This window comes from Fistularia commersonii, chromosome 21, assembly GCF_037954325.1.
Source record: "Fistularia commersonii isolate RoL2024-O1a breed Wild chromosome 21, RoL_Fcom_v1.0, whole genome shotgun sequence".
Classification (NCBI taxonomy): Eukaryota; Metazoa; Chordata; class Actinopteri; order Syngnathiformes; family Fistulariidae; genus Fistularia; species Fistularia commersonii.
In genome coordinates, this window is record NC_141304.1 from 5,731,854 (window position 1) to 5,843,888 (window position 112,035).

Sequence of the window (112,035 nt, forward strand, 5' to 3'; positions counted from 1 at the left end):
GTCCTGCTCAAAAGACATTTAATTTTGAGAAACAAAAAACCTTGTTTAGGAGAGAATAATGATGCTGGCTAAAAAGGCACAAACTGAAGCTACAATGGCTTTTTTTTTTGTTTCTGTAGCACAACTTGTGATCACCTCATATTATTCTAATTTACGAATATATATATATTGATATATATGAATTTTGCCAGACTACAACGGATAGATTCAAACGATATCCACAAAGATGTGATAATCTGTTGTATTTTAACCTCAAATTAAGATCAAGCAGTGTTGACCCAACCAAACAAGATGAACTAACTGAAAATGATAATACGGGTCAACAACATGGATCCTCTTTATGTCAACAAACAAAAGAGATGCAGAGAAGTTAATTTTAAATTACAAAATCAAGATTCTGACAATAAAGACTAAGAAAGTGGCCCTTTATGGAAAAAAAGTTTTTTAGTATATTTTGCAGCTTTTTAGGCCATTGAACAAGATGAACAGTCATCACCAGATAACCTAAAAGGAAAACACAATAAACCAACACGATACTAAACGTGTTAACCTAACATGTTTACTATTGTAGCCAGTCACGCATGTTTGGGTTTATGCTGACGCTTGTTTTCTGTGTGATTTTGGGGCTGCTTGGAATGATGTGGCTGTGGTTTGGGGTGCATTGAATTCAGGTTTGTTTGCTTTTTTTTTACCTGGAATTGAGCAGGAACAGTGGCGACAACAGCTATTATTCATTAAACAAACATTTTATCGTCACCCGGGTGTTTCCCTGACTAAAACGCTACACTATTAATACTCACAGCAATTGCTCACCACCAGAAAGATCTACAATACGCATTACATGTTTTTGTGCTGTTCAACACACTTCAAATCAGAAATGTATCCTGTGAACATTCCTCATGCATTGTCTTCTTTTTCCCTTTATCTGCACTGTATGGATATGTTCATTTCAATACCGTATTTGACTGTTAACCGTAGCCATGGAGTTTGGTGCCGTCTGAGTCATCACTTTGCTCTGTTATATGTAAACAACACAAATAAAGTTTCTTTGAATAAAGATTCAGCCTCATCCAGTCTAACCACTGCAGGGGCTTCCTAGTGGTGAAGGGGTTTCACTGCACTTGTATGGCCTGCTAATAGGAAGAGATGAATGAAGGAATATATTTTGAAGGAATATATAATTTGTTTGTTGGAATATATAATTTCTTCAACACCAACAGAGTATCAATTTCAACTGCTGTCAACATCTCTGAAGAGTTTCATTTTCAAAGCAAAGACATTCTTTTTTTTGGAGAAAAAAAATAGATATGACATGCAGATCACAATACCATTGAGCCGGGGCAGGTTCATTAAATCTTTGATGCAAGATGAAAACCGCTCCAGATATTTGATCTTATGTGTTTTTAAACTTTCCATCTTTAAAACTGTCTTCAATCTTATGTCTGTACATTAAAAATGGATAGATGGATGGATGGATAGATAGATAAAAGAAAAATTAGGGGAACAACTGCATCAAATATTTCTTATTTTATCTTTTCACCTTTTCTTGACAAACCATCTCTGCTCCAGCAGCGTTGGAACAAGGGGGAGGAGATAAGGTTCCTCTATATTTTTCTTTCTTCAATAACACTCCCCCCACATTGTTGATAAGATATATGGGAACATTCAAGGGGGGGTGAGGGGGAAGTGTCTAAGAGTGTTCTGTAAACTGTCTTAAAATATAATCTCATAAAACATACATTGTCTAATTATGAGATGATATGAGAATAGACGATTTCAATTGAACCTTCGGCGTCATTACTTACATGATCAACATATAGTTTCAACAACATAAACCTTAAATAAACAGTTTTAAATTCTCTGGTTAGTAGTAAAACAAAGCCTCTAGTTGCATCTGTGCAAATAAATGCCAATAAATGACCCAATCAAAACTAAGTTGGGGAATCTACTTGTCTTTGGAGCCTTATTAAACTGGTGGCTGTACCCTGTAATTGTGGAGTAATGGGCCTGTAATAACCAACCATCTGTTTTTTACTGGAGACAGAATGTGTTGAGGATGGTGATGTGACACACACATCTGTATTAATCATCTAACATTCCATGAATAGTGGGTTGGTGAAGGAAGTGTTTGCAGATGGTGATCAATATCTTTTATTCCACCACTGTTTGCAAGTGATGGTATAACAGACTTATACATTTAGCAGAGAAATCAACATGACTTTTAAAATAAGACACACACTAGTGCCCATTTTGCTCTGTTGGGTTGCTAAGGTTGTATCTGTCACATAAACAAAAACATATTTTTTGGCAAACTGTGACAGTTTCAACATGGGCATTAAATAAAGTTTGAACTTTACAGCAGGGTGTCACAAAAAGCCTCTGGGGTAAATTCAAGTTCACGTCATTTAAATCCGGGCCAATTTGAACAGCCTGTTGAATATTGAAAAAAAAACAGTGTTCTCCAGAAAAAGGAACCACCAAACTCATAAAAAAATTACCAAACATAAATATGTATCACAGAGTACTTCTGAAGTACTATCTAAATGTGATAATAGAGCTCAAATTTATAGAACACTTATATAATCACAAACGAACCGATATCTAACTTTTCTGACTTCCATTTCAGTGAAACAACTGACCTTACTTATAGTGTTCTTAAAAATGACAGGAACATTTTTTCTTGTCGATTGCATAAAATTGTAATTTTTCAGTCTTCTTTTCACATTTCTGACTCATTTTAGCTAGAAGGGAAAATGTTGAATATATTACTGGCTTTGGCCACTGTCCAGTGCATCTACGTTTACAGGCAAGGCAACTATCTCACCTGTTAAAACTTTTTACCCATTCACATTGTGTTGCTTTTATCTGACACATCGTTATAATGAATCATACCTGACAAAGGAAATAAAAAAATCATATTGTGTTTCATTTGAATACCGACAGGCTGCAGTCACTTTGAAATCCCAAGCTGGAATACAGATTTAATATTTTGCAGCTTGAAAGTTAAAGGCACTGTAAATCTAATCTGAAATGTCCTTCATCTCTTGAATCTCCATGGCGCTGAACTTCATGATTTACAGAGAAGCTCTTTGTTTTCGGTGTACATGCCATATATTGTTAGCGAGACGAACAGAAAGTCTAGACGCTTGATGTAAATAATATTACACGACTGACAGGACGAAGACAAGAAGATCCACCACTGAAACAGTAATCTAAATGTTAAATAAACTCGATTACACGCACAAAAAAAGTCACAAACACAGGCTGTTTTGCAATTTTCCAATGCTTAATCTTTAGCCATTTGGTCAGATACCTCTTTTTTGCACATTTCTTCAGGCTGTGTGACAGAAATGGATCATGCGCCAGCACCAACTAGGTGCGATGTGCGTTAGTGCTTCCTTGTGAGTGACAGAAAAGCACAGCACTCGCTGGACGACTGCTGAGGTGAGACTATGTTTTGCTGGAAAGGCAGAAGAATAAGTGACAGCATCTCCAATCTGGAACTATTTCTCCACATTAGATATTTTATAGATGTGATGCTGATTGAAACCATTTATCTATTAATGCTGGTATTCATTCAGAGAACAAATCAGCAATTCAGAGGATTAAAATATAGCCTTAACTGTCAATCACAATGTGTTTATTGTAAATAACTGCATATTTATTTTAAAAGCATTGCACTCGCTGCTTCTGCACTGCTGTCCAGATGCCTACTTCGTATGCATAATGGCTCATTTGTATTCTCACTGCTCATCTGCTCCATTGGACTATTGTCTATTTACAGTAAATGTATACCTAAGCTATAGTTGTACTTTTGTAAAGTCATCGAATCAATATTTAATTGATCTGTGTATTTATTATTCAAACAACTGGAAAACAGCATGAGAAAGTATCAAGCAAATTGAAACTGACGAATTTTGATTACTTTATGAAAACTTTGTAACAGATTAAAAATAACTGCTTTTCAGATGAAAAATAATGGCTGAAATATATATCATTCAGACAGAGTGAACATCACATGTTTCATTTGATGGATAACTTCAGATCTATTACTTTTTAAGTTTTTATATTTTATGGCTTTGTATGCTGCAATACCAGGCCACTGTCAATCCAAATTTTATTTTCATAACAAACACTAAAGTTTCTGTTGACATTTACAGTAAACACAAGTGTTTTAAGTATATTTTATAGTTCCAATGAAGCAAGGGGTCAACATCACTGTACGTATACGTAGAATGAAGCTAAATCTAATACGAAGCATTTATTCAGGATTAAGAGGATTAATTTATCTTGGCATGTTAAATCAAGTGAATATTCATAATCCCCTTTAGTTTTGATGATAAATGTTCTTCCTCGGGCACAGGAAACTAAGTTTTGGCAGGTGAGAGGTGAAGTCGGGGCAGATTATAGGTGTAAAACAAGTTGCATTACATAATAATCACACTGGTAATGGGGTGTAGCTACATTAATGGTATGTCACACCTTTGGGTCATCTCTGAGACCTGCTCTAAGCATAAATCCATGTGGCAGGTTTGAAACCACTACTTAATCCCTCATGGTCGTTGCAACTGCGAACCACACACGCTCAAGGATCGACCCAGGCTTCCATTTCTGCTTACCTATGGAACCCATCAATAACACCTAGACCTTTACACACATTTCAACAACTACCCCTGCATGAGAAATACCAGCAGCTGTTCATTAAATGTCGCCTCTAAGAAATGAGATTAATTAAGGTTTTCCTGTGGCAACAGGCGACCCGCTCCCCGACAACCACAATCAGCTCCGGCGGTGAGATCACGGCCCTCGCTTGCAACAAACTCCCTGTGCGTGCCTTGACATTTTGTTTGGAAGTGTTACATTTCTGTGCTTTACAGCCAAGTTTCCGCCAAGTAACATTTAAAGGTGTTAATCGTTCATTATGGGATCTATAAGTTACAATAACGGCTTAATGGGAAAAGCAGAGGAACCTCTGTCCACATGTGGCGCTAGTTGGCATGACGTTAAATTTAAGGAAATCGGGGTTCAGTGGAATGCCTGATTCGAATCTACCTGCACAAGAAGCCATACCATGGAGCTGAGAGCCACGGAGCTTTAAGTTGACCATGCAAAGCCCTCTGGTTCCACCTAGCGGTAAAACATTGAACAGAACCAAGGAATGTGAATGTCAGGTTTTAAATCCTTAAAAATAAAAACAAAATTTATTAGCAATCACATGGAAAGAATGCATGACACCTACTACAGGAGCATTTGTTGGAATAAAAATGCTAACTTCTTATTTACAAAGTCTGCAATTGAATGTGATTAAGTTTAGCACATGCACATACAAATTGCAAATAGGCTATATTATTACACAGGTAACAAAGCTTTCCCCGATCGCTGACACAGTCGCCCAGTTTTTACAGCCCCTCACTGCTGCTGTGGTCCCAATGATAGATACTTAAGATTACAATGATCACCGACAGACACAGAACAACATGTGAGATGACGAGAGAGTGTGTGACATGTGCGTGGACGTCAATATCATGAAGTGGAAGCCATGAAGGCCTACTTACTGAAGCAGGATGGATAAGTCACCCAGATCTGGAGACATTTAAAATAACGTCAAATAGATTAAGTTGCACTGGCCAATCATGGAGCAGATTAATAGAGATGATTGAAGCACTGGTCGGAGAAGTGAAGGTGAGGGAAACCATGAACTTGTAGCTGAAAAGAACACGTGTCCATTTGTTGTTTTCAAAGACTGCAAAGGCTTAAACACAGACAGACACCAGGATTCAGACCAGCAAAGCTGGGGCTTAATGGACTGTCTACCTCCATGAACTCAGTCATCGTGACTAAAACTGGTCAAACCTGAGCAAAATAGGGATTATGTAACATGTATTTTGGACGCGCCCTTACTACGCTGAGTTTTCCAAAAAAAAAAAAAAATCCCCATTTGTCCACATTTCAAGCCACGTGAGTTGGAGGCTTCAAGTGAAACAACATTCAACGCTATTGACTGACCATTTGTTAACGTTTCCTCACTCGTTTCCACACTCACCGTGCGTGATGATTCGTCACCTCCGTTTATCATTAGTACGCTGCTCATCTCTGACACCGTGTGTTTGTGATTACAAAACATGAAATGAGATTGTCAAGAGAAATATTTCCAGGGTGATTAAGGGATTTATGCCCTGTCTGGGGTGTTTGTAGTGGGTTAGGTGTTGCTTTTCAGATTACAACTCATTCAGCCAAAGGCACTTAAAATGTGGTTGACCTATCTTGGGATTTTGCCTTGAATTTCACAACAATCACTTACAGTCTTGCTTCTTGGTGATCACTATGTAAACTTTGATCCAAGTCACTTCATGAGAAAGATACCTCCATTTGCAGACAAATATAATGAAGACTACATTGCAAAGAGTTTCTGTTCCAGTAACTAAAGGTGCAAACTCACATCCTCATTTGGCAAATTGTTTCAAAAGCTACAATCGCATAATGTCACGTAAACACCAAATGTTGTCGGGTAAGAGAAAGGATGTTTGATCATGATACCAATCACGGAAGCATTCGATCACAACATCATAGATGCCTTTCTTAGGGGGGGGAGGAAATGAAATGTCCACAATCATGGGCAATAAGGCATGATGGGCATGAACAATCCACCTTGAGCACGGTACTTAGACAACATTTCAAGACTCCAGATAGTTGGGGTGGTAGTGCTGTACAGGGGCTACACGTCTAGGGTATTGTAGTGGTGCAGGTGGTGATGGTAGTGAGCAGACGAAGCCAGATTACGTCACAGAGGCAGTGAAAGGGATGACTGTCGAGGACCCAATGGCCATTAGGGGCTGAGGCCAGAGCTGCAACTAGGTTTTAATTTCAGCTTCTCCGTGACTTTGAATGCTGGATGAGCCACTGCAGTGTGATATCTGTGGACGGGGAATCAACAAAACATAGGCAAATATTGCGAGAGTTAGGTTGTGGATGCATACACTATCAATACTACTTCGACTACTGTCTTCCCTGCTGCGCTACAAATGGGAAAATAGTCAACTTTTAAGGAATGAAGAAAAACTTCAAAAAATGAATGTCGGAGAAGGCTTTTGTTAGACTAACTTGCTTAATATAAAAAAAAGCCCCTGCTGTCAGATGAAAACTCAAAAAACTGGTCTTTACCTATGTTGTCTTTCTCTTTGCAGGAAACGGAGTAGCAGCAGATCTCTCGGTCCTGAATGGCAGACAAGTTCCTGTTGCCGGACGATAGAAAATATGAACTTGTTCAGCAAGAAAATGGCAAGTTCATGGAGGAGCAGGGTCTCATCCAAACATAAATAATCACAATTGTCTGTTTCACTTCCAGGTTATAAGTATTCTATCACACAGCCAGTGCTTAGTGTATACAGGCAAAGGTCTAACTGAAAATCCTTTGGATGAGGGGTTTTTGAAGTCTGTAGCTCTGGGACTTCAGACCTGATGTCAGAAAAGAAGTACATAAAAACAGAAACCTGAAATGAACCCCCCTTGGTTTATGTTTTTGTTCTCGGAAGTTTTTGGAATTTGATCCCAGAGGCACTCAACAACTGAGCCATGAAAGCCAACTGTCGTTGTTTGACGATTCCATCAAATACTTGAAAAAGGTCTTTTCTTAAAGCGGTTATCACACTTTACTTTTCAGACAAAAAGAAAAGGCTTTACGCCCCCCCCATACCTGTGTCTAACCTTTGCTGTGCTTTTATCAGATCACTCGCATTAAGGCTGATCTACTGGATGTGATGTCCTTCTGATAACTAGTGTAATAACAAGAAATCAAAGCCCTGCTTTTGCCTTGTCAGCAAAAAGTGTCTGAGGTGATGAACTTTCAGAGAGTTTGAAGGAAGTGCGCTAATTTATGCTGCAGACAATTAACTATTTTGCTATGACATCTAAAGTGAATAATGAACAAAAGGTCATGTTTATTGTGAAACATTTTTCAGCGAGGGGGCAAACAGTTATAATTCAATTCAGGTTTAATGACAGTCTGCCTTCCTTTCACCCAGGGAAGGGGTATGACTCAATGTACTGGAAGTCATGTATTGACACGCCCTAAGTTACACAGGTCCCTGCTTATTAAAATGATTAATGTTTTAATTTAACAACAGTAAAATAAAAAATTAAGAACAGCACTTTTCACCCCTTCACTTTCAATTAAATTGTAACATAAACACACATAGTTCAAAATTAAAGCATCTACACATATAGATAAGAAAGGAATAAGATATCAAATATAATTTGGTTAATGAGTAATAGTGCCTTGGTATTTTGGTAAAAAGAGAAATGGGATACATCACTTTTGATAAACTTTGCATCAGATCACGTTCCACTTTGTCATAAGTGGTAATATCATAGGTTGAAAAAAATAGGTGTAACAACACCCACTATGATTTTCTCCATGTTGTTTAGTTTGTTGTGTTTTGTTTTTTAGAAGAGAATTTTATTTAAATAAAATCTTGCTTTCTAAAAATAAGGACCCAATCGATGGTAAACATTAGCTCAGAGCTAAAATGCAACGACAATAAAACGACTATATAATGGAGTCTCACATCTTTTCGATGAGCTGTTTCTCATCGAGGGCATTAGATAGGTCTCGTTTGTTGCCAAGGACTAGAACCTGAAACACAGCAAGAGAAAGGCTAAATCAATACCTCAAACGGCAGTGATTCAGCACAACAGCAGCGTACAGTGAAAGAATCAGCAAGGTCAGAATGCTTGTTGATGGCGCAAACGCACCACTTTATGCATCAGTTCACAGCATTCGGAGTCTTATTAAGTCAGTATGTCAAAACAGCACGCATCAATTTTCCGATCTAGTGGAAATGCCATCACTGATTCTTTGGTAAAATGAGTACTTAATATATTGTTATCAACTCGGGAGTCATTGCAACCCAAGCAAGTGATTGATCACAGTGTTGGACTGCAGTCATAAGATCCCAAGATCATGAACCAACAAGCTGGAATGATCTGGGGGTCCATAATTTACAATCTGCTCTCTTACTGGAATCCCTTGTAGTTGTGGTTTGTCCAGCAGGTTGTGCAGTTCATTTCTGGAGGCTTCTATCTTCTCTCGATCAGCTGCATCCACCATGTAACTGACAGAATTCCAATAGAATATTTAAGATAAGGGAAAATCAAAATCGTATTTTATAAAAGTATAACTCTCATTTGCTTCAACTTTAGCAGCCTAATGTTTAATGTTAACTAAACATTCTTTATTTCAAGATAGTAAATGTGTCAAAACGAAAACTCACACAAGACACAAAAAATAAAAAACTTGCTACTTCCTTTTTTAACACTTGTATGCTATTCAAACCGTTCATACACATGAACCATGGGGGAAAGTCAGGTTTCTCTAAAAAGCTGTGCAAACCTTCACCTTTTTAAGGACATAAGCAAGAGTCGGGCTGCTGCTTTCAATCTTGTTGCCAGTTTACATGCAGATGTTTTCTGCATGTTCTTTATATGTTGAAGGAAGCCAGAAACCCAAAAGAGATCCTGCACAGGCATTACAAGAACATGCAAAACTCCACACAGAAAGGCCCAGGTCAACTTCAAACTCTTCATGTTGTTTGTCCAGAGTGCTAACCAGTACTTAAATGTGCTAACGTCTTGTGTATTGTCATGCTAAACTAAAAAATGGAGAGAAGCCCCCTGCATTGTTACTTCACTCAAAGAGAATGGCATTTATCTTGTCTCGATTTTAGGAAAATGGCGCATACTATGAAAGTACTATGTTACTTTGACATTCTAATCTGATTTTCAGCAAAAGATTGAAAGATCCATTCTCATGCATTCTTTGCACATGCATCATTCTTTCCCACAAACCTTAAACAAACCCCTACGTTGGGAGGAACCACCAAATTTACAAACTGGGCAAAATCAAACCTTTTCAATGAAAATGATTGAAATCTAGGAAAAACAAAGTAATAGGCTCCAAATACTCCAGATCTTCATAAAGTCAGCCAGCAGACAGGATAGAAACTGGAAACATATGGTTAACAATCCAGCCGTTCAAATTTATGGCACAAACATACACAATAGCGTTGACTCCTCTACAGTAGCGCTCCCACATGCTTCTGAAGCGGGGCTGTCCACCTATGTCCCATATCTGTGACAAGAAAGCAAAAAATTTTGAATCAGCAGGTTAACATATGTCCACATTTTAGGCACTTTGTGAATAGCTCTTTGCATCGTCACTATTCTACAGTGCAGAGACACTCTTTGGCACTGGTCCAGTAGAAAAAGGTTCAATCATGCAACTTGAGGCCTACCTTTATTGTCACATTGCCTTTGGTGACCTTCCGCATGTTGAAACCAACTGTGGGAATCATGTCTTCACTGAACTGGCCAGACTGTAGGAGACAAATACACGTGTTAGGGGAAAAACATGGATTAAAAAGAGAACCAAAATGCACCTAATCAACATATCTTCTATCTCTGTAAGAAAATATCTTTACAAACTGTTGTTCAATTTTTGGAAAAACTTAAATGTACTCTGTCTTCAAGGTTTTCAGTAGGTTTTAACAATGAACTAAAGCAAATAATTCCAGTTGGTACCAAGACGCCGCATGCAGCAACCCACAACTCAGTAGTGGATCAACTATGTTTCCAGCAAATACTGAATTGTATTCAAATAATCCACATGGCAGTCAAGTGTGACAAGAAGCCACATATCATTTGCAGATACCACAGACTCTGCCACAGAAGAAGTTACAGGAACTACTTGATGAAATTCTGCATTCTCCAAAATTTTTCATACAATAAATTCCCATTTAACGTCATACATTTATTCCTACTCAGAAACATTAACTTAAACAAAATAAAATAGAATGTGTACAAACATATATATATATACACAGTTAAGTAATACATATATATGAAGCAATATATAAAAAAAGAAACTATGAAAATAAGATAATCACAGAAATTGTCATTTTGCTGCTTTGTTGGAACAGTGACATAGAATGGCCTTGGCTTTATATTCATGTACATTGATAAAATCAACATATTGATAACGGTACACACTGATCTGTTGATTAAAGGTCAAACAACTAAATTAAATATGAAAAAAATTTTGATAAAATTAAAATTATTTTGATAATCAATATCAAAATAGGGCTTCAGTACAGAAAAATATCTGCTCTGGTATGAAAATCACATGACATCTAATCCAGTTATTGCTAATCAAGATCACCCTGCATGGTGATGAGAAGTATTATTTAATCAACTGAATCTAAAAACTGTCTTGATGTTTCATGAATTTTCTTTTTTGGGGGGATATCTGAATTTTTATCTGCATTTAATCTTCAGATGGCAGTGCCATTAATCAAATCTAAATAATAAGGACATAAAATTATGAAATGGTCACAATGACAATAAAATCTGTCTACTTCTCTTGAACACATTGGACCTCCAAAAACACATAGGCACAAGTCCATCTGACTCAGAACACTTGTGAAAATCACAGCAGATGTGAAATGAGAGGGAGAAGAAAAGTCACTTTGACCTGCATGAATGCTGCAGCAAAATTCAAACACCCCCTGAATGATGTAGAGATGATACCATCTTTGCATCAGCATAAGATCTGTTCTTACAACACACACATTTCCACAAACAATTACTTCAAAACTCACACATGGGTCAGCTACTTTTTTCCCCATTTCTCTGATGCATATCTTTATTTTAAAAACCTCAGGAAACTAGACAATCTGATTAGAATTGTTAGGGAAACATGCTGCCTAACGTTATTATCTTTGTGAGCTGGACCAACGCCAACTCCCTTGAAATGTGGGTCAGGGAGGTCGATCACCTGAGAGCCAAAACAACAGGAGCCGTGCTATTATCACTATTCAGATGCAAAGACATGTGTATAAAGAAATTAATTTTAAACCACAACATAACTCAGAACCACAGCAAATACAGTGGCAAGGGGGGAAGAAAGTGGACACTGAAGAGAAATTATAACATGCTAGTTACACGTTTTGGATTTCCGAGCAAAGACTTTCATGTATGTGATCTTTTTTTAATTGCCAAACGTTTTAGCAAGCTTGTTTTCATCATAGCTTCACATCTCTTCGTTTAAAAAAACAGACGACAAAACGAGCTGGTGTGCAACCGTTGCCATCGGTGTTGACACACCGGTTCGGTTACAACATGCTGACAGTTCCGTTCACATGACCGCTCTGAGTAAAGGCACAGTCATACTTCGTCACTAGCTAGCCAAAACAACAGTCGATATGACCCTCGCCTGAATCTGAATTTCGCTCAAACACACACAAACCCTTAAGTCAGCCGCTATTTTTGAAGACTACCAAATGTTTCGTGAAGGTAAAAGCATCGTTAGTGAAAGAATTCTCCGTCTCCGACCTCTCCCGGGCAGGGGCCCGCGCTGACACTGCTTGTTTGCTAGCAACTTACTGCAATCACATTGACGAAGGTGGTTTTTCCGGAGTACTGAAGTCCCACTAATGTAAGTTCCATCTCTTCTTTCCAGAAAAGGGACCTGAACCAGTCCAAAAGCCTGTTTATGAGGGCCAGCATCTTGGATGACAACACCCGTCGCAGAGGCTGCGGCTGTCTGGGATGTCAGTTTGGCTAGCAATGCACACAGGAAGTAATGAGCGGCTTTGACGCGTCATGTGATCGGTGGGCGAGCTGCCGAGAGGCGCGTGAACGGCGCGGCCGCGCGCATTCAAAATCCAACCACATGTCCATAATATTAATCCTTCAATTTAGAAATAGTGTGTTTATGTACAAAAGTAGATTTAAAATCTTCACGACATTTCACTCGATGATATACTCTTTATTTTGTTTTGTTTAACTCGCCATGTTTCACTGATTGTATAATCAGTTAAATAAGAAAGTAAATAAATAAATTAGCAAACATTTAGCATCAGGCATATTCCCTTTCTCAAAATAAGTCGTTTTTTAAATGAAAAGTTATATTTTTTGCCTCTCAATTGCTTATTCAACATATGGCGAAAAACTATAAAAAGTGACGTGAGTGATTATTTTAAGTGTCTTACCAGCTCTCCTATCACATGACTGCTATTGTTGTTACCAAGGTTACGTCCCTTTCACCCCCCCCCATCCATAAACTGGACTTTCATTTTGTACAAGGGAGCTCCTGAAATGAATTATCATTCAAATGTCCTCCAAAAGAATGGAAACATTTGATTTCTGATTCACATTCAATGGATTTCAGCAGTGTTGAATATCCAAAACCTGAGGCAAAGGGTTTATGGCAAAATATGCACATTTAATGTACAACACAATTAGAAATATGGTGGTTTTCTTTTCTTGTCCCTTACACGATAACATGTTTCATTGATGTAGTATGTCTATTTCAAGTCGTTTTTTGTTTTCATCAGAAACGCATTTATGTAACAGCAAAATTGGGAGCAACATGGTGGAAATCATGCCTTTTCAAGTGAAGATTAAACATCAGCTATTTCAGTTCAAGATTTTGCCTTTATTTTAATAGCATGCCAAGCACATTTTTGTTAGATGACTTTATTGAACAATATGGGCCATTCAGATATATTGCATTGGTTTGCATATTGGTGAATCAGTATTGCATTTGTAAAAGTGTACCCCATTAAGTCAAGTATCTGTGGAGATTGTTGCCTGTGGACCCGTCACCTAGAACAACTTTTTCAAGAAGTTAATTCTTGGTTGAATGTCAGTTAGCAGATTTAACAGAAAAATAATGGTTTTTTGCCCAAAAGGTCAAAAAGAAAAAGATGTCTTAATGACAGTTGAATCAAAAAAAATTACACAGTTCTCAGTTCCTCAAAGTACACAAAATGTTCTACACACTTTGGTAGATTGTTCTCCTTTTGCAGATCATGCGCTACACATTTGTCACAAATTATGTATCTGTTTTTGTTAAGAATACAGTCAGCAGAATTTTATGAAACCTTTTTTAAAAGTCGCAGGAACACATTGATTTGACAAGAGAATCAATTCCGTTGCTCTTTCATTACCAGCTAAAAAGCTGTTTCATACTGCCAATCATTATTTATAATCAGCAATCAACTTGCATGAATTTCAGGCACTAAGCGACACTGCAGCAGACATCAGTTTGCCATTAGTTCAGTCCATCTCACGGCAGCCCTTGCAAGAAGAGAGAAAAACCTGTATGACTCATATTGCGGTGCAACATTAATATGCATAATATTGTTTAAAATGCAAACCACTAAGGTTAGATCTATTGTCTTACCTGAGGCCTAACAACTGTGTTATATTCCTTGGGGGTTGCTGCACTCATTGTTGTTGTGTAAATTGTGATTCTTGGAAATAACAAAGACACAAGGAAATGTCACCAGATTTAATGGACAGGAACAATAAAAAATAAAAATAAAAAAGTAGCTAGTTCAGTGCATGTAGAACTGTAAGCTACAGTGTCACTATTGATGAACCGCAGGGTACTCCCAAAGTGATAAAGCATTTTGACAGACAAAGGTCTATTGACCCGACTGCAGAGGTGGAGCAAAGGGAAGTGAAAATGGAATGCAACATCCACTGTCACGTGATTACTTTATATAGATAATATCCTGCTTACCCGTTGCACACTGGATAAAGGGACAGAACCTGAAAGAGAGGAGACTCGGTTACAGACCCCCTTTCTCAATTTCAAGGACACGGTTTGTCTCGATGCCACACACAAATACACAAATGCACAACGCATGTGTACACACACACACAAACACTTCTTCACTGGAACATCAAACAGTGTGCCCAAGTGTGCACTTACCTGGTAAAGTGTGTCAGCGTTGATGTGGTCTTGACCGGTAGCATTCAATGCCTTGTTAGCTGCCTCTCTAGGACATTAATCAGAGAAATTATATAAATATGTTGATTTATAGTATAGCATAATAATATTATATGAATATATAATACAATAATATTATATATATATATATATAATTAAAAAAATTAAATTATTTTTCTATTTATATATATATATATATATATATATATATATATATATATATATATATATATATATATATATATATATATATATATATATGTTTATTGTCGGTCTTTGTGTTCATTATGCGTTTACCTCCGATGATCCCTGGCTGGCGGGGGGAGCCAGTGGTCAAAATTGGTCTCAACTCTGAACCATCTAAGACAAAGAGGATTTAAGTCACTCCAGAAAACATAATAAACCCTCCCGCAGACGTTTTTTCCACCTACCCCCCATTTATTGTCTCCAGCGGCCAGATATCTGCAGGGCCCGTCCGGTCTCGGGTGATGACAACCCCTTCCCCAGGTCGGACCCCACCAACAATGTAATAGACACTGGTGATGATGGGGATTCTGGAGAGCCTCATTACAGCATCTTGGAAGGTCTCAGCATTTTCCAGTGTCTGAAGAATTTAAACATGAATGCGCACCTTTTTAACATTTGAAATTGGGATGAGGAAATCTGGAATCACTTTTTTAACAGCAAGACATTTTCTTGAAATCAGGTAGAAATGAACAAAAAAAGAAGACTGTTTAAAATTAATGAGAAAATAATTGACAGCAAAATAATTCCTATTGCTGGAAACAACATCGGTGTGTTCAGATGCTGCTCAGCCTCGATCAAGTTATAGTATAGAGAGCATCAGGGTATCTAAAAACACACAACAAAAGATCATACTTGACAAAGTCTCTTTCTCGCTCAACGTCTTTGACACTCACCTCCCTCACCAGCCAGCTGACTGGCGATCTCTTCATCAGCAGAGCAGACACCACATTCTTCCACCAGTTCCACCAGTGATCACTGCCTAGACATCACAAATGCAAAAACACTGAGAAAATCACACATTTGCCGCACATCCACACAGACAGAATGGCTGAGGGATGTGTGGTCTTGCCTCTCTGATCGCCGGAGACGGTGAACTTGCGCGGGCTCTGTCCAGTCCACAGGCCAACGTAACCCGCAAAAGACGTCCCCTGGTAGGCCACCTGCAGGAGGGCGTCCGACAAGCAAGGAACAAAAGTTTTCCTCGTGCACGTTCTGGTTGCATTAACGATTGTGACAACTCAAGGGGCCACAAATTATATCCTTTAAATACACTCCATACCTTTCCTTTCTTAAGGAAATTCACATTGACAGTCAGATTCCTCAGAATGGGATGTGGATAATCAAGATTCCTGCCATGGTACACTGTCCCATTTTTGTCCTGTGCTACGATGCTAGTGCAAAATCTTAAAAACATAGTTATTTTTTAAACATGAGAGCATTTTCACAACAGCACTGCATATTTGCATTTATATTGTATTGTATTGTGATATACTGCACTGTACTGAATTGCATTACATTGCATTGTACTGTATTGTATTGCATTGCATTTCATTGCACTGTATTGTATTGTGGGAGTCAGCAGTGGATGATGGATGGATATATTGAATTGTATTATGTATAAAAAACACACATACGCTGTTAGTTCATAGGCAAAGTTCAGAATGAAGACATCTGAGACGCTTCCACCAAAGTTTGAGGCCATGCCACGGATCTCCCCGGCGTATGTCTTAGGAAGATACCTCTCCAACTCAAAAATGATGGGCTTCAACGCCCAGTGCACCCATTTTGGGACTGTTGTGCTGACAGGAAAAACAAAGAACCGTCAGTATTGATGTTAAAGAGCAGAACACGACAGTAGCGCTCAATAGCAATTAGGTTACATCATGACAAGTTAGGAGCATAATAGATATCAGGTTGAGCAAGGTTAGTTAGGGGTTTTAACATTGATCAGTTTATGTATTTATGCATAAATGTATTTTTGGGTGGGAAACTAATATTGCTTTAAAGGTTTAATAGGATTCTACAGTACATCATTAAGAAACTGACAATTCTAGTTTTTTTCTTGTTCTTTCTTGAAACTGCTTTATCACGTTACGCCTGTAGTTTAAGGGGAATTCTTACTGAAATATACATGGTTGGAACTAAGCACACACATATCTACATACATACATACATACATACACTCACACAGCCAGTAACAGTACTAGTTAAAGGATTGAGACTGTGAATTTATTTTATCACATGGGGGTTAAAGTCCAGCCTACATGAGGAAATAAAACCACTTTTTTTTTTTTAGCAGATGAATCACTTAAAGTGATCCAAACAATTGTAATAACATGTTAAGTAACTCCGCCAAACTAAAACTTACTCAATGACCTCTGCAGCAGCTTTCTTCAAGTATTCTGCGTCAAATACTTTGCGGAGCGGCTGCCATCGTACCTCTGGAGCTTCGTCCAGGTTGATGTTGACGGTTGGAGGAGCAGAGATCCCCTCGCAGCATGAGATGAGCCCGGCGAGCAGCACCGCAACCCGCAGCATCGCGACGGCTCCGGTCCCGGTGGAAGGTGGGAAGGCGGACTCCGTGCGTGTGTCTGTGGGGGCTGGCTGTATGACTAGTGGAGATCAGGAAGGACCGGAAAAGTGACTTCCGCTCCAAGTTTTTCACAATAAAAGCAAATGACTAAATGGTAATTTAAAGAAGCTGATGTAATAAAATTAGTGTAATATCAAAAAAAAAACAAATTACAACGTCAACAACAACAACAACAACAACAATAATAATAACAATAATAATAATAATAATAATAATATTCATCTTTCGGCTTTTTCCTTCAGGGGTCACCACAGCAAATCAACCTTCTCCATCTAACTATAATAACAATAATAATCATAATAATAATAATAATAACAATTATTTTATTATTATTATTAGAACAGCAAAAACAATAATATTAATAATAGTAATAATAAAAATAATAATAATAATAATAATAATAATAATAATCTTCTTTCATCTTTTCCCTTTGGGGGTCACCACAGCAAATCAACTCTCTCCATCTAACAGTAGTAGTAATAATAATAATGATAATAATAATAATAATAATAATGATAATAATAATAATAATAATAATAATAATAATGATAATAATAATAATTGTTTTTTTATTATTATAACAATAATAATAACAATAACAATAATAATGATAGTAATAATAAAACATTTATCATTGTTGTTGTTCTGTTGTTATACACTGCATGCACAATTATTTGGCAAGTTGTATTTTGACGATTCATTTTGTTATTGTAAAACTACAGTGACATTAAAGTAATAAAAGGGAAGTTTTGGTTTTCTTCAGACAATATCTATATCTACACCATTATTAGGCAACTGTTAGTGTGCAGACTTATTATGCAACTACATGAAAAACAAAGATTTTCCCATCTCGGTTTCTCAGGTTATTTTAACCTGTTGAAATGAGAACTATGAACAAACTCAAAATCTACAAATAAACATTTTAAAATTTTGAAAAAACAGTCACAAATTTGCCATCCACGGGGTCAGTCAGTTTCTTGATCTGGTCAGAAATCAACTTTTTGTGCAGCCACAACCACAGCTTCCCAAGACACTGTTCAGAGACATGTACTGTTTGCTTTCAGTGTAAATTTTCTGCTTAAGAAGGGCCCAAAAGTTCTCAATACAGTTTATGTCAGTTGAGGAAGGGGGCCATGTCATTAGTTTATCATCTTTAAGGCCTTTACTGGCCAACCACGCAGTAGAGTACTTTGATGCGTGTGATGGAGCGTTGTCTTGCATTAAAATCAAAGTCTCCTTGAAAGATACATTTTTTTTCCTGAACCGCTGCTTAAAGAAAATGTCTTCTAAAAATTTGCAGTAGATCTGAGAGTTGATTTTGAGTCCATTTTCAACTCGAAAAGGTCCAACTAGCTCATCTTTAATAATACCTGCCCATACCAGTACCCCTCCTGCATCTTGCTGGAGTCGAAGAGGAGCTCTGTGTCTGTTACTGATCCAACCAGTGGTCCGTAAAGAGTCACTCTCATCTCATCAGTCCACAAAACCTTTGAAAAATCTGTCTTCAGATATTTCTTGGCCCATTCTTAACATTTCAACTTATGTGTCTTGTTCAAAGGTGGTCGGATTTTAACCTTTCTTACTTTGGCCACGTCTCTGAGAACTGAACGCATCATACTTCTTGACATTCTTGTGAAATATGGCAGCACTGGCGGAAAATGAGTTCCTGGTAGCTTCATGTTTGATTCTTCTCAAATCTTTGGCGGTTAATTTGCATCTTTTTTTCTCAACACTTTTCTTGCAACCCTGTTGACTATTTGCAACAAAATGTTTGACGGTCTGTAATCACGCCCCGATATCTTAGATATTTCAAGAGTGCTTCATCCCACTGAAGGACTTTTTACCATTTTTGATGTTTCATTGTCAGTTAAATCTTGTTTTTGGCCCATTTTTCCTGAAGAGAAGGATCTGCCTAATAATTAAGCACACCTAGATAGAGGGTGTTGATGTCCTTGAGCCACACCGTCCCTCGTTACACAAATACACATCACCGGATTAGCATTAAATCCAATAAGCATTCAAGTTTACATAGCTTGGAGTTTGAAATTATGGTTAAAGATATTATATGGTCAAAATAACCACTTGCCTAATAATTGTGCACACAGTGTATTAGTATCTGGGGAGCTTCTCAGTCCACTGGGTCTTCATTAATTCTTGTTAAAATCTTCTTGTCGCAGCCACTGGACTTGATTTTCTTTCCATGAAAGGGAAAATTGAGAAGGTTTCGACAAGGATTGTTGTTGTTGTTGTCAGTACTATTATTATTGTCATTGTTATAGTTATTATTAGTAGTATTAATTAATGGAGTTTCATGATGGTGATGTTATTAAAATATTCCAGTCACCTCATTCTTTGAAATTTCACACTATTTTTTAGAGATATTAATTCAGTTTGACCTTTGGTCAGGTCTGTGCTTTCTACGGGCTCTTCTATATTAATGGTTCACCGTTATCATTCAGTATACTATGTTTATTTGTTTAGGTTTTTTTTTTGTAGGTGAGTTACTTAGAGGTATAAATGAATAATGAATGACTGGGTCAAAGAAATGTCCAGTGTATTCTCAGTTAAGTTGGTCGAGAAATTATGAATGAATTTGTTTCGATGTGGTATAAAAAGCAGAGAATGAGAATGACATTTCGTTTCAACATTCAATATTTTTTCCTATCACTTTATTTATTTAAATTTTATGAGCTATGCTTTGGATCTAAACATTTTATGCATTGATGTATTGTAAAGAAGAGGCATTGTTGCCTGCTGGATTACAACAGCTACTAAGGTGATTTTAGTGAAGGCTCAAATTAATGTCAAATATGAGCTATTGTTTCTGTTCTTTCAGTTCAGTGTTTGTGTTTCATGTAAGCTGAGTCTGTCACTCAAGGGCTGTTTTCAAATCAAAATGTCCATAAGCATAATTTGTGACGTTAAAAATATTTTCGAAAATAGGGTTCAAGCCAAGAGAAAACTGACTGTAAGAAATGCAGTGTTTCATCGAATGCAGGGTTTAAATTTCAGGAATTTTATACGCTCAAAAAAGGAAAACCTAAACAACATGTAGAGCTGATTCTAGAAAGCACTGTTTATAGGAAAAATGTATCATGCATTTAACGGATATCATTTATTTTTGCAAATTGCCAGGTGATTCTTATAGCTATATATCATTAAATAATAAAGTTTTATCATTTAAATCTTTAATTTGGCATCAGTGCAGCAAGGTATTGTGATTACTTCTTTCTTGTTATGTTAAAATCAATTGTATATCTTTACACGTACTTCTGATCATAGCCACTAGATGGATCACGGACCCCAGTAAACCACAAGCAACTGCTTTTGTTGGACTCTGCCTTCATTCCAAACCTGACACTGGAATGAAAATGATATATTTCATGAAAGATAAAGTTCAAGAGCAGAGTGATGCTATCCTTAGTCTATTCTTAACCTTAGTCAACATGGGAAGTCACTAACTGTTTAAGTTAAATGCAAGAGAGTAAGACAGTTTCTTTCAGTAGGCAGTGTTGCTCTACAAGCATGTCCTTAAAATAAGCACGTTCCAGTAAATGACTGTATGCTTGGTCCTTTTGTTTGGGGTCACTAAGGACATAAAAATTCTCCACGCTGCCTCACAGACAGTGCAAACGCTGTTTTCAGTTTCAATCACCGTGGACACTGTGCTGGAGCACATAAGCTCCATAGTCATTGCCACTAGTTGGAAAGAGTACAATTATCAGGCCCACATCTCAACAACAAGGCCACTGGGCTCACTTGGAATTCAGTCTTTATCTCATGACAAACTTTTTCATGGCCTCTTCACAGTGAAGTCAGTGTTTCCAGCTGTAGACACTGGAGACATCACTTCAGGCAGTGAAGCTGCAGACCGGCCACATCCTGCACGTACTCACTTAGAAATTCCCTTCCGCAGAAAACACAAGAGACGTAAAATTGAGAACTGTAATGGCAGAAAGCCATCAATTTATAATATCATGGAATTTAAGCAGGATCATGGCAATGCTGTACAGCCGTGAACTGATCAGAGGGCGATAAAAATTCCAATCACACACAAAAATTTACATGATAGATTTTTTTTTTTCGTGCCAGGAAGGAAAAATAATGGCCTGTATGTTGTGAAGGACTAATGCCACAAGATGACGCTAATGATGCATTTTAACCTACAGCAGCAGATTGCAACCGTCTCACCAATAGAAACTACACTACAAACTGCTTTTATTTTCAAAAGTCCCCCTGTCTAGCCTCAACGCCAACAGTGATGTGATATCTTACAGGAAAAAGCACCCAAATAAGAAGCGTACAACTTTTATATCAACCTATAAGTGAAGGATAAACAGCTCTTCCTTCACCAACTCAAGTGAATTCTCTTTCTCAGTCCACATGGGTTTGCTTGCCAGGCTTTCCATTCTATTTATCCTGACCACACAGAGCGAAAAAAAATAAGAATAAAAATAAAAAAGATATTTTTAAACTACAAAATGAGATTTTAAAGCCAAAACTAAATCAAACTTGTAGCTTGGTTGATACAAAAAACAGAGTTCCTGTGAATTTTCCAAAGCTAGAATTTGTTCCAGGCAGATTAGTTCCATGAATATTTTGGATTTTCTTCCCTTCCACAGCTGTCCTGGATACTAAAAGGCTAAAGATCTGAACACTTAAATACAATCAAATGGATTTACCGGACGTGAATTTAGCACCACGATAACCTAGACAACTCACTTCATTGAGAATCTGAAATGTTTACAGCTGTAAACGAAGACATGCTATTGATTTACCCAGGCGCTGCTACTTTATGGGTTATGTAAGTGTTATGTAAGCATGTTGTTATGAGGAGCTGTCAGGATGGCTGGCTCCAACACGTTGAACCAACAGGAGAGGAATCGGATTCCATGGGGTTGGAAAAAAAAGCTTTATTAATACTTTAATATATATATATATATATTTATATATCAATAATATTTTACAAAATATGTACACCAAACATCCTTGTGTTACATTTGCAAAATAAAAATCCCAGTACCTCCTTCTATACAAAACTATTATTTTTACTTGAACTTCACATTCACTCTCTTTGCCATAGACACAACATTTAAAGCAAAAACGTGACCACATTCACCTCGGTTGTGTCTGCGCTAAATGAGTAAAGGCAACATGAGCTACGGTCGGGCCTTAATAGGATCTGATATTTGTGGGGTTGAAAACAATGCTATATACACTCTGGGCATACAGCAAATTTCTTCCTCGACCTTTCTCTGGTAGCAACACAAATACACTCATTGGGTCAGGTATCAAAAATAGAGATGTACGAGTAGTATAAACAAAAACAGACATTACTTCACAGGAAAGCATTCCGGATGCAGAGTCATGTATCATAAATGAAATCATAAAAGCATGTATGACCATGTCACTCAGAGATGAGTGACCCACCTTGCACAGTGACATCGCTCTGAACTCAACTTTTTGAACATTTCAGGTCAGCGAGCTCAAAGTTTCTTAAAGGGCGAGCGGAGCATTCGAGGCATCTACTGTCAATATTGACCAGACGTTTTTTTGTAACCTTCTAGGCTGCGCAAGCAACACTCACCGAAGGTAGATCCTCTGTCTGCTGATCTACAGCTTGCCCAAGTAGCATCAACAAGGGGTTTTTGTTCAATCGTTACATTCATTACAGTGTGTGTGTGTGTGTGTGTGTGTGTGTGCGCACGCATACAAAGGTCCAAAATATGTTCTGGGTGGGTGGGTAGGGGTCTTATCTGTGCATTACATTCTGGGTTTACCTTTGACATTCAACACAGAGTGCAGAGAAGACGATCCTCGCTAAAAAAAGCCCTCGTGCAATCTCTTGTGCACTTATCCTCTTTAAATTGACCGTTTCACAGTGTTTCAGAGCATTGCGACAGGTCATCTACAAACCTCTACACGGCCACCTCAGCTTGCCCCAAAGAGCCACGTTTCAGTGTGTGAGAGCTGATGAAATAAGGTAGTGACTGTTTGGGCTGTTGATTGGCCGGTTTGAAGGGACAAAAGCTAGTTTACCCTCTTTTCAGTAGGACAACATGGAGCCCCATAACACATTCAGAGGGCGAGAGTCCCACGGACACATTGGTTTAGTCTTTGGTTTCTAAGTTCAAAGGAGGGACCTGTTTTAAAGCTTTGTGGAGAAGAGAAGGGGGGTCCATGAGGTGCTGGTGGGGATTTGGGGACCCTGGTCTCGGGGACATCGACAGACCTGAGGGCGTCTCTGGAGGCAGGGTGGCTGCGGAGCCGCTCAAGCCCGGGTACATGACAGGCATCCCCCCGGTATACCAGTGTTTCTCCATCAAGGGCAGATAGGCTGCCGCTGCCGCCGCTGCAGGGGGAAGGAGGTAGAAGGGAAAGCAAAATGGGTGCTGATTAGGGGACAAACCCACATAGCTGCCAGGGCCTCCTGCTGAGTGACCAGACATCTCGTCCTCGGAGAGGTCAGACCTAGATTTCTTGGCCCGAGGCTCATCAATCTCATGCTTGATTGCACCGGCTGTTCGGTCAGATGCCAAATGCTTTGCTTCCCTATCCCTTGTGTGGCTTTCTGACCACTGGGCTTTGGGGTCGCGCTTATCATGTTCTCCACCGTAGCCACTGTCAGTGTCTGTGTCACTACCGCTCTGCTCACTCATCCCATGGGGAAAAGTCCTTTGAATGACAGGAACGCAGTTCTTTGCCTGGACCTCCGTAGCTCTTGGGGCCTGTTCAATGGGCGTCTTCCGTTTCTCTGACACTTGATGGACAAAGTCGCTGGGGTGAATGCTGCTGTGATGTTCTAATACTTCAGCGGCAACCTTGTGGATATGACTGATGACATGGGAGGGTGTCAGGTCCCTGCTGCTTTCTTGGCTGGCCAGGTAGTGGAGAACCTCTTTTGCGCACGAGTGAAACCCAGAGCGGAACATTTCCTCGTTGCTCTCTGAGCTATCACTGCCATGATCACCTGGTGGATTATAAGCACATTGTTAATTTTCTTCCTTTTTTTTTTTTTTTTTTTTTTTTTTTTAGACTAAATATTTTTCTTAAAATCACTCCAGATAAATGGTATCAAACTTACTTATTTGCAGGTGCTTCTGAAGCTCAATAATTTTCTGCTGTTGCTGCTCCAGGAGGGCATTCGTGGCCTTCACATGCTTGAGAGTGAGTTCCAGCACAACCGCTTTCTCCAAATGACCCAGCGTCTAAAAACAGGAAGACCTTCGATAAGTATGTTGATCTTTCTTATGTAACACATTCTGTAGCCGAACAGAGGACAAGGCTTGAACACCCGGGAAGTCATGCACAGAACGCAGATGTATAATTCTCAAATTCACAGCTTCTATCAAGATTGACAGAAAATATAATAGAACAATAAAGAAACATTTGTTTCTCAATTTCTTTAAACATGTTTTTAATCAGATCCAAAAGATCCAAGAGCAAATCCAAACAAAATGCGCAGAAAGACCCATGTGGTCCCCGGCCTATAGGCAGACAAGCAACAAAGTAGAAAATACTCACAGTGAGCTTAAGATGTTCTGGCAATAATTCCTTCAGCTGAGCAATGCATTCGTTGATTCTGTCACGTCTTTTCTTTTCGATCAGTCTGTGTGGCAGTTTGTACGTCTCCTAAAAAAAAAAGAAAATCAAATGAAAATGATTAGGTAAATTCAAGGTGCTTGGTCCACGTGAAAGTTGCAGTTTAACTTGAATTTACCTTGCTGTCATCACCGCGCTTCATCCCCCTTCTGGATTTATACACATACATTGGAAAATCCATCCTTGGGAGACAAAATTAAAATAAGTTTCTATTATATGGATTAAAAAGAACTCTGCTAAACCGATGCGGAAAATGAAAAATAACAAGTACTTGAAAAAAAGTATTTACCCAGGGATGTCAGTTATATCCAGCGATGGTTGTTTTGGCACACAGGGAGGTGGTTGCGCCCTCGTAATCCCTTCCATGTCGCCGAATCCTTTTTATTATTAAAGCAAACGTAAAAAGCCTTTAAAAGTTCCCGTCTCTGTTGTCGGATGAGGGAAAAAAAACAACAAATGAAAAGTAGTTGTAAAAAAATAATTTCCCGTCGGTTATCCGGTGCGCTCAAGAGCCGAAGGTGCCGTCACCCCGAGGTCCGCGGTCGTCAGGTTGTGCGGGGAGGCTGGGCGTGTGAGAGCAGGGCGGCAGTGGGACGACGTGTTAAATAAACCCTGTGACTGCGAGCACGTCTCCCGGCCAGAGACTTAGTCGACTCCCGTCACATGAGCCTCACGTGTTGGCCGGCGCTTTCGAGCCCGCACCCCACCCCATCCCCTCCCCTCCCCTCCCCGCACACACGTACACGATCACGTACCCTTGCTGTGGCTGGAGTACAACCCGTGTGTAGTAAAGCGCTCCTCCTCTGGAGACGAGTCCCGTGTGCCACCATGCTCCTGCTCCCGGGACAGAGTGTGCTAAGAAGCGTGTTTACAAAGACAGACCGAAAGTAGAACAACGGCTCTCTCGCACGTGTTCTTAAACAAAACTCAATTATACCTCCAAGAGACCACATACTTACCAAAAAAGGCGCACCTTAGCACAACAAACTGTTTGTAATCCGTTATTATTTAATATTAAGGCTAGCTCATGGGGGTTAGCTAGCTTCTGTGATGTCAGGAGAAAGTGCGTCAGTCACGAGTCTACAAGTTACGATATAAATTAACATTACGCGGAAAAATGTTAAGACTGCTTTTCTATATGATGACACGTTTCTTGGGGAATTTAAACCGATATATGATTACAGGTGGTTTATGAGTCCGTTTTGGCGGCGCGTCGGTCGTCTATTTGGGTGTGTGGGGAGCCGTTAAATCTAAAGCGCGAACATCCAGGAGGCTAATTGTTAGCTCGCCACGCACGCGCCTCGTGGCCGCGAGACACAGCCACCACAGAGCCTTGCCGGTGACGTCACGCGTATCCGCTTTCCCCTCGGTGGATTCACATTCTTGACACAATTTCCTTAATGCTTCATAACAAAACCGGGATTATGAGGTGTTACAGCGACACACCTGGACGAATCCGCGGTTGGATATCTATCGATTTAAGTTTATTTAATAGAAAAATGTAATTTAAGCACAGCGGGCGACGGAGAAGAACTACAATACCCGAGGGCCTTTAGCCATCGCCTGTCCGAATGCCTGTTGAGGACACTTGAGGGGTCACGCAGGAGCGCCAGCATTAACCCCTGCATCTCAGCAGCAAATCAAAATGACATTTACATTTTGTTTTGGTCGTGTCATAATTTTAAAGATCGTTATAAAATCTTTCTAATAAAACTATTGCATTAAAGGTAAAGTTATTTTTTGCCTCAATGATTTATTTTATGTCTACAGTCAACGAACCTAATGTATTTTTTGTTAAACCCTTCTTTAACCCTATATATTGAATAAACTTCTCCCAGCCTACGATGTATGACTTTTCGGCTGATCGTAGATTGTCTCCATAAATTCCCCATATCTATTTTCAATATTGATATGTTGGATTACATTTGTTAGTAGACAGGAAGAGCAAAAATGAATTAAATTGACAAACATGTAAGACTAACCATTACAATTCATCCATAATCTATGTTAATAGGGTCTTATGTTATTTGGACACTCTTCAAGATTCAGTAAAGAACAGAAATAAAACTTACTACGTCTTCTCTTTGAAGGAGAGGCAGTTAGTTGGAAAGTACATTTCTTTATAAATTATGAATTGTGATGAGCGCATATTTTTAGAGTTGCACATATTTAACAAATTACTCACATTTAAAAGGGTTTCAGCCATATTTTCAGTTGACACAGTTTGTTTCCCCTTACGGTTGATTCAGGACATGACCTAGTTTCATCATGTTTTATAATGTGTAACATTGTCCAGCCACTTGAAGAATCATAAAAATGTTAGATGCTTCCTGCTGTAGCTGGTGTAAATGTTTTTAAATTGCATTTGATTACATTGTCTGATATTAGAATGAGTTATATTAAATATACAAAGAGCTAAATGTCAAAATGTAAGAAAAGACTTGACAGCCAGTACGGTGTTTCATAATAACAAAAAACTGATGAACTTAAAGGAATTACACATCATAAACTTTTTTTTCCCCGAATATCAGTTGAAAAAAAGTCAAGATACTAATCAAAGATAATTACATTCATTTTAATATATAATTCTACTTAAATATACAAATTGACAGAGCTTTGATTTGTGATTATCCTAATACTCCTTGAGAATAACATTTTCTCTTTATTATACAATAGCAACAGTAGCAGCAAACTTTAAAACACTTGAAAAAAAAAACATTAGTAGCATGTAGACTTGTTAACATTTTAGAGAATAGGGACATTAAATGTGTGAATATGTACAAGCTTAGACAAGCATAAAAACAGGCACAGATTGGACAAGTTTGCTGAAATTCAAAACAAAATACATTAATGACACTCATCCTAGTAAAAGATACCAACTCCTGAGCAAGAGGGGCACTGAAGAATTTAGTGTATTTGACAGATAATTACAAAATTCTACAACAATTCCAAACTCAAATTAAGCAAGGAAAATAATGAAAACAGGATAACTGATCTTAATAGTTGGATTTACATAGGTGAAGAAATACTGTGACTCACACAATGTTCTATCTCTACTGCGAAGACATCGCAGTCAAGTGTGTAATTTTTTTAAGATATGAAAAATCATAAGAATAAGCAATCAAACAGAGAAGGGGATCTTATCAAATATTATTTCTATATATGCTTAAATAAAGACAAGAAGCACCTCCCTATTTATGTGTTACAACCAAATACAGATGAAAACATTGAACACAGGAGTTATTGAGCTTAAATCCATACACAAATGATTTTGCATATTTAAGTTTATATATTGCACAACATAAGAAACAATACATTAATTACAGTTTATTTCTTCATATATTCTACATGTATATATACACACATATATGCATATATATATGTATTGTGAATCAATTTCGATTTCTACGCACTCACACGACTACAAGTGCTCGCGCAAACACACACGCTCGCGCAAACACACACACACACACACACACACACACACACACACACACACACACACTTAAATGCAGGGGACAGAAATGACATTACCTTCTCCCATGGAGTCAGTCCTGTTGTGCTTTGTTCTAGAACACCAGTCAAGGCCATGAATTCATCAACTTATTGTAGTCTTGCAAAGAAAACATTTGGCACCAACTCTAACTGGACTGCGAAGAACAGGGTGGGCAAGTGTCTTGGGTAAGAGTAACATTTGCGCACAGGGGGGGGGTATACGACGTCTTATAACTACCTATTTTACAGTTACTGCTTACACCAACACCACCCACACCCTATAACAGGTTACAGAATGTGTGAGGTAGGTCGGCTTGTCAAGATGCATCGCTGGGTGCAGTGGACCTCAAGCTGGCTGTTGCGGGTTGACGTTCATGTGCTGAGGATGTCCCAACAGGCCGATCCGCTGCTTCTGTTTTCTCTGTTCAGTCATCTGTAGATAGGGGACATGATAGGCATTTAAAGATCCCTCTGTTTAATCTTTGCCGTAACATTCTGGCAGTCTCTCTTGTTTAATGTCTCGATGTATTCATCTCTTGAGTGAAACATACTGTTTGGAAGTATTGCCTGCCTTTTTCACTATGTTCTGGCAACAGCGACATAATGCACAGAAGAAATACTGAAACTCACTTCAAACAAATTTCAGAAATCACACAAATGCGCAGTCACAGCACATAGGATAAAACAAAGAGACTTTCTCTCCGGTTATTTTTCACTTTGTGTATAATTTTCTGGTTAAGACAGTTTTCTGTAGAGCACTTATGCTCATCAGAAAAAGAAAACTGAGGGGTAGAGTCCTTCCTGAAAGTGTGCACATTCATTATAAAAAATCATTACGTCTTTTAACATATTTAACAAAACAGGATTTATAATAAGGCTGTTTGTTACAATAATAATTAGTATGCAGCCATTAAATTAGGCCGTTAACACATGGGAAAATATGGTATCTGGTAGGGGGCTCGCTGGTGGTCATGCACGCAGATGAAGGTGTCACACACACACACTCACACGCACGCACGCACGCACGCACGCACGCACGCACGCACGGACACCTTTAAAGTTCATTATTGTCATACTAAAATTATATTTAGATATTAAAATATATATTATCATATACTTATAGTTTATAATTGTATTTATAATTGAATATATATATATATATATATATATATATATATATATATATATATATATATATATATATATATATATATATATTAGTTGGCTTTTTAAACAATCTAAGGTGAAATGTGATGCTGCTGAGCCCTTTGTCGCATTTCTACTGTCTGGGTCAAAATGTCTCCATGTTTACTTCCTCAAAGATAGTTCTCATTTCAGGAGTAAGGAGGAGACATTTTTACAATTCTGTTTACTAGAAAAACACAGAGGATTGCACCAGCAATTGTGTAATTTTGTGCATGAGACACTCTGTAGTCAATTAGCAGCTTGTGGTGTTTCACAACTTTGTAGCATGAGTCGCAGAGTTCATTTCCTGAGAAATCACCCTTTAGAACATTTCTAAATTCTACAGAATAACTGCCTCATTACCAACAGTCTGCAAATCAGCAGTTTCATGAATTTTGATATGTTTTTCCCCAAAAATAAATTCAAAAGCTTAAACAGGTAAATCGCAAAATCCAATGATGGTGAGATTCACATACTGATGTAATGATTCACTTCCTCTAACTTTTAGAGAGTTCAGTCTCTACCTATAAAAGGTTAGTTCACTGCAAATCAAAAACCTTATTTTGGGATGTATGCGTTGACCACTCATGATGAAACTACTCATTGACATACGGGTGTTTGTTGGATTTTTTTCCACAAACCTGTTCTTTGAGTTCAGTCAACTGGCAAGAAAGGTTTGACACAAGTTTCATGGTGGACTCCAGTTTTTCCTGTAGGTTTCGGATTTCATTCTGCTCCCCATCTGCATCACTGCTGACCAAAGACATGGCCCGCATCCGTGGAAACCAATCCAAATTGTGCTCCTGGAAAAACAAAGATCTAGATTTTTGACGCTATAATAACAATCACATCAATTGAGTCTATATAATGAGTTGCAATAAATAACACTCGCTTCATAATTTCAAACATTGGAAAAGGACCTACTCATTAGGGCGTAAAATTTGCACACTGAGTTTGTCAAATTGCCCAAGTTGACATGATAAATACTTGTCGTCGAGGAGATTTTTTTGTGTTTTTTTTTTACACAGTGACTTGAAGGTTGCTCTAAAAGCAGAATTAAAATCAGGAGGGACTTTCCATGCTCAAATCACATGGAATATGAGGACATTCTTCAGTCACTCACAACCGGAATTGTGTAAATGGGGGTTAAAAAATAAAGGCAGCTTATTTGAGAATTTCAGAAAATCTGAAAAACAACCTACTCTTGAATTATTTGAAAGACATCTACTGTAATAACTTGATAGATGAGTAAATTAAAAGTTTAATTTAAGTCAAAAATCTACAATCATCTGTCCTATATCTCTTTGGCAGAAATACAACAGATAATGCAGATACTGGGGAACACCAGTATCTGTATTTTTTTTTATGCCTTCAGGATACTAAAATATAGAAATTATCATGACTGAATTAAAATTTTACCATTAGACACGTTTCTGACTTCAGATACAGAGGCGCTGTGAAATGTGGCAGATGTTGTGGATTGAAATATCAATGTAAGGTAGTGTATGTGGGGCCATTCCAATAAGGACATAAATAAATAAATACATACATACATAAACGAACAAAAAGCAAAACATTTGTAGCACTTTTAAAACATGATTTCAGCTCATGTCAAAAATCTGATTTATTCAGTAGTTAATAAGACTACAAGTTTCTTACACATTTGTAATATATTGATAATTAAAACCGGGACAGATTATTTTTATTTCACAAACTGATCATGGTAAATGAATCGATTCAGTTTTGAGATAGTGAGAAAAATCAAATAATGATTATCGGTACACTACAAGACATTATCAATTACATTCGTACAAACTCGAAAAAATGCACTTGAAAAATTTGATACAATAATTACTATACATTTAAATGAAACAAAACAAGATTATATTATTTTTCCAATATAACAAAGTTAAAACAGAGACTTCAAAAAGGTTTATCTGACTGAACTGGTGACAGCACTTAATTTCAAATCAACTGCTAAAAGTCAGGGACGAACAGTATTAGACTAATTTTGAATGTGAGCTGAACTATCACAAACGTATGGGAAAGGACTGTATTTATAAATATATTAGAATTATTATAGAATTATGAAAACAAATAACTTGTAGAAGTATAGTGCCATGTTTTGTTGGTAATGTCTTCTATATGTAAATACGTCACGGTGAGATAGAGCCACCTTTAAACAGCCACCCTGGGGCTAGCTGTATTCCATCACGTGGCAGGAGTCTTTCACCCCCTTACTTCCTCAATTGTTCTATAACTACATGTCTCTATTACTATGTTCTGACTGAATCCTACTGAATGACAAAGTAATGTGAAAGCATCTGTTTAAATGATTTCAATTTTGAATACAAGTCCTCTGCACACCTGCCACTATCATGCGATCTTAATGTAATTTTTGGTGCTACCGAATAAAATTTGGTACGAGTGTATATAATAACAATTCTATCTTGATCTTAATAAGCAGAAGCTGGAAGCATGAATGAGTGGGAGGGAGTTGTGTTGCTTCTCTGGTCATGAGGTAGAAGCGCAGAATCACTGTTGAGGAACTGGGCTGGAAAAGTCCCCTGGCTGCAGTGGTTGTGCGGGCTGAGAGGTAGCCTTCCAAAACCACAAGACAGTGTCAGGTTGCAGTCAGAGGGGAATCACACAACACTAAAATAATGAGCAGCGCATACTCATTTTGAAAGTAGAGAAGTGCTGTGAGCAAGTTCCACTTCCTGAATGCAAAGACACAAAGGCTCTATTTACCTGTTTAGTCAAATCACATGCATGCACACGTGTGCACACACGCACGCACGCACGCACGCACGCACGCACGCACGCACGCACGCACGCACGCACGCACGCACCTCTTGTGTTTTTTAATTGAATAAATTAAGATGAAGTGAGAATATATAATAAATCAAAAAGTGACTAGCATCACTTAAAATCGCAAAAAAGAAAAAAATGTATGGTCCTATGATTGACTGGCAACTATTCCAGGCTGTACTGCCCTCTCACCCGATGGCAGCTGGGATAAGCTCCAGCATCCCCCACAACCTTGAGTAGGACAAGCGGTAGACAATAGATGGATGGGAGAAATTTTATGTTGAAAAAAATGACATATACCTGCATTTACTATAATGATTTTTTTCCCATTTGAATACATTTAGCTCAAGTTATGATAAATTATGAACATTGTAATTTCCTTTTATATGTCTGATAGACAAAAGCTTGTGTTTGCTTATTTGAGGAAACCCCAGCATTAGCAGGAGTCCTCTTTCCGTCCGTATTGTTTACAAATGAACACACTTCCAGTAAAGGCTTCAGACCCCATATCACGCTTCACGCTATCTAATGGAAATGACGGAAGTACATTTTTCATTATAAAAACCACAAAGGCCGTGGCAGAGAAACAGGATGCTCTGTGGTTAAAACAGCAACATAAAACGTCATAACCGACCACAGGCCACATGACGAACTGGTGGCCAAGTGAGTCCACAAATATGAAAATAATTTCCAAAACCAGCTTTTGCACAATCAAGAGGAGTATTATCTGTGTCTATCTTCAAAATTACTGCATTTGCCGCAGTAGGATGCTGTGAACAGGACAACTGAACTGTTGTGCCTCACAGAGATTGATGAAAAAAGAATAAGGGCAGCATGAGTTGTCTTTTTCACACCTGATATGTAACTCTGATACTGACGTCAATCCCAGTCATTGTCAGAGCAATATGACTTATCTAATTCTCTCTCTGTTGTCATTCTACCTTAAATATCAAGATGAAGCAAGAGGCTTCACCAAACAAAAAACTACTAATAAGGATTCTGTGGCAGATAAAATTGTGTTGCTTAAAAATACTTGTTAAAAGGTGCTATGTTGTTTTACTTTCACAAACATCGCAAAATTGGATACAAATCATTATCAAATAGATACATACATCTGTCGTGCCAAAATATGGGGAAAAAAAAAAAATCATTGTTTCGATTTCAGGAAAGTATGTCAAAGCAAGCATTGTCAGCAGATAATGTCTGTGCAGGAACAATATACTTTGCTGGAATGTAAATACTCAAAACAAATTCAAATCACTGTCACCAGACGTGATGTATATTGGTGAATAAAAGGATGCGCTTCAAATGAGAAAATTATTTACAGTTTTGGTCGGAATATATTGATGTAAGATATTTTCTAGCCTTTTTCTCTAAATTCTAGTTTAGGAAAACATAGTTGTAGTTAATATTGATGAGCTTTTATTTTAATTTTCATGCATGTATATCCTGCTGAAATACTTTCAGCTAGTTATTTAGGAGGCTTTTGCAAGTTGGTTTTTGTAACGTTGTATGACTAAAAGAAATAAAGAAAACCTCCCTGAAAAATACTATGGTGTCCTTATTTCTGTTTTCACGACAAACCAGACACACAGCAAAAGGTGTTACTCTTAGGCTTAGGTACAAATTTAATCGTGGCATTCTTGATCAATCAAACCACTCTTTTTCACTGGGTGTGTGTTTGTGTTTATTTTGTGTTTTAATTCACAAGTGTGACCAAGCTGCCATATTAACAGGGGCATAAATTGAAGTATCACAGCATGTGTCACATTTGGGTGAAATATGAGGTCCTCATAGTCAGACAATAGACCATTATATTGGAAGTAATGATAAGGATCTCTGAATATATGACTTTAAATGCATATTTAGAAAGGCTTTTGCATATGTGATTATTTTAGGGGGTCGATTAGTTTTTCATCAGTGGACACAATCCATGGATTTCATGTTGAAGTGTACTTGTTCTTTTATTTGTAGATAAAATATGAATCCTCGCATCCTTCATAAGGATCGGTCGATAATATTTACCCATTCATCAATCCCCTTTGTGTTCCACTGAAATCTTTAAAAAAAATATTTGAAAAGTTATCTGAAAGACTTGTTCAAACTTACACACAAAGAGAAGGCAGGCTTACCATTACCGTTAAAAGCATCTTCACGACAAAATCAATATAACCTCAGCTATTAGCATGCAACTGTTCATACTACTGTTTTTCAGAAGAGATCATTTGTGCCTCTCCCTCCCAACGCTGGATCTGTCCAAGGTTTCTGCCCAATAAAGTCAGGCAGTTTTGCCTCACTACTGACTGCTTGCTCAAAGGGGACTTTTGGGTTTCTGTAAATACATGTCGCCCAGACCTGCTCTACATATAAATTGGCACTAAATAAATAAAATATGACTTAATTTGACAATCCTTTACAAATTCAAACATCATTATGAAATGAAAACTTAACACAGCAGTTACAAAAGTGTTATTTAATTATATGTAATTACAATATTTACATTAAGTTGTAAAAGGTTACTGCCAGCAGGAATATGTGATGATTCATTATCTATAATGGATAAGAACCTTGAGGTCAGCTAATTGCAGCAATGTGTATGTGTAAAGTCATATTTGTAATATTTGTCTTCTATTGTTTTTTTTATAAATATAATTTTCATATTGAGCAACAATATTATTAATTTTGAAAATAATTAAACTGAAGGGGCTAATCTATCAACACAAAGTTTAATCTGCACGACAGTCTGTTGATCAATAAAGTATTTCCTCTCTTTATAATGTGGTTGTGAGACAGGGTGGATAACTTAATTGATATAACATGGTGGCCCTGCATCACTTGTATTTGAAGCTGGGAGCCCATGTTAAAGAAAGGTGGGTCAGCTGATGGGTCAGTGGGGTCTTTCATAATGCGTGCCTGTTCTGCTCTCGTCTTAACCCTGCTGATAAGACTGCATCCCTGACAAACTCATTTTGGTTCAGCTTGGTGCAAGGTTAATAGGGGAGAGGATGGGGGTTAATCCCAAATCAGGTGGTTCCTCACAAGACTGAGCAGAGTTTCCGCCTGCCCGCCTTGACCCTTGCTCCCTTGCTGTCTGCGCTTTTTTGGGGGGTGGGGGATGGGGGTGGGGGGGGGGGGTGGGGGGGGGGGGGGGGGGGCTGACCTGCCATTTTCTTCAAATTATTATTTAAAAAGATATGAGAAGATTGATTTCATTGATCCCAAATCAGGTAAATTCAAATGTCACAGGAGCAAATAGTAATAATAGACAGAATATGCACATTGAGGCTACCGATACAAATAAACTGACTATGGGCAATATATACATTAGAATACAGAAATATAAAAAGAAATGCTTTCTGCAGGGAATGGTTATGAAAATAACGGTTGTACAGTAGGAGATATGGATAGCAAAAATTAAATGAAACTAAGTAAGGAAAATCTCCATCTGAACTACCCAAACTGCAAATTGATCACCACTGAAACTTTAGGCTTTGACTTAAATGAGGTCTTTGGGTTTAAAGATGACAAGGTAATAGTGTTTAAATGAGAAATTGTGTCAGAAAGTGACAGCAGCGCAAGTACAAGTGCGTCATGGAAGCAGCCACTTCAGAGGAAGGGGCTTTCCTGTCACAGTTGTAAACTTTTTTAATTACTCACAGGGTATATATGTGTTGTAGTCAAAACAATCAAATTATTTTTTCTTCCTGTTGTTAAATTTCATTTAAATTTTCCATGGGTGTCATAACTCAGTTATGGGAAAAATGTGTAGGCTTTGTCTGCATCATGAGAGGCAAACAAATCTATTTAATTATTTAAATACTTTTGCGTCTTTTATCGACGCAACAGAGTTGAGTCGATTAAAATAAACACTTGTAAAAACACATGTTTAAATATTGTTCATAAAGGTCGTTTTCAGATTTTTTTAAAAGGGACTTAAAAACACTTATTAAAAGGGACAAGGTGTATATTTCCAATAAGGTTTAATACAGTTTGTGATTAAATTATGCAATAAAAATAACTTTCAGACACGACATGCATAGATTTGAGTTTAAGAGACTAGTTATTTGACACTTTGCATGACTTCTTTTTAAGGATGAAAAATCTTCAAAGAATTGACTGATGTGCATATAAGTGGTAACTTCACAGTTATCAAGTGAAAGACTAATACCATGATCAGGATTCTGGCATTATACTTATCTTTGTTCAATAGAAGCTTAATATGGGCTGAATGATTGGGGAAATGAAACAGCATGTCTGGCTTTGTTGGAAACGTAGCACTTGTCCTGGAAGATCAATTCCTAATATTTGCATAACAGCAAAAATGTGTATTCTCAAAATTCTCTTGATATGTATTAGAGCTTTTGATGGAAAAGTGGTAAAACAACCAAGACACAAAAAAATCATGAGGTTCCACTCTATCAGTCGGCAGTGAGCATGATGAGAACTGTGTGTGTGGTGTGCGTGTGTGTGTTTGTGTGCGTGTGTGTCTAATCATTAAAACGGGGCATGGCTGCTTCAGGGGATTAACACATTTTATGCCAATGGCAGTCTGCATGAATGTTAATTCACCATTCACAAAGCTGCCTGATGTGATAATACTTTGGAAGAATTCAAGGTCACGGAGGACAGGATTGCATAATGCATCCTTGGTGCTTTATGGCAGTCTAGGATTGGAAGAAAAAAAAAGCGGGCTAATGCTTCAGTAGACAACCAAAAGGGCTACAGTGGTTAGTGCTTTAGAACCGAAATGAATGACATCAAACAAACTTCTTTGGAAATTACAATGAACCAAACTCAAGATGACAAAACATTCAACAGGAAACAGTTGTTGTGACGCAGGTGTTTATTGCATCACATTATTTGCTACCAAAAACAATAAGAGCACTCCTGGAAACCTTGAATGGTTTGGATAAGCCAAGACAATTGGTAAATTAAAAAAAAGAAAAAACTAAAAACAAAACAAAACATAAAGAATTATATTTTGTTTTCTGCTTCTTCTCCTTTCAGCTTTTCCCTTCAGGAGTCGCCAAAGCAAATCTACCTTCTGCATCCAACCCTATTCTCTGTATCCTCCTCTCTCACACAAGCTACCTTCATATCCTCTACGTCCACAAATCTTCTCTTTGGTCTTCATCTAGACCTCCTGCCTGGCAGCTCCAACTCCAGCATCCGTCTACCAATATACTCACTCTCTCTCCTCTGTACATGACCGAACCATCTCAATCTGACTTCTCTGATTTTCTCTCCAAAACATGTAACGTGCTCTCCCTCTGATGGACTCATTCCCGAGCCTACCCATTTTTGTCACTCCCTCTCTAGATTTTCCTCAACCTGTTCTCTGCTCCCACCACAGATCACAATGTCATCTGCAAACATCATGGTCCATGGAGATTCCTGTCTAACCTCATCTGTCAGCCTGCCCATCACCACTGCAAACAAGAAGGGGTTCAGAACTGATCCATGATAGAGTCCCACCTCCACCTAGAAGTTCTCTGATACACCTCACCACTGTCTCATAGCTAGCATACATGTCCTGCACCAGTCTAACATACTTCTTAGCCACTCCAGATTTCCTCATGCATTACCAGAGTTCCTTTCTCCACACCCTGTATACTTTTTCTAGGTCTACTAAAGTGCAATGCAGATCCATTTGACCTTCTCTGTACTTCTCTATTTTTTGCATTCTCAAAGCAAATACTGCATCTGTAGTACTCTTTGTAAGTGTGAAGCTTTGTGGTCTACAATAGTCACCTCTTCTACCCTTGCCTCTCTTTCATTTTCCTCCATCAGCTATTCAAAATACTCTTTCCATCTTCCCATCACTCTTCTAGCATCTGTCAATACAGAATTTCCCTCTCTATCCTTAATCACCCAGACCTGCTGTACATCCTTTCCATCTTTATCTCTTTGTTTTGCCAACCTGCATAAATCAATCTCCCTCCTTACTGTTCAACCGAGCCTTTGCTACCTCTATCTTTACCTTACGCTATATCTCCCTGGTCTCTTCAGTCCCCTCAGTGTCCCTTTTCTTTTTTGCTAACCGCTTTCTAAGTATATACTCCTGCACCTCCTCATTCCACCACCAAGTCTCCTTATCTACTTTCCTTCCAGACAACACATCAAATACTCTCCTACCTGTCCCCCTGTAGTTGTCAAGTCATCTGGAAGCTTTCCCTGACCACCCAGAGCCTTTTTCAACTCCTTCCTGAAAACCATACAACACTCCTTCCTTTGCAGCTTCCATCACTTTGTCCTCTGGTCTGCCTTTGTCTACTTGAGCTTCCTTGACACCAGTCATCCTACAAACCATCATCCTATGCTGTCTAGCTACACTCTCAGTAGTACTTTGCAGTCACTGATCTCTTTCTAATTACCTCGTCTGTACAAGATGTAGTCTACCTGTGTGCTCCTCCCTCTGCTCTTATAAGTTACCCTATATTTTATCTTACCCTGTCTTTTCTGGAAAAAAGTATTCTCTACAGCCATTTCCATCCCTTTTGCGAAGTCTACCACCGTCTGTCCCTCTGCGGTCCTGTCCTGTATGCCAAACTTGCCCATCGCTTCTTCATCACCTATTGCCTGCGCCAAAATGTCTATTGAAGTCTGAACCAGTTACCTATTACTCTCTCATCTCTGGGGAAATTATGCATCACTTTATCTAAAATAAAGTTCTCCTTCTCCTGTAACTCATGTGTTCCAAACATATTAATATTTTAATCTAAATAAGACCATTTTCACCTCACAGTCAAGTCTTCAAGTGAGCAAATTTGCTAAGCAAAATGTATCCGCATGATGAGCAACATTCTTACCCGGATCATTTCAGCGACATAGCTTTCTGGGCCAGTGTACTCAGTGGAATCCTTGACCTTTACTAGGACGATGAAGAACAAGTAGTGCCACATGTTGTGCTCAACTTTGATGTGCTCTTCAAAGGTAACTGTCTTATTGTCAAACTTGTCTCTCTCCAAACCTAGGAAACATAAACAAACAGTAAAACACACAGACAGACCCACACAGTACATGCACTGACATAACTCTTTTGGTACTGCAATATAGCACCCCCTTTTTACAGAACTCAATAAAGAATGCTCAAAAAAAATTACGGTGAAAAGAAAATGGCGACAAAAATACAAAAATAGATGATTGCTAATATCAGAAATCAATAGGTGTCTGAAATGTAGTTTAGTAAGGTCAAGAACCACAGAAAGGAACACTCCTCCTACGCATTCATTCTGGGAAAAGGAGGCACCATGTTGTTAGTTCTACCAAGAAAAACATCCTCGATTTACTCGATTTAGCAAAGAGCCTTAATGTGATTCAGTGCCACAACACTTGTATGCTTAAACAAGAACATGCTCGGACACAACTCAACGCGATTTTACGTTTCATCCTCACAAGCAAACATCTGCAATGAGACCACTATGTTTCAAAGAAATACTGAGAAAGTACAGAAAATGGCACAAAAGGGTGGTGCCCAATCACATCAAACTATTTTGTTGCAATGACGTTCTAAGATGCCAAAATTGTATCACCAACACATGACTAAAAGAGCAATGAAACTACTTTCAAAATTAGAATACGATGCTAGCTTGAGCAACTTTAGTACTTACCACAAATAAAACATGTTGTCTTCAAGATTTCCTCTTTCTTCTGCTTCTCACTTCTCAGGTCAGCAAATGTATCAATAATGACACCAAAGATTAGGTTCAGGACGATGATGATGACCATGAAGAAAAAGAGCAGGTCATAGATAACTCTGGCTGCAAACAGGGGCTCCTGTTGACGCAACATAGGAAGAAAATTGTCAGGCACAGGCACATTATCAGGCACACGGCCCTATCTGGCTTTGAGGCTGCTCATTTCTCAGAGCAAACCAAAACTTTCATTCTCAAATATGTAGGGAACGAAACTTAACAATACCCACACATTGGCAGAGACACCACAAAAAGGGCTTCTTAAATGTGGAAGTGAACGTGAACTTGTTTTATTTTTATTTTATCAAGAGTACATCTTGATAAAATAGAAATATCAACTATAAAAAATGTCATTTTAAATATCTCATGGTAGTAATTTGATTTGATGCATTTTAACGAGAGAACAAAACTTGTCAACATTAATGCTAGAAGTTTTAGCTTTTTGTCACACTACTGCTATGGTGATATATGGAAGGAAAATCACTAAGTGGACTCCACAAAGCCAGATTCTTTATATCTATTTCAATATGAGTCATGACATGAATGAATCTACAATCTGAAATGTATTGGTAAACTCTGACATCAATGTCATGGTTGAGTTGAACTTAAATGATGCTAACGAACAGCTCGGTGTGTGGGTTTTCCAGCTTTCTTGCATCATTTTGAAAATTGAGAGGACGATTTGTGCAGAATCAAACACTGTAGCTATAAAATGCCAAGTAAAATGTCACTTGTTCATTAATTTCTTCATTTTTAAAGAATGCATCCTGTCCAGGCTGCTGAATGTAGAGGTCACTCATTATAATACACATGATTTTGGAAGTTTTATTTTTTGACAGAAACCAACAAAATGGCAACTTTATCTCAGGGTAGAAAACTGTTTTTTTCTGTTTCCCTAGCTGTTACAGTGATATCACATTAGAGTGATACTGTTTCTACATTACATTTTTTACATTACATTGCATTTGGCAGACGCTTTTATCCAAAGCGACTTACAATAGAGGTATCTATTCTGTATCCACCTTTGCATTAGTCACTGGTAGGTAAAACCAGGCCAAACTTGAGACAGTTTAGAGAAATCACATTATTATTATGCTCCAAAGGGTTTATATAATGTTGTGAACTATAGGCTGATTCTGGGGGTCCTTTTTGAACCTGTCGCTCTAACACATGGTCAAGTAATGTAGAAACTTGCCTTCTCCTCAAAAATAATTACCAATGCTTCTATTCTTTGCACTTTTGGGTGAAAATAGTCCATGTGTTTTTTTTTTTCTCCCAGAGTTTCTATTTAAGATACATAGAACTTTATGATTATCCTGAACTGTTCTCTTTAAATCACCACCCATCCATTCATTAACTACCGCTGTTCCCACACTTAGGGTTGCAGGGGAAGCTGGAGCCTATCCCAGCTGCCATCGGTCAATAGGGAGGGTAAACCCTGGTTCAGTCACCAGTCCATCCCAGGGCCACAGGTAAAGACAAACAACCATTCACACATCAGGGCAATTTTTCCTTATTTCTTCCAATTAACCTTCCGATCCAAAAAGGTGGACGACCCAGAGGAGGTCCAACACCGAAACGAGGAGAACCTGTGGTAGTCGGAGCAAAATGAGGCAGAAGTGCTAACCACTGCTCCACCGTGCCACCCATGATGAGATTTTCCAAAAGGGAAAAAAAAACAAACCTCTTTGGATGGCTTCCGAAGGACATCTCCGACACCTCCACCACTCCGCAAGCCATGGCTCAATACTGTCACAATGCACATGAGTAGGGAGTCACACGTCCGTTCCTTGTCTTCGATCACCACAGCTGACGGCTGGATGGTTATGGATGCTACAAAGAAAATTCCAGATTCATCAGAATGTCATTTTCTTGAGTTTTTTTTTTTCTACTCAGTAAACTATGTTGCAATTAAGTGCTGATTGTGCTTATGTCACTGGGGTCTATTCCTGTGAACTTCAAGCTGTTGAGCTACTGTGGATGGCTCTTCGCTACTTTTGACCTTGTCCCATTCCACAGTGTACAGAATTTTGTAATGTGTTAAGAATGTGAAGAAGAGCAGAGTATGGGCTCCTGCAGTGTAAACCAACTGTTGGAAAATCTCTGTGTTTTGGGACATTCAGATTACTTTGACTGGTTGGAACTTCATGCCATCATTTGAGTGCTAAAACCACTAGTGGTCAGTTCACCTTTAATTTGTGCTATTTCGTGAATAACATGCAGCATCAAGCATGCGTCATAAGTTTGTGGCTTGATGTCCTAAATGACCCTTTAAAGAAGCTTACTTGGAGGTTGTTGTTAAAGAGAGACAGCAAAGAGAATAAGAATAAATCCTAACTTTAGGGTAGATCTAATCAAATTTGAAAACTGAGTCTTAAATTTGATCCTGGTTGAGGTTTTCACTTTACAAATTGCTTTTATGGTTTTCATGGTATGGTATGGTATGTGCAGCTTAAACTTAATTCCCTTCATTTGTTTCTGCGGAGTGAACTGCCTCAGATTTTGGTGAGGGCATGACAATTCCCTGGCAGTTTCTCAAACTTTACACACCCAAACAAGTCACTAGACTACCATCATAATCTGGTGGTAATAGATAGGGAGGCCTAGAGGAACTGAGGCCCCATGCATCTTGAGTATTTAATGTGGTTGACTGATCAATTTTAAGGTGGTGAATGGGTTCATCCTGCGTCGGGACTTTTCCCATTGAGGTCAGTAGGTTTGCAAGAACTCACTGTTTGAGGTGAACAGCCTTCTGCACAATCTCAGAGGACCCATTGCCCTTCTAGTACCTAATGTTAATTAATCCCTGACCTTTTAACCTGAGGCCCCAACAAAACATCTAAGTCTTGGTTTTCTGAGACAAACAAGGGGTCTAAACCCCTTGGTGTTTCATCAAACTCCCCAAAAGTCCCAACATGACCCAACCTGGTCTAATCCACGACCACCAGGCTGACCAGATTTATAGCTTAGTAGTGCAAATCTTTTCTGGCCGAGTCATATGTCTCAGAGGACAAAACAGTCTTAACATTACATACGCGCATGTTCGTAAACAGGCAGACACAAGCATGCAGTCACACACACTTGGAATTCTCATGAAAGCATGCATGCACTAACAGGTCAATTCAATCTTAAAAGAACCCTGTGACACTGTTAACTAACCTTGGGTTCACACATATACAAAGCTACCTTTCACCTTTATCTGCTTACCATCCATTACTACTTCAGTTGAGCAGTTCTCCCCGTTTTCTTTTTGACACACACCCCCAGAGAAGAACTCTCCCACCATACTGGCTCCATGATCTGTTCACAGCAAACAAGGAAGGGAAAATGGTGCCATTTGTTTAATTTCCAACCATGTTTTTAATGCATTTTTTTTTTCAATTTATTTATTTATTTAAAAAAAAATTGATGCTATTAATGGTAGTATCCTTACATGTAATTTATGCAACTGAATCATGAATTGGCCTCACTTGAACAACATACATTTTGCCCAGCAATTGATGTTTTTTCTTTGTGCAGCCATCTAAGACAGGATGGCAGGGGAATCTATGCTATTCAGTAATAAGAAAGGACATACCAAGTGTTTTGTTGGGTATCCTGTCCACAGCCAATATGAAATCATCTTTGAAGAAAATGTAGCCCACGATGGAGAAGAGGTAGACGAGTATAAGAGCCAGCACAGCTGTCAGAACAATGGAGCGGCCATTGCGGGTCACACTCTTTATTACATTCAGTAAGGTCTCTTCTCGGTAAACCAGATCAAACAGCTAGAAGGAGGAAAGATAAAAAGGCTTTGTGTGGCTGGCTTGTGACAAAATTAGAAGAGTGTTTTTAGAATTTTTGTACAGATGCGACTGCATTGGCTCTTACGACACAGTTGACATTAGACCATTTTTGATCAAATGCAATCTCTGGGTAGCGGTAACAGTAAAAATGCGCAGTGTGCACAAAATTACATTTCCAATTCAAGAAAGACTTTTTACTTTTACCACCGCTTTGGATGTCTCTCTGCATTTATTGTGTAGATTAACCAAATTATGTCGGTCCTCACTCACAAGCAGACTGTAGAAGAAGACATGGACGAAAACCCCCAGGCTGCAGATAATCAGGTAGAGCAGGTGGTATAGGAACTCTACATCCATGATCATGGCTTTGTATCCACGTGTGAAAGTTCCACGGTTTCCCACGAAGCTCATCAGGAAGATGACTTTATTACATAACTGATGAAGCATGGTGACCACGACAAAAAGAAAGAATTGCCAGAATGTTAAAATGCTAATATAAAGTGAGGTTGCAAGGATTGCATTGCCAAATACCATTATTGATCATTTGTAATATTTTCAATACTGAAAAGAACACAATCTATACCTCGAAAAGTCCTGTGTAATGTTCTAACCTCAAGCATCAATAGTAATGAGTAACACTTAAGTTAGCTGGTACAATGTTACCCAAAGTGTCAAATTCGTATTTACTTGTACTTATACTGATGTGAGAGCTTCATTAATTTGCTGGGATGTAAAATCAGTCTTCTTGCAGACTGAGGACAGCAGTCCTTTATCTTTCTGATAAATGAATGCAAGTCAATAGAACACACTGAGGAATGACACTGACTGTGAAATTATGGCAGTTGTAGAAATGCTTGTTGTCCATCTGAAAAAAACAAAACAAAAATAAAACGTATCAAAAACATTAGTGCTTACATTGAAACCCCCTAGCAGGAGCAAGGTGGGCTCCAGACCAACAGAAAAGATCAGTCTCAAGATGGTGGAGGCAATGAGTGCCCGAATGCCATGAGGCTGAGGCAAGACAATGACTATTGCTAGAGAAACCAGCATGGCCAGCCACAGCAAGGCAGAGAGATGGGGCTCCAGGGTACCTGAGGAGAAGCAAGGGAGATTGTAAGAAAGATTTTGGATTGAAGGTAGTTTGAGGTCATTTCAACAATTCTGGAATTTTTTCACAAGGAATGGCAGTGACCAGTCTAAAGAACATTTCTGGCAATGAAAATCTAACAAGATAATAGTATAAAAGGAGTAATCCAAAGGCTTGAATAAGTCAGCTGATGGGTAAATTAATGATTCTTAATGATAAATCATTATTCTTGCCAACTATATCAAGTAAAATATTTAACAATTTACACTGAGGTGAGACATTCCCCAACTTCTCCACAAAAGTCTCATATTTAATAATTTCATACATAAGAAGTTCCATCCATCCATCTACTGTTTATCCTTTCCAGCTGTCATGGGGCAAGAGGCAAGGTACAAGCTGGACCAGTCACCAGTGAGTCGCAGGGGTACATATAAAAACAAACAACCATTCACTCTCCCATTCACAAATTTTGGGTAACTTCACACCTTTTCCAATAAACCCTCTGCATGTTTTAGACTGCGGACACAATACCACACAGACATGGAGAGAACATGCAAACTCCGCACAGAAAGGCCCCCCGGTGGGAATTTAATCAGTCTTTTTTCTGTGAGGCGGGAGGACGAACCACTTCACCACTGTACCAACCTAGTTTAGAAGTTGATTCAATAGAATTAAAAAAAAAATGGGGGTAGGGTTTGCCATTTAGTATATATAGTACTTTTTGAAAAACTGTGACATCATTAAGGACCCTTAAAAATTTAGTAGAAGTCTCTGTTTGAGGTGGTCTACTAATGGTCTCAATTTTGAGACAAGTGGCAGTACTTAGAGTCCAGTACAAAAAGATACAAGGGACTGACTTTATTCTTGTCTGGTGAACATACTACTTAAATACCAAATGCACAGTATCTTTTACCTGCAATGTGGCAGTGACATTTGACTAATGTCTTGAGCATGACTTGAGCATAACCAGGAGCATTCTGGGAGCACTCCTACCCTTACACTGCACAAAGTGTTCACATTTTGTTGCTGTTAAAGGGTGTGTTATTCAGATGTTGTCATATAAAGTCATTTGCACACAATGGGTAAACTGCAACTTCTAAAACGAGGTGAGGAACAAAAATAAAACTTTTCTTTGTATGGATCACATCCCAAGTATCTCAATGTAATCAATGTTTGGTGTTTTCTAGTTGCTTCAGTAGATGGTTAGCCAAGTGTACACAATTTGGTGAAAGCAAAAACAATAATGTCACCCAATGTTGGAAGTTGTGAACTTGACTGGGCAGAGGACAGTTTGCATAGGAAAGAGACTTAACATTTTTACACATTTTGACATAAATCTTTGGAGAGAATTTTTTGAAAAATAAGTTTTTCCTCAAAAGGAAAGACTCATTTCCCTAAGATTGCCAACAAAGTAATTCAAACATCAGTGCACCTCAGCAGCAAACATCACGCTGATAAGTTACATTCATGTAGGCTAAAGTACATTATTGTAAAAATCCCTTTCATTCACTCATCTGAAATAATTGGACACAATGGGGAAGGCATGTGTTTTACACCAGAGTTCTATGTGTTTTGTGCTTTTTAAATATTTTTGGAATGATAACACAATCTACATTCTAGCCGCAATGAAACCTGCATTAAGACAAAAACCCCATTCAACGTAGATTCTGCAAAACAACTCACTCATTAACATAACAAGCTCAACTTGGACCAATGGCCAACCCCAGCACTTATGTACCCCAAACTATGTTCAACTAAAACGGTTTAGTTAAATCTGCAGAAGCCTCCTGAGAGGTGCAATGTCTTTAATAGAAGAAATCAAGCCCAATTGCTACCTTAAGATTTGATAAGGATTAATCATGACCTGGATGACGGAGAACTTTCAGACAATACAAAAACCAGCAATGAGATTTTAACATTGAGGTCTTTACTTGTTTGTTTGTGCATGTATGTGGTCTTTCAAACAATATTTGCATGTGGCCAATCAATCATTGCATGTCAGCACCAGCTCAAGAGGCACTTTTCTTGTGCAGGGTCCTAACTAGCATGAAGTATAAAGACTTCTTTTGCTTATGTGATGCATTTCTCAGATATGGAACTGGGTCAATCAGCATTGCATATATATCACCTACAGTAGCAGAGTGACGCCACAAAAATCCCACCAACTAAAGTTGGTATAAAAGGGACTAATGTCTCTCTCCAGCTCCTCCCTTCTAAGGCCTCTGTGTACAGATCACATGACAGGTACTTGTTATATAACCCAGTTGGCTAAAAATACATGACACTCCAGTTAAATTCATCAGTGATAGTCCTGGATCCTGCACTGCAACAGGCTGCCCAGGCACTTTCTCTTGGCAGGGGACCCAGACAGAGAAACACAGATGTCATGAAACTATAACCCGACCATTTATTGTAGACAAGGGTTCCTAAATGTAACACCTTATGTCACCAGAACCACACCATCACTAAAAAATGTTTTAGCAATAAGAACAGGGGTGCATATTTCTTGTTCCTCCGTATATCTGTAGCTGAAAATAGCTCAGAAAACACAATCATTCAGGTATCAATATGAAAATCCCAACTCAGCTTTAAAAGCTTCTTCTACAATTATATAAAAGAAGTACGTCAGTGTCAAAATCATTTAGAAATGCTTACCGTGTCTAAATCAACATTTTGAAACATTTCTTTTTTTCTGACTCACCAGCAGTTTCAATCACCCATTAATATTACTTAAAGGGACTTGCACTTATTAACGATACCTGGAATGAACAGCTAATCTCAAAGGAAACTGTGGCATTGAAATCCACATGGAGGTTTAAGAAATATGCAAACAAACTCTTTTTTGTGTCCACTAGACTGCTGTTGGGAAGTTCAGACAAAAGGGATCTCGCCATTTGACCCCAGAGAGAACAATTGAAAGTGTATGTGAATCACAATGTGTATCTTCTCTCTGCTCCAGAACAAAAGGAGCCTTAATGGCTGTGGTCTCTCACATCTCTGTGAATAAGGCGCCCAGGGATAAATTACTATCAAAAAAAAAAGATAAAAAGGGAAAGAAATGACATCCAGCAGAACTGAAAAAACAAAACAGGGCTGACTGTCACTAATAGCTTGGGTGGAGAAAACACCCTTTCATATTTCAAATAACACATCTTACTAATCTTAATTGCAAAATTATACTTATGAGTTGATCTATTTGGCACCTGATGACCCAAGAAAGGACAGAATTCATGTGTTTAATTGTGGAACATGAGTTCATGTTTTGAAAAAGAATGAATGATTCGATTCTATTCCTGCATTTTTTAGCTAAATGGCTATTAACACCTTTCACATCTTTATTAATTTGAACTAATGAGGAGATAATATTACTAGGCTAAAGCAGCACTGTAAACCCTCTGTCTTGATAAATATTATTCTGTATTTTCTCAGAAAGGATATTAAAATGGTGTTAACTTTTCCCCACCTATTTTACATCTTGGATTTGCATTATCTTGCAAACGTTTCATGATATATCTTAAAGTTAATGAAAAAAAAAATCAATGTATTTATTCTGATTGATGAATGATTTGTTGTTCACTTTGAGGTGCTCTGTTTCGTTGGGACCCTCATTACACCCAAAAGCCCTAGAAGAGGTTTCATTATCACCTTCTTCATCTCTGACTCAGCCTTAGGGTCTTTAGGCTCTTATGGGGTCATGAACAACTTGAGGGCAGTTAAGGTGACATGTGAGTAGCTGACCCACTGCCCATCATGTGAGCCTTTGGGGTCACATGTTTGAAGGTGCGCCTGAGTGTTGAGCATTCCAGATGGCTACTTGTAGTACTCTTCCAAACTATATATCTTCTCTAGTCAGAATATGCACATTGTACTGATTCCTGTGTCAACAACTAGGCCCTCCTCAGAGCTGCCATGCTCTTGTGAAATGTCTGTTTGTTCTCATTTCAGAAGTATAAAGAGATTCCTCATTGCGCTGTGTGAGTGGTGTGTACTACAATGCTCCCCCTCCTGTATTTTCAGATGTCTAATTCATTAAATATGATGGGGACAATAATAATAATAATAAAATTACTATACTAACAAGTTCCCCTCATTGAGCCACCACCTTATCACGGTGGAGGGGTTTGCACGTCCTTGTGAGGAGTTCCTCTGAGCTTTTTTGTTGGGGGGCATTATGCCCCTGGAGGGGCCACCCAAGGCAAACAGGTCCCAGGTGAGGGACAAGACAAAGCGCTGCTCAGAAGACCCTAATGAAGAATAATAGAATTGGAACCAGTTTTTCCCTACCCGGATGCTGGTCACCGCCTTCTTGTTCACGAGAGGGGGAAGGTTGGAGTGGGAGATTGACAGATGGTGCAGCGTCTGTAGTGATGCAGACGCTGTACCGGTCTGTCGTGGTGTAGAGGGAGCTGAGCCAGAAAGCAAAGCTCTCAATCTACGGTCGACCTAGGTTCCTACCCTCAGCTATGGTCACGAGCTGTGGAAAGTGACCGAAAGAACAAGATCGCAGACACAAGCGGTCAAAATAAGTTTTCTCTGCAGGGTGGCCGGACTCTCCCTTAGAGATGGGGTAAGAAGTTCGGCCATCCAGACGGGACTCAGAGAAGATTTGCTGCTACTCCACATGGAGAGGAGTCAGATGAGGTGGATCGGGCATTTGGTCAGAATGCCTCCTGGATGCCTCTTGGGGGAGGTACTCTGGGCATGTCCATCTGGGAAGAGGCTACGGGTAAGACCCAAGACTTACTGGAGAGACTATGTTTCTAGGCTGACCTGGGACCACCTTGGGATCCCGCCAGCAGAGCTGGACCATGTGGCTGGGGAGTGGGAAGTCTGGGCCTGTCCTGCTCCGGTTGCTGCCCTCTCAACCAGACTTTGGATAAGCGGCGGAAGATGGATGGATGGATGGATGGATGGATACTAATAATTTTTAATAATCATTTGAATTCTGCTTGTCATTCATATATCCAACATTTTTACAACATTTTCTGTCATTTGGGTATCATAGTCTTTAATTGGTGCACCATGCAACTATGCATGTTGACAAATGAAGAGAAACCACTTGGAAATCATACTGTTTTGAAGGCACCATCAAAAACAGTGAACTTCTTCAATGAGTAAGTGGACTTATGCAGATTGTTGTGATGTGTTGGCTAGGTCCCCCTGCATGTAGATACACATCTGAGTGTTTTTCCCTGAACCAAAGCCTCAAGTATTCAGTAAACAGTTCAGTGTACTCCTCACTAAGATTCTTGTTATGTCTTCCTATTATAGCCTATGGCAACTAGTGCCTTGGAAGGGTACGCTAGATGAAATTGTGGAGCAGTGCGCGATTGCGCAAACGCGCAGCTGAGAGGAAACCGTGCTCGGAACCCATCAGCTACTTTCATCTGAGTACCTGTGAGAGAATCTATGCAAGTATATGGGTAAGAGGATGAGACCCATGACACCATGAAAGAAGCTAATTTGCAGACTTCAGTGATATTGAATATTATTCCAATAAGATAAATCTATAAGTTGGGTATGTTGCCTCTTCGCAGGTAGGCATGGTATTCATTTGCATCATCTGAAGTCACTCCTCAAATCAAAACAGCAGACATTTTCAGATCATGTATGTTTCTTGCATGGAAGAGCAGAGAACAACTGATTAGAAACTCAGATTTTTCTTTATACTCAAAGCAGGGATATTAAAGATATTTTCATATATAGAGAAGAGAATCTAATATTTTTCTCCACTTCTCCTGGAGAACACTGGAATACCTTAATTTGTTTTGTTTAACTCTTCAGTATTGTCAGCACAGTCAGGAACTTTGCATAATTCACCGACATTCTGTCATGACCTGGATGACTCCCGATCCAGAATATTGATTAGTGTCAGACGTCCACACATTGATTTTTTTGGATAGCTTGTCATGTCACGAACAAGGCCTTATTAACCAATCTGCTATAAACATGAAAACAACTAAATGATAATGACTTTAGGTTACTGACCTCCACGGACACCCTCCAGTGGGTAGAAGAAGGCCACAAGTAGGTTCATGAGAACAGCCAGGTTGAAGGAGATACTGCTCCAAAATGACATGTTCCTTGAGCACCAGTAGAGGATGGGCTGGGCTGATGAATGGATTTTGAAGCAATTTAATACAGGTTCTTAAAATCATTCATATACATTTTTAACGTAATGCTGCATTTACTCAACGAATGCAAATATGCTGACCCTGAAATGCTGGAAGAAAGTTTAATAATTTTGTGGTTGAATAAACAAGTCAAAGACTAAAATGAGTGGTCCAATGTGAAAAACTAAAACCAAATGGCAGTCAAATTTTACCTATGCTAAGCTAAGCTATTTTTTTTTTTTACTATTGGGAGTGGGGAATAATCAACATACTTGAACAATGTAGTTTTTTCACATTTGAGCATACAAACCAACAGTCTTCAAATTGGCTGTCAAAGATTTGATCATTAGGTGTAAATTACAAATTGGCAAGCAATCACATCTTAGCCTTTAATAAATGTATGCAATGCACATGAATATTGTGTCAATAAGTTTCTTTTTGAGGTCTACAAGCTTTCTCTACATCCATCTCTGCAAACCTCAGTGCTAAATGGCCCCTTTTACACATAGGGCTCACTAAATGTGCTGCTTCAATACTAAATTCATAAAAAATGCTAAAACTAGCCATATGTGAATTTGGAATATTTGAACTGTATAGACAACAAAGAGAACAGGTAACATTACATTATAAGTGGCCATCATAAGTGGCCAAAGTTACCATGACAAGCAAGATTTCCCAGGTTTGCTATTGTTTCACAAATTCAAACATCAAGGGTAAACTGAATACATCTACCATTGGACTGAATCATGTCCCTTAGTTCTGTAAGGAGTTAAAATCACAGCTGCCAGATTAAATATGGCACAAATAAAAAGAGCAATATCAGGATTTATAGCTGCTAAAATTTCTAATCATGGGTTCTAGTAATAACACAAAGTTAGTGATTGAGGCTTTTATATCCCCTGTGTGTGGTGTGCTAACTTGTGATTCCCCTTGAACTTTCGAGTAAAAGTAATCCGACTGGACGTCTTTTTTTTAAACAGTTATAATAAAATATGCAGAAAATTTTGTCAGCACATGATTTGGATCTGTGTATGCATGTTTTAAAGGGACTTGAATAACTGCATATAATCTGTGAGGGGAAGGGGTCAACATCAGCCTGCAGGGATGCAGGAAGAAAGCTTGTAAACCAAACACATGCAAAATAAAGAGTCGAGAAGGATGACGCACAGGGAACGGTGTTTGTGTTACCAGTGGCCTCTTGAGTACCTCGCAGCTTCTTCTGCCAGTTCATCTCATTAAAGAGATCCTCAGAGCGGAGGAAGAAGTCATTGATCTTACTGCCTTGCTCATCCCGCTCTGTGGTGTAGTATACCCGCAGCTTGGATTCTTGAGTGAGAAACTCACAGATGTTGGGCACAGGAAAGACTATCTGTTCCATCGTGCGATCCAGCCGCACGATCTGGACAAAATAACAACAGCAGCCATCAATCAATCAATCAATCAATCAATCAATCGAACAAACACACACACACTTCATTACGCAACAAATAAGGGTTGAGACAGTACTGTCGTTTGTGAAAATAACCATGTAAAATTTACATGCTTTGTCCCATTCTGTAATTTGCAGAGATAGTAAACGATCGCAAACATACATCTGTTTGGTACCATAATAGTCACCATCTGATTTAGAAATAAAAGGAGAAATAATTGAATAAGTAAGAAACAGTTGCATAAAGTTGCCAAACTTGAATCCATTAGGTATTAAATCATGCTAAAAAAAAAGACCTGAGGGGAATGACAAGTGTTGCTTTCATTTGAAGGAGACTGGAAACAAAAAAATGAAACCTAGATTAGCTGAGTCATCAACCATAAACTGAAACTGACCTCAATCTGAGCAGTGTGCTTGGCATAAAACTCTAGGGCTTCATCCCCCTCTCCATACGTTCCACCTGGTTTCAACATGGCCTGCAGTTCCTTGTTATGACGTGCCAACTGTGTAACAATGACATGATGAAGACAGTAAATTGCAGATTATTGATTAATGATCCCTACAATAACATAGATATTTGTCAAATTTAGAAGAGTGATTGATTTATTGAATGTATACAACTTATTTAACTCTGTCTTTAACAGCAGTTTAGGTGTAAACAACTGTGGAGCAACCAACGCAAGCTCCAAAATTGCAAATCAATCCTAAAAGTCTAATCTGTCAAAAGAACTTGAATATATTTCCATTAAAATGAAAGAATCAGTGGATTTAAAAGATTAAAAAGCCGAGCCAAGATAAAAGGTCATTTGTGAAGACAACAATGCACAGGATTTAGCGTACACTTTTCTTTTTTGTCATTTACTTAGAACTTTGTAACATCTTTACAAACTGATATTGTTGTTAACTTCAACCACAGTTTTAGCAGACTCTTTGAAGAGTGCAAATTACAAAAGGTGAAAACAGTGTATAAAGGCAGGTCTTATGTGTTTTTTTTTCAGCAGCAATGCATGAAAGACATACTTTAAAAGTAAGATCATGACTTAATTTAGTGCCTTAGCACGAAGGAGTTTCTGTCTTCGTATTGATGTAACAATTGGCAAACGGCTCACCTGATGAGCCAAGATGTAGATATTATGACCAACGTTGCGTGGAGAGGCTGAGTGTTCCTCCTCTCCATTTTCACCATCTGCTGGCTCTTCCACTTCAATCTCACCCTGCATATAGGCCTTTTTGATCACTTCCACCTGCAGGAATAAAAAAATACTTATAATAATTGTCCAACTGAGTACTATTATTATTTGTACAACTCATACATACCAGCTCTTTGGGCCTCATGTTGTATAGAATCCTCTCAGCATTCTCACTGTCATGACGGCTCTCCATAATGGCAAGTAGAAGCTTAGAGGCGTTATTCTTTGGGATGATGGGAACAAACAAAAATGTTTGTCTTATATTTTTACTACGTTCTCTGTAATACACACCCTAGTCTTAGAGTGGGTTATAGTGAATATGTTACTTCATAATGCTATAGTTAAAATGAGATATGTCTGTAAGATAGAATAGAACATTATTTTAATCATATCACAGTGGGGAAATTTAAATTCACATGCAGCAGGAAGTGAATAGTACTGCAGAGGTAGTCAATAATAATGTGCAGCAGTAAGATACATACATATCAAGAAAAAATCTAAAAATAGAAAAAAATACAAAAAAATTAAGAAGAATACGAACAGTATATCATTTTTAAAAACTTCTTTTTGTGGCAACTGGACTTTATTTCCTTCACTTGAAGACATTTCACCCCTCATCCAAAAAGCTTCTTCAGTCAGAGTGGCCTCACTCGACAGGCCTCTTCAGTTCTCATGGCATTATTAGTTTCACCACTCACCTCAACATGATCATCACCAACATCAAATTCACAAGGGAGGATGTCACTGATGACAGACTCTCCTTCCTGGACTGTTGTGTTCACATCCAACAGGACAGGAGCCGAGACGTCAAGATTTACAGGAAACCAACACACATCGACCAGTATTTACTCTTCAGCTCACACCACCCCCTTGAGCACAAACTAGGGGCAATCAGAAGTTTACATCACCGGGCTAAAAACATCCCATCAACTGCCCAAGGTTGCAAGGCCCAGGTCCAACATATTAGGAAAGCCCTAAAATCCTGTGGCTACCCTAATTGGGCCTTTGCCGAATTGGAAACCGATAAATGCAAGAGCATAGAACAGAAGGAAGAAATTAGCAGATGGAAAAACATTGTCATACCTTATGTTGCTTGTGTTTCGGTAAAACTCTAAAGGGTTTCCAACAAACACCATATACCAGTACGATTCAAACACCACAACACCCCGAGGCAAAGACTGGTGCGCCCCAAGGACAAAACATCCAGTTATTAGATAGAAAATGTGGTGTATGCTCTCACTTGCACTGAACATTGCGATGATGTTGACATTGGGGAGACGAAACAACCGCTACACAAGCTCATTCCATCTGATCTAACAGGTTTCACTCCTTTAATTCACATTCTGTGAAGTTTGAGTTCCCCTTTTCAGAGTCTAATCCAGGTAAATCCCGCTAAACTATACCTCTATTCCTACCTAATGATACCCCCACTTCGACCTAATTTATTCCAATCAACTCTTCCATTTGCATAACAACTCATTATAACCTAGACCCACCCCCGAACCCTGGCAGTAATATTTGGATCTACCCACAGGCCATTAGAACTGAAGATTCTCAGATAAGGGATGAAGCGTCTTCAAGTGAAGAAAATGAAGTCCAGTTGCCACGACAAGTTTTTGACAAGAATTCACAATGACTTGTATGACTGAGAACCTACAGAAAATATATAATCATTATTGAAATGTGCAAGAAGTGGCGACGCATACAAAAATGAAGATCTTAATTTGATAATAATGATAATAAAAGTAATAACATATTAATATTTTTTTAATATTTCTAATCAAGCCAAGTGATTTTCAGCCAACCACCCTGAGAGTGTATTTAGTGTTAAAAACCATCAATCAGGAATAGTAGGGTGCAATATCAAACATTTTTTACCATGACAAAACATTAAATAATTTAATAATCACTCACTTTGAGTTCCAACACCAGGTCCATCCTCTTCTTACCAAGGGGATTGATATCATTAAGGATGAGGGCTATGATAATGTCGATACCATTGCACTCATGAGTGGCAATACAATTCTGTGAAAAAATATAAAAAATGAATAAATAAGAGTATGTGGAGAAAAAGTAAGTAAAACAGTCTGGAAAAGGACAGTTGGTCATTATTATTAATGTAGAAATATAAAATATGTTTAAAACTTCATTATAGGATTTTTTTGCACCTGAACTTTTGCAGTTTTTTTTGCAATGCCACTTTTTCAATTCTCCATGTCAAATTTTGAAAATGGTACAATGGTGCATTAATAATTAATTAACTCCTTCATTAACAAACAATTATCCTGCACTAAAGGTTGCATGCTTGCCAGAGCCCATCCCAGCTGTCACTGGGCGAGAGGCTGGGTACACCCTGGACCAGTCGCCAGTCACTGGGCCATATATAGAAACAAACAACCCATACACAGATATGGGGGACAACATGAGGCCCCCACACAGATGCGCCCCCTTTGGATATTGAACTAGGTTCCTTCCTGATACGAGGCTGAAGCGCTTAACACTGAACCACTGTGTCCCCTGTTGCACCGCTTAAGATCTCATAAATTAAAGGAGGTATCTAAAGACCTCAGAAAGGAGGTTGTTGATGCTCATGAAACTGAAAATGAAGGCCTATCAAATATGCAAATGTTGATGTTCATTACTCATTACCACCGTAAGGAGAGAACTGAACAGCAATGTGTGTTTGGCCGTGTAGCAAAGGGAAAGCCACTGCTCTCCCCAAAAATATTGCTAATGGACTACAGCCAGAATGGTTTTGGGATGGATTAAACCAAAATAGAATCATTACTTCTAACTGCAGGGAGAAGTGTTACATATAGAGAAAGACAAAACTGCATTCCAGGATAAGAACCTTTTCCTGTCTATGAAATATTGTTGGAAGCAGTAAAGGAACAACGATTTCTGAACTGTATCAGATAATTCTAAAGGAAAATGTCAAGACATGTCAAATGAGCTAAATTGCAAGAAACAGTGGGTTATGCAGAAAAACAGTGAAACTTAACACACAAGTGGTTCCACCAAAGAACTGTTAGAGAAGAATAAAGTATATGCTTTTGAACGATCAAGTCCTGACCTTAATCCTATTGACATAGGGTGGAAAGACTTAAAGTGAGTGGTCGCTATGAAGAAACCAACCAACATCTAGGAGCTGTTCTGAATGGAGGAATACGCTAAAATTCTTCAACTCAAAACTTCAGCTGCAGTTTTGGATGCACAAGGACGTCACAGAATGTAACAAGATCGTTCACTTGCCATGTGCAGCAGATATGCAATCTGATCATTTCGCCAATAAAAATATTAACAAATAGAAACATTTCTGTCTTATTTGTTAAACTATGTTCTCTTTTTTTACTTTTTAAACTTGTTTGAAAAGCAGGGAAAGCTATGGGTCATATTTGTGCAAAAACAGGGAAAGACCTAAGCAGTTCACAGCCTTTTAACCCAAATGTATACGATTTGTGCATAATTTTAATGTATTTTGAGATAAGGTATGCAGCCAATTTGATTAAATTTATTTTTTTTAATTTTTTTTTCCAAACGTCATTATGTTGTGTTGTGGGATGTATGAAAAGTGAATTTCCCTACAAGACCTGAAATTTAAATTGCATGATTTGTGTGTGAAAAGTTACATATATTGAATAATAAGCTACTTTCCATAAATGTAGGAAATGGATTGCATTATTTTATTATATGAATCATGAGGGTTAATGGATTAGGTAAAGCTGCAGGCTTTCATGGTATATACATCATGGTATTATGAAACCAGCGTAATGGTTGGCAGGTATGTGTGTGTCACTGAAAGATGGGCATACGTTTACATATATATAATTATTTCATAATCATTATTCAAAAATCAATTGTGTAAAACACTTGTCCTGCACACATAGGTGGATAGAGCCAATCCCAGCCTGCAATGGTTGACAGGCGAGGCAAACGCCAGTTGAAAACCTTGGGAAAATCCAGAAAGCCACTGGGACAAAATGTACACTCTACACACAGATCCCAGGTGGAATTAAACCACAAACTTCTTACTGGGAGGAAGGTGTGTGTAAAATACTGCACCGTGGTATTGTTAATGTTCTTCTTATTATTTCTGTTTAACGTTATGTTCTTTGTACTGGTGTATTACCTGGTTCTCATGACAGGGACCTTGACAGTATTCAGTTAGGCTTTCCACAGTCTGGTTGATCAACCCCACATTCTTCTCATTGATATAAAGTCCAAGCAGACCCAGCCCACCTGTAGTGCTTCCACAGATGCAGTCCAGGAACTGGAGTGTCTCACACACCAAATTATAGTTGTTCTTGTTATTTTGATTGCGCAGAAAGTTCTAGGGAAGGATAAAAAAAAAAAAAAAAAACTTCATAAGCATCTGTCATTCTTATAACCAAGAGGAATAATGTGGTCTCTATTTCAACCAAGTGTTCAAGCTTGTCCTTGAGAAGTCAAACAATTTATTGACGTTTTCTTTCTCAGTGAAATATTAATCAATTTAATGAAATTGATGTGTTTATTCGATTTGTTCTACATGTAAAAAACTACCTGAAAATCAAAAAACGTAAAAATCCAAGCTACCTGAGATACTCGTTTATTTGCACTACTAAGAATCAGTCAAATTTTAGCTTGCACTCCAACTGAGTCCGAAAGAGCCCAAATCTATGTGATAAAAGAAGTCTAGGCTGGCAGTGCACCAACACATCATAGTGAAACCAGACCAAGACAGACTAGTTATCGAAACATCTGCACCAAGTAGTTCTGCAAATAGGGCCTAATTTTAACATGGTTTCATTTCTGCATAATGCTGTGGGGTGATTAATGTTAGCATGCCAGGGGCCATTGGAGACAAACAATAAGTGATTCTTCTTGATACCAACCTGTAGATCTCTGTTATGGTTCTCACAGAGCAGCTGCATGAGGCGCAGAATGGGCTGCATGATCGTGATGATCACGCTCATCTCGCTTTCGTCCTGACTCTTATCAGCAATTGGCACAGGGGTGCCATCGGCAGCTGCTTGGTGCTCTTCAGCTTCAGCCTCACGGCGGTATGTTGTAAAGGCCTTCTTCGTGACAGCAGAGGCCTCCACTAGTTGTTCCCTTGCCTCTTCAGTAACAACTCCAATCATCGGTACGTCTTTGACTACTCACAAAAATAGGAAGACACGGAGACATCATCTTTTAATAATCGTGCATTTTCAAATAATTTATTCTTGTTTTAGGGATTTTTTACAAGTGAATCGGATGACAGAAACAGAAGGTTTCTGTCATCCGAGACAATAACTGAACATATATATGTGAGAAAATGAGTGACAGAAATATATACAATATTTCCTCTAAATCAGGCCTGGCCATCCATGTGGCATCACATGTGGCTCTTACGATCATGTCGAATTTTGTGTTTGTGTGTTTTTTTACTTGTGCAATCGCATGCCGTTCCAGCGTTCTCTGCACACAGCAAAAAAAAAAAAGAAAACACAAACACAAGAATCGACACGCAACGACACAATATGTAAGAGCCGCATGTGGCTTGGGAGCCACAGGTTAGCCAGGCCTGTTCTAAATTATCTGTCACTCAACGAACAGTGTCAGTTAATACATAACAGTTAATATATATATGAAACAATGTTTAGTGACTGTGACTACTAACCTTTCTTCCGTGCTGGTACATCTTTGTCTGGTGGCTCCTCATCCTTCTTCTTGCTGCCTAGGTCACTAGTATTGACTGTTACTGTGGCTTTGATTTCTTGCTGGGCCAGCTTCATGCGTTCATAAAATACCTTGAAGAACTTTTCCGACTTGTTGTCACTCGTTAAACGATAGTAGAATGACCGCTGGGGAAACATTGGGAAGACGAGAACAAAATATTCAATGGGGATCCAGAAGAAATTTGCAGAAGAAACACTTAATTTTTTATTACAACTTTTTGCTGGAAGATTATGATTCAAGTTTAATGAAGGATGACTGTTTGATCCTTTGAACACAAGTTGTTTCTTAATAATCTAAACTTATACATCCTGGGCCAATGGTTAGCATAAATCTTAAATGGAGATGGAGACTTAAAGTCTCCAGCAAAGCAACGCTGAGAATAAACTTGTGTCCAGGTCATTTTCACCTTCACTCTACATTAATATTAAAATGATGTTGAAGAAGTAGGGTTGCATTTATAGGATTTCATTGTAGATATTTTCTGAATAAATCATGAAAGATAACGTGTCAGCTTTTAGCGGAAAACGTTTATATGTTTTATTTTTTATGTATGCAGGGAATGTTTTTAAGAATATCTTGTGACCAATTTTACACCCTGAGGTTTTGTTACAGGGAGTTACATAAGGCACATCTTGCAGTGCCAAGAAAACAAGCTGTATTCCTCACCTGATTTCATATCACCTGCTTTGCCCCAACTGGGAAAACAACTTCTAGAATCCCAAGGACTATACTGGGTATTAGACATAGACAAGCAACAGAATACGCCAAGACGGAATTCAGAAGCACCTTTGTCAACTAATCACAAATACATGCCCACAACAGTGGCGGCCATGTACCCAGTTCAACACCATATTGAAAACACACTACTAGGGGTGGATCTTTTATAAATGTACACTTGTTATACATCACAGTTAAAATGCCATTTTACATCAAAAGCTACTTTTGAGCCCAAATGTAGTTCGCGAAAGGCATCCCTCAGTGAACTTGCTACGTTTGGATGTGGATGGATGTGTCCCCTACAGCGAACTATACAAAGGAGCACATTGTCTGACGGCCACGTATGCACAAACCTGTTGTTTTTCTGCCCTGGGCTCATATGTTCTGTCCTATTTTCCTCCCTACAATCCTTCCTTATGTAAGAGCAGTAATCAGCTGAGTGGTTACAGTGAGGGCACACAGCGCCTCAGCTCTAACACTGTTACATCAGCCCACAAAAACAGAGTGGGAAATGAAGAGAGAGGAAACCCCTGCCCTCAATTCCGTGCCAGAACAGAACAAAGATGGGTGGGGGTGAGAAGGGGTGGGATCCAAAAAAAAAAAAAAAAAGGGATGGTGGCTTTGGGGGCACAAATGCAGGGGAGCATCGTCATATACATAGATTTTGTTACATAAGGCTTTTTACAGGTTAGGTTTCTGAGAGAGCAGAAAAACACAGAGCATGCAAGTAGAGTGTTAAGACGTAGATGGATGTTATCAGCGCATTAGGTCTATGGATATATAAAAAAGTAAGACTTATTTAGCAAGAATCTGTGTAGGGTCATCTGACCTCAGTCATCGGAGGTGCACACCACTAATGCATTAAGCCAATCAACGTTGTTTTTCTCCAACAGCGTCCCCTTGTTTTTACAAGCGGTGATGATCATGTTGTTGGCAAGACAGAGCCATACATCGATAGGGATCTAATTAAGAGTTAGCAGAAGACTTATGCAACTAGGCAGACATTTCCAGACAGCTCTGGGGTAGCCGCTTTACAAGATTACCATATTAAATAGATCTCATGACTGTTGCCATGACTGATACAAAAATCAGTTTGTCAACACTTTCTGCAATATAAGCCAACAAAAAAAAAGAAAAGCAAACAGCAGCACTCTTACTTAGACTGTGCTCAATTAGTTCGATTAATGTTATCACACTGAATGAAAATACCAAGAGTCAGCATCGGCTACATGCAGAAACTTGACCCTTCCGGCAATCGCAGCTGTTGGCATCAGAGTAGTATGCCAGTTTTTGGTTTTACTTTAATGATTCTTCTTGTAGGAATGCATTGTGCAACCTTTATAATTAGATATGGAATTTGTTTTAAGACCAAAATTGATTTGTAGAACTGAATTAGGCTAATAATTCAGACAGTTTTATATATAGAATTCATATTTATATTACCTACCCCCCCCCCTCGCGCCCACCAGCAGCTGCCACGGATCCCCCCCCACACACACACACACAAACACACACACACACACCATCCCATCCTATTCCATTCCTTCGAGTACAGACCTGGTCATGACCAGCCCCCCTCCCGCTGCCCACCGGAAGCTTCCACAAACAGCCCCACTGAGCTCCCTACTACATCCATGGGAACATCAACAAACACACAACCTCTACCCCTCCTCCCATCGGCAGTTCCCTCGGTTGGTATCCCCCCACATCCCCCCCTCCCATCCCCCTGGATACTGATAGAGAAACTCCCCTTCACCATCTCTCCAACCACAGCCTCGCTCTCACCTCCAGCCAGGTGCAGAGGGAGTTCTCCAGGTTGATGCAGAGCAAAGCCAGTGGGCCGGACAACATCTGCCCCAGGGTCCTCAAGGTGTGTGCTGGGCAGCTTGCTGGAGTCTTCCAGCACCTCCTCAACCCCACTCTGAGGTTGCTGAAGATGCCTGACCTCTGGGAGACCTTCTGCAATGCCCCCGTACCCAAGAAGGGACGTCCAAGTGCTCTCAATGACTACAGGCCAGTGGCACTGACATCAAATGTCATGAAGTTATTCGAGAGGCTTGTTCTCCAGCACCTGAAAGGCCGGCTATCTGCTTCCCTAGACCCTCTACAGTTTGCGTACAGGTAGCACATGGGTGTGGAGGATGCAATCATGTTCCTCACTCACAGGGCCCTATCCCATCTGGAGGGTACAGGAAACACTGTGAGTCACCTTATTTGACTTCTCGGGTTTTTGACTTCAACAGTGTCCAACCCACCCTCCTCAAGTACAAGCTGCTGAGTATGCAACTTCACCCTGACATCACCGCCAGGATCCTAGACTACCTCACAGCTGGTTGTGGACTTCCGGAAGAATTGGGAGAGAGGAGCCAATCACCATCCAGGGTGCAGAGGTGGAGATAGTGGACTCCTACAAGTACCTTGGGGTCCACATCAACAATAAATTGGTCTGGTCACACAAGACTGATGCACTCCTCAGGAAGGGTCAGAGCAGGATGTTCTTCCTGAAGAGACTGAGGCTGGATGGCGTCTGCAGCAAGCTCCTAGAGACCTTCTACCAGTCTATGGTAGCCAGTGGTCTCTTCTTCGGTACATGGAAGTCTTGCTATCTTCTGTCTTCTAATGTCTCTCTATTTATATCTATATTCATATTATTTTTTTTTTTCATATTTTTGACATTATAACGTTACGTTGCTGTGACGAAGGAATTTACCCTATCGAATCTTAGACACCTAATATTCCTTTGAAATGAGTACGATTTAGCTAATAGGGATGGTTAGAGCCTGACTGGCATTTACGTTATGTGATTATGCTAATCTAGATAAGGATTTAAGGTCAATGTGAAAAAATCAACTTTAATTAATTCACACCAAATCAGACAGCACTGTGATAATGCTGAGATTTGTTTTATGAAAGGTTGTTGGATCCCTAATACATAAAAAAACTAATGCTGTCAATCGTAAGGCATAACAATATAACTCTTAGTTATACATTTGACTATCCATTAATTTTGATATTGGTCAATTTTAAGTTAAACACTGCACATGTTTATTTGCTTTTATTTAAGGAAATGTATAGATAATGTGGGAATGAGTAATATTAATCATAGTATCATTTCTAGAAATCCTCGATTGGTTCAAGCAACAGTAACAAACTCAGTGCGATACACATGAATAGCACATTTATGTTTTTCATAAGCTGAGGAGGGACCATTTGTTGCACTATGTCAACCAGGGAAAAAGGTTACAATGAAAACTTCAATAAGCACCACGATGACCAGTTTGTACCCATGTTATCTCCTTTATACCCAATTGACTGCTGACTCATTTTGATAGACAAAGCCAGTCGGCTGCCCTCAGCTTTTCCCCTTAAGGCAGTTTAGCCAGACATGTCCTGCACAAGAGCCACTAAGCTTCCTGGGAGCTTTGCTGACCTTGCACATGCTTCTATGTTGAGCACGGTGGCCCTAAGTTAGCACTTTATTCAGTCCCTTACTCCATAGATTCCACATTATTGATCAATCTGAGTTTCCACTTTTCTCTTTTTTGTAGATCAGCTGCAATCAAAGCTCTTAGCATCGTCACAGGGTAGTTATGTAAGACCTGTTTATACCACCAGCACTGTCTGTCTTCTTACGTGTGCATCCACGTTTCTAGCCCAACAGCTCAGTGAGTCACAAATCCAACGCTCAGTTTGCTGGGTCTTCACATCTATACATATAAGGAGAATATCTGTATCTTCAGCAACTAGAAGATGTGCTCTACAACTACAATCTGCGCAGGGAAGGACTGAAATAACCTCCATAAACTATAAATTATACTTTAATGGGAGAATCCCCTTGCCACTCTGCAGTTAGAGGGGAGCTGGTATGTTAATGATGCCAATGCTTGGAAACTCATTTGAAGAGGCTTTTTAAAGCCTTCCAAGAGGTAGCTGTGCAGTGAACTTGAACCACACAGACACGAGGGAGTGGTGTAAATCATGCTTGGAAGGCTGAGCAAAGCTACAAAAAGCCTATTGAGTAAGCGTGGTGGCACCTGTTTTCTCCTGTGACAGGATCTGTGGTTGTTATGAAGATGGCTGAAGCAGAGCTGTAACATTTCTGCTCTTACATAATATATACACACAACGCAAACTGAAATTATGTCCTCACCTCAGAGCATGCTAAGCAGTGTGTATGTCTGTTGTGAGTGTTGGTGTGTGAGTGATAGTGAGTGCCTGTGCGCACGTGTGTGTGTTGGTGTGAGCATGCGTGCGTGCTGATTGGAATGCAGGAGTTGCTTGCTGTGCAGCAACAGCATGTGCGCTACGTGTCTACTAATGTTACACCCCTAGTTTCACAGCAGGTTGCCTATCAGCTACACTGAGTTACAACATTTGGGGAGTGAGCATACAAATCTCAATTTTGTAAGTCGCTTTGAATAAAAGCGTCTGCTAAATGACTGTAATGTAACAAATCACACAACATGTTCTCTTGTTAGGTGTGCAGATGCTAAGTGTATTTATGTCAGGATCTGTGGGTAAATAACTAATGTCTAACAGGCGGTTGTGCCGCTGCATAGGAAGTAAATATGCTCAAGAGATCACTAATCAATCATGGCTCCTACATACTGCAGTACAGCATTTAAAAAAATCCAGCATATAACCATAAATTTAAGTCAACAACTTGTCCCTCCAATCATGAGAGGGAAGCTAAACATGAATATGAATTTAAATGCTAAGGTAAGCCACATCATATTATAAATCACTATAGCCCTGAGACTGTTTGGCATTAAACAGACCTGGATTAGTAGAAACTAAGGAATATTATAAGGAAATTAATGCTTAAGAATAGCTTGCAAGTTTGTGACTCTAAACTAATGGGAAAGGAAACAGATGTACTGACATGGATTGGGCGGTTTATGGTGATAGTAAATAAATCAATAATGTCTAACAAAGAGAATTCCTAATGTTTTCCAGTTTCCATGATCTGCAGAAAAGGAGACAAAAGTGTGTCAACATACAAAATGGAAATGCCGTTGCCCCATAAATTATGCAATAAAGGTATACTAGAATAAATAAAACCGATGGTTTCCATAATATTCTCAAGCCAATATTGAAGCTCAGGACAAGATGTGAAAGCCATTGTATTTTATCATTAGAGGAGGGAGGCAATTCTGGCTAATTCTGCATGTTTCACCTAATCTTTGTGCAAGAGGGCAAGATAAGACTGATTGTTGGCCCTGTAAATTATATTCATTGACACAGTTGTGATGTCCCAGAGTCCTCCAAAAGGCAACTAAGAGCTCTCCTTCTCTTCCTGTTTTGGCTTTTTCAGAGATATTTTGTTGGTTAGTCTATGACCCTAGATGAATCTAAAATCAAACAACAATACTGCTTAGAGAAATCTGTGGAGATGTTTTTGTCCTGCTTTTCATTTAGACAACAAGACACCTTCTGTCCTAAAAAGGGGGCAGGCTACCCATCATTATATAAGACAAGGATGTGTGATGCATCTGCTGATGTGTAATAAATCCACTCTGGACCATACATGATATTTCTACAAAGCTTACTTGTCTATGCAAAATACCACAAAAAGACAAAAAACGTCAAGCTGAAGGCTCTCACGTAGAGACACTGTGCCATGATCTCAACCGGGTCAATAAAATGATTAATATTGTCAAAGAAAGGTTTGAGAGGGTGGCTTGTCATCAGGAGGAACCACAGCTACTAAAATCTTCTGGATCTCAACTGAGGCAGCCGAGGTGTCAAGCATTTTATTGCCCTCTTTCCAGCAGCAAGGCATGACCCATTTAACAGTCCAGCTGGAATGTTAGGAAGCCTGGGGCTCTTGGCGTCATTTACCCAGGCAAGCGGCAGCTTATGTAACAGGAGTCATGTGAGTGCTTTTGTGCACACACTGGGAAGTCAGGCCTTGTCAGGTAACGACACTATGCAAATAAGAGCCCATTATGCAACAGGACTGTTTATGCAAGACAACACACAAGGACACATATACACAAACCTCAAACCCAGAAAACCAGTAGGTGGCTTACCAGTGGCTTGAAGTCACTTTTTTGTTCACAAGAAACACAAATGCATGCGGATACATGGACAATACTATAGAAAATGCTAAATATTGCAATAGTAACTACAGCAAATCTGTGTTCTAGCATTTTCACATTGAGGTTTGCAAAGTTCTGTTGCCATTGCAACCACTGACAGATTGCAAGGAGGCAATGATGTATTTTGCAACACAATTTGAACCTGCCTTCGAAATTTTGCCATCTGACCTGTCATTTTAGCCTTTTTTTTAAATTCACATAATTTCTGGGCCATTTCCTTTTTCCCCACTGTACTGAATGTTCAGAAATTATAATATGTCAAAATGATGTCTATCCAAGTGTGAGGGTGGGATTCTAATTATAGGTTTCTCTGGTAGTAACAGCAAATCTAGTGTCTACCCAATTGGCATTTTAACCACAACCTTGGTTAGTTTAGGATGATTGAGGACAATGAAGAAACCTGAAATACCTGAAATAATATCCTTTTCAACCTAAGATAGCATCTTCTTGTTGAAATTCTGGTCATGCCTCTCACAGGAATGCCAGTTTTTAGTACCCGCAGGCTGAGACGTGTGTTAGAACTCAACTGTCCTTCCTGCCATCCTTCCTGCCCTGTATGTGCTGTGAACCAAGTGCCCTCTACTCACCTGGATAACCGTGTTGCCGCCCTCTAGCAGTGCAATGGCTAGGAGTATGCTCTCTTGGAAGATGCGGTCACTGGTAGCATTCATGATGAGGTCAATCACCAGATCTGAAGCCCCCTCTTTGTCGAGATGACATTGGACTTCCGCCAAACTCAGTTCTCCTCGACCTCCGACCCCAGAGCTGACGACTAGTTACAGAAATATAACACAAACATTTTTAAAACACTTTCAAAACCAAGAAAAAAATATTCTGTTTGACGTTTTATTGACAATGGTACACACTAGTCATAAATAGATATACCTGAAAGCATTTAGAATGTGTTTATAAATTACAATTGGGATATCAAGCTGATGTTTTAAGTACACTCTGGACGAATCGCCTCTCAATCACAGGGCCACATATAGATACAAACAACCATTCACGCTCTTATTCACACATGAGGGCAATTTTCTAAAGCTTTTTGAGGTTAATATTCTGCATGTTTTGGGGACTTTGAGAGGAAACTGCAGATCCGGGAGGAAATCCACACAGACACAAGGAGAACATGCAAATCCACCGCAGAAAGGCCTGCTGTTGGAACCGTGCGTGTGTGTGTGTATGTGACATACATGTATCCATGTATGTATAAACACATACACATAAACATACTTTGGCTCTTTGTTTGTTGATAATGCTACTGTAACACAGTTACTGCCTTTGTGAGGCCAAAAGCCTGCCTGTCGGTACCTTCAACAGAGTGCCATGACTGGCAACAGAGAAATGAAAAGTTTACATGCAGTTTATACATTTGACTAAGCTCATGTGCTTATAAAGCTTAACGTATGTCACAACAGAATATGATGCATTCACAAAATAGTCTACAAATGTTGCTTTAAGAAGGCAAAAAACTATTTTGATTAATTTGAGTCTTTATGCGCATAAGATATACATGTATAATCTACTCCTGCTGTCGGCGACCAAAGCCAGTTTAAGGGAGCACTGGTGGGATAACAGCACCCATCAGAGCTATCGCTGGCTGGACGAGCAACTGAATTAACAACACTTCCCATTCTAGACAGAGCCTGGTTGTCTGGTTGCATAGCAACAACACGGCCACATTATGCAGAGGAGAGAGCCAGTGTGCTTGTTAGGAAAATTAAGGCCCACAGCCCTACGGGAGTACAAGACAATAATGGTGAATCAAGCTTAAGTTTTTTGTTTTACTGTATACAAAGGTTTTGCAAGTATTTTCCAAACATCACCAACAAATTGGACAACTCTAAAAAAAGTCTTTCGGGGGTCAAAACAATAAAATCAAGTTAGTCTATTTGCCACAGTAAGACTGATCAGTCAGTACCATGTTGTGGATGACTGAGAATCTTCAATTAAATTTGTGAATGTATGATTTCACATAATCTAACAGCTTTATCAGATTACATTTAACAAACACAAAAATTGGATTATTTGGGGGAAAAAATAAATCTTCCATTTGCCTTAATGAATTTTGTGCACTAAAGAAATTCTAACATTTGCACCGTGGGTCTGAGAGAAACGCTATTTCAGTCCTCTATGTGTGAAATATATGGCAGAGTGGACAATAAAGTTGACTTTGGCTTTGATTTTATTGATTTCCTGGTGGGCAAGAAGAGACAGCTGATCGATATAAGGCATATCATGCTACTTTTGGCAGCAATATCAAAAAATACAGTTATGTTTTCACATTTCTATAAATGTGCTACTGTGAACAATGAGTTTATGAAGTATCGTGTACATTTTATTTTATTTTTGCATACACTTTTTTGTAATATTGCACAGGTGTTAAAGCTTGCAGAGGCTTTTTTTAAATAAACAAGTATAACTATGATTTCTGTGCCTAAATTCGATTTGTCTATGTTTAAGGCAAAACAACAATTACCTAATTTTATAGGAATTGTGAAACCTTGTTTTATAGGATTCAAAACCTGACACATTTTATTCACCTTGTATTAATGCAATTTCTATACAGCTATGTAAGAAGAGTGATGCATCATAAAATGATTGAAAAATCCTTCAGAAACTACACTATATGCCCAAAAGTATTAGCTCACCCATCCAATTAATCCAAATCAGGTGCTCCAATCAATTCCATGGCCACAGGTGTATGAAATCTAGGCATGTACCTAGACATGCAGACAACCATTCATGAAGGAAGGGGTTCCTCTCAGGTGCTCAGTGAATTGCAGCGAGGAACTGTGCTAGGATGCCACTTGTGCAACAAATCCAGTCATGAAATTTCCTTACGCCTAAATACTCCAGTCAGCTGTATTGTAAGAACATGGAAGTGTTTGGGAGCGACAGCAACTCAGCCATGAAATAGTAGGCCACTTAAACTGACGGAGTGGGATCAGCGAATGCTGAGGCGCATAGTGTGAAGAGGTCGCCAACTTTCTGCAGAGTCAATCACTACAGACTTCCAAACTTCATGTGGCCTTTAGATTAGCTCAAGAACAGTTCGGGGAGAGCTTCATAGAATAGGTTTCCATGGCTGAGCAGCTGCGAGTACACCGAGTACAACACAAAGCATCGGATGCAGTAATGTGAAGCACGTCGCCACTGGACTATAGAGCAGTGGAGACTTGTCTGACTGCATTGTGCCAGGTGTGAAGTTTGGTGGAGGGAGGGATTATGGTGTGGGGTTGTTGTCGGGAGCTGGGCTTGGCCCCTTAGTTCCAGCGAAAGGAACTCTGAAAGCTTCAGTGTACCGAGGCATTTTGGACAATTCCGTGCTCCCATCTTTGTGGGAAAAGTTTGGAACTGGCCCCTTCATTTTCCAACATGACACTGCACCAGTGCACAAAGCAAGGTCCATAAAAACATGGATGACAGAGTCTGCTGTGGATGAACTTGACTGGCCTGCACAGAATCCTGACCTTACAACACAAAGGTGTTCTATGGGGCCTCACAAATGCGCTTGTGTAAAAATTGTCAAAAATTCCCATAAACACACACCTGAACCTTGAGGACAGCCTTCCCAAAAGAATTGAAGCTGTTATAACTGCAAAGGATAGGCCAACATAATATTGAACCCTATGGATTAGGAATGGGATGTCACTTAAGTTCATATACAAGTCAAGTGAACAAATACTTTTGAACATACAGTGTATTTTGGTATTGAACGGTTGAACATTTGCCAGCTTTGTTGATTTGAATTTGTTTTATCAATTAAGTGGCAGTTAGAGCTACTGTAACGCACTAACCCTGCAACTAACCCTAACTCTAACCCACATACCTGACGGTGATTTTCCTTGTGCCCCTGGACTCAGTGGACCATTGCTGAAGGTAGTGTGGCTATCTCTCCTCGGCCCAGGTTTGACATTTCCATAGTATCGATTGACCAAGATCTGGCGCAGAGCTTCTCCCTGACAATAACAAAGGCATGTCAGCATGTCTCAGACACAGGAAAAAAAAAATCTAAATTGTGTAAGCATGAATTGCATTTTGAATTCAACATGAAAATCATTATTATCAACATTATACTTTAAAGATTTGTAATCATACTATATTTTAAGACTATTTGTTAAGTGCAGTGATCTTCTTTTCCACCCTTTAGTCAAGGTGATTGAGGTGAGTGACTAGTTTCATTTAAGGCCAAAAAAAAAAACAATTTCCTGACTGATCCAGTGCATCTACTTGACTATAAATAAAACATTATCTTTACTAAATCAAGAACGATTATGATTAAACCCAGTTAAGGTAATAAGAAACATTGATTATTCATTATATTTGTATTGAAGTATATCCCTGTACTCATAAAAAAAGCCTAATTTCAAAAGGAAATGCTTATGGATTAAGTTGTCCAAAAATAACACAATACAAAAGCACTTGTTTTACACCTGTAAGTTTAGTCACTGTGTTGAATATGTGATGACAATGGGCAAGAAAGTGCCCAATAACATTTTGCAGCAAATTTGTGCAGAATCCATTTACATAGTCCATCATGGCAAAACCTGTACAAACTTCAGAGGGGATATAATTAACAAAACACTTACTTCCTCTAATTATAATGGACCTGACGGGGAACGCATGAGCACCATGCTGTGGAGGCAATGTAACTGTGAGAGCAACCTGTTAGATGTCCAGCAGCTAGATGGAAGCCCTGAATAGGCCACAGCAAACCAAAGTCTGTACCTACCCTCTGCTGATCCTCCAGTTGCTTCTGAGGCTGGTTGGGATCAAGCTCCTTATAAGGTGAGGTGAGTAAGCGAAAAAGAAATAAAATAGTTTGGGAAATCAAAAAAAAAGGATGTTAATTTAGTGCAAATTAGTTTCTTTAATTACATGCAGGAAATGCAGAAGAAATTAGATCATGCAGTTAATGGGGAAGTGGTTGTGTCAGGGACAAGGTTCATGCACTCATGCATGCAGGGAAGGACAGGTATACAGTACGTATAAAAACACTAAATACCAATTAGCAACGATAAAAGAGCAAAGTTATTTTCTTAATTCGTTCTTGTACAAAATGACTGAGGCATATTTTCATTGGGAAAAAAAAAACAAAAAGGAAATCTAAAAAAAACCCCATTTAATTTCACTTTTTTTTTCCTATACCAAACGGTGACACTTGCTTTTAAGAAAATTAATGCACAGAAGCCATATATCCTATTTAATCAAACAGTGGTTATTATAAAAAGATTTACCCCTTAACACTTACTACATTGGGCATTGTATTTTGATTGTATTCTGTTCATAGTTACTCTGTGATGAGGTCAAAGGACAGAAAGCAAGAGACTGAAGGAAAAGGATGAGTCAACATGTACGACTGTCACGCCTACTACACTAACATAGGTCAGGGTAGTTGACTCAAAGAAAGACAAGGTAGGTGGTAATATGGATATAGCCAAAGACAGAATGATGTATAAGCAGACTACTGGAAGACAGTACGGCAATAAGGGCTCGTGTAAAGTATTGTTAATATTCTATACAGGAGAGCATTCATTCAGGAAATGATCTGACCTTAAACACGAACGAATAAAATACAAAAAGACCCATATTGAGGGCAACAGGCCATACTAAGTCTTAGACACACCTCAGCAGGGACTTCAGGCTCAGGTGGAGGTGCCAGCTGATTAGAAAATAAAAAGTATGTTGTTAGTCAAAGTTAGAAGATGTAAGATTAGATGTGTCGTTTTATTTTTTCTGGTAGGTACAGGGTTGCTCTTTCTGTCTATGCATCATATTTTCTATTGCACACCAAAATAGCTAGTCGCATAAATAATACAATGCACATGACTAGAGGAGCCTGAAGAGGACAGAGTGGAAACATATTGCTATGTGATTCTGGTGATGCAGGGTTAGTTCAAGAATTTAGGATATTATTTTTGTTCCATGCATGTGTTTTGCCTTATATTTTCACAGCGTGAGATTTTTGGTGCAGAATGAATGACAAGCAGTATGATTCTATTGGAGCAAGAAAGCAGCAGTAGCAGAAAATGTTACAGAAAAAAAAACTTTGTCTCCATAAAACTATAAATTATTGGCCACAAGGCTACATTGAATCAGTTGTTCCTATCGGACTTCCCAAAAAACTGTCTACTAGATACCTTTGAGGCCATTGGCATATTGGTTATTGTCGAGGTTGCACTGGAAATATTTTTATTTACAACACAATTTCAGTGTGGGGGCACTACACAGAGGAATATAGTTTCTGTTAGCTATAAATGTTTTAGCTTGACAGACAATAGTCAGACACCTTATTGGTAGCACAGCATTTTGAATATCTGTAGATATGGTTATGGACATGGATTAGGTTCAACAGCCCGATTTATTGTATGGACAGACAAAATATTGCTCTCCTGAGAATGCATCTTCTCCGTGAGCTGCCAGAAGTCAAACCGTCCCTCTCCTTAGAATAACAAACAAATCCAAATCTACAAAGACATACAGACACTTGCCTTGGGTGACCTCTTCTAGACATTTTGTTTGATTACCAAATTGTGACAGCTTAATCACAACTACTGTCATCCAGACATTACTGCTGCGCTTTCATTGCCAATTACCACCAAAGGTCATACATGAGTGAAGACATTAAAATTCCAGGAAAGACAAAAAAAAGGAAAGAAAATTGTTGGCTCTTATGTAACTGCTGCCTGGGAGCTGGCTGGAGCCCAAGAATCGTGAAGAATTTAGTTAAGGAAAGTGGGACAGTGCCGAGAACAGTTGAGGATGCCTGCAACTCCCCCTGTTGAGTGAAAAACAAAACCACAACCTGGAGTATCCTGATTTCACCCACAATAACAGCCAGGACAAATAAGGACAAGCGAGAGGATATCTAATGTTGGTTAGCCTGGATAGTGTTCAAAGTTATGCTGCTAATACACTGAGGCACCAGAGGAGCAGAAAGTAAGTCTTAAAAACTTAGCTTTAAAATACCAATATTATTAAGACAACAAGCCAGCATGTGGTCAGAACATTACAATAATGAGGAAAATGTCTCCAACTGTTTCACAAGCTACGCAGCGATATCGCATTTGGCACTGAAACAGCACCTTACATAAAACCCTTACTCGGTATATATACAAGGGCCCTTTCTCTCTGCATGGTATTACATCACCCGAATAAGACAGAAACGTCAACCTCATCTGACCCCTTTAGACTAATATCACCACAATCAAAGAGAACACCGGCACATGTGGCTAACACAAACAAATGAACTGCATTTTTTCAGGTGGCAAGCTTGCCCAGTCTTGATTTGTCCCGAGGCACATTAGATCATGTTGTTATTTCAGGAACAATGAGACATCTGATAGGCGAAGAGTCACTTTTGTATGATCCCTCTATCAATATCCCTAGATTTATACATACATACACACATATATATACCTATATATAGATATATCTATATATAGACATATAGACAGACAGATAGACAGATAGACAGATAGATAGATATGATTGATGGCTGCTGAGATCTCAGTTAAGTTGGGCCCTGTTGTGATAGGACAGTGCACAGAATTAGGCTAAACATGTCATGTAGTTGAAAGGTGTCAAACCGCATGCTGCTCACTGTCAGTAAGACCACTATATGTATTTGTGTGTGTGTGTGTGTGTGTGTGTGTGTGAGTGTGAGTGAGTGAGTGCGTGCATGCGTGCACAAGATTGTGATAAGGGTGACATGTGCCATAGTGATGATGGAGTTTATTGTACATTCTTGAGATGCTGCATATGGGTGGAGTTGTTGAAACAATAAGTGGCTGTCTCCGAAAACAATCTTGTTTTTGTAGAAGCTGGGGAACTCCAAAGCTTAAGTAGCATGCAACGTAAGGGTTCAAGGGAAATTTAAAAAGTGATTATGAGGGCCTTTTAATTCCTAATGGACAGACCCCTTTGGAAAACGTCTCTATTTCTCTAACTAGCATCATTATTTACTTCCCGTATACGCATAATACCCCTTGATTGTCTGCTCAAATTATATGAACTTTTACAAGTTCACGCACACGCACACACACACACACAAAATGATGTATATCATCACAAAAAAATAATACATTTCCATACTTTACTATTGATTAAATAAGCACAAAACAAATAAAACAAATAAAATTAAATCATTCAAACAGTTTAACATGTTCTATGATACTCGTGATGTGAAGTATGTAATGTCGGATATGCTTCCCACGCAGTCACACCCATAATCCCTTCAACACACTCATAATAATTTCCAGTAAGGAGAAACTTGTTTTATCCACTTACTAAAGGCCACAGGTCATGATCACAGACTTATTTTTTCAATGTGCATCACTGACATGTACAGGCTGGAAGCTGTTACTGTACATGAATCAGTTAGGTGTGGATTTCCTTGTTACCTGTATGTATACATACTCACACTCCTACAATCATGGCAAAGTACATAAAAGAAAAAACTAACTTCATATATCTTCTCTCAAAACCATAGTATTAACAGTACTGCACAAAAGTGAACAATTGGCAAACTGAGGAAATGTGATGTGATTTAACCATTCCAACCAATAACCAAGTTTTAGTCTTATTGCAGTGCCTCATTACATTAAAACAATTAAAATGCTCCATTGTACTGTACTTCCTCAGGAAACTCAGATCATTTAATGTATGCAGCAAGATGTTAGAGATCTTTTATCAGTCTATTGTCTCCAGTGCCATCTTTTTTGCAGCTGCGTGTTGAGGGAGCAGCATTGGAGCCAGACTCCCACAGACTAGACAGGGTGATTAGGAGAGCTGGCTCTGTGATTGGTCTCAGGATGGAGAACTTTGAGACCGTGATGGAAAGGAGGACAATTAAGAAAACTGTCATCCATCATGGACAACTGACCGCCACCTCTACCTCACACTGGATAGACAACGGAGCAGCTTCTCCAGCAGACTGTTACAGCTCCGCTGTCAAATGAAATGATACAGGAAATCTTTCCTACCTCATCCCATAACCCTATATGATGACTCACTCTAATCAGTTACTGCGCTACTTCACTTTGCCACTTTGCTTATTATCTATTCCTGTATATTAGTAAATATGAGACTTTTTTTTAAAGATTATACTTTATACTCTTACGCTTCAGAGTTTATTTATTTTATTGATGTTTACGTGTATTTTTAGCTGGTCTTGTCCTTGTATGTTTTGCTGCTGCTGCGAAAAAAATCCCCAAGCATGGTCTCAAAGCATTAAAAATATACCTAAATGTATGATTAACGTTATACCTACAGTCACACAATTAACATACTGTGTACATATGCTTGAAAGTGGTGGATACAACGGTTGTGTCCATATCTGTATGCAGTAAACAACTATCTGTCCAATCAAAAATGAATGCAGTCTATGACACTTTAAAAATCCTGTCAGTTTTCATATTTAAATGAAGGAATTCTGAGAAACTTTGTAATTTCTAATTTGAAGTAAAATGAGCGCCATAGCAGAAACCCTAAAATGCAGTTGCAACTCAAAAGCAATACTAGAGAAATGCTCGGTCAAAGTTGAATTGTAATTATATTATATGTGACATAATTCCTCATTGTATCAGACGGGAAGGTGAATTCATCCACACCCAAGCAGTAGTCAGCTAATTCGCTAACTTAAATCTATCACATAGTGACCTAAAGACTACACTATACCACAATACATAAAGTGGAAAAAAACACAAAACAGAATGGAAAGTATGAAGATTACAGATTAGCATCGTTCTACAGCTCTCCAGGGAATTAGAGGGAACTCTTGCAGGTACGCAACAAGATGGGCTGGATTAAACTACTGACATGTACCACAAATGAAAATGGGATGCTAGAAAGCACATATACCTATCATATGCTGATAAATGGAATATACATCACAAAAGAAATAAGTAAAATGATCAACCTCAGCTACATCCATTTCATCATCAAAGGCAATCAGCTGGAAGAGAAAAAGTATAGTGGTTAGAGTTAGTACAGCTATCCTACTGAGTTAAAGCTCGATCGAATATTGATAATTGCAAACACATGCACATATGAACGAGTGCACACACACGTAACTTCACAGGAGGAATTGACAAGTTTCAGCAGCAACAAGTTACACACTGATCCAGGACCAATGGTTTTGTTTGTCATTTCAAATATTTTTAATCTGCTGCTTCAATAAAAGACAAAATTTGTTGTTTGATTGTTCGTGGCCATTTGAAAAGTCACACAATGAAAGCAAACTGTAATCTTTAAAGTAAATCCTGCTATTTTGTGTAAATAAGCAGTGGTTCTCTAGTCAACATGACGGAATTATTGTTTTTGCTGACGAGGAAATGCTGGGGGGATACAATTCATATGGCACATTTTACAAATAGAGAGATCCACAGACAATCCTCAGTAAGGATTGGGTTATGTCAGTACAAGGACAGGTACCACTTTTGTAATTGCAACACTTATGCAAGAAAGCCCTGGGATTTTGGACAAATTCACGACAACAGTGTTTGTTAAGTTGAAGGCAAAATTATATCAGTGACAACACTTTTTTGTTTTCTGCATGCAGACATGAATATGTAAGACTTCAAAGTAGAAAAACAAAAACAAAACTGACTTCAGAAAAAGAAAGTGCTACAATTTTTAAAACTGATTTTTATAAGTTGATAACTGATCATAATGGCTTGAGGTTCATCCAATTTGAGAACTATGAGTCTCCTATAAATTAAAATATGCATTTTACTGTGGGCTGAATTTTTTTAAGACTTTACTAAGACAACAAGCTGAAAGCATCAAGGCATTTAACTGTGGATTAGTAATAGATGTAATTAGTAGCCATGAATGGTGTGTAAAATGCTTGAATTAAGTTCAGGCATGCATGCTGTTAATAGTGTTAATAATGTGAATATTTAGAGCTTTATTGAGATTGATGGGGCGTATTGGAAAGAAAGCAATTAGAGAACCTGTTTCTAAATAAATGTCTGCTTGTGTGTGCATAATAGACAGACATAGACATGATAGAAGAGGTTCCAGAGGCAATCATAGATAGCTTACCATTGTATATAATTGGCAAGCACATTAACAGCCTAATTTCTGATACACTGGATGCAGGACCACTGAGCAGGACAGAGGAAATGCATACCTTCTCCCCGTAGCCCCGGTCTTTTGTCATCATCTCCCTCAATGTCTGTAGCACTTTGATACAGAGACGCTCCTCATTCTCCTCCAGCAACTGCTTGGTGTGTTTAATTAATCTGGTCAGACAAAGAAAATACACAGAAGTCCAGATTGATGGAAACTGTGAAGCAAATCCATTATTCCACAGAACAAAATAAACAACACTTATTTATTGCCAGAACAAAAAATAGATTATTGAAGCTGTTGCTGGTACATATTCAGTATTTAAGGACAAATGATCCAAACATCAGTGTGTAGCCTTGTTGACACTCTCTTCTAAAATCAAACCATTAGCAGAAACAAAAGTTTTCATATATTGAGAATGCATAGAAGGGTCGTTACCAAACAAAGTTATTTTTAACAACGTGCCAACATAAATAAATATGCTCTTAGGTCGACAACATTCTAATCAAAAAGCAATATGTAATGGCTCAAAAGGGAACCCGCTGAGTATACGAGAATTTCTGCAATAGCCCACACTAGAAGACAGCTGCTTAATCCCTCTGTCTACGACATCTCATACTCCACCAGATTGCCTTTAATCCAAGCTGAGCTGTACTCAGACAAAACGTAACACGAGCGGTCTTAGTAACCCTTTGTGCTCAAACCAATGCGCTTGTGCATTTTAAGTTATACAAAACTCTTGAAGGAAAATCTAGTTAATCAATAAGACTTCAAAAGTTACTAATTTTTTTTTTTTTTATTCGTTTTGACTTTATATCAAGTGAGTTGTAACATTGGCTACGAGCCTATTTTGAATAATTTTTAGTGAGCTGGCACAATGTTCAGCGCTACTGCCTCACAGCACAAAGGACCTCGGTTTGATTCTGACAGGGGACCTTTCAGGGTGGATATGCATGTTCTCCCTGTGACTGTATGGGTTTCTTTCGGGATCTCCGGTTTCATCCAACGGTCCAAAAACATGCAAAAGATAAATTGGAAAAAATTTGGAGAATTGCCCTTATGTATGAATGAAAGAGTATTAGTGGTTTGTCTCCGTAGCCTTGTGATTGACTGGCGACCAGTCCAGACCGTACCCCACCTCTTGCCCGATGGCAGCAGGGATAGGTTCCAGCATCCCCTGTGACCCTAAGTGTAGGATAAGCGGTAGATAATGCACAGCTGGATGGATGTTTATACATCTTCACAACTTTTTTTTTCATTGAGCTATGAACACTTTATTTAGAATTATTTATGAAGATTTAATATTAGCATCTATTCCTCTTTGGGTTTCTGATTCTTAGGGAGACAATGAAAATTAGCCCAATGAAGATTTAGACTTACTTAGAAATGAAACCTCCACTCTCACATTTCTTGCGAGCATCTGTGTTCTCAGGAAAAAGAAGCTCTGGACGATGAAGCACATCCACAAGGACAGAGAGCTCTGCTTGCACAAGTGGTCGTAGACGGTCCTCCAGCGCTGACACTATGTCCTACACAGGGACATACAAGCAAAATGTACTTCAGGTTAATCATGAGACAGTAAGGGTAAGAGTAATTTATTTACTAAAAAAGAATTCAAAAAGAATATAAAAAGACAAAGATGCATTCACCCCAACCATAGATGCCTTCTCTCATAAAAGAAAAAAATCCACAGTTGGGAATATGCAAACATTTTTCGGCATAATGGATATTCCACCCTTTGCCCAATGATGAGTTGAGCATTTATCTTAAATTTGGCAAAATTGATACTTTCAGTCATCTGTGTTCAATCCACTTTCCGTTCTTTTCGACAAAGGACCAGACTATCATATCACCAGTATTAAAAGTACTCATGATGTACGAGAGCCCTTACTGTTTCCTGCTCTCTTCCATTATACTGGCTGATTATGAATCAATGGATTGAAAGGAAAAAATCCAGGCACAAGTAAATTGGCACAAAAGGGCATTGTTGGGTGAATTGTTGGCTGAAATGTTTGAAAATACTGAATCAGACAACTCAATTTTAATTGGATCAAATTATGAAAATACAAATCAAAGTTCTTATTCAAAGGAGATTCAAGTCCTTTAGACTTACCTGAAGCCTTTCAATTATGTTTCTATAGTCTTTAGAGGTTGTAATGCCAGAGTCTCGTCTTGAAGTGTTTTTAGCGGATAGTCTCCAGTTGAGGATGCTTTTTTGGACAACATTATTAGACTTGACAAACAAGTTGTTCACTTGGCTGTCGAGGTCCACAGGGATGGCAATGGCTCGACTCTTTGCTGGGTGGTTGAGAATATAGATATGACATGATAATGAAATAGAAAATGTTATCGTATCACAAAATAGCAATCTTTTGCGTGTTTTGTGTTGAACATCAAAATTATCTTTATAAATTTAAAACAGCCAGTGGTTGTTGGTCGACTTAAGTGAATTTCTTACCCACATCTGAGAGCACTTTAATGCAAGCCTCCACTGAGGCCTTCTGAACAGGGTTAAGCCAGTTACAGTGGTATACCCTGAACACACCTTGTAGCAGTTGAACAAACACTGGCTGACGTGTCTGCAAAACAGGGGAATAAAGTATATCAACATGATATTCAACGTATGTATGACAGCTGAAAATTCTATTCTGAATAAGAATTTATAAAGTGACTACTCTGTTCCTTGCAGTATAGGGATACAAATGTGTCTATGGGGGAAGGCTACCTAGATCTGGAGCCAGTGGGCCAGCCACCTATTTTCTACACACCACAGTGGTGTTAAGTGGATCACAACTGGAATCTACCCATCATTGATTAAGAATAATCATTCAGCAGGCCATAACTTTAGGATGAAATAAATACCTCTGTTATCTTTCCAAAAATAGAGGCCTGTTGTGAGAGAGAGGGGCATTGTGATGTCATCAGTTACCTTATTAACAAAAAGACCTCAGAATTTGCAAGGGATTGCACAAAAGAAAATGAATATATCTATTGGAGTTTATAAAAAAAAAAAAAAGTTACTGTGTTTCACAACAAACCACAATGGTAATATACGACACACTTGGACAACTATTGTCATCTTGGGTGAAAGCAAAGGGCTATCCGGATGTTTTAGAAACAAGGGTCATATTGCACTACGTCCCAGCAAAACCTTGTGCAATACACCCACAATTCCGGGAACAACAGCGTCTGTGTGCTGACTAAGCTATGAAAATGTGAAAACCCACACACTGGAGACAGTACTCCTTGAAGTAGTGAACATCCTAATCCACACACATGGTAAACGTTTGGTGTGTGAACCGGAAAATATTGGGAAACAAAATGCACATTACTTACATACATATGACGAGCCATCTATACAGAGGAAAGAATGCCAGGTTTTGTATGTGAGGAAGGTCACTTTTTTTAAAACCATGCATTGTGTTCTAAATGCCATTACTTGACTATACTGTCTATGGTTCAAATATCAAATCAAACACTTAACACTCTAGAGCATTTTACCTGCAAGCTTGTGCTTTGGTCAGAGAAAGGAGAGCTGAAAAAACATGTGACAATGCTCATGACTGTCTCAGTTACGTAACGCTCCAGCATGGTATCAGCATGCTTCCTGTCACTGGTGTTGTTGCACACCTTGGCATGGACAGAGAGAATCACAGTCACGCCATCATATATTTTGCACATGGGTCAATGTATGCTCAATTTGCAGTTATGGCATATTGTTATTGTTGAAATAATCACAACAGTTAGAATAATAACAGGATATTGAAAATGGAATAGCAGGTTATGAAAAACAAGGAGTGGAAAAACACTGGCCTTACATTCATCAAATGAAAAAAATGGGACAGAAAAAACATTTTAAAGTAAAAGTCCTTAAATTAAGATTAAAAAAAGGCCTAAAACAACTGAGATTTACTGTATTAAAGGAAGTATAACTGGCACTTAAGAAGTTAAGTATATGTTTTAATGTTGAAAACAAGAATGCATAATAAGAAAAAAAATATGAAAAAGGTTTTATTTTAAGCAAAGGAGTGTCTGATAATAAACATTAAATAGAATAATAAAAATAGTTTATGTGATTCCCCATCTATTGATCTGAGCTATCAACAAGTGCTCACTTGCTTACCCGACAAATGTCCACCAAGAAATTCTCAAACAGTTTCCACATATGATTGGATGTATAAATCTCCTTCATTTCTACCTCTGTATCGACATAGCAATGGTTCAGGAAGTTGATATATGCAATCTTCACCTGCAAGATGCAACATAAGTAGTCAGCAAAGGACTTTTCTAAACTTTCAACACATCTTCATTCTCCATATACGACACAATTCTCTTCCTATGGTCCTATGGCCATAAAATTATAGATGATAAAAATGAAACCTAATTAATTGCATGATAATTCCAAGAACTGCCTTTTTCTTTACACATCTTATTGCGATATAGGTAAATCACACAGCTAAACATTTCTTTTTTAATCCAAAAGCCTTTTAAACAAATTTTATAGCAAATGGTACTATAATGCACATTTGGATTCAAAATCAATCTCTTAATTCATACTTCTGGAATACAGTCTTCGTTGGTGACAACCCGCACAATGTCATCCAGGGGCAACAGGGAATTGCACTTAATTTCAGTGTAGACGTTCTTGCCCTCAGTGCAGACAGCCAGTAATTCAACCAGGTGGATGTGGTACATTAGCTGGCTGTTTTCATCCATGCGGTCCCGCTCTGAACGCATCATCTGGACTAACGTTTGAAAGGATGCACGATCATTGTAGAAGACCAAGACATCCTCGCCCGAGTTCACGAGCTGAAAGGTGCAAAGCATTTGTCAGTTATTGAAAATGTATATAAATCAATTACTATCCAAATTTCTTTGTTCATTCTCCACAACACCTAATTTGGCATTATATGAAACTTGTAAGTCATGAAATTAACCTCAGCCATGACGATGTCCTGACACTTCTTGATGAACTTATTCTCAGCTTTCACAATGGTCTGAAGGAACTTGAGATATTGAACATGTCGGCCATGAGTCTCAGTGCAGTGAACAAAGTGTTGAACCACTCGCTCATTGATCTCACTGCAAAGCTGGAAGTTGTTCATAAAAATGTGCTGCATTGTGATTGCCTCTAGAATCTGACAAAGCAGAAGACAAAAACACAGAGCAATAAAAAAAAAAAGAAAAGTATTGTATATCTATTTGAATGATTTATAAATTTTACATATTTGTTAAATTTTTATTTAATTCATTCATCAGCAACTGGAATCTGTCCCTCAGCACAATAAAGAGAAATGCATAGTACTCACTCCTGGATTGAGGAATAGATTGATATGTTTGTGAAGAAGAGCCTGGTTCTGCTGGTTTCCTGCACAGAAATTCTGCAGGAACTCATGTGCTAGTTTCATGATCTCTTGCATTCGGACATCTTCACCCTATTCCAGAAAATAAATAATCTGACCTCTTGTTGTTTCTACATATCACTTAAGACTGTTCATACATCTAAAATGCTTGCTAAGCTATGAAAGATCACAAAAATGCTACCTTCTCATATGGAATTTGGAGAAGTTCAAGCACTACACTGTGAGCCCCCATGTTTCTCAGCAGTCTCTGCTGCTGTTTCTTACTCTTCTTGCCTGAATTGCCCTCTTGAACACAAAGTTTACTGAGACGCAGCAGGATCTGGATACAAAAAAAAAGAGGAGATGTAATTACAGGAACATTACAACAATCAATTTAAGATTAAAACTCATACCTCTTTTACCACCCTGTAGTTATAACTGCTGGTACTTTCTGCATTTTTGCCTGACCCAAATGACTCCCCCTGTAGATCAAAAAAGAAACATTTTTATTTAATATTACACTGATATATTTGATGTTGTCCCATATGGGATTGAAGCCATAGTACAAATAATGCACCTTCTTTTTGTTGTCAGACTCTGACGGTCCATCTCCATCCATCCCATCTTCTCCCTGCCTCTTATATACCCACAATTCAGACTTCTCCACAATAGAACGCAGCTGGTCAAGGTCTGATTTAATCTGTTTGTAGTTATCAACATCCTGACTGGTCACGAGCAGCTGGACCTAAATGTTGCAGCATAGTGGATATTCACATTACCTCAAGCATATATTTTTTCCATTTGCTTGATATGGGATACAAAGACAATGATAAGAGTGGTGAGATTCACCTGTTTGAAGGCCATGAGTACTTCCTGCCTCTGACTAAAGTGTCTGAAGAGCAAATGAAGAGCTCCTGAAACCAGCGGGGGATAGTCATGCATGGTCAAGTGCAGCAGGACTCTCAAGAAGGTTCGACCACCGTGATCATCCAGGTCGAGTGGAGTATTTTCTTCACTGGAAGAGAGTCAAGCAAAAAGTCCCTAAACATCGTGGAATTAAGTTCTTCTGGGATGTTGAGATATTGGAGTTACCTTCCTCCAAAGATCCCCTCTGCCTGTTCCTCAATATTTTCAAAGTCAAGATTCCCTGGTTAAAGTTAAGAAGAATAAGAAATGCAACTTTGACAATAAAGACATTATTCTAGAGTAAGCATCATACCTGGCATTTGACCTGTGACATTATTGGTTCCATTTTGACTCGCAGTATTTTCAGCTTGTGAGTTGTTTTCATCAAACTCACGTTTGAATATACAGAGGAGGCAAGAGATCCTATAGTCCAGTCGTACATTTAAAATAAACTAAACAGAAGGGAAAAAAAAGTTACACCATGTATGATAGACTCCACTTTTGAATCAAGCAGTATGTTATTTTACCTGAAGAATTTCAATAATTTTGAGTTTAGTATCCATGACCATGATGTCCTCTCGCTCTGGTTCAATCTGGGTTTTAACCACATCTCCCTCAGGCTGATGAGTCTGTGTGGCAGGTATTAAGCCACCGCCTCGCAGTACTACCTGGGTCATTAGCTCCCCAACACCATGGATGGACTTCATTACATTACTACCACCTGCAATACGTAATTGTTTCTCAGTGCATAAACAACAACACTAGAAGAAAAGTGCTGCAAATAATTACACAGAAGTTTAAAGATGTGGGATGCTAGCATATTTTTCAGAGCATGCTTAAGGCTAGGAAGACACCCATATTTGGACAATGATATATCTTTGTAAAAGGAGATTGAGTAGGACAATTACCTTTATTTTCTTCACCCTTCTCCATTTTGTTAATGGGGTATATAGTGGTGACATGAACGCAATCCAAAATGTTTAATAATATCTTTGTCAGACGAAGCAGGTCATTAAAGTTGTAGAACCCAAAGTATATGAGGTTCCTTGCCAGGTTAACTACCTAAAAAGAGAGAATTGACACCATCGTGAACACTTTGTTCAAATAACGCTTTACATTAAAGAGTTACAAATTACCAAATGTGCAAAACCTCAAATGTAAGCCTGTTTTTCTCCTTGTCAGAAAAGGGAATGTTTTGTGACACCACCTCCCTCAGGTAGTTCTCTACAAAGTCCATGGTGAGGCAGAAACGCTCTTTGATCTCATCTCTAGTGGTCCCATCATTGTCATAGCTTGGGAAAGAACCACAACCAAGAGATACATCAATATCCCAATATAAGTAAGCAATGACATTCAATCTATTCATTCAATAAACTCACTCATCGATCGCGATTTGAGAGGGAATCTCAGACCAAAGACGAGCATATTTGACGGGTGTGACCTGTTCCTGTGGGTCACGGTCCACATGCATATGAAGCATAAGACGGCAGAAAGATGCCCGCAAGTCGTAGGGCAGGTCCTCATCAGACATACAGCGCAGGATCAAATCCACATCCAGCTGGCCAGAGATCTTGTTGATGGCTAAGTATTGTCGGTCTAAACACATCCGGGCAAAGAGGTTCAACTGACACCTGTAAAGGAATATTTTTCATTTTAATTTGTTGGTATTATATGTAAGTTTCCATCCATTTACTTAAAAAAAGAGCAATTGTGAATTAGGGCAACTCGATGTTATAACAAATGTCAAAAATGTTGGTTTTGTCTAAACTTCATACATTACTAGTTATGTCTCAGTAAAGCAGACACTACCAGTACAGAGTTAACATTGTTGTTTTCGAAATCTATCTAGTTTATCTAGTTTTATCATACTAGGACAGTGCGCTTAGAATGTTTGGATTCTTAAGACCGTGTTTGTGCCTTTACAGAGCAACAGCCAATTTTCTTTGAATAAAAAGTATCCTACAGCACGCCATCAAACAAAAATGTTACAGAATTACGCTCTAGCTTAATACAGCTGCCTTCCACTGGAGTGGATGGGCATTGTTCTGCCTGTCACTAGATTGCAGGCATAGGCACTTTATAATTACAAATTATTTTCAGTTGAAAACATTTAATTTATTGTACCAATTATGTGAAATTGGAGCATTCCTTGTGACACGTTAGTGTGCCACCATACTGTGATCCAAATTGATGGCTTAAGATACCATATTCTGCTTCTGTGCTAAATTGATGCTGATTTATATGACTTAATCAGAGGGATGATTCAATAATGATTCGATTAGCTCACCCAATGAGAACAGCAGATACAATGTGGGTTTTTTTTGTTTGTTTTTTTTTTCAAATTAGGACATTTTTTAAATATTGTTGCAGATCGTTCATTTGAAATTTCACACCTGAATTTTCTCATCTACGTGTCACAAATTAAATGTATTACAATCATATTTAGTACTTTACAATGTTTTTTTGTGGCAAATGTATGTATATATTGAAGTTATTCCCAGTTACACCTCAACTTCCAAACAAAGTTGAGATTGAGAGCACAGTCTAGTCCAAGCCATTTCCTTTGAATATGTTAAACAAAAATTTCTGACCTATAGTAACTGACCACCTCCTGGTCCTCCTTCTGACCCTCCTTTGCGTCCTGGGCCAAGTCCCGAATGCTCTTACTTCGGACCTCCTTGCAATTGTCTTTCCAGAACAGCCATACTTCCTCTTCATCCTCAGGCTCGATTGAGTTCTCGCCATTTGTTGTTAAATCTATCTCAAACCTCGACAAGACTAACCTGATGAAAAGCAAAACACATGCTTTTTAGTACATTTTTTTGGGCTTGAATTTATGAGAAAAAAAGCATTGTATACTTTGTTTCAATTAGTATATCAGCATTGGTAGGGTCCAGGACTGCATTGCAGATTAACTCCTGTGTGACAGGGATGGATTTGTTCATGGACACGCAGAGATCCGACAGGTAGTCCAGAAACCTGAGCACAGATCACAAAACATGACGTCTTTAGCGGTACTGGGGGGTCAAAACTATAAATAAACAGCTTTAGTTTATTTCAGTGTGGCACAGGAAGATGTAGAAAATTATGTTCTTGTTTTGACTCATTCAAGATTTACAGTATTTGACAGAACTTCAGCACATGCTGTAAGCAAATTACCAGTATTGCCGATGTCTGGTACAAGGAGTTGCACTCATAGACTTCTGCACACATCTGAATACATTTACATAGATTTGCATTCTTAACAAGCTGCTATACAAATAAATAAGGTTTAAACTGGCAATATTCCTAGCTTCCTTCTATGCCACTCTATGCTATGAATGACACAGCTCTTCCTGTTATCCTCACCTTGGCTCTCTGTTCTTCCTTACTAGAGTGACAAATGTGTCTATCTCAGCAGCAGTGATATGTTTTTCCAACAACTTTCTGTTGTTGTGGAGTAAGGCTGTTATAGTGTCTTCTGCAAGCACGTCGTATCCTATCTGTTTCTGCATGAATCGAAATTGCTTGGCTATGTATTCCTGCAAGACAAAAAGCGAGAAGATAAAATAAATGAATAAAGAAGGTCCTTAAGGTTTAAAAAAAACAAATGTGTCTGCCCACCTGGTTCTTTCTGTAATCCTGTTGAGAATGGCGGAGTACCCTGTAACAAAGCCTGCAAATATGTCTGAACGGGGCATGTCGCTGGTCACCCAGTTCCTCCAAGCGAAGCATGGGACCATCACCACTGTCTGTGAAAGGCGCTTGGAGAAGTTTGAAGATCTGCAAAGGACATGACCTTTAGACAGGAAATCAAAATCACAAACAGACATTTTCTGATCTTTGAAACCAACCTGCTTCAGGATATTTTGTTCTCTCATTAGTTTCTGTCTTTCTCGGTTGGGTTTGTTAACCATGATCTCCAGAACATCCTGTCCACTATTGGGGATGTCCACCACGAAGAAAACTAGATCTTCAAGGAGTTTAGTCACAAACCTGAAGAAGGGAAAATTAAATGAATACCGGTATATAGATACACATATAAATAATATTGAATGTGAAACAAATACAGTATACTTTAATCTTGCCCTCGCAACACAATTTAAACAAGCAAATTTCGGGAGTTGAGAAATAAAGGAATTCAAAATGTATCATTTCATGTTACTGTTTTTACCTCCTTTCATTCTGTGTAATGGTTCCCTTTTCCAGCTTGCCAGCTATAGAGGCTAGCACTTTGCTGGCATCATTGGCGAAGTCTAAATCCCGTACCTCTGCTGGGGGTACTGGTACGATAGCAAAAGCTTCCTTATCTTCTTTAACTGCTGATGTTCCAATCTAGAAACACAGAAAGTTATGAAAATACAATATCTGCTTCATCTGTCACTCCCATAAATTATATTACAAATTCACTGAGCACTCACACGTAGCATAACAGGCTTCTCTTCTTCCTTGTCAATGGGGTTGTTGGTGCTGTGAACCCATGTATTGGTGCACAAGTGTTTTAGCCGCACATATGAACTCCTAGAAGTTAAAGAGAAAAAAAAACCTACGTAAATCACTATTATTTAGTTATTTTTAGCAATCTCAATGTCCGCTGATTCAAGAAGCAAAACAGGTCAAGTCATTATTTGAAATTGAGCTGTAAAAGAATGCTGCAACTGTTTAAGAAGAAAGTGAAAAACATTGGTTCTATGTTGAAATTACCATGTTAATGGCTGATTTCATGACATGTCTCTGGATCAACAGCAGTTTGCTTTGCACTGGTTTGTCCTGAAAAGTCAGAGCTGACTTGTACTGGATAAAAATGTCAGCACCATCTAGCAAGGGTTTTGTAGGGGCTTAGCAAGTACATAGTGCAATTTAAGATTGACATCGCACAAGCAGCTTTTTTTCTATGTCAGTGTAACAAAACACTCAAGTATCTTTAAAGTGTATTTCACTTATAGTTGACAATATCTATACGAAATCAGTTTATAGACACATTCTATACTTTCGAATCAAAAGGCAGCCAGTTAAACAGACTTGATTCTGGTGTCCCAGAGGGTTTATGGTTTTAACAGTATTTTGAGGCGGCACAGTGACAAAACATTAACAATATGATAATTTCCTGATACTACTTTCTGAAGCTTACCAGTACAAAAAGTAATTCTATAATTGAGCTGGTCACAGGCTTTGACATATTTTGGATCTGCCACAGTAACAGCATGGATGGCTGAAAGTGCCCCTCTGGCATTGAGCCGCTTTTAGAAGATTGCAATGTTAAGCATTGATATTTTCAAAGCTACAGTTTTATAGTAACTTATAGTAAGGTATTTTTCCCCTGCAGCTTTACTACTTATGTCGCAAAATGGATATACAGCAAGAGAGTATAACTGGTTTATTTAGAAGAGATTTCCTCGCATTCATTATTATCAGTATATTAAATGTGGTTGAGGTCCCCTGTCCACTTTGGACAAAGACTGTAATTCATTCTCCAAAACAGGCCGAAACACTAAATTGAGTTGATTTGAAAAAAAAAAATGTCCCAAGTCCCAGTGAGAATGAAACATTAAAAGCGGAACTCCTCAAAGAAACACTGGCTGTTATTTTCATAATTGTACCGGCAATAGGGTCAAATTGAAACTCAAATACAAAAGCATTTTGACAATTTTCAAAGCCTTCCTAGGTTGTACAGTCAACAATATTTTACTATATACTTTTTTACTATATACGATATACTTTTTAGGTCACAATTGACTAAAATGTTCTTTAGATTATGAATTTCTGTTTTTCATGGCTTCTGTTGAATTCTCATAACACAAACATACTCTGCTTGAAAAAAATAAAAACAGGTGTGGAAGTTAAGTTCTTTTAGTTTACTTTAACATTAGTTTTGCATTCTTTACAGACTTCTATAAATGTGAATCTAAATAAATAACAAGTTCCATATTTGGCATCAAGCAATTCCCTATTAACACTGAAAAAGGAAAATATATTAGAAACACCTCAAAAATTGACATTTTTAATCTAGAAAAAGGTTCAAAAGAAAATTCCACATCAGATTTCTAACAAATGAAAACCCAGCATCATCAATAGAGCAAGGATGCATTAGACTGGACAATCAAAATATCATGCGAGTAACATGACATTATATTAAATATTGATTGAGGAATATTGTGACCCTAGCCACTCCCCGCTGTTTACAGACCTAGGAAAGGATTAAGGAGATAAAAAAATATAGGCCGTAAAGCTAAGGTAACTGTAACCCATATAATATCTCTTCTCCTTTCAGCACTCAGAAAGGTCTGAACCAAGTCTCTCATACCTGCTCCACATGTGCATGAGTAGGTGTGTGTGAGAACGGCCAGACCTTAACCACAGACAGGCACTAGCAATATTCTTGGCAAGCATTACATAACTGCCTGCTGAAGCTAACAGGCTTACCTTTGTGTACTGGTTCTCCCAGGCATTAATTAGTCCCCTGGCTAAAGTTTGAGGAACAAGGTTATTTCAGGTAAGCATGGGAGGAGCTGGCAGTAGCAGCATGCAGGCACGCACCTGACAATGTGATACAACGGAGGCTTTTCACGCAAGTTGGAGATGTTTTTATTTGATGATAAGAGGGACCAATACCCATTTGAAATTTTAGAGCTACTTTTTCTCTTTTCACATATCACCATCATTAAGATGAAAAACCAGTGGCTTGTAACATGTCTCTTGTGCAAATAGATCGCAAACACATATAGAATAAAAATCTGTTTAAATAAATGATCAAGTATGACTTGATTGACACCTGATCATGGTATACTTTGCTGCATCAGATATAGAGTTACAACCACAGTGTTTTATCATTTAAGCTGGGATACAAAACAATTATTTTATATAATATATATGGTAATGTTGTGAGCCATTTGAGTTTTTATTCGCATGTATCAAGCTATATCAATGAAAAGACGTTTTGGGTGCTTTAAATACTGAAACAAATAATGTTAACTGAGCAGTAACTAGACTGTAAGATATATTTACTAAGCTTTTAAGATTTGATCCAGTTTTGATATGGGTATCCGAACATTCATTCATTAGAAGATGAATAAGCATTTTCAATTATTTTCAAATCAGTTACAAAGGAAGTCAAATATCTACAATGAAGAAGCAATATATAAACATTTTTCTCGAATAACAAATTTTTTTAAGATAAAATCAAGAATCGACTGTGTGTACAATATGTCCTAAAATACCTCATGAAAATTCATGTTCAACTGAGAATCAACGGGACCTGACAATTAACAAGAAACAAAGTCCAACTAACAATCTTTTATGACATTCCAATGTTTCTTCCATGCAGCTGAGTTCCAAAACAATGTCACTATTAACTAAAAGGAAATTGTTTCCCTGACCAAAGAACATAGTCTTGTGTTATTTGACAGTCAAGATATCCAGTTATTTTATTTTGTCTGCATTTCCACTCTGAACAGGGTTAGACGATTGAGATATCTCCTTAATGCAATGCACACTTCACTTGCATTGGTTCATATTTATTTATCTAGAAAATGATTTATCCAATCACGTGTTTATGTTACATTCTCAAGGAGAGGGCAATTACTTATCACCCCTTTGTGGCAACTGACTGTTTCCTTTACCACTAACTCTTGCAGTTTTCAAAGTGTTCGACTATCTAGAGCTAGGAAATATAATACTTCTGTAAATGTGGTATGTAATGTAATGTAATGGTGAAAACCACTGGGAAGATGGAGAACTGAAATGGCCAAGTTGTCAATCATAAAATACTGCAGGACCATGCTAGCATGTAGTAAGCCTTTTAAACATTTACGTTCATACAAAAATATAAAATGAAAAATAATCTGTGCAGTGCAGAATTTTTGACTTGTATCCCAAATAAAAATCATCTTGAGCGATAATAACTAATGATTACATTAAAACAAAAACAGAACACAAAACCAATCGCATTCATTTTTTAGTGTTAATATACATGTAATACCTCGGCACCATGGAGTCCCCGCCTCTCAGAGTGGTGGGGTCTAACTCAAAGATGGAGGAGATATCCATGCCATCTGGGACAGGCACCAACGTGTACATGATTTTCTCCTGCGGTGCTCGCAGACGACCCCGCAGAGCTTCATTATCTGCATCCAGCTGGAGGATATATGCAGCATGAGAGTAAAAGTGGCTGTCTACAAACTGTTTTTAGATTATTAGCCGTAAAGGAGAGTACGTCATCCAACACAAGACGTGCGTTTTTGTATTTGGCTCTAGCTTAGTCTGATTGCTCCCATTGATACAGTAAATGGGTGAATGAAATGCAAACACACAATCCTATATCACATTCACAACAGTTTGCAAAACTCTGCTCAATAAGAGAGACTTTCCGATTCAGATGTGCATCAACTGTGATAATGAAATGGTGACACCATGTGGTAACTTACAGCTACTAAGGTGAAAGTACATTGTACCAGAAAGGAGTTAGTGGTGAAGAAAACAAGCAAGTATCTGACAGTACCTGGAAATTAAAGGGTGTAAAGTCCACCATCTGGGGAGAGAGCCAAGAACCACCACAGGCTTAGATTAAAAAAAGACTCAGCTAAAAATTCAGGGGAAGAGATCAAGCTAACTTACTGAGGACCGTTGCTCAGCACTCTCTTCTTCAAAATCTGGATTCACCTGCACACATATCAAATATCCTCCAAATTAATATGAATGACATAAGTGTGTATGTATGTCTTCACACTATGTGACACCTCTGATTGGCTAGTGAATTAAAATGCAACTTTGTGCTTCCTTATGTACTGTATGATATCATGTACTATAAGTCAGCCACTTGTCAATACTGCCATCATTATGAAAAAACACTTCTTTTTTGTAATTTTAAACTTATCCATATAAAATTGATTGCCTGAGGTAACCATTATGTGAAATTGCAATTAAGCAGATTGAAAGGTAAAGAAGTAAACACCCACCTCACCCATCTCTGCAGCCAAATAACATCCTGTGGCCAAATGTTTAAACCTGAACAAACTGTTCCAATAACCTGCACCTCCGCGACATGGGTCATGATGGACCACCTAGTGAAGATGAAAAACATGGCACAACACTATCAAGATGCTATGCTTTGCAGTATTTGTTCTGATAATGTGACATTACAACACTTAAATAATACAAACATCTTTTTCCTGTTTGTGTTTGGTGCGATTAACCTTTTTGATTAAAAGGATTTGAGTTAATAAAGGGAAAATGAGGAATACCTTTACTGAAAGACCATGTCATGCTTACCTCTATTTCCCACAGTGCTTTGCTGCTGGTGGCTGAGGTTGCAGACTGACGGCCTGTTGTTCTCAAAAACACATAATGCTTTTTCCGGTGATCATCGCAAGTAAGAAACTTCTCCTGCTCAGCATGGAACAAGCGAACTACATCACCCTGCCAAACAAAGAAAGACGGAGAAAGTAAACAAATTCCTAGTTTACATTTAAGAAACAGATGTAACTGCCCATTACATTTCAAGCTGTCAAATGTTTTTGTCTGTACCATTCATGATTAAGAATCATTACCATTTAACAATTCAATACATGAACTGCCCCAAGCCTTAAATATTTATCATAGCTTTTAATTTAAGCATTTAGGTTAGATTTGCATACATTTTGTAACATTAAAACATCTTTATTTGGTAATCCCATTTCAGTGTCTTGCCATATGTCTTACTAGAGGAAAAGAAAAACACAAAGGTGCTTACCCCCTTCAGTATTGTCTCCTTGTTATCGCTCCATTTCATGAATAGTACAACTTTCCAACTTGTGTTACAATTTACAGAATTCACCTTGATGTTTAGGAGAGAATTAAGAGCACAGGGATTACAAAACTTTAGCACATCTTTATCTTTCCCGCCATAACATTAAATTGCTATATCAGGCCGGGCAAGGCAAAACTAGTGTAGTTAAGTACAGCAGACCAGCTATAAATCCTATCTTCATGTGGATTACTATCTTCATCACAATGAAATCCATTTGAGAGAAATTATTAATGATTAAAATTTGAAGGCAATCACTTGTGCAGCTGTTGAAGTAGGCTATATTATTCTTACACTCTTATATCTTGTTCACCTTGTTTTTATTAAATTGTAATGATAAATAGATATTTGAATTACTGTGTCATTCTTTTACCTCATTGCATCCAGGGTTGTCAACTAGCTGGTGGCTGCTGGCATGTAGGGGTTGCCCTGCATTCACAGGGTTAAGGACCACTTTATCTCCAATTACAACCTGAAGAAGGGATATTTATTAATGACACATTGGCGTATTACATTTAATCCAGAAATGGTAAGACCTATTTTGTTCAGTTAAATTTAAGATAATAAAATGTAAGATATAAACACACTAGTCTTAACGGTAACTTGAACCAACTTCAACAAGATACAAATTGTCCATTTGTAATTATATGGTATTTGCAGACACACTGTGAGGGGCAAAAAACTTAAATGTGCATTACTACAGAGTCCTAAATGGGTTATAAATAGGTCACTTCCCCTGGTAAAAATTCACAAACTTGAATATTTAAAGCTTTGAATTATCATTATTGGAGAAAATCTAGGAGAAATTAAGTTGGTACACCACATCATGTTACATAGTCAGAGATTTCAGATAAGCACTAGGGGGAGCTGTTGACTATTTAGTGAGACTGAAAATCAGAAACTGACGTAAAATCGATCATATATCCTCCCCCTCCCTTTTATAATTCTGCATTTATTTGCTCATAACATAGCATGGATGTCAAAAAACACACAAAAACAGTCATACTCCAGAGCAGTTTACCATCGCATCCCATCTAAATCTATTTAAGTCTGATCAATTTTAATTCATCATATCTGATCATTTTAGATAAATGTGTGAAGGGATCATTTGCCAATGATTATTCCAAAACCCATAGTCTTTCCTGAGAATACCCTAGAAACTTGAAAACTAACAACACTAACACAAGCTGCAATCTTAAAGCAACTCAATTTGTAAAATGAGATCAGCACCGACCCAGATTTGTTACTGCCACTGATTGAATCAGTTGTATTAACCTAAAAATATACTGTGTCCCTGAAACATAAACGTAAATGGAGCTAAATGGGTTGGTTCTCATTAGTCCCCACAGCAGTTTATAGCAAATATTGAGATGCTTCCATTGACTGTCTCTTACTAGTTGAGAATGGTTTATAATTAATGAACTGATCAATCTGCACTGAGATTGAAATACATTTTTCAACAATCAATGATATTCTTTGTAGTTTTAATTAAGTGACCCAACATAATAATGCAAATAAGAACTAAAACAAGGAAAATTGTGTATATAAAAAGAAATAAATAGAAAAAAAAAACCATATATATATATATATATATAATATGTATAAGAGAACAAGACTGGTGTTCAGAATAAGCAAAAACATTAAGTGATGTATATTTAACCTGGATATAATTAACTGAAAGTTCAATTAACTAAAGTGGTAAGTATGGGTTTATGCAGAGATGTCTGTTTACGTGTGTGTCTGCATGTTTCTTAGTTTGCCTTGTTCACAAGGGACAAAGCGTCATCCAAGGGATCTGCTATTGAATTGCAAAAATGCAGACACATACATTAAGCAGTATGAGGGTAACACATGTTTGATTTATTATCTGTTCCCCTGCTTTGCTAATTAGAACTAAAGAAAACCAAAAAGAATAACTGCAGTTTTACTGTATATATAGCTCAGATGGGACTATTTATATCATGTTCAGTACACCTTGCCACTTCCAAGCTATGCCTGAGTGACTACTTCTGTTTTAACACCTTGTGAAAAGTCTAAAAATATTTTTACCTACTGAGCATAATTAACTTGAATCCCACACCCAACTCTACCTACACTGTCTCCTAGGGACCGCAACTTGTAGAAAGGCTGGATGTAGAACCAAGACCCCTCATTTCCTGCTGAGTCCAGAGTCACCCGCATGGCATTCTTCTCCAGAAGTGCAGGGAGACGCTTGTTCACTGTCAGGTATTTATTGCTTTTCAAATGCAGTAGCTTTTGAAAAACAAGAAACAGGAGTTACAATGTTTTAATTCACATAGCTGCCATCAGGCATGTGGCAGAAATGGAAAAAGGCATAGGGCATTACGGACAAATGGATGCAAAGAAACAACAAACAAATGGGCTCAAGGGACCACTTCTACTCCCCTATTTATGCCCAGACTTTGGCAAGTGTCTCTACTTATTTGCCGCATCATTTAAGTATTTGGAGTCTCCAGTTTTCTTCTCATGACCTTTGTTGCAGTAAGCATTAACCCTATTTGTATCCAATCAATTTCTGTCAAAAATTGTAAAAGACCATTTAATCCAACAACATAATAAATAATGCTAAAGTCACAATACAATTGACTTGATGAAGCTTTGACACGTCACAATACTGTACTAGTTGGTCTACCCTCGACCATGATACAAAGCTTTCATATGTGAATAAATACTTCATGCATGGAGAGAGCCAGAGTCATCTGAAAAGCATAACTGCCTTATAGTAAAATTTTTGACCAGAACATGTTTCAGGATGTTTGGGGATATGGTCAGAGAGACAATTGGTTTAGTCTTGTGCAGAGGTCTAGTGAATATATTGGTAGTAGGATGCTGAGATTGGAAAGGGCAGGCAGGAAGCATCTATGAAACCCAAAGAAAAAAATGTACGGATGTAGTGAAAGAGGACATGGATACAGAGAATTGGGTTAGATAGATGGGGTTGGTTCATAGCGGCGACTCCTGAAGGGGAAAGCTGAAAGGCAAAGAAGTAGACATTTTTCTGAATGTACCTGTATGACATTTCCATACTGGATGACTGTTCCAAGCAGTTTGCGGTTTTCAGATTCATTCTGCTTCTTTTCAAGGTCTGCAGCATGCTAGAGCATAGAACCGCAGGAAAAAGCAATTTACTGAGGCACAAATAATCATATAGAATAATAATATGATACAATAATGATATAACAATACATATAGAAATCATTCGAAAACCTATGTTTAGAGTATGTAGATAGTAATTGTCCATATACCACTCATCATACTGAAAACATAGGGATGGGGAAGATGAACTGTACAGGAACACCTTACGTGAAGTTTGTTGAGCAGGACAGTGTCAGTGGTGCTGTTTCCACCAGGCTTTGCTGCTTTCCAGAACTGTTTCTGTGCTGAGTATCTGTTCATGGGACACAGTTTGAAAAGGCAGTCTAGGGATAGAACAGAAAGAGATGATGATGATGACCCAAATCTTGTCCGATTGTAGCCTTATCAGCACTAGTTACGTGAATGCCATTTTATCCAAAAGTGCTGCAGCAAATGAGAACCAAAGCAACATTTGGTGGAATATCGGGAACGGGTTAACCCATCACTTAGGTAAACAGTGTGTGAGAGAGGATTTTCAGTTAATGCCAAAATGTACACTATGATGAAATTCTGATATTGATCTTGATATCATCATCAAGAGCACTGGTGGCATGGCTGAGGGGGTTAGACCTGGCACAGGGGGTTGGGACAGTTATTGTCGGAGCCAAACATTCGGGGTTTTGACTCTCGCGCTCCTCCTAGCCGGTTGAAGTGTTGCTAAGCAAGACACTGAACCCCTAACTGCTCATGGTTCATCTATGATGGGTTAAATGCAGTGGTCAAATTTCGCCTGTGCTGTGCTATACCTAAATGTGACAATAAAGGTATTTCTTCTTCTACTCATTTAAGGTATTTGTATTTCAACGAAGAATGTCAGCATTCAAATACCAAAAGCCTACATATTCATACTGAATTTCAAATTTCCATTAGTTATTCAATGTTTAAATAATGTGATCTTCATATATCTTAACCTGAAAATGCATTTTATAGGTAAAGGTAAATAGCTCTTTTAAAAATAACTAGGTAAAGGATACACTTATTAATTAATGTGTTTTCAATGAATTTGAAGGTAACGGGACCCCAATGAGCTATATTCTGGGTAAAAATAGCATCTGTGGCAGCCTCTGTCAGAAATGCGGCCAACACTGTAGTGTGTGGGGATTTGCCATCGTGAGGCACGAGTTGGAGGAAAGAACTGGATAAGCAGCATGGGAGCAGGAAGGAGGCCATGATGGAAGGCCAAGGACCAAATGAGAAAATGGCACAAAGGGAGGAGATCTATTTGATGGACATGAAAAAAGAATAAAGAGAGACAAACAAACAAGGAAAGGGCAGGAGGGAACTTGCAACTGAAGCGCACTGGAAGGTATGCTATTATAAATGTAAAAATTAAAAACATAAGACTAAAGCGCTCCATATTTTATGGTTTGCACAAAATGCTGAGCAACTCTGCATGATAGATTACTGGCATTTGGTATAAAGAAAAAAATATGACAATAAAAATCAGTAAAAAATCATACATGTCCTTCATATGTTCAATTTAATTCAATACAAAAAACTTTATATGTCCACTGTGGGCATCTGTATTCAGTGTTCAAGGCTGATTGTAAATCTGATATAACTCATACACCACAAAGAGGGGTTGTAACAAGATGAATACTTAGACACTAACCTCATCCACTTAATGATCTTACAATAGACAAATGTGAATAGGGCAAAAACTTTCATTCAAACTAACTCATGTAAATGCAAATCAAAAATTATGTGGGGGCACAGACAGTTACACTCCTGAAAAATAGAATGGAAGATTATAACATATGTCTCCATATCTCAAATAAGTGATGTTTTTTATTCCCTTTCAAAAATCAATAAAAGTATCAACCTCAAAAATCCCATTGGTATGGCCTTAATACAAGAAAAAATATATAAATCTGGTAATTATTTAAAAGTCAGTCTCATGACATTTTGCTCACAGTCCTGAAAGGCTAACAATAGCAACAGTTTATAAATAACGGGACATTCCTTAACCTTCATATGCACAAGTCTTCAATTTTGACCAGGACAGTTTGATAAATGTGGCTCCATACAGCAGGCAGTGTATTGAAAAATATGAAAAGTTATGCAAAGTTAAAAAAATAAAAGTTTCTTCTTGTCATAACATCGTTATTTATATCTTGGGATCTTTTACAACCATAGATAGTGTTGGCACTCAGGAAATGCATGGTTGTTGCATGTTTCATATTTTTTCCATTATGTGATCGTGGTTGTGTTTTAAATACCATAGCAAACAGCAGAACAGTTTAGGATTATAAGTCAGTCACTGCATAGCTTTGAGCATGTTTTGATTAGCTCAATAAGAATAAAAAATATTACGTGCTTCTATTTCATCCACAAATGGAAGGCAGCTCATTTGCTGTATTTACTGAATTAATCATAAGTACATGCCTGTTAGTTATGAAGCTGCAAAGAAAGATGCAAGCAGCGGACTATACAAATAGGGGTCTTTGTTTTTTGTTGTTGACTCAAATAAATGAATTTTAACACAATACATTTCTTAGCAGATGCCAGTGCATATAATTCCCTCAACAAGTGTCCTTTCTTCATGTTAGGCAGGATAAACACAATTGTGTCTGTTTATAATGATGTAGATATATTTCAAAAATTGTTAGTTTAAAAAAAAACAGAAAAAAAAAGTTTTACTTATACCGAGCTAATGTCAATATCAAGAATTCAGGGTGAAAAGGAACTACATCTATTTGAACCAATGTTGTCAGAATAACCTGTAAGACAACCTGCCAAAGAGTTCATCTAACATACAGTTTGAAGAATTATGTCCATGATAGACCATGGAACAATTCATAAGGTTGCAAAGTTTGTATGTGAAAATAAAATAATTATTTATGACGCTTAAATGTAACTAAACACATTTCTATTGATGAAACAAAGAGGCTTTACTGACCACCTACACTAAACACTAAAAAAGTCACTCTGTCTCAAAAATGCCATTTGGCCAATACTAATTATTCCCTAATTCCCTAATATTACAATTCAAAGAAAAGTTAATTTAAAGTGTAAAACCTTGATTACTTTGGTTGTTCTAAAGGGAAAGGCAAAGTAAAAATAACATTTAAAAAAAATAATGGGATTTTAGCTACATAAATGTTTGCTGAAGTCGACGTGTAAATGCTGTCAGGTTGGAGGTTACTATCATTAGAGTTGCCCATTTGCCAAATAATTTCTCAATGGCATAAGAAATCCCAAGAAACTTTTACCAAGGAGATAATTGTAAGTACAATATTTTTCTCTGACTGTGGTTGCCAGCCGAATGACACGGTTGCGTAACAATAATCATGTCATAGTTTCAAACACTTTCATGATTATAACATTCAAATATGAAAAATATGATGTTCAGTGACATTTGAAGAAATTATGAAATTAACAATTTTTTTTAAACAAAAAAGGGATGTGTTTCTTGTTCAAAATATGTGTAATTGCACAAACTGAAAACAATGTGATTGTGTATGCAAATAAAAAGGATACACAACAATTCACAAAAAAATAAGACTGCATCCTTAAAAAACATGAAGTGCTAGTACCGTCCTATTACAAGAGTTTTGTTTTGATTACCACTAAAAGTCATAGCAGCATACTATTTACAAGTATTAGTGGGTTAACAGGGTTAATTCAAATGTTGTGGCTAATACTATTATTGATCAATATCCGTTGTCTATGGCATGTGTACAAATCTCAACAAATTTAACTTTCAAAACAGTGTAAAGAATAACAGTATCACTGAGACCAACAGCCTCCAATTTGTAGTTAGGACTATTCACTAACTATTATTTAATCACGAATAGCTAGAAGGCAGAAGGGTAAATGATTCTAGTAGTGCTGACAATGTAACTTTTTAAAATCATCACTTCATGTTCATTCTCTTAATATATTTTCTTCATTAATGCTGGCATCAAATCACTCAGGTCTGTAATTTGTCATTTCAACAACTGCTGGGTGAAAAGAAACACAAACATCAATAACTGGCTCACAGCCACCCAAATACGTAATCAACTTACACCGAAGCTGAAATTTACAACAGTTTACAGCAGCCTACAGCTGCCTTACCTCTGAATTTCTTCGGTGGGTTGTTAAGGTCACCTGTGTCTGGTTGTACCACACAGCGGTCATCCACAAGCCTGAGGATAACAGTCATCATTGAAATTAACTTATACCTTAAGACATTTCAAACTTATATCAAGATATAAATATAAACATATACATTAAGATAATAATGTGATGGACATATCAAAGACAACAACAGTGTTGATTATACTAATCTATTAATCTATTATGACTAATTTTTTGAAAGTACCAAATTTGAGTTGTGGATGTCTAACACTAGATATTGATGAGAAAAAAAACTTCTGGACATTTTTAATAAGAAACCAAACACATGCTTATGTTTTTAGCTTTACCCATACATTAGACTAATTCTGTTTTTCTGTTAATTCATTAACCACCTCTAACCTGGAGCAATATCCTACCTATCCTGACTTAATGTACATGATAATCAATTCATTTATTATTTCATTTGTTATTTCTAGTCAGTAATTTTATTCTTTGCTTAGTTAACCTTATTTCTTAATTTTTGTAGTTAACGCAATGGGTAACAACATATTTTATTCTCTTCTTTAAGCAGGTACTAAATTTAACAAATAGGTTTGGGCAGGCATATTGAATTGAGCTGTGGTTGTATGCCATGGGCTGTTTGTGTTTGTAAAAAAGTAGGTTTGGTTACTAAATTTCCTGAAAAAAAGCAGTAGGTTTACACAATTAATTAATTAATTAATTAATCAACATTTATTCAATACAGCCTACTAAAAATACAAAACAAGTGACAGAAAATATCAATTTTGTTTTAAAACACTTAATAAATAATTTTAATGCGTGAAAATTGGACTTTCAAATTGTATTCTGACATGGTGAAAAATCACAACAAAAATAATTTGTTTTAATTTATTGTTATGAGGCAAAAGGCTTAATATCACGATAATCATTTTTTCATGTATCTCTGCATTCCAAGCATATTAACTGCTCAATTTATGAGGCCAACATGGAATTTTAATGGTCCTGGGAATGATGAGCCCTGGAGTATATGCTGTTAACAAAGAGGCATTGTGATGATAGAGGCAGACATAATGTGAAGCACTTCTCTAAAAAGGAATAAAGAATATAGCCTTGATCACACTGATGAGGAAAAAGTCTGGAGTAGGAGTTTCAGAGGTCATCTGTACTCAAGGTTGAGCAGAAAGTAGCAATTGTGAAAGTGCTCTGGCACAGTGAGAATGAGTCTCATCCCTATATTCCAGCATCAGGATGTCCAGTGTCATAGCATCTGAGCCAGATGGAGTTCAGGAAGTTGCAGCTGTCTCTCATGGGGGTCACTTTCAGCACTTTATACAATCGTGCTATTTATAGTCATGTCCTTTACGCCCCTCCCTTTGACAGGATGACACCATGGCAGCAGTAGGTGAAAAATCATTACTAGGCATAACAAAATAAGATGCAACACTTGACAAATGAGCTTTGTCATGGTGGCAGTCTGCAAGGCAGTGCAGATGTTTGTTGCCATGGTGGTTGACGCACACCATTAAACTGTGAAAGAGATACGTTTATGTGAGCGAGGAGGAGGACTCTACCGAGCAACAAATAGAACATGGACCTGGCAAGAGGCTGAAGATTGCAACACTTAAAACGAAAGAGAGAGGAGGGGATATCACAGATGTTTACACAGATTATTTTAACAGTACAAGAGAGAAAAATAACCCCACGGTGGGTATTTTGAATAGAGCATAAACAGAGCAAAAGCAGAGGAGAGACTGGCTTCACACAGGATAACTAAATCTGGAAAGCAATCGTGCTCAACACCTTGCTAATTTTCACATCACAACATGTCAGATATTATTATGTTTCTGTAAACATGATTTTACAGAAATTGAATCACATATTATTCATTATATAATACAGCAATACAAAGAAAGCACAATGCCCTGATTGGATATAGGAAATAATGAATCCATACCTGTTGAGCATAGCAACTACTGTATGACTCAATTACATTATTTTGCTGCCCACAGAGCTCTGTGTTTTGCACTTTGGTTAAAAAGTCCGTCATGTTCTGTCTATATGGACACAGTGTGAGGAAAGGAAATGACAGAGCAGTCATGAAAGCAGATTTACCCCAAAGTGCTGATGAATCCACTGGTGGAGCCCTCTGCATAGAGGGAACAAATGTCCCCAATATGGAGGAAACTAGACATCTTGTCAGACATAGCTCCGTTTGGTGGGTGACCCCTGTAAATAAATACCAGAAGAGATCATTATCAACCTTATTAGACTGTGAGCGTTCAGCAAACAATTCATCAATTGGGCTTTTGACAAAATCTCTAGTGGTATAGTTAAAGATAACTGATGAAAATGAGTGGATTTGTGTATCCAATGTATAATTTTAGATTGAAAAGAAGTCTGTATCATAAACAATGATAAAGCACAGGACAGTGTGTTAAGAGAAACAAAATGTTCAAGGAACTATTTTGCTACTGTCAGCAAGTCACATTGTTACACTGTTGCAAGCCCCAACCTCCTAGAATTTTTTTTTTTACAAAACCATTCAGAATTGTTATTTGGAACCTAAAATGTCATGTGCAATGCTCTGTTCTACAAGAAAACTGTAATGAACATATGTTTTGACTGAATGGCTTGAATTCTAGGATTTACTGCAACTTATGTGTCACAAATGTTCCCTTTGAGTCACAATTAATCATATCTTGATAGCATAGCTCACCCAGAAACTGATTTATTTAAATCAAATCACAGCTGATGTCTGCTGCTAAAGATAAAATTTATGAAAGATTTATGCTTTATCTGACTTTAAGTTGCAATCATTTCTGTACCTGCTTCACTCAAAAGCATGACTCAAATTTAAATATGGTTACAGGTTCTCCGAGATGCTATATCTGACAACTGTGGTGAGCCAGCCTGTATGATTGCAGGTCACAATCCTCCAAACCTTTTGGGAATGTTCAGAAACTATTGCGGGCACAAATAAATTCAAATGACAAAATACAAATAACATTGTACAAACATCCCCTGCACCTCAGAATTTATCGGTGCTTTTAAACCATGCATAGTAACAAGGTTTATTGGTGGAATAAATCAATCAATAAATAATAAATTAAATTTTCAATGGGCTATAACACGTCTTGATTTTGAAGGACTGTTTACAATATTACATCACTATAATTTATTCCAGCCCATTTACAGGACAACAATGAAGCCACTTGCTAGGTTTGATCCATGAATAAATCCTCTTTACACGAATTACACTAAACCTTGGGTTATAACACACATGTACGGAAATTTAAGCGCTCTAATCTCACAGTTGACAAAAAGGATAATTTAATGGTTCTTGAAATTGATATTGTACCCAGGTTGTGTACAATGAGTAAAATAGATGGGACTGAAAATGATATTTTTCCATGTACCCAATTATCAATAAATTATTAATATTTTATCAATCATGGGACAAAATACAGAAATATGATGGAATGAGATGCTGGTCACTTTCTCATCTTGTTTGGGTGCAGCTAATTATGTTTGACTGACTGGCACAATAACAAAATAAATATCAAGGCATATGAAGCAAGTCTTTTGACTTGGCCCCAATACCATAAAATAAAATGATTTAAAAGGTTCTGGCACATCGAAAGTATTTACAGTGATGGCAATTGAGGCACAAAAAAAAAACATGCTGCCTGAATTAAAAGATTAGAAGCTCCTCAAGCCAGCCAAAGAACTGGCACTCAGAGAGAACAGACCTCTGACAGGATCTCACTCTTCAGGTGTATTACATGCAAAACTCGTACCATGGGATCTGATTGGATTTATCATTAGGAGAACAGTGGTTACCTCATTAAAATATATTTGGCTACTCTTGATCCAAGGTTTATTAGGGAGTGCTCAGTCTGAATAATGAAATGCGCCATGTAGGTCATAATGATGGATGATAAGAGGAAATGAAAAAATGCCACAATAAAAAAAATCAACAGACAATATTGGCTGACTAAACAAAACTGAAGCCTGTACCTTTCCTTTATGTCAGTAGTCACCTGTTTCTTAAAGTGAGAATGTAATTTGTAAAAGATGATAGTGATACTGAGAGGACTTGCTAGAATCCGATTTTTGTCTGTTATGACTAGAAAATGTAAAACCTGACTAAATAGAAGAGCAAGATGATGATGAAGGCTTGAGAGCCAAAAAAGTATTGTGTAGATTAATTTGTTTCTTATATATAAGATGAAATAAAAACTAATTGGGAAGCTGAATTAAATCTTAATCTTAATCTTAATCTTAAATAAATAAAACATACACCCTGTGATATTTTTCCAGTAAACTGTAGTCTTACTCTTCACTCCAGGAATGAACCTTCAATTTGACACATTAGACGTCTGCTTAAGACTAGCCAGTTCAACAGGTGGGAATTAATTAGCGAGCTAGCTCGGCAAGTCAACATAAGGGAATTAAAGAATAAAAATATACAAAATAAAAAATAATGGTATTACTGCTTTACTTAAACACCAGCAATTTATCTGAAAATGGTTATTTCACCTCTTAAATCCTTTATTATGAAAGCTTAACTAGTACTGATTTATCGTTGTTTACATTGAAAAATAGGCTATAATGTATACTAAAAGCAACTTACCTTCTCATCTGAAATTTTCTTATCGGATTTATTATTACTATATCAAACCACAAGTTTCAGTTTAATTTCGAAATTATTTTACTTTTTTCTCATTTTTATTTTATTTTTTATTTTTTTTGTTTGATACGTCTCAGGCCACCATTGTCTTCGTGGGACCGTCTCCTTAACACGGTTTGCAAAGGTGATGGAAAGAATAAGTTAGAGTAGTATGGAATTGTCCACAAAATATCTTTCCAGAGCCATGTTCTGGCCCTTCTAAAAACTTTCATGTTATTTCATATCTTATGGGATTTTTTTGTTGTTGTTGTTGTTTTTTTTTTGCTTTTTATTATTCTTCCGACAGAATGGAAGAAACGCCGGTGCTACAAAATAAGGAGCGCGTGAGCCGCCGTTACTTCCTTAACAGTGATGCTTTCAAACTGATCAATGCATCTCGCTCGAGAATCACAAACAGAGGAAGACTTTACCTGGCCGAAACGGTCGACGGCGGCAGAGGCGGGATGAGAAACAAGTGGGTCAGTACAGGATAATTTCCACAGCGCCGTCCTAGGTTAAGTCCATGGCGGTGAAACTCCAGGTAAGGACTGGCTGAGTGGCGTTACGTGACAGCTGAGTGCGTCCTCCGCTACAATCCGCTCCTTACCTCCTCCACATGTCACTAACGGAACGCCCATTTGGTTACGCTATATACCGCCGCACTGCTCTCTGGGCAATGTGGTTCCGCCGCTTTGTTCGGTCTCAAATCTTCACACAATTCATTTAAGAAAGTCAGATATTATCTATCTTTGAATTGTTTTCAAAACGTCAGGTAATATCTAACGTTTTCAAATGAATTTGTTCCTATATAAGATGAAATAAAAACCATTTGGGAAGCTGAATTATCTTATCTTGATTCGGCATCAACAGAACATTTTAAATAATTTTTTTTTTCTCGTAAACTGTAGTCTTATTCCTCACCTCAGGAAGGAACCTTCAATTTGACACATTATATGTCTGCTTAAGACTAGCCAGTTCAACAGGTGGGAATTAATTGGTGGTTGAAGGAGCTTCTACAGCTAGCTAGCTCGGCAAATGGTCATATTTATGTAAAATGTATATAAACGATTGTACCCATTATATGAGCGATTGTACCCATCGTGTGGATGTTATTTGGACCATGCATATAAAATAACACCTTAATTCCCTCTAGCAGACATGTCACTTTTGAGGTGTTGCAAACATCTATATTTATTGCATGTATATGATGTCAAAACCAGAAGTACACATACAAACACTGACAAAGAGGGTCCATTCTGTGCATGTCAAGCAGTGAAAGGACCTGAAATAAAGAAATCAGTTGTGACTGCAGTCTCCTGTCAGAAACACTGATTCACCAACGCTTGGAGCACATTTAAGGCCATGTTCTCATTTCCCTTTTCTTTTTATATCTCATTTTGTTTTGTTTGATAATAGCTTCGCTATTATGCACCATGGCTGTTGGTTTGGTCAGTTGGTTTGTCAGCATCAAGCTTACAGCCTGGAAGTGTGTGATCTGGTTTAGTTGGTACTGACCCATTAAAATCACAGACACAGATATTCCGAAGTAACTGGAACAGACCCATAAATATCTTCACACAAAACTGAAAAATGTATACAGGATCCGCTAATTTCACTTTGACCTCTTAACAGCAGTCATTTAACATCTGCACTGCAATGTTACAATATCCACAACAATCTGCACAATCCGAGTACAGTCGGTACTCTGGAACTCTTACATGTATGTGTGTATGTGTGTATGTGTATGTGTGTATGTGTGCGTGTGTGTGTGTGTGTTTGTGTGTGTGATTCACCCCCCGCAAGCTTACATTTCTTCTCAATGGGCTTATAATCAATGTGAAGATAAAGTGAAGTGAAATGTGAAGATAAAGGGATTTGTCCCCTTTCTTCGTTGCCTCATATGAACAGAATTGTCCGAATATTGACAGTGTGACGTCTGAGAGACTAACCTTTCTAACACTAAAAGTATTTCCAGGCTTTTGTTTAACTTGACTTCAAGTGATGTTGAATACAGATCATGGAGTAGACCAGTTGTCATGGATACAGTGTAGAGATGACTGGCTACATCTCTAGAACAGAGTGAAAAATTGGTTAGATATTAAACTGGATGCAACTGATGCAATGTTTGCGAATTGTAGTGATTGTGATGTCAGAGAAGGATTCATTTGTGTCTTGGTACACAATGTACCGTCTTTTTCTCTATGTGGGCCAGTATTGTATTATATTATCTCTTTTCAACTCCTTTATGCTGCCAATACTGGGTGGAAGTTGTTTTTTTCCCCTCATACACAGCCTGGCCACAACAAAAATACTGAGCGACAGATGAAGAGACTGACTGCAGATTGCTTTTTCATGTAAGAATGTAAGAGTCCTCAGGAGCATCAGTTTAGATTCACCCTAATAGATCCTCTTAAAAACATGGTTAATGCAGCAGACTTAATAAATCAGTTACAAATTAATGAGCATCTGTATGCTTAGAGAGCACCAGAGACGACGGTGTGACAAAACACAGGGACAGAAAGTGTGGGTGCACAGACTGTGAGATTTATATATGTGCATGTATTACAGGAAATATTCTCATGTGTAGATCAAGGCCTACCCTCAGCAGCAGTGTGTGGGCACAATGATGGTTTGTGTTTTTGTCTGCCCCACAGATGATTTCTTGTGGCTGCTATGCCTTTAAATTTGTCCTCACATTCATCAGCATATGAGTACAGCTAACTCTATTTGCATTAAGGATTTTTTTTCAATTACTTTCTGCATGCCTTTATGATCCAAGGTCAAATGTAAATTTAATTATGATGTCACTTTGCCCCATTCTCGTGAATGCAAAATTGTCGTTCAGGATTTTTTTCCATGGATTTAACAGAAATCACTTGTACGTCACTTGTACTCCAAGATGAACTGATTACACTTTGGAGGTCCTTTGGCACATGACCATGAAAACTTTCACGGAAACATCTTAAAGGATGATATGGCTTTACATATCCAAATGTTAAATCACTATCTTTGTGCCAGATAGTGCCAAAACAGCTCAATTTCCATTCAAATTCAAGTGCTTTCAAAATACATCAATCTGGTAACACATGCATGTACAACTGCATTCAGTTTGTAGAAGCAAGCAACTGCAGTGAAGTATTTCTTGTTACTGATAGATTCTGATGGTCCCTACCTACATTTCTTGTCTGCATAGTATCAAGTATAAAGTAGTGAAAGTCCTCACTAAAAATAAAAGACAATTATGCTGGTGTAATGGCCTACATGTTCCCGGTGGAAATATACTGATTGGACTAACTGTGAGATGTTCTAAGTAGGCTCAGTAATGTTAGTGCTATGACTTATCATTTCATTTATATGAAATATATGTATTTCATATTGCACCTTTAAATGCAACGTTGAGTTTGAATAATAAAATGTGTATTTCTGATGATGATTAGAATGCTAAATTTTGACTGTGTTATTGCAGGTTGCAGGTGATGTTTATTAGAATAACCAATGCTCTCAGCTGGTTCTGCTTGTTATAAAAAGATGCCCACTGCCGAGGATCCCTTCAACACATCCCCCTGGTTACGGCATAATCAGTATGCCAAGCAATACAAGGACGCCAGGTAAATTATCTGCCATTTGTTTACTTTTTAGAAACCTGTGCAAGGAGTGTTTTCCACCATATTGCTCCTCTAATGTTCCTCCTATTTAAACTAATCCCACTGAAGGAGAATTATGCCCAAGGAGGCAGAGAGCTGAAGTCACCTATTTAACCAGAACAACCTGTGCTGTAAGCTGCTTTAACTAAACATAATCCATTAGGATCGGTAGGGTTGGGTGGCCTTACTTTCATTCCACATTTTAGCTTTCACATTTATGAAAATCACTCGGGGTGGCTGCATTTTTTATTTAAAATTTCATATTAAAATCATCAAGACATTTAAGCTGTGCTTATTATTTTAACACATTGAACATTTTACGTTTTGCTTTCTTTAACTTTCAATTGTATTCCTCACTTAACAAAATATAAACAGATATCATTATTATTTACCATGAATAATATCTATCCATCTTCAAAAGAACTTTGTGCTGGAAGCTGCCGGTGAGTTAGGTTCAGTAATGAAATTGTCACAGCTTAGGTTGGACAGAAACTCATAGTACCGTTTGATGGTGAGCTGTTGCTCAAGCTTTCAAACAAAATCTTGACATTTTGATGTGTAAAAGCTCAAGCAGGATTATAAACCTACGTGTTGTATGAGTCAGATTCATTGCAACCCCCCACCCCCCAACCACTGAGTGTAATCACTTGAGGTAAGACTGGATGAGTAGATAGATATCACAGAAGGGGGATAATGGTAGTGATTAAACCAAAGCAAATCTTGGGATGTGTAAGCACATAATTAAATCTATCATCTTTCATTAATGAGGCCTGTAGAAAGTAATGCCTTTTATTAGTTTTTTTAAGTGTTCTTTTTTGGCAATAGGTACCAGTACTCATAATAGCTCTATGTAAATATAAGTGCTGTAATTTTGCAGAAAACGTTACCTAGAAAATGAAATTATTGTCTTAAAAATCCGCCAAAGTAACATATCTATGATATACCCAGAATAAGAATTTAAAGTTGATTAAAAGTGTTGCTTTTTTGACCAGGGGTGGTCCGATTTTCTTTTACTTACATTATCATCTCTGGCAACTTAAATTCAATGTTGTAATATTACCATGCAATCCAAATAAAATAACATTAAATTCAAAATGTATTTTGAAGACATGACTCTTTCACCGACACAATACAAATAGTCTGAGAGGGCTCAGTTGAATTTTAAGACTTGATTTGGAGTGGATGACATTCAAGCATTTTCTCACCTATTCATTGCTTTTCACACCCACCAAAACTACTTTCTTTTGTTTGCTCATATACACCCCCACAGACCAAACCACTGTCATTGTCTCAGTCATATATTGCGTATCCTTTGTAATCTGTCAGTTCTGTTACTCTTGACAAATATAGTCAGAGGTCATTTATATTTCTTTTTTTGTATATTTTTATTAGAGGTCTCTTGTTTTTCCTGTAGTTGCTCAACACAATAGTTGCTATTGTTGTGATTAAGCCATCATAAACCAGGATGCGTACCAAAAAGCTCATCTGTTTTAGCTTAATTTAACTGGTGTCTGCTTTTTCAGTTAAGTGCAGTGGATCAGGAAGATGTACCCAGATAACAGATGTATTTTTCCATCTCCTCCATCATCTTTCTCCTGCTAGGTGCTTTTTCACTGCGCGCCTAGACCACTGTAGTCAAGGTGATTAATGGCAAATACTGCTGGGTGCTTTGTTTTAAAACAATTGTCATCCGTAGCTGTGGATAACAATTCACATTGCATTGTATTTTCAGCAACATAGCAGTTAATACATGTTTGGAATATATTCGGTTCATCTTTGCATGACATCTCCAAAGTGTCATTCACATTCAAACAGAATTGTAAGGGCATTGAGCTCAGTGGTTGTGATGCGTTACAGCTTGGTTTCACAACAACTGGATACACTGTAAGACAAATTAAACACTACAATGAGCAAATCTAATTATTAGTATTAAAAGTAGGACATTTCTTTCCATTTAGCACCCCTTATTCAGTTAAAATTTTAGATGTTGTAAAAAAATGAAGTAATATAAAATTAAAAATACTTAGTTGAAAAAACCCTCATAACACCACAAGGACAGTAAAAAGCACCTCAGAGCAATTCCACAAAAATGTAAGTTACACTTCATCTCCGGAAATTTCTTAACAGAGGTATACCCCAAGCTGATCAGCTTATATGAAGCTGTGTAGGTGTGTTGAAGCTCTTGCATGTACCGGTAGATATGTGACGAGTGGTGAGCACAGCTGTGGAGGCGGGCGGCTCTGGGGCTGCAACACTTCCTGCTGAGTCTGCTGCAGGTGTCCCGGGCCAAATTTAACTCAACATCTGTTGTAGGGGAAAGCTATGTGAAAAAAAAGAAAAAACAAAACAAAGCATTCACATCTTCTAAGACTCACGTGAAAGAAATGAAAGTGAATGAATGCAATGTATTACAGCTTCCTAGTATTAGAGAAGAGAAATCAGCTGATAAAATGGCAGCATTTTCTTTTCTTTGCAGTGTAAGAATTTAATAGTTGTTGCTTAATTTGTTATGAATGTAGTGCAACAGAATATCAAGTGAAAAGAAATTCCATAATTTTAGCGAATTCTGTATTAAGTTGCTGTAGACCCAGAGTTGTGCCATTCAGGAATGCATTTTCAGAACCATTATTATTGATCATTTATTGCTGCTTATCCAAATGTGCTACTGTACTAAGAGGGAAGCTGGTAAATTATCAGAAAAGGACAGTATTGGTTAGGTTTACAAAGACATTTGTTAAAATATCAAAATGTAACCTGGCAGCTCAATTTTTATGCTTCATTTACAGCATGATTTTTCTGATTGTCAGTGCCAAGTCATCTTATCTGTCACTGATCAGTTGATTCATCGTGTGTTATGCCACATTCATTGGTTGAGGGTCTACGCAGAGGCAATCACTGGGGGTCTTTGGCCAAGTCTGACTTGATCTCAGGGCCATTCAAATATACCTCGCTTTTGTCAGTTGTTCCGAGGCTCTGGTGGGCATTTTGCAGAACTTATTTTTTCTCAAGAGCATACGGTACGGAATTGCATTGATGAAATTACAAGGTCATGGAAATTTGGTCCTTGGATTGCAACCCTAAAGCTGCTGTTACCCAG

At 38.1% G+C, this 112,035-nt stretch overlaps 4 protein-coding genes across 15 annotated transcripts; all 4 read right to left on the bottom strand.

Moving 5' to 3' along the window:
- Positions 1 to 5,172: 5,172 nt before the first annotated feature.
- On the bottom strand, positions 5,173 to 12,726 carry LOC147222155 (ADP-ribosylation factor-like protein 8B). The gene is made up of 7 exons (XM_086168093.1): positions 12,436 to 12,726; positions 10,290 to 10,370; positions 10,053 to 10,126; positions 9,017 to 9,110; positions 8,565 to 8,632; positions 7,162 to 7,232; positions 5,173 to 6,914 (listed from the first exon to the last, which is right to left on the bottom strand). Exons 1-7 carry the CDS (start codon positions 12,556 to 12,558, stop codon positions 6,865 to 6,867), a joined length of 561 nt encoding a protein of 186 aa, XP_086024219.1. The 5' UTR covers positions 12,559 to 12,726; the 3' UTR covers positions 5,173 to 6,864.
- Positions 12,727 to 13,468: 742 nt separating this feature from the next.
- On the bottom strand, positions 13,469 to 17,419 carry LOC147222156 (N-acylethanolamine-hydrolyzing acid amidase-like). The gene is made up of 11 exons (XM_086168092.1): positions 17,187 to 17,419; positions 16,453 to 16,617; positions 16,098 to 16,221; positions 15,888 to 15,978; positions 15,712 to 15,797; positions 15,223 to 15,395; positions 15,089 to 15,151; positions 14,774 to 14,840; positions 14,582 to 14,610; positions 14,240 to 14,309; positions 13,469 to 14,133 (listed from the first exon to the last, which is right to left on the bottom strand). The coding sequence occupies exons 1-11, from the start codon at positions 17,354 to 17,356 to the stop codon at positions 14,113 to 14,115; spliced, it is 1,059 nt and encodes a 352-aa protein (XP_086024218.1). The 5' UTR covers positions 17,357 to 17,419; the 3' UTR covers positions 13,469 to 14,112.
- A 4,890-nt stretch (positions 17,420 to 22,309) lies between these two features.
- Positions 22,310 to 25,656, bottom strand: bhlhe40 (basic helix-loop-helix family, member e40). Its single transcript, XM_086168407.1, has 5 exons — positions 25,303 to 25,656; positions 25,132 to 25,195; positions 24,936 to 25,043; positions 24,496 to 24,619; positions 22,310 to 24,381 (listed from the first exon to the last, which is right to left on the bottom strand). The coding sequence occupies exons 1-5, from the start codon at positions 25,377 to 25,379 to the stop codon at positions 23,522 to 23,524; spliced, it is 1,233 nt and encodes a 410-aa protein (XP_086024533.1). The 5' UTR covers positions 25,380 to 25,656; the 3' UTR covers positions 22,310 to 23,521.
- A 1,911-nt stretch (positions 25,657 to 27,567) lies between these two features.
- Positions 27,568 to 105,837, bottom strand: itpr1b (inositol 1,4,5-trisphosphate receptor, type 1b). Of its 12 annotated transcripts, XR_015107769.1 has the most exons (65): positions 105,726 to 105,837; positions 102,738 to 102,851; positions 100,623 to 100,693; positions 96,732 to 96,847; positions 96,437 to 96,523; positions 95,502 to 95,660; positions 93,781 to 93,879; positions 93,354 to 93,437; positions 92,894 to 93,040; positions 92,581 to 92,685; positions 92,240 to 92,284; positions 92,124 to 92,153; positions 91,605 to 91,759; positions 88,048 to 88,147; positions 87,801 to 87,961; positions 87,481 to 87,622; positions 87,251 to 87,409; positions 86,996 to 87,168; positions 86,507 to 86,626; positions 86,239 to 86,430; positions 85,027 to 85,278; positions 84,798 to 84,939; positions 84,556 to 84,709; positions 84,175 to 84,368; positions 83,961 to 84,099; positions 83,834 to 83,888; positions 83,591 to 83,756; positions 83,319 to 83,486; positions 83,155 to 83,223; positions 82,944 to 83,081; positions 82,709 to 82,834; positions 82,337 to 82,537; positions 81,957 to 82,208; positions 81,523 to 81,648; positions 80,901 to 81,029; positions 80,736 to 80,753; positions 80,262 to 80,288; positions 79,858 to 79,978; positions 79,513 to 79,697; positions 78,780 to 78,928; positions 77,461 to 77,572; positions 76,246 to 76,281; positions 71,953 to 71,988; positions 71,059 to 71,106; positions 70,156 to 70,285; positions 66,911 to 67,095; positions 59,447 to 59,630; positions 58,677 to 58,942; positions 57,932 to 58,132; positions 55,717 to 55,827; positions 53,930 to 54,025; positions 53,722 to 53,856; positions 53,008 to 53,115; positions 52,351 to 52,582; positions 51,059 to 51,181; positions 44,899 to 45,074; positions 44,254 to 44,418; positions 43,776 to 43,965; positions 43,406 to 43,498; positions 41,883 to 42,031; positions 40,115 to 40,280; positions 39,314 to 39,474; positions 30,335 to 30,496; positions 28,747 to 28,941; positions 27,568 to 28,663 (listed from the first exon to the last, which is right to left on the bottom strand). XR_015107769.1 is itself a non-coding variant. In XM_086168262.1 (64 exons), exons 2-64 carry the CDS (start codon positions 102,827 to 102,829, stop codon positions 28,855 to 28,857), a joined length of 8,397 nt encoding a protein of 2,798 aa, XP_086024388.1. In that variant the 5' UTR covers positions 102,830 to 102,851; positions 105,726 to 105,837; the 3' UTR covers positions 27,568 to 28,854. The 12 variants fall into 12 exon arrangements, 11 of the variants coding, with proteins under 11 accessions (XP_086024388.1, XP_086024387.1, XP_086024389.1 ...); XM_086168262.1 differs by having other exon boundaries at positions 27,568 to 28,941; positions 58,677 to 58,939; XM_086168261.1 differs by having other exon boundaries at positions 27,568 to 28,941.
- Between the last annotated feature and the right edge of the window lie 6,198 nt (positions 105,838 to 112,035).

Coding starts and splice junctions, on each gene's coding strand:
- bhlhe40 (XM_086168407.1), bottom strand. CDS start 25,379: ATGGAAGGGATTACGAGGGCGCAACCACCTCCCTGTGTGCCAAAACAA. Junction 25,196..25,302: donor GATATAACTGACATCCCTGG/GTAAATACTTTT, acceptor TTGTCTCCCAAG/GATGGATTTTCCAATGTATG. Junction 24,620..24,935: donor CAGAACATCTTAAGCTCACT/GTGAGTATTTTC, acceptor TCCTGTTTTTAG/ACGCTGGGTCATTTGGAGAA.
- itpr1b (XM_086168261.1), bottom strand. CDS start 102,829: ATGTCTGACAAGATGTCTAGTTTCCTCCATATTGGGGACATTTGTTCC. Junction 87,169..87,250: donor AGGATTACAGAAAGAACCAG/GTGGGCAGACAC, acceptor TTTGTCTTGCAG/GAATACATAGCCAAGCAATT. Junction 84,369..84,555: donor GAAGGGTGAAGAAAATAAAG/GTAATTGTCCTA, acceptor TACGTATTGCAG/GTGGTAGTAATGTAATGAAG.
- LOC147222156 (XM_086168092.1), bottom strand. CDS start 17,356: ATGCTGCGGGTTGCGGTGCTGCTCGCCGGGCTCATCTCATGCTGCGAG. Junction 16,618..17,186: donor GCTGCTGCAGAGGTCATTGA/GTAAGTTTTAGT, acceptor TTTTCCTGTCAG/CACAACAGTCCCAAAATGGG. Junction 14,134..14,239: donor ACACAGTTGTTAGGCCTCAG/GTAAGACAATAG, acceptor TCTTCTTGCAAG/GGCTGCCGTGAGATGGACTG.
- LOC147222155 (XM_086168093.1), bottom strand. CDS start 12,558: ATGCTGGCCCTCATAAACAGGCTTTTGGACTGGTTCAGGTCCCTTTTC. Junction 7,233..8,564: donor AAACAGCTCATCGAAAAGAT/GTGAGACTCCAT, acceptor GTCCGGCAACAG/GAACTTGTCTGCCATTCAGG. Junction 6,915..7,161: donor CAAAGAGAAAGACAACATAG/GTAAAGACCAGT, acceptor CCCCGTCCACAG/ATATCACACTGCAGTGGCTC.